This window comes from Triplophysa dalaica, chromosome 5 (genome assembly GCF_015846415.1).
Source record: "Triplophysa dalaica isolate WHDGS20190420 chromosome 5, ASM1584641v1, whole genome shotgun sequence".
Lineage (NCBI taxonomy): Eukaryota > Metazoa > Chordata > Actinopteri > Cypriniformes > Nemacheilidae > Triplophysa > Triplophysa dalaica.
This window is the reverse complement of record NC_079546.1, coordinates 17,840,814-17,955,618: the sequence shown is the minus strand read 5'-3', so window position 1 is coordinate 17,955,618 and position 114,805 is coordinate 17,840,814. Positions and strand designations below refer to the sequence as shown.

Below are 114,805 nucleotides of genomic sequence, written 5' to 3'. Positions count from 1 at the left end.
CAAAGAAATACATGTTTGAAACAAACTGACGGCGAGTAAATTATAACAAAATTTCATTTTTGGGTGAACTAGCCCTTTAAGTATTCTGAATCTATTGTGCAATGCTCAAAATGATCCTTATATAAATGTAAGGTGACTAATGTTTACTAATGTGCTAATGTAACTTTGTTGTACCAATATAGTTGTGTTATTTTGTTGTTATGTGCACCTTATAACTTTCTTAGAGAATTGTTATTTAATGCTTAGTTGAAGTGTGGGAAACTTTTAAGTGTGTTTGTGACCGTAATAAATCCTAGACGTAATTTCGATTAATCTCTAGTACAATAGGTGGCGGCATGCATATGTTGTGCTGCCCTCCAATAAACCACAGGAGAACAAGAATTATATCCAGCGAGCACCACTTGCTATAACATGCTCACAGTCTGGTTTGCTGATATCTCGTGAGGACTGTGGATTAACAGCCTTTAAAAGGGAAGAGTTTTAGTCATTTAGATGTTAAAATGTGTTTCATAAAAGCAGGTGTTTGTTTTATTTTATTTAGCAATCAACAGACTGTGTGTGACGAGCTTGAAATGTAACTTATCTTGCGCTTCAAATCTAACTTCGTTCGCGCACTTCTCTCGCACTTGAAATCTATTAGCTTGCGCACAGCGCACTATAAACCAAAGGGTAATATATTTAAACATTTTCCCACCACAAATGCAGCTTTGTTTTCCCATTTTTTTACCCAGATGGACATGCGACCTACAAAACACCAAATATCACCAATCTACGTTATTCACGTTTTACAACTACTCCCCGGTAAAGAGTTGATGTGTTTTTTCAGATGAAGTGTGCAGAAAGACGTGGAAGAGTTTGAGGGACACATATTTAAAGGAGAGGAGAAAGGAGACAGGTAATAGGAGTGGGTCAGCAGCAGGGGAAAAAGTGGAAGTACTCTGAGGTCCTGTCTTTCCTAGACCGCTTCGTCTCCCCAGACAAGCAAGGAATATGCAGAGGAGGGATGAGGAGAATCAGGTGAACAGGCAGCAGGGTATGACCAGCCAGAGGACCAGGGCAAGGCAGCAGTAGGTGTGTTGACTAGTGAATCAAAACAACAGGGCAGATATGATGAAAAGTCTAAATTAATTAGTTTGTACAGGAGTGATGTGCAATGTGTGTAATGTCGTATTAATATTTAAAATTGTCATGATAAAGCCGACTGGTTCTTTTGATGGCAGTGAGCCTGGGTCCCCTCTGTCAGAACCTGCTGTTGCTTCCCCTGCTGGCCCTTCATCATCTGCTGCTGTACCCAGAGGTGTGTACAGGCAATGATGACCATGCTTACATGCATATTATATTTACAGTAACCACTAATGACCTCTCACAACACTGACGGTTTGTGAATGAGTTTAATCCTTTTCTGCCTTCTCATTGTATAAAATGTGTTGTCATTTGATACAACACCACCAAGAAGAAGAGCTCAGAGAACGCCTTTGGAGCAGCCATCAGAGATGGAGCGGCAGCTCCCAGAAGCACTCCGGACCCGTCGTGTAGCCCCACTCACTCACATTACAATACACCAATCAATCCCATCAGTAAAGCTGATGGAACGAGTTGGCTTTTGACACAAGACTTTATGGCCATTTATTCATTAATAATTCCTCTGGCCCCGATTGTGCCTGATGTGCCAACTATTCTGAATGCGATACCACACAATCACACCCACTTCACGGTGGTGGATTTGTGTGCAGCCTTCTTCTCTATCCCCGTCAATCCAGATACTCAGCCATTGTTTTCATTTACATTTAAAGGTGCGCAGCTGACCTTGACACGCCTTGCTCAGGGTTTTATTGATAGCCCTGCCGTCTTCTCCGCTGCAGTGAAACGTGTTTTGGACATAATAACTGATCTGCCATCTACAGTATACCGATGACATTTTAATCTCCACTGAAACTGAGTCTGACTGTTTGCAGGCCTCAATTGTGGTTTGCAATGTGCTTGCGAGCGCTGGATTTAAGGCCTTAAATGACAAACTGCAGTGGGTGCAACCCAAAGTCCATTACCTGGGCCACACCATTTCACAGGGCCTGAAGGCCATTTCAGCTGAGAGGGTGCAGCTGATAACTCAACTCAACTTTATTTATATAGCGCTTTTTACAATTTTCATTGTTACAAAGCAGCTGTACATGAGACACATTTAATACAAGTATGAATTCTAAAGCAGCCCCCCCGGCCAGGCAGATGGTGGTGAGGAACCCAAAACTCCCATCGAGAAAAAAACCCTCAGGGGAACCCAGGCCCAACCAGGGGATTTCAGTTCCCCTCTGGCAAAAGCTGCTGCCTCTGCACAAGCTCAACAGTGCTTGCACAACAAGGCTTAATAAAAATATAAAAATTAAGGATTTAAGATTATCATTAACAATCTAATAGCATTTGAAATGTTGTAGGAAAAACAAAGTTGTCGCGTCCTTTATCCAGCTCTATCCTCTTAGCTCTTGTCAGGTCACCGCTTCCCATTCTCAGCTCTGCCATCAGGTCTGGGCATGAACTGCATCCTGCGGTAACCTTGGAACAAAGAGACAAGACTGGCTGAGAGTAGAGTACTGTTCTGCACTCTTTGATGCAACAAGTACATCATTTGTTGTTGGATGTTTTCCTGGTTCCGGTTGATCTAAATAATGCAGCCTAAATCCTCTGAGGATTAATATTATGGAGGTGTAGTGTATGCAAGATTAAAAAGATGAGTCTTTAGTCTAGATTTAAACTGACAGAGTGTGTCTGCCTCCCGGACCGTGCAGGGAAGAATATTCCAAAGTTTAGGCGCTAGATAAGAAAAGGATCTACCACCTGCACTTGATTTTGAAATTCTAGGTATTACCAACTGACAGGATGCCTGAGAGCGTAACGTACGTTGATGGACTTATCTGTCCTGCGTGGTCAAAAATTGAAGAGGAAGGCAGCTCAAATAACTCTAACAAATGTTGAAGTTTATTGATCAGAAACAGCGCGCTGGACAATCTCAGACACAATGTCTTTCAGAGATTCTGCCCCGCCTCAATGGTTTACAACATTTTTATATGTGTATGTGTGGGTGTGTCTTCAAGCTTGCTTCGGACAGTGGCCAACCCCTGAGCCCCTCCACATTTGCTGCTTTCTTTGTGTCCAACGGAGTGATGCTTCATCTGATATTTTCGTAGACTACTCCCTTCTTCGTTTACTACCTGCAAGATAACACACTTCCCCCACCCAGTTTCCACATAAACTTTGTTGCTTAGACCCCACGCTATATGGGTATGTGCGTTGATGTGTAGCATACTCTCCTGTCCTCCTTTCCTGCCAGGAATGCTGCACACACACACACAACCCCCACATCCTGTTGAAAATACCATTTTGCACTAATATTTTGAGACCCTACTCAACATAGTAAAATAATGCAATGTTATATAAGGTAAGCAGTAATAAGTAATAATCATATAAAAACACACTCAGAAAATGTAATTGATATAAACCCTTAGATAAAACATATAGAACCCAGATAAAATATATAAAACCCTTCAATCCCTCTCTTGACCTCTGAAAGAGGTCACACACACATTATTGTCATCACCCTTAAATGGTAAGAAACAGACAAATTATACTTAACATGTAAATTGTAAATGACATATTAAATTGTAATTGATATATAATTGTAATTGATACAAAACATTTCCTCATACATTGTCTTTGTCCTCCTCCTCACTGTCATCATAGAAGTGGTCTGTGGTCTGGTAAAATCAAGACTCACAGTTGCAGTGTGGGAAGTTCTGGTTACAGAAGCTTCCCTGAGTCTTTTGCCAATGCACCTTTTATACCCAAGAATGATGTACTGTACTCAATGTTCATTGTGAATACAATGGTCACTGTGAAATTTAGTTTAACTCGTGGCTGACGAGATCATCAAATGGGATGCCAATTTATCTGTGAACAGGATTCCCTGATAAAGCCAATCCTCTTTAGAGGAGTGCAGGTTATGGATTAAAGTTTAAACAGTTTTAATATACTCCATGTTAGATTTGAAAGAACTAGACCCTTTCACCCATCGCACCATGACCTTTAAAACAATACCAAACATGAATCATCAAACTTCATACTATGACAATAAATGATATACACAGAATGAAGGGTAAGCATTTTCCTAGTGATCAGGGCCTGAAGAGATGAAGGGGAGAGGTGTGATAAGAAGATGGGGTTCAATTCTTGGGCATCAACAAAACCTTAGGGGAGAGCAGGATATCATTCCTCAGAATCTAGCAACAAATGGTGTTTGATTGTTTAGTCCCAGCTTTACAAACAACCTTAATTCTTTGCACTTTTCCAGCTGCCTTACAGTTCCTCCCCTGACCCCTTGGGGCAATCTCAGAGCAGTCCCAACGGGGACACAGTTAGGCATTTTTTGGTCTTTGTGTATCAATTATTACCTCAGAAGTCTCTGTAGAGCTGGTACTGTGAAGAGCAGGTAGATCTTTGCTGTTCTTTTGCCCAGGTTGGTTTCCACCTAAGTCAGATAGTCTGCAATCTAATTTGTTGTACCAAGTCCATTCAGTCAGAGCCCATGTGCTCTGTTCGTAGAAGGTGTCTTCCCACCGAAGAGAAACATCTGTGTGTAGTAGTATCCTCCCCATGATATTTATCTGACCCTTTTATCCTTAGGAACATCTAAGTAGAAGGTATGGTTTGCAGCGCAGCTCCATAGGTTAAGGAATTCATCTCACTAATAACACATCATTGTGTATGAGACACCTGAACGGCATCTGTATAAGCATACAACAACTGAACACTGATGATTTTAAAAACATTGGGAGAAGATTATAAAGGGTTACAAAAAAAAAATAATATATATATATATTTCATGGTACCTGGTGCGAGTGGTGAATAAGGTCTCAATTTCATCCAAAGCCACATAAAGTGATCCCATTTGATTACCTGATTCTTCACTACTATAGTGGAATTAAGATACTCTGAGTATTTTATAGGAAGAGTGGCAAAAGGCAATTTAACTGGCATATTCTCCAGTGGTATACATCATAAAATAATAGTTTATAATTATATCTTTAAATATATTGCAACCAAAATACAAATCTACAGTATGCATATAAATGTATTTTCATGTATTTATAAAATCCAGATACAACGTTATGCATAATATGGTATAGTTATATAACTTATTTTAATAACCATAATAGTAATTCAGAATACTCAAATACGAGTTAACCCTGCAGATCTATCATTACAAAGAAGTATTAGGACATATTCTGAATCTCTAATATAGCTGTTGTCAAAAAATTATGTGAATGTTGATGTGTACAGTACGCCATCTCATGTTCAATGGTCAAAATCTGATTGAGAATTGCGAGGCCGATTGCAGAAAGCGCCAGCATTTCAGATCTAACCACTCTTTAAACATATCATTAGACATATGTTAAAAACCAGTGTGCTATCTGGTTTGGAACAATGCCAATGATTTCAATTGAAAATTGCACAAATTTTCAATTTCACCTCTCTTCATCAGAAATCAAACCATTTACCATACATAAAACTATAAACATGCAGATTTACTATGTACATTGCAAGGTTTCACATAAATCAACAGAATTGTAACAAAAGGTTTTATCTTATAATTAAATTAGCATCATGAGTTTGTCCTATGTGTGAGATGCTATATAATTGTTTGTATGCATGACAGGCTATAGATCCTTCTTATGTATCATGTTTGAAATCTAGACTAATCATCCTAGGCGATGTGTAGTGTTTTGAGTCTGGATAACTTTTAAGATTATGCCAGATAATCATTTTATGAGGTTGTAGTGGCGAAAGTTTGTCCACAATGCTATATGTTCATGTCTGGGAGATGGGTATCTACAACAATCTGTGTTGCACAATTTGGATCCGGTGCTACACCGGGAGGCCGGGTAACTATTTCTGTGATGTAACTGTGAAGTGTGAATGACCCCTTGAAGTATAATCTCACCCATCTCCTCCATTTCAGGTTCTAAGACACCTCTCTGGTATCTGGACTCTAAAGGAGTCATAGTGATCAACCTGAAAAGAAAGACTTTAGGATAACAGACAGAGATACATTTTTCTCTCAATTCAGTCAAATCTGTGGGTTAAATATCAGTCCATATGTTGTGGTGCTGTCTGTTTAGCAATTCATTTTTTATGGCACTACCCACACCTGTCCATTTGAGATCTTTGAGGCCTGTAAGGACTAGGGAATTTCTGTGTGATATTTAACAGATGGTTCACTATCACTTGTGCCATGGTATCTATAGTGTTAATGAAAAAGTATAAAAAGTATACCCCCCCCTTTTTGGCACTGGGTAGTGGAGCAATGAAATAAAAATAGAAGAATTCTATGAGTCTTTGAATCGGTTTGACCCATAAAAGTTAGAAATGCATGTGATGCTTCACTTTTCACCATATTTATTCTTAAATATTACTGCAATGCCTGCCGCATATGCACAATCTTCACTTACACAGTGCGCTAGAGGTTCAAATGTCACCTTTCTTCTATATGACCAATGTTCCTTTTTCTGCGCTCCTGTACTTCACCTTCAACACCCTCCCTCTCTTGGACCTGAGATCTCAGGTCCAGAGCCGTCTGTTCCAGAGACCTGTTTGGGGAATAACAAGCAGCACAAGGAGACAAATGGTACCACGTGTCGCCTTTTCCTTGGAGGTGGACACAGTGGGATGTTCGTGAGGTGCCCATGTGCACTGCTTCCTGTTTCAGATACATCTAGGAAGAAACTTAGATAGTAGTTAGCACAATTCAAATGAGCTGCATGTGCCAATTGTGCTTTCAATGTGATGCATATCTTAACTCTGTCGGCTATGCAATGAAACAGGGGGTGTGTGGTGATTTATTAGTTCCCCACACTCCTCTTCCCCCTCCCCTTGTGGAATTTGTTCTCCTGTTCTTCTCCCTCGGTGGCTAACTGTTGTGCTGTTCCACTGACTAATCTTGTTAGTTGTTGTAATTGCTGTCTTATTTCATTTATATCAAACATTGTGTCAGGCAATTCTTTACTATGTTTCCTTGGTTTAATTTTACCATAACTTGCTGCAATTTTGCGTCATACGGTTGTAGTTTTGTCAATAGTTGCAAGTCTTGATATAGTTTTGGGGGTGGGTAATATGCTGTTCTTTCCCTGACTCCCTGACTTCTTTGTCTGCACATTTTCTCCCCCCTCTCTTTTAACCGGACTCAGAGCAGTGGCCGTAAGCGCAATGCATGTCCATAGTCTTAATTCTTCCTTCATTTTAACTTCTTTATTTTTATTCTTTTCTAACCACTTTATATTTTTTTCTTTTTTTGTTCATCAACATTTCTCTAACTTTTGGCGCCAATCTAACCAACATTTTTTCCGGATCTACCCATCCATTTTCAATACACATCTGACTCCATTTCCCTTCCCAAATTTTCCTTTCCTTTTTCTGATTTTTAACCACGGTCTGGGCTAACACCATATTTACCACATGTCCCCATTGGCTTTCCACTAGCAAACACCCATATTCATCACATTCTCTATCAAATCCTCCCTCCATTTTTTAAGTTATTCAATTCTCTTAATTATATTATTATCAATTATTTTATTATTATCTATTTTTATTAATTATTCCAAACACAATATATTTTTCCTTAATTTTCGGCAATTTCCAACACGCAATTGTATACACATAAATTACACATAAATTTCAAATGTGCGTAGGGACTCTAACCCCACGACTTAACCTGCGTGGGGACTCTAACCCCACGTCTTAACCTGCGTGGGGACTCTAACCCCACGTCTTAAAGTAGGACTCGAACACACTGCTTTATAGTAGGACTCGAACCCACTGCTTTATAGTATGACTCGAACCCACTGCTTTATAGTAGGACTCGATCCCACTGCTTTATAGTAGGACTCGAACCCACTGCTTTATAGTAGGACTCGAACCCACTGCTTTATAGTAGGACTCGAACCCACTGCTTTATTTTAATGTGCCGTAAGACTATAACCTACGGTCAGCTGTGGGCCTTTCATCCACAGTCTTCTAATATTAATGTGCCATAAGACTATAACCTACGGTCAGCTGTGGGCCTTTCATCCACAGTCTTCTAAATTTAATGTGCCGTAAGACTATAACCTACGGTCAGCTGTGGGCCTTTCATTCACAGTCTTTTATTTATTCTGATCAACAGATATCAACACTGTCTATTAAATGGAACGGAATACATATCAAATTCAACACATGAAATTTAGAGTGTCCAATATGCAGAAGTTCGTTTAAACAGGTTTCTGCTTACCTTTTTATTTTGGTCGACTGTATGTTGAACCCAAAATCGTTCCGTTCCGAATTTTCGGTCCTTGCCGAATTCTACGACTATCCTTACTGCCTTTTTTCTCCAATCACGATACTCGGGGTCACCATCTGATGGACTTATCTGTCCTGCGTGGTCAAAAATTGAAGAGGAAGGCAGCTCAAATAACTCTAACAAATGTTGAAGTTTATTGATCAGAAACAGCGCGCTGGACAATCTCAGACACAATGTCTTTCAGAGATTCTACCCCGCCTCAAAGGTTTACAACATTTTTATATGTGTATGTGTGGGTGTGTCTTCAAGCTTGCTTCGGACAGTGGCCAACCCCTGAGCCCCTCCACATTTGCTGCTTTCTTTGTGTCCAACGGAGTGATGCTTCATCTGATATTTTCGTAGACTACTCCCTTCTTCTTTTACTACCTGCAAGATAACACACTTCCCCCACCCAGTTTCCACATAAACTTTGTTGCTTAGACCCCACGCTATATGGGTATGTGCGTTGATGTGTAGCATACTCTCCTGTCCTCCTTTCCTGCCTGGAATGCTGCACACACACACACAACCCCCACATCCTGTTGAAAATACCATTTTGCACTAATATTTTGAGACCCTACTCAACATAGTAAAATAATGCAATGTTATATAAGGTAAGCAGTAATAAGTAATAATCATATAAAAACACACTCAGAAAATGTAATTGATATAAACCCTTAGATAAAACATATAGAACCCAGATAAAATATATAAAACCCTTCAACGTGGAGGTCTGTAATGCAATAGAAGTTCATTCAAATACTGCGGCGCTAGACCATGTAGGGCTTTATAGGTAATAAGCAAGATCTTAAAGTTAATGCGATGCTTTATAGGTAACCAGTGCAAGGTTGACAGAACCGGGGTTGTATGCTCATACTTTTTTGTACGTGTAAGAACTCGAGCTGCCGCGTTTTGAACCAGTTGCAGTTTTTGTAATAGGCCCGCAGGGCAACCACCTAGAAGTGCATTACAGTAATCTAGTCTTGATGTCATGAATGCATGAATTAATTTCTCTGCATCTGACAGTGACAGCATATGACGTAATTTAGATATATTCTTAAAATGGAAAAAAGTAATTTTACAGGTGTTGGCGACATGGCTTTCAAATGACAGAGTACTGTCGAATACAACGCCAAGATTCTTAGCTGATGACGAGGATTATATGGAGCATCCGTCAGTCGTTAAGCAGTATTCTTGGTTGTTAAGCATAGCAGTTTTCGGTCCAGTAAGTAACACTTCTGTTTTGTCCGAGTTTAGTAGTAAAAAATTGTTACTCATCCACATTTTTAAGTCAACTATGCAATCCTTTATTCGATGAAACTGCTGGGTTTCATGAGGCATCGAGGAAATATAAAGTTGAGTATCATCAGCATAACAGTGAAAGCTAATTCCGTGTCCCTTTATTATATCTCCTAGAGGTAGCATGTATAATGCGAAGAGCAGGGGTCCCAAGACTGAGCCCTGTGGTACACCGTACTGGACTTGTGATTTGCGGGACACCTCATTGTTTATTGCTACAAATTGAAAACGGTCGGATAAATAAGACTTAAACCATTTCAATGCTATTCCGTTAATGCCGACGTAATTTTCGAGTCTATGTAGAAGTATGCTGTGTAGAAGTATCAATGGTGTCAAATGCAGCACTGAGGTCTAGCAGCACCAATAACGAAATACAGCCACGGTCAGACGCTAAAAGCAGATCATTTGTAACTCTGATCAAAGCAGTCTCTGTACTGTGACATGCTCGAAATCCAGACTGGAATTCATCATTAATGTCATTCCTTTGGAGGAAGGAGCATAATTGAGTTGAAACTACTTTTTCCAGAACTTTAGATATAAAAGGTAAATTCGATATAGGCCTGTAATTCCCTAGTTCTTTAGGGTCGAGTTTGGTTTTTTTTAAAAGAGGCCTTATAACAGCCACCTTAAATGCTTTAGGCACATGTCCTAATGTCAGAGATGAGTTAATAATACTAAGAAGAGGATCTATAATTTCTGGGAGCATTTCTTTCAGTAGTTTTGTTTGTATAGGGTCTAGCATGCATGTTGTTGATTTAGATGATCTAATGATTTTAGACAGTTCATCGTGATCTACTGTAGAAAATAATTGCAATTTCTCCTTAGGGGTGCTGTAGTTAGTATGTTCAGCGGATTTCACTACAGGTTGCATTGTTATAATTTTTTCTCTTATATCTTGGATTTTACTCGTGAAGTAGTTCATAAATTCATCACTGTTATGCTGATAATCAGAATCTGACGTCGATGACTACTTATTTTTTGTTGATTTAGCCACGGTGTTAAATAAGAACCTAGGGTTGTGATGGTTTTCCTCTATTAGTGTTGAAAAGTAGGCGGATCTAGACGTTTTTATGGCATTCCTGTAATTTCGAGTACTATCCTTCCATGCTATACGAAATACCTCTAAATTAGTTTTCTTAAAGTTGCGCTCCATTTTACGGGATGCTTTTTTTAGAGTCTGAGTGTGTTCATTATACCACGGTGTTGGGCTGCTATTTTGAATTTTCTTTAATCGCAGAGGAGCAACTCTGTCTAATATTTCCGAGAAAGTAGAGTTAAAATTTTCAATAGTAGTGTCAAAATCGTCAACGTTATTACTCATGCTAGATATTTTAGACAATTCAGGCAGATTATCGAGGAACGCATCTTTGGTAGTTGAAGTAATCGTTCTGCCATATTTGTAACAAGGAGTTTGATTTGCAGCCGTAGGCCATTGAAGCAAACATAATATCAGATAATGATCCAAAATATCTTCACTCTGCTGAACGATTTTAACATCGTCCACATTTATACCATAAGAAAGTATTAAATCTAAAGTATGATTACGAAGGTGAGTGGGTCCTGACACATGTTGACTAACGCCCATGGAGTTAAGAGTGTCTTTGAAAGCCAGTCCCAAGGCATCTGTATCATTGTCTACATGGATATTAAAGTCACCGACGACAAGGACTCTATCTGCGGCCAGTACTAGTTCTGATAAGAACCCACCAAAATCTTTAATAAAATCTGTGTGGTGCCCTGGAGGCCTATATACATTAGCTAGAATAAATTTTAAAAATGTTTTGTCCTTAGTATTAGGTGTCGACACGTGAAGTAACATGACTTCAAAAGAATTGTATTTAAAATTAGACTTCTTAGAGGTAATAAAAGAATTCTTGTAAAGTGCAGCGACACCTCCCCCTCTACCTTTTAGACGAGGCTCGTGTTTATAGTAATAATCATGGGGAACGGATTCATTTAGAGTAATATAATCATCTGGCTTTAGCCATGTTTCTGTCAAACAAAGCATGTCTATTTTATGATCGGTTATCAAATCGTTAACAAAAAGTGCTTTATTTGAGAGAGATCTAATATTAAGCAATCCGAGTCGTAACAGTTGATTATCTGTATTTTGTTCATGTTTGATTTGTTTATAACGTTTATTAAATTACTTTCAAGAGGTTTACGCAATATCTTATGTTTCCAAATCGGGGGGACAGACACAGTCTCTATTTTATGTTGTTTGTAAAAAGGGATTATTACATGTTGTATATTTTGTGTATTCTGTAACGCGAGACGGCAAGCAGACAGTTGGTTAAGCCATTTGTCTCCTTCCTGACCTGGGCCCTAGGTAGTCAGTGTCATGACTCTCAAGGTGAGACATGGCGTGAGAACCCAAGTGCAGGCAGACACAGACGGTATAGATGGTAAACGAGGATATTTATTAACAAATAAACACTAAACAAGACAGGCAAAACAAAACCCCACGTGGGGGGAAAACAAGACAGGGATATATATAATTTTAACAAGAAACACTGACTTACTAAACTATAAACAAACACTGGTAACAAACACTAAACTAACACTTACTAGACAAGGAGACAGGAACAAGTAAAGACGGGGGCGTGAAGCAAACAGCAGACAGACTCACAGGTACTGCATACAATGCACGAGCACAGGACAATGAAACATGAGGACTCTTTATAGGGGAAACAGACAAAGGATAGTTAACGAGAAACAGGTGCTGGGGATTAGCACTAAGGAGAGGCTGACAAAGAACGAGATGTAGGGAACAATGACGAGACACGAGAAAGATCACTCAATCTCACACAAAACCATCAGGCAATGCCATGGCTCCACTTGAGACAAGAATAAAACATGACATGATAGTGGAACCATGACATAAGCCCCCCCTTTAATGAACACCTCCAGGTGTTCACCAAGGGGTAACTAACAAGACAAGACTAACTTAGACAAGGACAAAAACCAGACAGACAAGGCAAACATGACAAGAGGCAAACACGACAAGATAATGCATGGGTTGGGGTGGGATAATAAAAATAACAAACAAGGGAGGGGGGGTGGGGGCAGACAAGAAAACATGGGTAGTCCAGAAGGGGGAGGGCTGGGTGGGGAAGTTCCAGCCCTTGGGGACGCGCCAGGGCGCGGAGCCCCAGGAGGCTTGACAGGAGTAGTCCTGGGGGGAACTGTCCTAGTCCCCTGCAGGACTGTAGGGCTGGACCAGGGTTGGAAGATCGGCTGGGCAGCCGGACTTGACGGCGGCTGGGCAGCCGGACTTGACGGCGGCTGGGCAGCCGGACTTGACGGCGGCTGGGCAGCCGGACTTGACGGCGGCTGGGCAGCCGGACTTGACGGCGGCTGGGCAGCCGGACTTGACGGCGGCTGGGCAGCCGGACTTGACGGCGGCTGGGCAGCCGGACTTGACGGCGGCTGGGCAGCGCTCTCTGACGGCGGCTGGGCAGCGCTCTCTGACGGCGGCTGGGCAGCGCTCTCTGACGGCGGCTGGGCAGCGCTCTCTGACGGCGGCTGGGCAGCGCTCTCTGACGGCGGCTGGGCAGCGACCTCTGACGGCGGCTGGGCAGCGACCTCTGACGGCGGCTGGGCAGCGACCTCTGACGGCGGCTGGGCAGCGACCTCTGACGGCGGCTGGGCAGCGACCTCTGACGGCGGCTGGGCAGCGACCTCTGACGGCGGCTGGGCAGCGACCTCCGGCGGCTGCTGGGCCGGGCTCGGTGCCGGACGGACCGTCACCTTCCCACAGCGCCCCCCCAAAAAATATTTGGGGTTTGACACCACCGGACTCGGGACCACAGGACTCGGGGAACCCGGAACTGTTGCCGGTTGCTGAACTGGGCGACAGGACAGCAATTTCGGCCTGGGACGTCCTCCACGTGGCCTTCTCCTCCCACTACGGTCAGTCTGGCCCACGGCTGACTCAGCCGGGCCAGTGGGGAACCGAGGGAGTACCGGGAAGGAGGACTCCCGCGACGTCGTCCTCGAGTCTCTAGCCACCCACTCATCTTGGACTCCACCAGAAGGGCTGGCGACCGTGGAGCTCGAGCCAGAGGGTACTGACTCCCCAAGGGCAGCGGCGGCCAGGACGATACCCTCCGCAGCGCTCGACCGTGGGGCGAAAGTCCCATGTGGAACCTCACCCCCGGGATCGCTACGGTTGGCCACGTACCTGACCATGTCCGGAAACCCCAAGGGAGCCAGCAGCCTCTTCTCTGACGGTGTGAGGCGCCGGGTGAGGCAGCAGTTGAAGATCGTCTTCAACTCCTCCTCACCAAACTCGGTCACCTCCGCCACCGCCGAGAATGCCCTGGAGAACTCCTGGTCACCATAATTCCCCTGGCGGAATCCAAGCATCAAGTGGGCCTGGCGAGACCGCAAGGACAACGTCGTACCGTCCATGCTGCCTACTGGGTTCTGTGTTGGCTCGTGCATTCTGTCATGACTCTCAAGGTGAGACATGGCGTGAGAACCCAAGTGCAGGCAGACACAGACGGTATAGATGGTAAACGAGGATATTTATTAACAAATAAACACTAAACAAGACAGGCAAAACAAAACCCCACGTGGGGGGAAAACAAGACAGGGATATATATAATTTTAACAAGAAACACTGACTTACTAAACTATAAACAAACACTGGTAACAAACACTAAACTAACACTTACTAGACAAGGAGACAGGAACAAGTAAAGACGGGGGCGTGAAGCAAACAGCAGACAGACTCACAGGTACTGCATACAATGCACGAGCACAGGACAATGAAACATGAGGACTCTTTATAGGGGAAACAGACAAAGGATAGTTAACGAGAAACAGGTGCTGGGGATTAGCACTAAGGAGAGGCTGACAAAGAACGAGATGTAGGGAACAATGACGAGACACGAGAAAGATCACTCAATCTCACACAAAACCATCAGGCAATGCCATGGCTCCACTTGAGACAAGAATAAAACATGACATGATAGTGGAACCATGACAAGTCAGACTTTAGCATTATTAAAACTGTGTGCCAAATTTCTAGAGAGGAGGGAATCCCCATCCCAGGAGGGATGGAGACCATCTCGTTTCAACAGGTCAGGTCTGCCCTCAAAACTCTTCCAGTTATTTATAAAATCTATATTATTCTGCAGGCACCACTCAGACAACCAGCCATTTAGTGATGATAATCTGCTATAAATCTCATCACCACGGTAAGCAGTAAGGGGGCCAGAGAATATTACAGTGTCTGACATCGTTTTTGCGAGCTCACACACCTCTTTAATATTATCTTTAGTGATCTCCGATTGACGGAGTCTAACATCATTTGTGCCGACATGAATAACAATCTTACTGTATTTACGATTAGCCTTAGCCAGCACATTTAAATTTGACTTGATGTCAGGCGCTCTGGCTCCCGGTAAACATTTGACTATGGTGGCTGGTGTCTCTATATTACAGTTTTTCTCAATTGTTTACACACATTTTCTGAAAGCATGCCTCATATTCTCAGAACTCTACACACAAATCCAAAAAAACACACACAATGGGCAAAACCCCTCAGTTCTCCAGCAAAATGAAACTTTACATTCAAAACAATCTTATTTCTTCTCAAAATGGGATTTTGTTTTCAAATGACACACACAAACCATCATTTGTATAGACATTAATAAGAACCAGCTGAACACTGATGTGCTCAATGTAAAACACTATGATGAATGTAAAATACTTAATTGAATTAGGCCTTTTTTGGTTCAGTGTTACACTTACTACACAGAGTACAAACATGAGTGTGTTGTAAAATATTTGAGAATATTGTTTTTTACTGTAAATTTTATTTTATTTTTCTCGCAAAAACAATGTACACAGTGTACATCCCATTCCCAACCAACACAAAGTTGCACATACACTACATACAAAACAACAGAAGAATTTACTGTATACAGTTACAGTAAAAAACAAACAAAAAAAACTATGCTGCATCCTCTCTTCTGTTGCGGTCTGGCCACAGCACCTCATCCACATCACAAGCAATGTTTTCCCTGGCCAAGCAGCGGGGGAAATATCGCCTAGCATGGCGATTCCAGCCATGGAAAGCATCAGCTGCTATATCTCCACATGCGTCCTCCATTGCTTGGAGAAGAGGTATACGCGTTTGTGGATTTTGGTCATATACTTTCCATCTCCAGGCAGAAAAAAATTCCTCAATAGGATTGAGGAATGGAGAATATGGAGGGAGATAAGCAACTAAAAAGCGTGGGTGGGCAGTGAACCAGTTACGAACCAGAGCAGCCCTGTGGAAACTTACGTTGTCCCAAATAACAACGTACCTGAGCTGCTCTGGGCCATCTACCTGATCTGGTGGAATGAGTGTGTTGTGTAGGGTGTCAAGGAATGTGATCAGAAGGGCGGTGTTGTAGGGGCCAAGGGTAGCATGGTGATGGATGACGCCGTGGTGGGTAATCGCTGCACACATTGTGATGTTCCCTCCGCGCTGGCCAGGGACTTCAACAATGGCACGCTGGCCGATGATATTCCTTCCCCTCTTTCGTCTTTTTGTGAGGTTGAACCCAACCTCATCAATGAAGATGAACTGGTGCTCCACTGCAGCCCCCTCTAGCTCAAGGACTCTCTGAAACACATATGACAATTTCAGAAATAGACACGGAGTGGTCAATATTGTGAAGCACAATCATTATGATTACAATATTGAAATATGTATAATTTACTGTATACAGTGTTGAGAGTATGCATCAATTGTGGGACTCACATGCACATAGTTATATCGCAATTCTTTGACTCTCTCTGAATTGCGTTCAAATGGCACTCTGTAGACCTGCTTCATCCTGAGATGATTTCTGCGCAAGGCACGGTCAAGTGTTGATAAGCTTACCCTATCAATATTTTGAAACATGTCATTGTTTTCTATTATTTTTCTTTGTATTTGCCGTAATGTTATGGCGTTGTTTTCTAGGACCATGTTTATGATTTCAGTTTCCTGTTCAGGAGACAGAACACGTTCCCGACCACCTTGTGTTGGTAATCTTTCAGTTCTGCCAAACAAATAGTAAAATACTGTAAATACAATGTACGTATACATTTCCTAAATACTTAAAACATAATTTGCAGAATTTTTACAGTCCTACAGAACAGTACTCATTGAGTACTGTATTGATTTGCAGTACTGCAATTTTCTAGTGAGAGTAGATTTCTTACCTATTCTCATTTCGGAAAGTCCGGATGATGGATGCTACAGTGTACCTGCTCAAATGTGGCTGTACTCTTTGCCCAGCCTCCCTCATTGTTAGACCATGGTTGACCACATGATCAACCAAAGTGGCTCGGATCTCATCAGAGATTACAGTCCTTGGCCTTCCTCGTCCTCCTCGTCCTCCCCGTCCTCGTCCTCCCCGTCCTCCTCCTCCTTTTATGCTAAAGCTCTGATTGCTAATTGTAAAACTGTGTGACGGGTGTTTGCCCTTGTGATGAGTCAGTGTGCATATTTGAATGGCAGTGTGTTCCTTGTGAAAACAAGATATTTTCTGCATGAAAATTGTGCCAAAAGCAGAGAATTGTGTGTAGTGTTTTGAAAAAAGTGTTTTATAGAACTGCAATTTGAGTGTAAAGCAGGAACTGTGCTTGTAGTTTAGCAGAATTGGTTCAGGGGGTTGGTGAATGAGTTACATGTTGTGGTCATTGTGTCTGAAGTACCAGAATTTGTGTGTAAACAATTGAGAAAAACTGTAACGTTCCGGACAATAGAATCACCGATCACTAGGGCACTTTCAGCAGGTTTCTCAGTCGGTGCGTCACTGAGCGGGGCAAACCTGTTCGAGACTTTAATCGGAACGGTTGATTGATGTTTTGTCCTGTGACTATGCCGTCTCACCGTCACAAAGTTTCCCAGCTGCAGGGGATTTTCAACCGGAACCGAGCTGTGTGCGCTAACATTGCTCGCATCCGAAGTGTTTTCTACAGTCCTAACACTCTTACTATCCTAAAATAAAGATTGGATGCGAGACTCTAATTCTAAGATCTTCTCCGTCAGCCTAACTACTTCCCTGCATTTATCACAAGTAAAACCCTCGCCGGTGACAGAGAAGGCTAAACTAAACATATGACATGAGGTGCAAGTAACAACAATAGGAATAGAAGCCATAACTCACCGGGTATGAAGTGCAATCCTAACTTACCAAGGTTGCTTGATGAGTCTTAGTATATTCACTTAAAAAGAGAAACAGTTAGCACACAAGACAAATGGGGGGAGATGATATTCCACAATGTAAACAGAAGACAAGCTAACACGCTAATATGTTAGCGGCGTTACGCTTCAATTAATATAGATTTAGAAAATAAAGTTATAAATAATTTGGCAATGACAATGATAGGTAACTATAGTAAAATACACTAATATTTAGACCAGGAACAAATGTGATGTGAAGCAAGTGTCAGAGGATACAAACTAGCCGCCGGCAGCGATGCAATCAGGTGTGCAACAGGTGTCTTTCGATAAAGACTATGCGAACTCCTGAAAATGTGACACAGCTGCAAAGTTTTTTGGGATTGGTGAACTATTGCCGTGCATGGATACCTGACTGTGCGTATCATGACAAAAATCTACGATGTCTCGTTCAACATGGCATGGGTCCAAGAGACTCATTGAAGTGGACTTCTGAAGCGGAAGAACATTTTAATGCATTGAAGATGGCTATCATGTGCGCTTCTGCTTTGGGGCTACCAGATTATTCAAAGCCGTTTCACTTGAATGCGGGAGAGGCTATGGGTGTCGAAATGGCCGTTTTGACCCAAGAGCATAGTGGGAAACCACGTCCTGTCTCTTATTTGTCCAGACAATTAGACCCAATAGTCCATGGAATGCCTGCATGTCTTTGTGCAGTGGCTGCGCCGGCAGAGATGGTGAGAATGGCTGAGAAAATTGTTTTATCACATCCTTTTATTTTATACACCACTCATCAGGTGGGTGTTTTTTGCACAATTAGAGGACACAGCACATGAGGGCCCAGAGAAGGTCTGGCTGTGAAGCAACACTGTTGGCCACAGAAAATTTTAACCATTAAGGTAAACCTGTTTGGCTTATCCACATTGATAACTGAAACTGTATTCATGATTGCATAAATGAGATTGAGCGCTCCACTGCGGCCAGGGTCGATCTGAAAGATACGCCCCTGGATGGGGGGGAGCATTTATATATAGATGGCTCATCTTCAAGACCATCTGATGGAGTGTATCTGTGTGGATATGCCATTGTGACACAGGAGGGTGAGAGGGTGGAGGCATACCGCCTGAACCATAACTCAGCACAGGCTGCAGAAATAATTGCATTATCAAGAGCCTGCGAGATAACAAAAGGCAAAAGAGCTACAATTTATACGGATAGCAAATATGCGTATGGGGTCGTTCAAGACTTCGCCCAGACTTGGGCTAGACGAAATTTTCAGACATCTGAGGGCAAACCAATATCACATGCAGAGTTGGTGGGAGATTTATTACTCGCTGTAATGTTGCCATCTGAACTAGCTGTAGTGAAGGTCAGGGGACATGTTTCAGGAGATGAAACAGACGCTGTTGGCAACAGAAATGCTGATGAAATGGCCAAATGGGCCGCGGAACATGCTGAGTTTTCTCCATATCAGAGAGCGGAGAGTAGTGACATAGAAACAATGATGTTTGCACATGTATCATGCCTTCCTGTCATAGATTTGAAAATTTTGCAAAGTCAACCCACACAGGGAGACGTGAAACATTGTGCAGAAAATGGATGGGCACCAGATGCTTACATTTTGATAAGAGCTTTCCTGTAGCTCAGTGGTAAGAGCATTGCGTTAACAAGGTTGTGGGTTCAATCCCAGGGGGTTGCAAATACCTATGTAAAATGTATAGGATAAAGCAATGTAAGTCGCTTTGGAAAAAGGGGCTGCGTAAATGTAAATGTAGATAAAAATGGTAGAATCGCATTACCAAAGCTGTCCTTGGTAATATTGATAAGACATTACCATGGTATTTTGCACAACAGCGCGTCTAAAGTTACACAGATGATTAATCGCCTGTATTGTATACAGGTTACAGCAATAATGGTCAAACTAATAGTATTCTCGTGTATGCCAGCGGTCGGAAATCTAAAATACATATTAACCATTTTCGATAGGTATTCAAAATGGCCTGAAGTATTTGCACACGCGAAGGAGGACGCTAAAACTGTTGTACTATAATATACCCTACCACCCGCAGTCGTTGGGGGTGGTGGAACGAACGCACCGAACAATCAAAGATAAGATCACGAAAGCCTGTATGGAAACATGCAGGAAATGGCCAGATGTGCTACCTGCCGTATTGGCAGAAATGAGAATGACCCCATCCTCAACGACAAAATACTTACCATTTGAAATTTTGATGGCTAGACCTTTCCCGACCCCTTGGGTCAAAGGTCGCGCAGGCGTTTCTTCCCTAGGAGACATGGAGGTGATCCTGGATGACCACGTGATTTCCCTTATCGATAAACTGAATTCTGTGTGTGCTGATGTTTCTCTTTCTCTCCCTATTCCGTTAGATAAGCCCACCCATAATTTCGTTCCAGCCCAACAGGTGCTGATTCGGAGTCTGAAACCAGTCACCGTGGGGGAACCGGATATCTTGTGCCAGCTGTAGTTATCGCTGTAACGAGAACTGGAGTGCTAATGGATCATCAACCGCAGTGGATTCACGCATCCAGGCTGAAGCATCTGCCAACATCCGCATCACCAATTGACATTGTAGGGCCTTAAAAGCCTGCCCAAAGTGTGTGACAGGGCACTGGTGAGAGGGCTTTTGCCAGACAGAAGATCCTTGCTCTAGTAGTGGGCAAGGGGGCCATCTGTCGGCTGAACATAGGGCCTGGGCAAATTTTGTCCTATTTAAAGTTTCCCGATCACCTCTGAAGGTTCCCCTGTTACACATTTGGGTCCAAATTGCCCAATATGTCAATCATATGTTTGGTATTGATACTAGCCGGTGCACAAGCAATTAAATTATTAGTTGAGGATGATTCATGGTTGGACCATGACGATCCACCGCATTCATAGGCCACAAACATGTGGTGGAGATTGGCTAATTACAGACAAGTAAATTAAAGTGAAGACAAGTGACATGAAAGGTAATTGTTATGTATGTACTCTATTACCACATAGTTCCCACTCTACTAGACTTGATGTAAAGGTGCCGAAGTTAGAATATTATGTAGATTGTGTATTGTCTGCAGTTACTCTGCTTCTAGACGTACAGAAATGGTGCTCTCCAGTACATTGTTCCAATCCTGAAAATTGTACAGATAAGTTAATCATGAGTATGGATACTGTCCCGCAAGTTGTATCTCCTATGGGGACAGTAATATCTGTGCCAAAGGGACTATGGTGTGTAGAGAGAAAGACAGAGGGAGAAAATGATCTAGGACAGATCCCATTGTCACACTGTAAGGAAGTGAGGAATACCTCAACGGCTGGAGGATGCTGTGTAAATTGTCTATTAGCATACATGAATGAATATCCACAGATGAATAAAATTAAATGTAAAACCCAAGATGGGTTAGGATAGGGTATGATGAACACACAGATAACTTGGAGACGAGCTAATTCCACAGGAAAAAATTATTGCATGGAATATTGTAGGCCAAATATTCACAGCCACCCGCTCCGTACCTTCACACAAAGTCACAAGTATATCAGCCGATTGGTGGTGGTTGTGTGGACATAGAGTGTATACAGCATTGCCAAGAAATTGGACAGGAAGGTGTGCTTTGGTAGAACCAGCAAAAACAATAATAATAGTTGGAAGTCAACCAAAATTAAGCAGAATGAAAAGAGAGTTGGCTGATAGAGGTATAACACCAGCCAGTTCTAGATCAAACCCAGTGCCTACAGAGCATAGTCTATGGACTTGATGGGAAAATTTTTGGGAATCAATTTTTCCAGGTGTTGGGGTATCTGGTTTACAAATTGAGGTTGAAATTACCAGATATGAATTCTTGATATGAATTCCAGTGGTAGTATTCATAAATTTAATCACATAAAAGAAGAAATGAGAGATTTGAGATTAATGACATTACAAAATAGACTGGTACTAGACCAGCTAACAGCCTCTCAAGGAGGTGTATGTGTTATTGTTGGCGATATTTGTTGTACTTTTGATCCAGATAATGATGCAGATGGACATTTGATCGACCAAGTTATTAAAAACATCACAAGAGCAGTTGCTGAGATGACCAGTCGAGAGAGAAATGGAGATGAATGGGACTGGAGTTTGAGTTTTTCCAGCCTTTTCAGTAAAATCGAACATTGACTGATTTTAATTGTTATAATTTTTTCATGCATTCTGGTTTTGCTTTGCTTATGGCCCTGTATTATGGCTATGATTCGCCGTGCATTAAAATCATCTATATGTGTGATTATGAATGGTTACCATGTTGCTCAGGCAAGACCAGGGGATAAGATGACAACGAATCCGGATGTAATGTAAATAACAGAGATAAACAAATCTGCTCCGACCGGACGTGGTCCTTAGATTATTAATTTTCTTTATTATTTAGCATTTTAACTCTAACTGTTTAGCATGGATGCAGAAAACATATTGGTAAGTCATAAATGAATAAAAGCAAACAAATGAATTGTGAAGTTGGTAAGCTCACTGAATACATTCCTGGATAGATAGTTGGAGGACAGGTTTCCCTCTGGCTATATGGGGGGATTCTTTCTATGCTAAACATTCTTTGTCTTATCTGCTATACCTTATTTGGTCATTCTGTGACCCCTGGACATTTGGACCATCCAGAGGTTTTTTGGTACGTATATAAAGGCTTCTAGATTCTAAAATAAATGAGTTCAAAAGCTGGATGCCTTTGTGTCTAGTTCTTGTGATTCCAGATCTGCAGATGAATTCTCTCACAACATCCAACCTATTTCTGATTTGATTTTAAGTGTAATCCAAAACACAGAAAGAAACTTAGTGTTCGAAAGGAACCAGAAGTTTAACAGAACCCCTCCTCTGTCTAACATTAATTTGCGCACTGCCATTTCCATGTAAAGCCGAGCCTGGAGTCTCCAGTGTGTGCAAAGCAATGTCAGCAGTGGGATTTGAACCCACGCCTCCAGAGGAGACTGCGACCTAAACGCAGCACTTTAGAACGCTCGGGCATCCTGACAGTGTGGTCATATGCAAATGCAGCCGTTCAATGGCACACAGGCCATTTAGAAATAACGTACCGCAAGGAGCGCGATTCCCAGATAGAGGGGACCTTTCCTCCTCACTTTTCGACACTTCACTCTTCGATTTGATGCTTATTCATAAACCATGAGGTCTTGTTTCTATTTTTTGCAAGAATTATATATTTTAAACCAATTGCATTAATGATCAGCCTGTTAAGAGCATTTCCTAATGAATACTGTTTTAATTGGGAAGATAATTTAGAATATGTTCTGGTATAAATGGCAGGGAACGGATGCATTTTTAGTAGCTTTGTCAGTAATTTGCTCGCGATGAATCCATTTAAATTGTTACACTTTGTTTGTATGTTCAGTAGATTTTACTTAAAAAAAAAGAACATTGACCGCTTTAATTGAACAGCCCTGATTTATGGTAAGGGCTATGTGTATGGCTTCATTATCCCAAGGAGTTTCCGTCCCTTTACCTGTTTCATAGAAAAGTGACCCTACAGTCATTTAAACTAAGTCCTGCTCCTTATGCGATGCACTAATTGCGCTTTCACAACTCATATGAAATTGATGAATCAGATTTAATGAAAAGTTTTTTTGTTTTGTATTTTGTTGTTACTTTTATAAAACATTGCATACTGAAATGTCAGGCTATTCTGTCACTGAAAACGGTCAGACCAGAGTTGCACCACTGCGTCCGGCGGACGCTGCAAAAGAGTTTAGCGGACAGCAATTTCCTATGTTTTCTCAGATTGCATCACAAGCATGGTCACAAGCAAGAATATCCATTCTTAGAACTCCCCGCAGCCTGTTTATATGTGCAGTTCCCTTCCAAAACAAACGTTTGGCCGAAACCAAATGGACAGCTTCCCTGTTATATCAACAAAAGCCTAGTCTTTTCACTTTTAACCTTTGCTGTTTACTTAAACATTCCGTGGTACGCCTCGTTGGCGCAGTTTGGCAGCGCGTCAGTCTCATAATCTGAAGGTCGTGAGTTCGGGCCTCAAACGGGGCAGCGTGGTGGGAACTTCTTTTGAACTGACAGACTGGTTCTATTAAGGCGACACATCTTTCCGGCTCCTGCGTAGCAACGTTCACGAGCGGGTGCTCCCTGGTGGTCTAGTGGCTAGGATTCGGCGCTCTCACTGCCGTGGCCCGGGTTCGATTCCCGGTCAGGGAATGCGCTTTTGGACGCCCTCTGGCTGTTTTCTTGTGACTTTGAAAACAATAGCCTATGATGGTCTCCAAGAGACGCTTCCTTCGAGTCGGATTCGAACCAGCGACCTAAGGATGACCAGTGAGATGGCTACAGTCCTGGGCTCTACCAACTGAGCTATCGAAGGCCCGGATACCGTCTATTGTCTGAGCTATTTTTGGGCCTTGTCAGCGGAAGCCCTCGTGGCACGAAAAGGAGCTGAGGGGCAACGAGCCAGCCAGGAGTCGAACCTAGAATCTTCTTATCCGTAGTCAGACGCGTTATCCATTGCGCTACTGGCCCTCTTTGAGGGCAAACAGGAAGAACGCAGATCGAGTAGAGGAAAAGGGGCTGACAGAACCCACGCTATCTGGAACAAACCTGTGCCTGGTAATCAAGATTACTTGCAACTACAAAGCAGATGTGGATTGGAACCCTTACACTGTCTGACTTAAATTAGCGCACGGCGGTTTCCATGTTAATCCGAGCCTGGAGTCTCCAGTGTGACATGCAAAGCAATGTCAGAAGTGGGATTCTAACCCACGCCTCCAGAGGAGACTGCGACCTGAACGCAGCGCCTTAGACCGCTCGGCCATCCTGACAGTGGGGGCGTACGGCCTCTCAGCAACCGTGCACTCACGACTTTCGGAATGGACTCTTAAATGCAGCCGTTCAATGGCACACAGGCCATTTAGAAATAACGTACCGCAAGGAGCGCGATTCCCAGATAGAGGGGACCTTTCCTCCCCAATTTTTCTTAAACCATGAGGTCTTGTTTCTATTTTTTGCAAGAATTATATATTTTAAACCAATTTCATTAATGATCACCCTGTTCAGAGCATTTCCTAATGAACACTGTTTTAATTGGGAAGATAATTTAGAATCTGTTCTGGTATAAATGGCAGGGAACGGATGCATTTTTATTAGCTCTGTCAGTAATTTGCTCGCGATGAATCCATTTAAATTATTACACTTTGTTTGTATGTTCAGTAGATTTTACTTCAAAAAAAGAACATTGACCGCTTTAATTGAACAGCCCTGATTTATGCAATCACATTGACGTTTCAGAAATGGGCAATTTGTTATATTTATTTTCCGCTTTGCCTTGGTTGTATTGACCTTTGGCTCATTGTGTACCGTTGGCCTGTTGTCAGTGTGAAAGCAGCAAATGCTACTTTAACTCGAGGTTTAATGAAACCTAGTTGTTATCCTACCATTGTCTTACGTTGTCATTACAAAGATCCTCCACCTTCTATGTGGTTCCTCGTTCCACAAGTACAACACTTTTCCTGCACGTAAACAGATGAAATTCACTTGTGTTTGCCTGACAGCTTAAACGTTTTAGTACAAAGGTCGGGGAGGTAACAATCCCTGGCATGAGCCCCTCGAAAAGGTGTAGACTTTCAATGAGAGGTCTCACCGAGATTTGAACTCGGATCGCTGGATTCAGAGTCCAGAGTGCTAACCATTACACCATGAAACACAATAAGAAGATGTTTTCGACATGCCAGATTCCGAAGAAAAGAGCGCACGGTCTTGTGAATGCAAGAGCTCCACTATAACTAGAGCAAAGCATTGGACAGAGGAACGCATGCCGAAACCTGGGATCAAACCAGGGACCTTTAGATCTACAGTCTAACGCTCTCCCAAGTGAGCTATTTCGGCCACGTTTGCAGATTTCTTGACTTGCGAATCGTAGTCCGCGGACGACCCCTGGCGCTGAAGCCCTGAATTATGGAACAGAATGCCAGAGAAAAGCGTTTGGGGATCGGGGATCGAACCCGGCGTTATTAGCACCACGCACTAGCCAACTGAGCTAACAGGCCATGGGTCTCCTGCTTTCATGATCTGGATTGCCATAGTGCCACCTTGAGTGTCCTCACAATACGATGAACGCTTAAAGCAGGGCTGGTCCAGGATTTGAACCCGTGACCTCTCGCACCCAAAGCGAGAATCATGCCCCTAGACCAACGAGCCGAGCGGTTTGCAGCGAATGTGATTTCAAGGCGCTTTGGAAAAGCATTTTCCCCTTCTCCCCGGTTTCATTGAGCAAAGGTGTAGTGTATGGATCAAGCCATTCAACCTCTCACTCCCTTTTGTCTAGGTATTAAGATCACATCTTCAAAGGCCATAGCAGACCTAGCTCCATGGGGTCTGGTTTTAGGGTTTAAACTCTCAAAGATAGTGTGATAACCATTTGGTTTCCCTGTAGGATGTTTACGACTCATAGACTTCAAAGCGTAAGTAATTAAGTCTGTGTCTCATATCTAACTTACCATCTGAGGCTAACCAGAGAAACTTCTATGACAAATAGGAACTTATGTGATTTAAACTATCCTTTTTGTAAATCTATCTAAATGTCTAGGTTGTGTGTTGTCGCTCGTGCTATTTTATATACTCTGTATTTGTTAGATATGCAAGTTTTGATTCAGGGTTCATTTGACGTATTCATACGTTCACAGTTCAATGTCTTGCATGTTTCATATGTAACTACACATCTTTGAAATCCCTATATGATGAGCTATGTTATAAAAAACATAGCACACATCATACTATGCCCATAACTAAGTTTAGGTATTAAACGCAAACTGACCAAACTGTCAGAGCTATGCAAATGAGGTGCCATGAGAAACAAAGGATCTTTCTTAGGCCCCCTTTTCACTTTCATGGCATTGGCCCGCAGACCATCTGGGGGCAGGGCAGGTATGCATTTAAAACACCATCACCAAACCAAGTAAAAAAAACTCTTTTGGAATCGGAAAGGAAAAGAAAGAGGACGAGAAGACACTCCAAGGGACTCCCCTCTGGGGAGTCCGTTTAGGCCATGGAACTTTGGACTCAGAACCCAAACTCAGCGTTTCAACAGGACTGCATTCTGAAACCATTCAAGATTTCCATCAACGCGCATACAGATATTGGTCCAACAACAATATTGCAAGTATCCGTTTCTAAATATAGATTAGCTGTGTTAAGATCGTGCCTCTTTGTTAAAGATGATTTTAATGGTTTTCAGACATGTTTTACCTGCCTCGCGGCCATGCCCTCTCACTTTCTCTCTCTCTCTCTGCGCATCCTAGCGCATTTGTGTTTCATGTATTTGTTTGTCTTCATTATGTTTACCATGTAGAGTAGAGTTTAATAAAAACCATAAAGGCATTTGTGATTGGTTCTCTGCGTTCACGCTCACAAACTTGGTGACTTAAACTGTGTTTCGATCTATGCTACCTCTGCTCTTAATTCTGTTTGGTAAAGTCACGTTACTTATAGTCATGAGATAACGTTAGTGTATAAAATCATTGATGTATCTGCTGGACGGATACATATGGGATTTGTATCACTATCTTTCTAATAAGAATTGTAAAATATGTATGTGTAATGACGATTATTATACATATTTGCCTTTGAGCTAAACTAATTCCTTGACTGAATTTGACATTTTAACAACTCATTTCATATATGTTTGATCTTGATAGATCTGGTGGAGAATCTTATTTGATGAGTAAACTCATCCGTAATTTAACAAGCAGCTAAAAACGTACAAAGGCAATGCGCGTCTTTTTCCGATAATGCGCGGGAATTTGCTCAAATGATAGAGCGCTCGCTTGGCATTCGAGAGGAAGAGGGAATGACGGCCTTATTCTCCATATTAGAGGCTTTTGGAGCTTCTTTCGTGCGACTTAGCCCTCCCTATGCTACCTGTCGAGGCTCACCTTTGCAGAAAAAGGTCTTCGTGTTGAATACTGTTCATATATTCAGTCACAAAAAGCCTTCAGTGCCCCTTGTCTCTCCTCGCTATGGCACCTGGACACAAATGACAAGAATCTCCCATATGGTGTGCGCATTGCTTTTACCCAGAGCAACGTAATGCAGGACATTTCACGATCAGAGACAATCAAGTTGTCACTTAAGATTCCACAAGTTTTTTTTTGCTGTGTAACTTGTTTTTTCAATAAACCAGTGTGGATATGTGAGGTGGTTTGTTTCCTTGCCCTTTTCTTGTAGTTTCTTGAAAAGGGTTATCCTCCATTACTGTTGGGCAATTGTCAAAATAAGGCTAAGCATGAAAAATCTCTCTCCCCAAATCTTCTCTTTATAGTATGTGTGTATGTGCAATCACATTAAGGTTTCAGAAATGGGCAATTTGTTATATTTATTCTCCGCTTTGCCTTGGTTGTATTGACCTTTGGCTCATTGTGTACCGTTGGCCTGTTGTCAGTGTGAAAGCAGCAAATGCTATTTTAACTTGAGGTTTAATGAAACCTAGTTGTTATCCTACCATTGTCTTACGTTGTCATTACAAAGATCCTCCACCTTCTATGTGGTTCCTCGTTCCACAAGTACAACACTTTTCCTGCACGTAAACAGATGAAATTCACTTGTGTTTGCCTGACAGCTTGAAAGTTTTAGTACAAAGGTCAGGGCGGTAACAATCCCTGGCATGAGCCCCTCGAAAAAGCGTACACTTCCAATGAGAGGTCTCACAGAGATTTGGACTCGGATCGCTGGATTCAGATTCCATACTGCTAACCATTACACCATGAAACCCAATGTGAAGCTGTTTTCGACATGCCAGATTCCGAAGAAAAGAGCGCACGGTCTTGTGAATGCAAGAGCTCCACTATAACTAGAGCAAAGCATTGGACAGAGGGACGCATGCCGAAACCCGGGATCGAACCAGGGACCTTTAGCTCTTCAGTCTAACGCTCTCCCAACTGAACTATTACGGCGACGTTTGCAGATTTCTTGACTTGCGAATCGTAGTCCGCGGACGACCCCTGGCGCTGAAGCCCTGAATTATGGAACAGAATGCCAGAGAAAAGCCTGTGGCCAGTACGGGGATCGAACCCGCGACCTTGGCATTATTAGCACCACGCTCTAGCCCAACGGTTCCCAATCCTGGTCCTCGCGACCCCCTGCTCTGCATATTTTGTATGCTTCTCCTACCGCTTCGGAGGTTTGTTTAATACGCCCATAAGAGCCCTGCGAAGTAAACATCACTAGATATTCTGCCATAAATCCCGTTCGAAATGTGGATAATGTTGCGCAAATCTCAAAATTACGGTTAAATAACCCTTCAATCTTCCGTAGTAAGTTTTGTTCTTCGTGTTCTTAAATTAACGTCAGACGATTTCATGTGTGCAGGGAGTAGAGAGCAATGAACACAGTTCAGGGAACACGTCAATCGGAACGCGGTTCATTCATTAAGCTCTCTTCTAATGAGCTAGAGATTTAAATCAGGTGTGTTAAACAAGAGAGATACACAAAATATGCAGAGCGGTGGGTCGCGAGGACCAGGATTGGGAACCGCTGCTCTAGCCAACTGAGCTTACAGGCCATGGGTCTCCTGCTTTCATGATCTGGATTGCCATAGTGCCTCCTTGAGTGTCCTCACAATACGATGAACGCTTAAAGCAGGGCTCGTCCGGGATTTGAACCCGGGACCTCTCGCACCCAAAGCGAGAATCATGCCCCTAGACCAACGAGCCGAGCGGTGTGCAGCGATTGTGATTTCAAGGCGCTTTGGAAAAGCATTTTCCCCGTGTGCCCCGTTTCATTGAGCCAAGGCAATGCGCGTCTTTTTCCGATAATGCGCGGGAATTTGCTCAAATGATAGAGCGCTCGCTTGGCATTCGAGAGGTAGAGGGAATGACGGCCTTATTCTCCATAATAGAGGCTTTTGGAGCTTCCTTCGTGCGACTTAGCCCTCCCTATGCTACCTGTCGAGGCTCACCTTTGCAGCAAAAGGTCTTCGTGTTGAATACTGTTCATATATTCAGTCACAAAAAGCCTTCAGTGCCACTTGTCTCTCCTCGCTATGGCACCTGGACACAAATGACAAGAATCTCCCATATGGTGTGCGCATTGCTTTTACCCAGAGCAACGTAATGCAGGACATTTCACGATCAGAGACAATCAAGTTGTCACTTAAGATTCCACAAGTTTTTTTTTGCTGTGTAACTTGCATTTTCAATAAACCAGTGTGGATATGTAAGGTGGTTCGTTTCCGTGCCATTTTCTTGTAGTATCTTGAAAAGGGTTATCCTCCATTACTGTTGGGCAATTGTCAAAATAAGGCTAAGCATGAAAAATCTCTCTCCCCAAATCTTCTCTTTATAGTACGTGTGTGTGTGCAATCACATTAACGTTTCAGAATTGGGCAATTTGTTATATTTATTTTCCGCTTTGCCTTGGTTGTATTGACCTTTGGCTCATTGTGTACCGTTGGCCTGTTGTCAGTGTGAAAGCAGCAAATGCTACTTTAACTCGAGGTTTAATGAAACCTAGTTGTTATCCTACCATTGTCTTACGTTGTCATTACAAAGATCCTCCACCTTCTATGTGGTTCCTCGTTCCACAAGTACAACACTTTTCCTGCACGTAAACAGATGAAATTCACTTGTGTTTGCCTGACAGCTTAAACGTTTTAGTACAAAGGTCAAAGATCGGGGCGGTAACAATCCCTGGCATGAGCCCCTCGAAAAGGTGAAGACTTTCAATGAGAGGTCTCACCGAGATTTGAACTCGGATCGCTGGATTCAGAGTCCAGAGTGCTAACCATTACACCATGAAACCCAATGTGAAGCTGTTTTCGACATGTCAGATTCCGAAGAAAAGAGCGCAAGGTCTTGTGAATGCAAGAGCTCCACTATAACTAGAGCAAAGCATTGGACAGAGGGACGCATGCCGAAACCCGGGATCGAACCAGGGACCTTTAGCTCTTCAGTCTAACGCTCTCCAAACTGAACTATTACGGCCACGTTTGCAGATTTCTTGACTTGCGAATCGTAGTCCGCGGACGACCCCTGGCGCTGAAGCCCTGAATTATGGAACAGAATGCCAGAGAAAAGCCTGTGGCCAGTACGGGGATCGAACCCGCGACCTTGGCATTATTAGCACCACGCTCTAGCCCAACGGTTCCCAATCCTGGTCCTCGCGACCCCCTGCTCTGCATATTTTGTATGCTTCTCCTACCGCTTCGGAGGTTTGTTTAATACGCCCATAAGAGCCATGCGAAGTAAACATCACTAGATATTCTGCCATAAATCCCGTTCGAAATGTGGATAATGTTGCGCAAATCTCAAAATTACGGTTAAATAACCCTTCAATCTTCCGTAGTAAGTTTTGTTCTTCGTGTTCTTAAATTAACGTCAGACGATTTCATGTGTGCAGGGAGTAGAGAGCAATGAACACAGTTCAGGGAACACGTCAATCGGAACGCGGTTCATTCATTAAGCTCTCTTCTAATGAGCTAGAGATTTAAATCAGGTGTGTTAAACAAGAGAGATACACAAAATATGCAGAGCGGTGGGTCGCGAGGACCAGGATTGGGAACCGCTGCTCTAGCCAACTGAGCTTACAGGCCATGGGTCTCCTGCTTTCATGATCTGGATTGCCATAGTGCCTCCTTGAGTGTCCTCACAATACGATGAACGCTTAAAGGAGAGCTCGTCCGGGATTTGAACCCGGGACCTCTCGCACCCAAAGCGAGAATCATGCCCCTAGACCAACGAGCCGAGCGGTTTGGAAAAGCATTTTCCCCGTGTGCCCCGTTTCATTGAGCCAAAGCAATGCGCGTCTTTTTCCGATAATGCGCGGGAATTTGCTCAAATGATAGAGCGCTCGCTTGGCATTCGAGAGGTAGAGGGAATGACGGCCTTATTCTCCATATTAGAGGCTTTTGGAGCTTCCTTCGTGCGACTTAGCCCTCCCTATGCTACCTGTCGAGGCTCACCGCTGCAGAAAAAGGTCTTCGTGTTGATTCCTGTTCATATATTCAGTCACAAAAAGCCTTCAGTGCCCCTTGTCTCTCCTCGCTATGGAACCTGGACACACATGACAAGAATCTCTCAAATGGTGTGTGCATTGCTTTTACCCAGAGCAACGTGATGCAGGGCATTTCACGATCAGAGACAATCAAGTTGTCACTTAAGATTCCACAAGTTTTTTTTGCTGTGTAACTTGCATTTTCAATAAACCAGTGTGGATATGTGAGGTGGTTCGTTTCCTTGCCCTTTTCTTGTAGTTTCTTGAAAAGGGTTATCCTCCAGTATTGTTGGGCAATTGTCAAAATAAGGCTAAGCATGAAAAATCTCTCTCCCCAAATCTTCTCTTTATAGTACGTGTGTGTGTGCAATCACATTAACGTTTCAGAAATGGGCAATTTGTTATATTTATTTTCCGCTTTGCCTTGGTTGTATTGACCTTTGTCTCATTGTGTACCGTTGGCCTGTTGTCAGTGTGAAAGCAACAAATGCTACTTTAACTTGAGGTTTACTGAAACCTAGTTGTTATCCTACCATTGTCTTACAAAGATCCTCCACCTTCTATGTGGTTCCTCGTTCCACAAGTACAACACTTTTCCTGCACTTAAACAGATGAAATGCACTTGTGTTTGCCCATGGCCTGTTAGCTCAGTGTACCGTTGGCCTGTTGTCGGTGTGAAAGCAGCACATGCTATTTTAACTTGAGGTTTACTGAAACCTAGTTGTTAACCTACCATTGTCTTACGTTATCATTACAAAGACCCTCCACCTTCTATGTGGTTCCTCGTTCCACAAGTACAACACTTTTCCTGCACGTAAACAGATGAAATTCCCTTGTGTTTGCCCATGGCCTGTTAGCTCAGTGTACCGTTGGCCTGTTGTCGGTGTGAAAGCAACAAATGCTACTTTAACTTGAGGTTTACTGAAACCTAGTTGTTAACCTACCATTGTCTTACGTTATCATTACAAAGACCCTCCACCTTCTATGTGGTTCCTCGTTCCACAAGTACAACGCTTTTCCTGCACGTAAACAGATGAAATTCACTTGTGTTTGCCTGACAGCTTAAACGTTTTAGTACAAAGGTCAAAGATCGGGGCGGTAACAATCCCTGGCATGAGCCCCTCGAAAAGTTGTAGACTTTCAATGAGAGGTCTCACCGAGATTTGAACTCGGATCGCTGGATTCAGAGTCCAGAGTGCTAACCATTACACCATGAAACCCAATGTGAAGCTGTTTTTGACATGCCAGATTCCGAAGAAAAGAGCGCACGGTCTTGTGAATGCAAGAGCTCCACTATAACTAGAGAAAAGCATTGGACAGAGGGACGCATGCCGAAACCCGGGATCGAACCAGGGACCTTTAGATCTTCCGTCTAACGCTCTCCCAACTGAGCTATTTCGGACACTTTGCAGATTTCTTGACTTGCGAATCGTAGTCCGCGGACGACCCCTGGCGCTGAAGCCCTGAATTATGGAACAGAATGCCAGAGAAAAGCCTTTGGCCAGTACGGGGATCGGATTTGAGCCCGGGACCTCTCGCACCCAAAGCGAGAATCATGCCCCTAGACCAACGAGCCGAGCGGTGTGCAGCGATTGTGATTTCAAGGCGCTTTGGAAAAGCATTTTCCCCGTGTGCCCCGTTTCATTGAGCCAAGGCAATGCGCGTCTTTTTCCGATAATGCGCCGGAATTTGCTCAAATGATAGAGCGCTCGCTTGGCATTCGAGAGGTAGAGGGAATGACGGCCTTATTCTCCATATTAGAGGCTTTTGGAGCTTCCTTCGTGCGACTTAGCCCTCCCTATGCTACCTGTCGAGGCTCACCTTTGCAGAAAAAGGTCTTCGTGTTGAATACTGTTCATATATTCAGTCACAAAAAGCCTTCAGTGCCCCTTGTCTCTCCTCGCTATGGCACCTGGACACAAATGACAAGAATCTCCCATATGGTGTGCGCATTGCTTTTACCCAGAGCAACGTAATGCAGGACATTTCACGATCAGAGACAATCAAGTTGTCACTTAAGATTCCACAAGTTTTTTTTTGCTGTGTAACTTGCATTTTCAATAAACAAGTGTGGATATGTGAGGTGGTTCGTTTCCTTGCCCTTTTCTTGTATTTTCTTGAAAAGGGTTATCCTCCATTACTGTTGGGCAATTGTCAAAATAAGGCTAAGCATGAAAAATCTCACTCCCCAAATCTTCTCTTTATAGTACGTGTGTGTGTGCAATCACATTAACGTTTCAGAAATGGGCAATTTGTTATATTTATTTTCCGCTTTGCCTTGGTTGTATTGACCTTTGGCTATTTGTGTACCGTTGGCCTGTTGTCAGTGTGAAAGCAGCAAATGCTACTTTAACTCAAGGTTTAATGAAACCTAGTTGTTATCCTACCATTGTCTTACAAAGATCCTCCACCTTCTATGTGGTTCCTCGTTCCACAAGTACAACACTCTTCCTGCACTTAAACAGATGAAATGCACTTGTGTTTGCCCATGGCCTGTTAGCTCAGTGTACCGTTGGCCTGTTGTCGGTGTGAAAGCAGCACATGCTATTTTAACTTGAGGTTTACTGAAACCTAGTTGTTAACCTACCATTGTCTTACGTTATCATTACAAAGACCCTCCACCTTCTATGTGGTTCCTCGTTCCACAAGTACAACACTTTTCCTGCACGTAAACAGATGAAATTCACTTGTGTTTGCCTGACAGCTTAAACGTTTTAGGACAAAGGTCAAAGAGTGGGGCGGTAACAATCCGTGGCATGCCCCCCTCGAAAAAGCGTACACTTCCAATGAGAGGTCTCACAGAGATTTGGACTCGGATCGCTGGATTCAGAGTCCATACTGCTAACCATTACACCATGAAACCCAACGTGAAGCTGTATTCGACATGCCATATCCCGAAGAAAAGAGCGCAAGGTCTTGTGAATGCAAGAGCTCCACTATAACTAGAGTTATGCATTGGACAGAGGCACGCTTGCCGAAACCCGGGATCGAACCAGGGACCTTTAGATCTTCAGTCTAACGCTCTCCCAACTGAGCTATTTCGGCCATGTTTGCAGATTTCTTGACTTGCGTATGGTAGTCCGCGGACGTCCACCTCCATCTTCTATGTGGTTCCTCGTTCCACAAGTACAACACTTTTCCTGCATGTAAATATAGATGAAATTCACTTTTGTTTGCCTGACAGCTTAAACGTTTTAGGACAAAGGTCAAAGAGTGGGGCGGTAACAATCCCTGGCATGCCCCCCTCGAAAAAGTGTAGACTTCCAATGAGAGGTCTCACCGAGATTTGATCTCGGATCGCTGGATACAGAGTCCAGAGTGCTAACCATTACACCATGAAACCCAACGTGAAGCTATATTCGACATGCCAGAGCCCGAAGAAAAGAGCGCAAGGTCTTGTGAATGCAAGAGCTCCACTATAACTAGAGTTATGCATTGGACAGAGGCACGCTTGCCGAAACCCGGGATCGAACTAGGGACCTTTATATCTTCAGTCTAACGCTCTCCCAACTGAGCTATTTCGGCCATGTGTGCAGATTTCTTGACTTGCGTATGGTAGTCCGCGGACGTCCACCTCCATCTTCTATGTGGTTCCTCGTTCCACAAGTACAACACTTTTCCTGCATGTAAATATAGATGAAATTCACTTTTGTTTGCCTGACAGCTTAAACGTTTTAGGACAAAGGTCAAAGAGTGGGGCGGTAACAATCCCTGGCTTTAGTATAAATGCCTGAATGATGCATCTTCCTATTGCACCGTGTACATTTCAGAGGAATACCCCACATCCTCATTGGTGCCCACAGAAACATCCTGTGCCTAAAGTAACTGCTAGGATCAGGAGTTGAAGTAGTAGGCTTGCTGGGACTCGGTGGATGAAACCAGTTTTGTGGAAACTGCTGCTTCAGTCGTCCTGTGGTGTCATACAGACACTGAGCTATCCACTTTTGGTCTGCTGGTTTGAGCAATCGACATAACTGTTTGGGGAGAAAACTCAGCCAATTTACTTCTGGAGGCCTTAGTGTAATGTCCTGTGATGGTGTTTGTACTGCAGTTTGTGGAGCTCTTTGCTGGTCTTCGATGTATGCAGATGACTGTGCAATGGATGATGTTGGATCCACAGATGTTCTGTCCCCATCTGAAAGACTAATCAAACGATGATGCTTGTCAATGTGCTTAAACAGTCCAACTGCACCCCAGACTTTTTCACCACACTGATCACAACATTCTTGGACATGGTTGTCTGAGAGATGTTCACTGGAACCATCCACATTAACATCTTCGCTACAAAGAGCACACTTAATTGAACTACTGCTCTGCAGGGCTGGTCTGGAGCCTGCACTGAGCTTCGGGGCGGTACTGAAGCCTGCACTGGGCTACGGGGCTGGTCTGGAGCCTGCACTGGACTGCGTGGCGGTGCTGGAGCCTGCACTGGGCTGCGGGGCTGGTCTGGAGCCTGCACTGGACTGCAGGGCTGGTCTGGAGCCTGCACTGGGCTGCGGGGCTGATCTTGAGGCTGCACTGGGCTGCGGGGCGGTAATGAAGCCTGCACTGGGCTGCGGGGCTGGTCTGGAGCCTGCACTGGACTGCGGGGCGGTGCTGAAGCCTGCACTGGGCTGCGGGGCTGGTCTGGAGCCTGCACTGGACTGCGGGGCGGTGCTGAAGCCTGCACTGGGCTGCGGGGCTGGTCTGGAGCCTGCACTGGGCTGCGGGGCTGGTCTGGAGCCTGCACTGGACTGCAGGGCTGGTCTGGAGCCTGCACTGGGCTGCGGGGCTGGTCTTGAGGCTGCACTGGGCTGCGGGGCGGTAGTGAAGCCTGCACTGGGCTGCGGGGCTGGTCTGGAGCCTGCACTGGACTGCGGGGCGGTGCTGAAGCCTGCACTGGGCTGCGGGGCTGGTCTGGAGCCTGCACTGGACTGCGGGGCGGTGCTGAAGCCTGCACTGGGCTGCGGGGCTGGTCTGGAGCCTGCACTGGGCTGCCGGGCGGTACCGAAGCCTGCACTGGGCTGCGGGGCTGGTCTGGAGCCTGCACTGGGCTGTGGGGCTTGACTGAAACCTGCACTGAAGCCTGCACTGGGCTGCGGGGCTGGTCTGGAGCCTGCACTGGGCTGTGGGGCTTGACTGAAACCTGCACTGAAGCTTGCACTGGGCTGGGGGGATTGACTGGAGGCTTCACTGCTCTGTGGGGCTGCCTGCATCTCTAAAACTGTCTGCTCAGCTGACTGTTAAAAAAAGTGTAAACATCTACATCCTTGCTATCACTTTGTAAATGAATTTACATTCTTGCTGGATAAAATAATTCATCTCTTAAATATCAAATAAATAAATAAAATGGATAAAACAAATGCAGATTTGATGAACATAAGAAAAGGGATAGTATAACAATATTGTCATAATATACTTAATTTAGAGTTGTTCATAATCTGTATTAGTCTGTGTGTCCAAATATCTTTCTCTGTTTTCAATCAATCAAATAAGTTTATACAGGTTTGGAATAACTACAGAGTTAGTAAATCATGAGAGAATTTACATTTTAGGGTAAATTATCCCAAGGCTTCACAGCTCAAAAAATGAACATTTCACCCTAGTGTTGGCGAGTTTTTCACATTTATCATCACATACCTTATCATAACTTTCCTTTTCATTACATACCTTATCATTACATACCTTATGAAAACCACATTCGCAGGGGATTCTTTTGCCAAAGATATCATATGCACAGGTTTGTTTGTGTAATGGGCAGTTATTAATTTTTTCCAACGCATTTTTCCGCTTCTTCGCCCCTGGCTTCTTGCCTGTGTTAAAGTGGTATTTCCCCTGGGCATACTTTACCATGATGTCTTGCCAGTACGAGTCAGGTTTACCGGTCTTAGTCATGTCTAGATTTATAAAACAAAAGGGTAAACATCATAAAACTTTAGTTTAAACTCAATTTAAAATATTCGCCAAAGCCTTTAATATACATGTTAGTGTTAACAAGTGCAATTGTATTTAACCAAAAATTGGCTAAACGCATTGGCATTCTGAATTTGGACATTCATCATCATCATCACCATCACATTATTACAGTTGTTGTAACTTAATGTACATATACCTAAGGCATTTTGCTATTGCAAAATGAATGGCCATGGCGATTTCTAATTTCTAAGTGTTAAACCACAAATTACAATTTAAGCGGTTTAGATGAAACCGTAGTGTCAAACTAAGCAACGTTACAATCAGATTCTCTTTCAAGTGATAATGGACTCACCTGCATGCTATCAGAAGACTTTAAAATGATTAAATTGTTTATGTGATTTAAGATAATCCCAACTGTCTCGCGTCGCGCTGGGATGGACGTCACAAATGATAATGTTTCGGCCAATGTTCGTTTTGCCCCATTTCTACCAATCAGAAGAGAGCGTTCGGATTTTTACAACTTGTGTTAGGAAATATTTCGCAAGTGTTAGGATTTAAGTAGAATGTGTTAGGACTTGTTAGGACTTATTTAGAATGTGTTAGGACTTGTTAGGACTTATTTAGAATGTGTTAGGAAATGTAACGAATCGTTAGGAATGGCTTTGCTGTCCGATCGCTTGAGGGTACGGCCACGACTACAAAGGTTTTCGTGTCGTCGCGCATTCGTTTTGACGCTGATGCTGATACTGCTTCTCAGCGCGGCGAAAAGCCAAAGCTGCCAAACAAGGAGGTGGGCGCTAAAGACAGCAACCGTTGCACGAAAAGGGACTTCCCCAGTGATGGTACCTTACAACTTTGCCTGTCCGTTTGGAAGCACTAGCAGACAAGGGCAGAGCGAGGCATCCAGCCCGGCTAGCTCAGTCGGTATAGCATGAGACTCTAAATCTCAGGCCCGGCTAGCTCAGTCGGTAGAGTATGAGACTCTTAATCTCAGGGTCGTGGGTCCGAGCCCCACGTTGGGCGCCAGGGCTACCCCAGTCAGGGGCACTTTTTTAAGGGGCCCCGAACAGCAGACCTAGTGCTGGGATTTTCTTGAGACAAGTGCAACTTCCTCACTCTTCTGTTTCCATAGGGGGTTCTCTGAAAATGAGCATGATCCTCATTTAGTTTTGCCACGCTTTTGCCCTTTAATTCCGAGTCAAACGTAGCCACGTGTCCAAGCAATATCCTCAACAACCGTCTCTGTGGCACAATCGGTTAGCGCGTTCAGCTGTTAACCGAAAGGATGGTGGTTCAAGCCCACCCAGGGACGAAAGCTTTGTGGTGAGCAGCTGCAGTTTTCTGACCCCAAAATGTTGAGGCTCGCCAATGAAGCTTACTCAACAGAGTCTTGCTCTAATACAATACGGCTTTGCAAACACACGGAAGGAAAAGAAGCCTTTGGCGTCTCACGCCGGGAGTTAAACCCGGGCCGCTTGGGTGAAACCAGGGGTCCTGACTGCTGGACCATGCCTGAAACATCAGCAAGCGCAATATGGACTGCAACTGTTTCCAAGAGTTTAAGAATCGGAGAGGCGAACCCACATTTTCAATGGAAGTCGGAAAGACTGTCCATTTCTCCGCACGTGTACTAGCAGTGAACAACAGAAAGAAGAACTACGATTTGAGAAGTATAATCCTCGTTAGTAGGTTGGAGAGTATCTCCGCATGTCACGCGGTTAGACCGAACTGATGGGGAGGCTCCTCCCAGACCGAGCTGAGCTGTCCGGGCTTGTGTCGGTGCGTGCCAAGTTCTTCTGCCAAGCCTCCTCCAAAATGATTCCCCAACGGGGAGTTAAGCCTTTTCTTTGCCGCTGTCCAATAGCTTGGATGAGCTGGGCTTAAACATTCTAAAGAACAGCTGATGAAGTGCTTGGCGCGGCTCTTTTTGAACAAATTGCAATGCGTTGTTCGCCGGATGGAAGCCGTTAGCCACCAACACAGTTCCAAAGCGAGAGGGAAGCAGCTTCTTCAAGCCCCCCCCAAAATTGTGCCTAGAACCGGATTCGCTGAGACCACAACACAGAGTACTAACCAACCACACCATCAAGGCGAGCTAACAGACGGCTGCACAGGGCTCGGCCGAGATGAAGTTTGCTCTTTCGCCTCTAGAGATCAAATCAGCAGCTGAGCTAAATGCACCGCAAACGTAGTCGGCAGGATTCGAACCTGCGCAGGGAGACCCCAATGGATTTCTAGTCCATCGCCTTAACCACTCGGCCACGACTACACAAGGTTCTTGTGTCGTCTCGCATTCCTTTCGACGCTGCTGCTGATACTGCTTCTCAGCGAGGCGAAAAGCCAAAGCTGCAAAACCAGTAGGTAGGCGCTAAAGACAGCAACCGTCGCCCGAACAGGGACTCCCCCAGTGATGGCACCCTACAACTTCACCTGACCGTTTGGAAGCAATCACAGACAAGGGCTGAGCGAGGCATCCAGCCCGGCTAGCTCAGTCGGTATAGCATGAGACTCTAAATCTCAGGCCCGGCTAGCTCAGTCGGTAGAGCATGAGACTCTTAATCTCAGGGTCGTGGGTTCGAGCCCCACGTTGGCCGCCAGGGGTACCCCAGTCAGGGGCCCTTTTTTAAGGGGCCCAGTACAGCAGATCTAGTGCTGGGATTTTCTTGAGACAAGTGCAACTTCCTCACTCTTCTGTTTCCAAAGGGGGTTCTCTGAAAATGAGCATGATGTTCATTTAGTTTTGCCACGCTTTTGCCCTTTAATTCCGAGTCAAACGTAGCCACGTGTCCAAGCAATATCCTCAACAACCGTCTCTGTGGCGCAATCGGTTAGCGCGTTCGGCTGTTAACCGAAAGGATGGTGGTTCAAGCCCACCCAGGGACGAAAGCTTTGTGGTGAGCAGCTGCAGTTTTCTGACCCCAAAATGTTGAGGCTCGCCAGTGAAGCTTACTCAACAGAGTCTTGCTCTAATACAATACGGCTTTGCAAACGCACGGAAGGAAAAGAAGCCTTCGGCTTCTCACGCCGGGAGTTAAACCCGGGCCGCTTGGGTGAAACCAGGGATCCTGACTGCTGGACCATGCCTGAAACATCAGCAAGCGCAATATGGACTCCAACTGTTTCCAAGAGTTTAAGAATCGGAGAGGCGAACCCACATTTTCAATGGAAGACGGAAAGACTGTCCATTTCTCCGCACGTGTACTAGCAGTGAACAACAGAAAGAAGAACTACGATTTGAGAAGTATAATCCTCGTTAGTAGTTTGGAGAGTATCTCCGCATGTCACGCGGTTAGACCGAACTGATGGGGAGGCTCCTCCCAGACCGAGCTGAGCTGTCCGGGCTTGTGTCGGTGCGTGCCAAGTTCTTCTGCCAAGCCTCCTCCAAAATGATTCCCCAACGGGGAGATAAGCCTTTTCTTTGCCGCTGTCCAATAGCTTGGATGAGCTGGGTTTTAACATTCTAAAGAACAGCTGATGAAGTGCTTGGCGCGGCTCTTTTTGAACAAATTGCAATGCGTTGTTCGCCTGATGAAAGGCGTTCGCCACCAACACAGTTCCAAAGCGAGATTGAAGCAGTTTCTTCAAGCCCCCCCCAAAAATGTGCCTAGATCCGGATTCGCTGAGACCACAACACAGAGTAATAAACAACCACACCATCAAGGCGAGCTAACAGACGGCTGCACAGGGCTCGGCCGAGATGAAGTTTGCTCTTTCGCCTCTAGAGATCAAATCAGCAGCTGAGCTAAATGCACCGCAAACGTAGTCGGCAGGATTCGAACCTGCGCAGGGAGACCCCAATGGATTTCTAGTCCATCGCCTTAACCACTCGGCCAAAAACAGGGTAAAATGGACTGCTACAAGGGGAAAAGAAGGGAAAAGAGAGGGGGAAAGGGGGAGAAGAAAGAAAGAAACAAAATCACTATATTATAATTATTTTAACACTCACAAAGGATTTAAGTAAAGGGTTTGTTCGATTTTTGACTATACAATTTATAATAAAAAACTTAAAATACTTATCTAACAAACACACCACACACTCATGCCAGGGCTTGCACCTGGAATCTTCCACCCAAAGGATGGATGTGTTGTTATTACACCACAAGAGTTGTGTCTTCTTTTCTACAAACACTGCAAAATAACACAGCAAGTAAAAACAAAATGTTCACAATACACGTAGCACAATATACATAACTGATATATAAAAAAAGAAATAAAAAAATCAAAGACCTTGTACATCATCCCTCCACTGTGCAATCGAGAGGCCTGAGGCTGGACAATACCACCGGCCCTTCAGCTGAGTGTGGCCAGTTCTCTTACTTTGTGCCAGCCCACACTGCTAGGAGATATAGTGATACATATCCTTTGTAAGCCGTTTCCGTGGTGGTTCACCTCTAGCCACCACAAACTTGTCCCTCTACTCAACCCAGGCAGCGCACATGGAGAAGGCAGAAAGCTCCCCAAGAGGATGAGTAGCGAGACAAGCTTGTGGTGGCAGATTATCAGGCACCTGGAACTGAGGAGGAGTTTGGAAGGAGTTTGGAATTGGGGAGGGGTCTGGAATCGGGGATTGGGCATAAATTGGTTAGAATGAGGCACTGGCAGATCTGGTGGGTAGCTGGGAAAGGGTGGGTAGATGGGAAAAGGTAGGTAGCTGGGAATGGGTGGGGAATACCCAGGGGGGAATACAAAGTGTGGTGGGAATATGGGACATCCTGAGTGAGATACAGGAGGAGGGGTGGGCAGTGGGCACATATTGGAGACACGCTTACGAATAAAGGCCTCTCCCTCCTGATTTGCTGGCTCCTCAAATACCATGGCCTCATGCCCATGCAGTGCAGACGCATCTGGAAATGTGCGTGCTTCAGGAACTGACTCCTTTGCCAAATATTATTGTTTGGGCAGTTCAGTACCCTGCAGCAGCAGTCTCTGTCCACACGTTTCTGTCTTCTTAGTAGCCTGCAAGATAAATTGTATGTTTATTTGCAAATGCCTAAGTTATGCCATTAATACAGCGACATCTACTGATGGACACAATGCAAAGTTTTGACATGAACATGTCAGCTGAAGATAATGAGGAAATTACATTGCTTCCACTGCCAGGTGCATTCCAAACATCTACATAATGGCACGCAAGTGACCTATTCACTCCAAAGTCAAAATTCCATGGCTCTGCCCTTTGAAGGTAGTGGGGCATAAGAATGATGACTATATTTGGAATGTTGCCTGTGACGGTTCGGTACGAATTCATGTACCTTAACACCCCTAACTGTGATTGTATAAAAGTACTGCATAGAAGAAAACTCAACACGAGGATACAGTGGTTGTGTTTATTGGGACCAGAACCAGGTTAGTCTGTCCTAGCACCGCTCTGCTGTCCTCCAGAACCTGTTTTAAGCGGCTGTACACCACCAAAATAGATTGTGGTATTGGCAGAGTCTTACCCTGTGTATCCCTGGGCCTGTTCCGTGCTTGCTGACACACTTTTAAAAGCCGTAGGCAAACACATTCACATACCCTGTGCACTTCAGGGCTCTGAGCTGCCTGACCATGAGTCATGAACAGTCTATGGAAAAGAGGGATGATATAATCTAGACTGTATACTGGGTTAAAACTAGTTAAGATCCAAATAGTCAAATTACCTCTCTAAGGCGTGCTGTCCTGGAGCAGAGCCACTCCGCTTCCTGAACGCTCTCCAAGATTCTGGCAAAGATTTCTTCTTAACTCTTTGGCAATATTTTGATGGCATCTTGTCCATGGCATCCAGAGCTATGTACAGCTGGACTATGTTGGCCTCCTCTTGTGATGATATGGCAGTGATCGTTCTGTTTAGGCCAACCAGGTAGGCTGCCAGGGCATCAACTGCCTCCCATCCAATGACACCTCTGGAATCACGCTGTTTACTCTGAAAATTGAGAAAAAATTCAACCACAATCCAATAAATATATACAGTGTCGTAGTAGTTTTTTTTATACATTGTACATTCATCTATTTTAATTTACAAACAGTTGAAAATAGGTGTTTTGAAACCAGAGTCCTGCACGGGTTCGGGTACCCGCGAGTACCCGACGGGTGACCCGCAAATTTGGCTGAAACGGGTGAAAAATATATAACTGTGTTGGATACGGGTGCGGGTCGGTTCGGACACGGGGGAAACACGGGTCTAAACACTGGTTCAAAACAGTCACATGCAAATGTAAAAATAAATGCATATTTTTAGGAACACTTCTACAAAACTATGCCTGTATTTCAAGTTGGTAAAATATTTTTTTTGTTTATTTGAGCCCGCGCTCTCCCAGGAGTCTCTAGGCGCCTTCGCTCCGTGTCCTGATTATATTGCCTGCTATATTTACGTCCTAAGGGAGATGATTAACAATAAAATGAGGTTTATTAACCAGATAACAAAAAATACAGCATGCTGGGAGACAAAGTCACACAACATATATAGTATGTCACGACGGTCTATCTTCTGGGAGGGAGAGGGATCCTTCCTTGTTTCCACCAATGGCTGATCTCTTCTTTGTCTTCTTCAGTTTCTGTAAAACAACAGAAAAACAACATACCACATCCCCATTCTTAGAATTAATACACCAGTTAGCCCATCACTCCTTTCAGCCTGAGGGCCTCTCCATTCTTGCTGTTAATAGATAAGGTTTTGGTCAGCTGACATAGGCAAGATCAGCTTGAGGCATTGAGGCATGACCGCCTGAGATCGCCTGATCTCGCTTCCTCTTTTCACCCCCACCTCCTTGCAAAGAGCAGATTAGTATTGAAAATAGCTTTTAAGCAATTCATAGCAAGAGATGTATGATTATAATTTCAATGCACCTATCAAGAGTAAATGATTATTAATAAAACATCACTCAATATAACATAATAACATGATTATAAGGGTTATATTTCCCACAGTAACGAATATGGAATCGGTACTGGTCTTTGAGAATGAGGATCAGATGTAATGGAGTAAGGAAGATGAGGTGTGATCAATTCAGTGTTATGGTTCTGGTATCCTTCTTGTCTCCCTCTACTGGTTTCACTCTTCTCAGCTGTTTCTAGTTTGCTATCAGCATTTGTTAATTTTCTCACACCTGTTCTCCTTTCCCTCTGATTGTGTTTGCAACTTCTAGCTGCCCATTTTCCTGCTTCGTTGCCGGATTATTTCCTACAGTCATCTATGCAGAGTCTTTCTCGTCGGTCTATGTTCCTGTATAGTTGGAGTTCTGTCTGGATCCGGTCTGTACTATTTTTTACCCTGTGTTTGCTGATCATCGGGTTGTTTTGTACTCTGTCCAGTTAACCTGCTGATGTCTGCCAGCCTGAGTTATCCACCTGCCAGCCGTGTGTTGTCTCCCCCATGAGAGACTAAGGCTTCACGTCGCCAGACCTTTTCCGTTTGCTGAGTTTTTGTCATGTGGATATTTTTATAAGCCTTATTGTGTTGACGGCTGTTGCTGGAATTTATCTCCGAAGAGGATTTCAGTTTTTTGGACTGTTGCTTACCTTTATTAAAGTCTTCTTTCTGGAATTTCGCTTTTGGGTCCTTTCTCACAGTTGTAAAATGCTCACAGACATGAAGCATGCACACAGATAGAGTAAGGAAAAACCTCTACCATCTCAAAAGTGCCATGTCCCTAAAGTGCCATCTCAAATTTTCTTTTTTACTTTACAGAAATAGCAATGAATAGGTTTTTTTCATTACCATTCATGTGAAAAAGCTCAACATTAAGATAGGAGGCTGAAAATAATTCTAATTTTAAAAGAAAATGTGAGATGGTGCTTTAACTGTTCTTCTAAAACAATGAATCTCCACCATCCTGTCTGCTCATGGGGAGCTAAAGAGTGAGTGAGACAAGCAAGCTGTGTGAAAAAGTTCTCCGGTGATGGTTCAACAATGGGTTATTTCGAAAAACACTAATAAATACACGGAAACCTTTGGACAACCTTAATGTTTGAAGACGTGCACTCAGAGAAAGCATCCCGCTTGAGCCATGATGTGACATAGTTCTGTATTGTAAACAAAACATATTAAAAAATGCTGATTTTCTTTTTAAAAATAATCCTGTGCGTTTTTACAAAACATACTTAAAATATATTCAATTCAAGTTTCAATTCAAGTTTATTTATATAGCGCTTTTCACAATGTGTATTGTTTCAAAGCAGCTTTACAGGGGCAAACAGGAAAAACAGAAAAGTTAAAACACAGCACAGTGCATGGTATTTATACAACAAGTAAGTTCATTCTAATAAATAACATCTAATTTCTAAATAAATAAATAAATGAATGAATGCAGTCTCCCGGTGAGCAGGCCAACACTGCCCTGCTGTGGCGAGGAACCCAAACTCCAATGATTGATTAATGGAGAAAAAAACCTCGGGAGAAACCAGGCTCAACCGGGAGGGCCAGATCCCCTCTGACGTGTCATAGCTGCACTCAGACTGCTGACGTGTGGTTTAGGTTTAGCATTTAATACCAAATATTGTAACTTCAGCATTAATAAGACAAATAGTCCGTCTTTGCTCTTGGTTGGGGATGTAGTGGTCTGAGCTGGGATGGTCCGATGGTTATATTTCTCTTGGCAGCTGGTGGAATTGCCTTAGATGGAGCTGGGATGGTCAGTCAGTCTGCAGCTGTATCTGGTGTAATCTCAAATTGGGGATGGGCATCTGTCGGTCGTCTGGACATGGTGGAACTTCTTCCTACCTCGGGATGGGCATCCCGAGGCAGAGGCGGAAAGAGAATATTTAGCGTAGCTGCTGTTCATTAACTATGCATTAAGTGAAAGCTTGGCTGAAAAGATGTGTCTTTAATCTAGATTTAAATTGGGAGAGTGTGTCTGACCCTCGAATAGTATCAGGAAGGCTATTCCAGAGTTTAGGTGCTACGTATGAGAAAGCTCGTCCACCTTTGGTGGATTTTGTTATTCTAGGTGTTGTCAAAAGTCCTAAGTTTTGAGATCTCAGCGAGCGTGATGGGTTGTAACGTGATAAAAGCTCGGTTAAGTAAGTAGGTGCTAAACTGTTCAGGGCTTTGTAAGTAATTAAAAGAATTTTAAAATCAATGCGATACTTAATGGGTAGCCAGTGAAGCGATGATAAAACTGGGGTTATGTGATCGTATTTTCTTGACCTAGTAAGAACTCTGGCAGCTGCATTCTGAACTAACTGTAGTTTGTTTATCGATGATACAGGACAACCACTAAGTAGAGCATTACAATAGTAAAGCCGTGAGGTCACAAATGCATGAATAAGCTTTTCTGCGTCTGCAACACATAAACTAATTTGGCAACATTTCTAAGGTGGAAGAAGGCTGTTTATTTGAGATGTGATTTTTAAATGACAGGCTGCCGTCTAATATAATGCCTAGGTCTTTAACTGTATTTGTTGGAGTAACAGTGCAGCTTTCAATTTGCAGGCTGTAATCGGAGATATTCTGTTTACTTAATTTTGGTGCTATAAGTAATATTTCTGTTTTGCTTGAGTTTAAAAGGAGGAAATTACTAGTCATCCAATGTTTTATGTCCTCGATGCACTCTGCCAGTTTGGATAGCTTAAAGGAATCATCTGGTCTTGATGAGATATATAGCTGAGTATCATCTGCATAACAGTGGAAGCTAATTCCATGTTTTCTAATAATGTTGCCGAGGGGCAGCATGTATATGGAGAAAAGCAAGGGTCCTAAAAACTGATCCCTGAGGTAATCCATAATTGACTTGCGTAAGATTTGACGATTTCCCATTTAAATGGACGTATTGATATCGGTCTGTTAAGTAAGATCTGAACCATTGCAGTGCCTGTCCCTGAATACCGATAATGGTAAACGATCTAGTAGTATTTTATGGTCTACAGTATCGAAAGCAGCACTAAGGTCAAGCAGGACTAATAGTGAGATGTTACCTTTATCTGAAGCAATAAGAAGGTCATTTGTAATTCTAACGAGCGCAGTTTCAGTGCTGTGATGCGGTCTAAAGCCAGACTGAAACTTTTCGTGCATGTCATTATTTTGTAGGAAGGTACACAGTTGAGTTGACACTACTTTTTCTAGTATTTTAGACAAATACGGGAGATTTGAAATCGGTCTATAGCTTCCAAGTTCATTTGGGTCTAAATTTGTTTTTTGATAAGAGGCTTAATTACAGCCAGTTTAAAGGGTCCTGGGACATGTCCTAGATTAATAGACGAGTTGATTATGTTACAAATGGGCTCAATTACAGCAGGTAGTAACTCTTTTAATAAAATAGTCGGAATGGGGTCTAATAAGCATGTCGTCGGTTTGGATGTTGCAATAATTTTAATTAAATCTTCCTGATTTATAGGAGAAAAACACTCTAGCTTTTAGAGGAAAATCTAGCGATTTTCTCGGTAAAAAATTTCATGAATTCATTGCTACCAAGGTGCGGCGGAATACCCAGGTCAGGTGGAGTCTGTTTGTTTGTTAATTTAGCAATTGTACTAAATAAAAACCTTGGATTGTTTTTGTTATTTTCTATGAGGTTACGGAAGTGCTCGGCTTTTGCTGCTTTTAGTGCATTTATGTAACGGCTTGCACTCTCTTTCCATGCAATTTTAAAGACCTCTGATTGGGTTTGTTTCCATTTTCGCTCCAGTTTACGCGTTTCTCTTTTTAGGGCGCGAGTGGTGTTATTATACCATGGTGCTATGTTCTTTTCATTAATCTTTTTTGACTTCATAGGTGCGACCGCTTCTAATGTATTAGAGAAAATAGTGCCCATGTTGCTGGTCATGTCATCGAGCAATTTTATATTCGTTGGAAAGGTTATTAGAGAAGTCAGATCTGGCAAGTTCTTTACGAAACTATCTTTAGTAGTTGAGGTGATTGTTCTACCTTGTCGATAACGAGATATACAACTGATTTCTGCAGTGCGCAGTGTACATGTTATAAGATGGTGATCGGAAACATCGTCGCTTTGAGGTATAATATCGATATTGGTTAGATCGGCTCCGTGAGATATAATCAAGTCTAGTGTATGATTAAGGCGATGAGTATGATGTATTCTATTGATGTATTGTGTTACACCACAAGAGTCTAGTAGTTCTTTAAACGCCACAGCTAATGGATCGTTAGCACTGTCTACGTGGATATTAAAATCTCCAACAATCAGTACTTTATCGACGTTAACCAATAGATCCGATAAGAAATCTGCGAACTCTATCAGAAAATTAGTGTAAGGCCCAGGGGGTCTATACACAGTAACCAATGTAAGAGAGACCAATGATTTTTTACTTTTGTTTGGAACTGTTATGTTCAACGCAAGCATTTCAAATGATTTAAATGTATGCATTGTTCTCCGAGTAACGGTAAGAAAGCCTCTAAAGATTGTTGCGACACCACCACCTCGACCAACCGGACGTGGCTCATGAATATAACCGTAGCTTGGAGGAGTAGACTCATTTAGACCAAAATAATCATTTGGCTTAAGCCAGGTTTCAGTGAGGCAAAGTATATCAAAACTGTTGTCTGTGATCATTTCATTTACAATAACTGCTTTTGGATTTAGTGATCTAATATTAAGTAGCCCAAACTTTAGGCGTTGCTTTTGCTCATTAAATATATTGTCTTTTGGTTTAATCATGATAAGATTTTTTAAATAAATTATTATTTGGTTGTATTATTCGGGGGACAGACACAGTCTCTATGCATTTGAAAGCAGTAACATTCTTAACAGTTGGGTGAGAAGAACACAGACTGTAGTTAAAATTTGTACTTACTAGTCAAATGGTGCGTAGCGTCTTTAAGATGTTGTCAGATAGAATTTCCGCTCCAATGCTGCTGGGGTGCAGCCCGTCGGGGCGGAAAAGCCTAGGTCGCTCCCAGAACAGATCAAAATTATTTACAAAGAGCAGCTTCTGTTCAATACACCATGACATTAACCAATTATTAAGCGTAAATAGTCTACTGAACTTTTCGTTCCCTCGTCGGTAAGTAGGAAGCGGCCCTGATACGATGATCCTCGCCGTGGGCGATGCGTTGCGAACAGTATCGACCAGACTCCTGAAGTCTCTCTTCAGGATCTCCGACTGCCGCATTCTCACATCATTCACCCCCACGTGCAGAACTACGGCTCCTACTCTTGCATCCTCCTTCAGAATCGCAGTTACCTGCGCAGACACATCGAGAACACGGGCGCCAGGAAAACAGTGAGTGCGCACCTTACCTTCATTGAAGGAGGCGCGTACGTTCCGGACGATTGAGTCTCCGATGACCACAGCGTTGGATTTCGTCTCGCAGAGGGCGGCAAAGTGATTTCTCGTAGAAATCTCGGAGACCGGTCGCGGCGGTGGGGGAGAGGTCATCGCTCCGGTCCTGGATTTCGCCTTCCGCCGTGTGTGTGCAGGTGCAGGAGTGAAGTTCATTTCGGCTCGTCGTGATCTTGAAGCCTGGGCTCTGTGCATAGAAACACACGGAGTAGAAGTGATAGGAGTATTACAATCACGTCGAACACTTACCGCAGCAATGCGAGCGTCAGCCCGGGATGTTTCCATCGCCGTTTTACGTTCTCGCAGAAGTGTTTGCCTCTCGAGTAGATCGTGGATCTGCTTCTCCAATACTTCCAGTTCTGACTGAAGTGCGAAGAAAGATTCATCATCTGCAGTCAAAGGTAACGTTAAACACATATCTGAATCATTAGCCATTAGTGGTGTCATAATGAGAACAAATCTATCTGTGCGTTATATGACGATATTTGGTATGGGATACACTTAAGGATAGGTTTAACCCTCTGTGAGTTATCAATTTACAATATAAATATTAAGAAATAACAGGAATAAACGATATATTTAGAAAAAGTTTGACGGAGCTCTGTCTCAAACCACGCTCTCTCAGCAAACAGGAAGTGATGAGGTCCAGGTGTGTCCAATCAATCCCTAGTCCGTTACCTGTGTTATAAAAACATAGCATGCATCATACTATTTCCATAACTGAGTTTAGATATTAAATGCAAACTGACCATCCTGTCAGAGCTATGCAAATGAGGCGCCATGAGAAACAAAGGAACTTTCTCTGGCATACACACTTTCAGGCCGTTGGCCCGAAGACCATCTGGGGGCAGGTCAGGTATGCATTTCAAACACCATCACCGATCCACTTCGGGTATATACCCTTTTGGAATTAGGAATTGGAAGGGAAAGAGAGAGGACGCGTAGGACCCCAACGGAAACCCCCGCTTGGGGCTCCCCTCTGGGGAGTCCGATTAGGCCATCTACCTTTGGACTCAGAACCCAAACTCAGCGTTTCAACAGAACTGCATTCTGAAACCATTAAAGATTTCCATCCATACGCATACGGATATTGGTCCAACAACGAGATTGCAAGTATCCGTCTCTAAATATAGAGTAGCTGCGTTTAGAGTGTGTCTCTTTGTTAAAGATGATTTTATTGGTTTTCAGACATGTTTTACCTGCCTCGCGGCCATGCCCTCTCACTCTCTCTCTCTCTCTCTCTATCTCATTATCACTCTCCCTCTCTCTCTGCGCTTCCTAGCACGTTTGTGTTTCATGTATTTGTTTGTAGGCATTATGTTTACCATGTAGAGTAGAGTTTAATAAAAACCATTTTAACCAAAGGCCAAAGGCATTTGTGATGGGTTCTCTGTGTTCACGCTCACAAACGGGTCACTTAAACTGTGTTTCGATCTATGCTACCTCTGCTCTTAATTCTTTTTGGTAAATTCACGTTACTTTTGGTCATGAGATAACGTTAGTGTATAAATCATCAATGCATTTGCTGGACAAATACATATAGGATTTTTATCACTATATTGCTTATCAGAATTGTAAAATATGTATGTGTAATGACGATTATTATATGTATTTTCCTTTGCGCTTAACTAATTCCTTGACTGAAATTGATGTTTTAAATAAGTCATTTCATTTATGTGATCTTGATAGATCTGGTGGAGAATCTTATTTTGGTGAGTTAAACTCATCCTTATTTTAAAATGCCGCTATTATCGCTTAAATGGATATTCTTGCTTGTGACCATGATGTGATACAATCTGAGAAAACATAGGAAATCGCTGTGCGCTAAAACTCTTTGGCAGTGGTCTGACCGTTTTCATTTCAGTGACAGAATAGCCTGACATGCCTTAGGCCATCAGATGTATTGAGTAACTTAAATGACGCGAAAGGGACGGCACCTAATGGACGCTGCGAGCCAGCGCCCCCAGATTTTTCCCAGGTCTCGCGGCGGTCCCGACACGACAGGGAAACAAGGTTAGGGGCAATACCAGGCGAAGCAACCAGAGGGCGACTGCACGTACGCCTGTAACCTACATCGCGGGCGTCAATTAGGTGGCGACTGGGCAGTCAGAATGAAGCCTAAACGTCCCCTTGTACCCTAGGGCCCGGCTCCGCACCCGGCGTACACGAATCACCTACGCATCCCCCTTGCCACCTATTTTGGGTGGGGCATCCCAATGGACACGCCTCCGTCCACAAAACGCCTATGAATCCCCCTTGCAGCCTAAACGTATCGGAGGGCCACCCGACCCCCCCCGAAGCCCCAAAGAACTCGAGTTTTGGGGTTCTCGTTGCCGGCCGCCGACTCCCGCTCCATATCGGTGCCGACTGGCCATATTCGAGCCGATAGGCTCCGAGCGGCGGTGTGACGCACGCCAAAATACCCAAGAGCCTTTCGCTTCGAATTTCTAGTCATAAAAGCGCAATGTGTATCCAAACCTAGTTTTCTCATACCTGCGATTTATTTGAAAGCGGCCCCGACTGGTGCAGAGGGCGAGAACCCTGTCGGTGGTCTTGTTTACTTCGGCAATGAGTTATACAGCCTAAACCAACTGCAGAGTGCCTAAGAGACATGGTCCTTCGTGATGATGTACTTTAAAGCTCATCTTTGTGCTCCAGAAGCATAAAAACGGTGTGTCCATTATTTACCTATGTAGACCCTGTCAAATAAGTTATGTGTGGCATGTACATTCCTAACTTATTTAATGGGACCTCGTAGTTGAATAATGGACAATGCCTATATGTGTTATTATTCAATGAGTTATTCAGCTCAAACCAACTGTAAAGCACAGAGGAGAAAATGGGCTTCGTGATGATGTACTTTACAGCTCACAGTTGTGCCCCATAAGCCTAAACAAGTTGTGTACATTTGAAACCTGCGGGTAATGAGTCAAAAGTGTTATGAGTGGGATGCATTTGACTTATTTGGCCATTACCTGTTAATTACAACGTTATAACACGTGTATTAAGCTTAATATCGGCGTGTCCATTATTTACCTATGGAGACCCTGTCAAATAAGTTATCTGTGGCAGGTACATTACTAACTTATTTCATGGGGACCTCGTAGGTAAACCATGGACAATGCCTATATCTGTTTTACCGGTTAATTACAGCGTTATAAGACGTTAATTAAGCTTAAAATCGGTGTGTCCATTATTTACCTATGGAGACCCTGTCAAATAAGTTATCTGTGGCATGTACATTCCTAACTTATTTAATGGGGACCTTGTAGGTAAATAATGGACAATGCCTATATGTGTTATTATTCAATGAGTTATTCAGCTCAAACCAACTGTAAAGCACACAGGGGACACTGTGCTTCGTGATGATGTGCTTCACAGCCATCCGGTCCTGCAGCCATTCCGGCGCTTAACACAGACCCGCTTGCCAAGCTGGCGGGTCAAAGCGACGGAGGTTTGGAATTGGTCAGAGTCTGTGTTTGTGTGTGTGTCTGTGTGAGCGATAAGGTCCAAAAGTCTGTGTGTGTGTGTATAATGGGGGAGGTAACCCAAGAGCGTCTCGCCACATTGCCCTTCAGGGTTGTTTCTCCAGTATCAGCCTCAGCCAAGGCCAATCCTGGTTCAAGGGGGGCCTAAAAGATAAGATTGCAGTTGTTTCGTCTTGAGGCGAGTAAACTGCATTCCAATTCCACGGCTACTCTCTTTGTCCATTTTGGTCTCTAGCATCATCAATATTTCTTTCCATATCCGTGAGCTTTTTCAAGATATAATCCATATTGCGATTAATAGTCTCAGTCTCAATGCTGACCGCTCTTCCCACGGCCTCCGTCAAAACGGGAAGCTTTGTGAGGCTTTGGACAGCTGTTCCCGTTTTAAGAATTTTTCGATAACCCAGGGCAAAGCATAATCCAATCAGCATAATACCTGTTATCATGGTTCCGAAAAGGTAGATATCTTCAATGTTCTCCACGGAAAGAGCCGCCAGACACACGATCCGCCATCTCTCCCACCCGTCCATCATGTAGCCAGCTGCGAACGTTCTGTCAGGGCAGTCAGCTTCACCTGAACCTGGGTTTCTCGTCGAGAAAATGGTGTCAATTGCGCTAAGCGACCAGTTGATCAGATCCATAATTTCCAAGTTTCGAGAGCAGTGCAGAGAGTGTCTCTCAATAGATGAGACGAGACAAGACAGGAGACAAAGCAGTGAAGATATGGGCAAGGACGGGGAGTGAGAAAATGTGACCGCCTCCGCTGAGAGACAAACGAGAAATGCTCAAAGGTGTGCCCCATAAGCCTTAACAAGTTGTGTACATTTGAAACCTACGGGTAATGTGTCAAAAGCGTTATAAGTGGGATGCATTTGACTTATTTGTCCATTACCTGTTAATTACAGCACTATAACACGTGTATTAAGCTTAATATCGGTGTGTCCATTATTTAACTATTGTAAGAATGTAAACATCTTATGTCCCCTTGTCTAAACAGTATTATACGGTTGAAGAGTCTAGAGATCTGGAGACAAAGTTTGACACAGACACCAGGTGCTTGTTCAATCAGAGTCCAAAGTTTATTGTTAAGGACTAATACTTATAAGTTTGCATCAGGAGGTCATATAAAACCACCAGAACAGTGGAAAATCACCAGACTTTCTGTTTAGTCTTTCCTCCTGAACAATCAGATATGATTACATATTTAATATTACAATAACAAAACAATTGTCCATAGGCATCATTAGGAACCTTGAGATGGAGAACAACAGATGCTTATATCAACATAAGACAGCATAAGATCTGATACAACTTTCAACGAGGTTAAACAACAAGAAAGTAAGGAGCAAATATTATGAATAGAAGTGAATAATAAGATAAAGGAATGAATACATATGATGAATATTGGAATAAACACAGATGCAGTAATAATGGAGGACAGGACGAAATCCAGATTCTCACAATGGCCACTTTCAGACCAACGGTCTTACAAGCAGTCCTGTGTCCCTTTAAAGAACATATATAGAGTAGTACAAAAGGTTAATACAAAATCTTTAATAAAAGGATAGTTGCATTTGCGTATTTTTGTGTGGTTTTCTGGTTTGCAAGCTGTTCTTTGAGGTAAAAGACTGATTTGTAATAAAAACATAACAACACCAATCACCCTCAATAAAAACGAAAACATGAACATAATTATATCCACTCTTCATCATCTACCGTGCCAATCTCAATTACCGAATCGTCAAGCCCATTATCTCCTTAAATTACATTGTCACGTTCATCAACATTTCTTGGTTCTGCTATCACTGGTATTGGTTCTGGTTCTAACTCATGTGTTTGAACACAATCATTATCATCCTCGTCCGTATCGCTGTTATGATCAAATATGGATCCCCAAGTTTGATTCTGATCTTTCGGACGATAGCCTTTAGATGTGCGTCTAACCAGCATAGCCTGGTTGACGTCAGTCGTTCTTTTTTCTAACATCATTTGATCGGTTCCTTTGGTTGTAAAGGAAGTAACAGATCTTTTATCACATCCGACCACACACATTTATTTAATTCGTTAGAGATTAAGTTTAAAGCTTGTGCTGTGTCATTTTCCAAAGAAAAAACTTGCCATGCCAGACCATTAATTTTGTTCAGAGCAACAGTAGTACCGGTTCCTGTAAACAAACCTGCTAGGGACCATCCCACGTTTTCCCAAGGAGTAGTCCATGGATCACTAATCTTATGGCCTGCATAATAATTTGGCAGTTTTATTTCCCTTTTTTTGTCTCTTCAAAGATGTGGCCAGATTTGTCTTTTCCATTATGCTAGCATGTCTGATGTAAGCTCTTGCGTTCTCCACATTGAGTGGAGCTGTATACATACCCAACAATCTCCTCTAACCTCATCTGCTAAGACTCTTCTCTGGAATAAGGCTAAGGGACATGCGGAGTTACCACCACATTTAGATTTTGCAACTCTTACTTTTTTGTTTCTTGGTCCAGATTAGAACCCATGAAAAATCCAATATCCTGTGGTGCTTCTCTTTGCTTATTTGAATAGCTGGGTATCGGGTTTGCACTTAGTTCCTTAATTCTTTCTTTTATTTCCCTCATTGCTGGTGGTTCTATTTTAATTTGAACTTCCTGATAACGGTCTTTACCTAATAAGGCCCATACGCAGTAGTAAATTCCTTCATCTTGAAATGTAACCTCTTTTATGGTAACATTCATTACCCCTGCATAACTTTCCTTATGGTCTGGACCAAGAAGCGAAGGAAGAGACCCTATAGGAATGGACTTTGCCTTACCACAATATACACAACGTTTACCATCCCACATTACTCTCTGTGGTAATTTTACAATCTTTATTTCAAACCTGGGGTCGGTGCCTAGGGCTTCAGGGCCATGATATGCTATTACCTCTGACCACCTACAAGATCCCTTGCAGATATCCAGACTTTTTTTCGAATTGTTCCCTAACTGCTTCGATATTGCCAGCTGCCCCCATGGTTAAAGATATTGGGTCACAAAGGAAGCTTGCGCTGCTGCCTGCCCTAAGAGTGACCTTGATCGTCTCTTTATCAGGGAAATTTTCATCTACTTCCCGTTTTGGCTGTGTGGCAAGAGTTTAATTTCTCTCTAATTTTACTTCTTGATTTATGATTAAACCAGTGATTATTATACTTATTAGGATTAGAATAATCGTTGTTCCACGCAGTCCACACATACCTGGCTGCCTGAACGGATGCCACGGCCTGTTAGGTTATATCATTGTGGATGTGGGCAATCTCTCTTGCTTACAACTAATTCCCCCTCTTCTAGCCTAAAAGCATACAGAATTAGGCTACTTGGTATTGGACGTTGCAGCACTACTCTAGTTGGGTCAGGGGCAACTCCTATGGTCGTTTTTACTGCGTTAAGAAGATCTGGGCCGAACACAATAAGGGGTTCTGCTAGTGTGCTCGCAGTGTAAGAATTGATATCTAAGAATTCCATAGGAAATTGCTTAGGATAATTTCAATGATTCAATTTGGCCCTCAATGCACCTCAGGGGAAGCTACGGAGTCAGCACTGTTGGCTCAATGGGCCTCCTATCTTCTTGCTTTGGGTGGCCCCTACCTCACAAAATGTAGTTCTGTCCTCAGCTTAGTCAGTGCTTTCTCTACCATGGTGAATCCCCTGTTGAGATTCTATGTTAAATTGGAGCTTGCCTGCTCTCCTGAAGAACACAACTTCAGTCTGGAAGCGTGTATCAACTGTGGCTGGTAGTCCGTCAGAACTCCTGTCCGTGTGACGGCAATCACAGTTGCTGGTCCGTGGTACTTTGGTTCTCCAACCTTTGTTGGCTTCAGACTCCTCACAAAAACTTTTTGTCCTGGAACAAAGTTATGAGTAGGGTTTTCTGAGGGAAGAGGAAGGCACAAAGAAACATCAGCACATATCGAATTTAACTTTTCGACCAAGGGAGGTCACGTAGTCTTCCTGGATCACCTGAAGGTCACCTAAACAAGAAATACCAGACCGACCTTTGACCCACGGGGTCGGGAAAGGTCTACCCATTAGTACCTCGAACGGTGACAATTTTTTCATGGAAGATGGGGTCATTCTTATTTCTGCCAAGACTGCGGGCAATAAATCAACCCACTTTCTTCCTGTATCGAGTACAGCTTTTGTTAGTCGTGTTTTCAGTGTTCGATTACATCTCTCCACGACTGCTGCACTTTGCGGATGATATGGAATATTAAAATGCCAATCGATAGACAATGTTTTTGCTAAGAGCTGTGTTACCTTTGACGTAAAACTTGTCCCGTTGTCCGATTCCACTCTGGCCGGTACGCCCCACCTTGGCACAATCTCCTTCGTTAAGATATTTACCACTGTTTTAGCATCTTCCTTTGCGCATGGAAATGCTTCAGGCCACTTTGAGAATCGATCAACAATTACCAAAAGATATTTTAAGTTACCTTTTGTCGGCATGTGCGTAAAATCAATTTGTAAATGTTGAAAAGGAGCTTCCGGATTAGTCAATGCATCGTGCTTAGCTGATTTGTGGGGATATACCTGAGCACATGTTAAGCATGCATCCAAAACAAGCTTTGCTGTTCTATGAACCTCGGCTATACAGTACAATTGATTAATTGCTTGAACTACTTTTGCACAACTGGTGTGAGATAACCCATGGTAATGTCTAATTAGGATAATTAACCCTAATTTCGGTAGTGCTATTCTAGCCTGTCCATCTCTCATAATCCCTTTCTTATCAGGTGTGCAAAAAAAGTTTCTCCAATGCTCTAAGTCTCCCTGTGTTGTTTGACTTTGCAGGAATTTGATATCAATGTCAGTAACATTTGTTATGTGCATTGTCATTGCTACATGTGTTTAATTTTTTGGATGAAATGGTGATTTAATCTGATCTTGGGCTGCATCAGCCCTTCTGTTGCCTATAGTCTGTTCATCCTCCCTCGAAGCGAGACCGTTGACCTTTACTATGGCCACTTCGAGCGGAAGCTGAACTGCTTCAGTTAACTGTCCTATCAGATTTGCATGTGCTATTGGCTTTCCATCAGCAGTTTTAAAACTTCTCGCTTCCCACATTCTGGCATATAATATTAAAGGGTGTGACAGCACAGTTTTCTCAGCCATCGGTACAATCAGAGCAGCTGCAGCCACCGCACGAAGACATGCTGGCATACCTGTGACTATGTTATCTTACTTTTTAGACAGATATGCAACTGGCCTATATGTTGAGCCATGAAGTTGCAATAGGACCCCTAGAGCTGCACCCGCTGTCTCCCTAACATGCAAGTGAAAAGGTTTTGTGTAGTCCGGCAGGCCCAATGCTGGTGCTGTCGTGGTGGCTGCTTTCAAAGCATTGAAATGTTCATCTGCTTCCGTAGTCCACTCCAATGTGTTGTGTTTGGCGGAGCTTTGTGATCTATCAGACCCCTCAGGTGCCTATCGTGAATCGCACAGTCAGGTATCCACTGTCTACAATAGTTAATTAGTCCCAGAAAGCTTTGTAGCTCCTGTATTGTTCGTGGGGACTTAACCTTTCTGATCAGCTGGACCCTATCTGTGGATATTGCTCTGAGACCCTGCATCAGCACATGTCCCAAATAGGTTACCTTAGATTGAACCCATTGCAGTTTCTCTTTCGAGGCTTTAAAACCTGTTTCGGCAAGTACATTGCAAACAATTATAGATGCTTTTTCACAGTCCTCCTCCGTCTCCCCCGACACGAGTATGTCATCTGCAAACTGAAGCACACACACTGTTGAAGGCAAATCAGTCATTTTGGCCAAAGTTCTGTGCACTGCTGCAGAAAAGACAGCGGGTGAGTCTACATAGCCCTGTGCAAGGCGTTTCCATGAATATTGCTGCCCCTTAAATGTAAATGCTAACAAAGGCTGAGTATCTGGGTGCACAGGTACAGAGAAAAAGGCTGCACACAAATCAATTACTGTGAAATACTTGTGCGAATGTGGCACTGAATTCATAACAGTCAAAACATCAGGCACAATTGGTGCGAGTGGTATGATTCACTGATTAACTGCTCTTAAATCTTGAGTTAATCTCCAAGTTTTCCCATCCGCTTTCAAAACAGGATTAATTGGTGTGTTATATGGTGAGTGTGTTTGTTCGAGGACACCCTGCTTGACAAAATTTTCAATCAAATGTTGAATGCCTTGTACCTTATCTTTAGACAAAGGGTATTGTTTAATGTAGACAGGCTTGTTTGTTTTAAGTTTAGCCCTATAAGGTTCCATGTCAATGAAACCAGTTTCATCCCTGAACTGAGACCATAACAAAGGGTTAATCATGGTGTCCGCCCCTGTAGGCATGCTGCTACTGGAGGGAGTTACCCTTGAGCCGCTTATCAGTCCACTTGTAGGCATAGGATCGCAGTTGGTGCTTTGGAATGGAATTAAATACTTTTTGCAATAAATTAGAAACAAGACCTCATGGTTTATGAATAAGCATCAAATCGAAGAGTGAAGTGTCAAAAAGTGAGCGGTTAGGATTCCTGGTTTTCCCCCAGAAGGCCCGGGTTCAACTCCCGGTATGGGAATTACCATTTTCTCAATTTTATATTTTTAAATGAAAAAGCTGCTGTTTCACAGTAAGGCTCTGACGTGTCAGCTGTGTAGGAGGTCAAACAAATGGCCACTTATCTCGTTTATCAGCCTTTCTTGGCACCTTCTACATTTTAACTCCTTTGCACAATCCAAATTCAAGTGAGCAAACAGTATTTACCTTGTGTTATATTCTGCTTCCTGAGTCAACACTCAAATCACACAAATAATACAAACAACTATTGTTGACACTTTTATTACTTGTAATTGACACGTATCTTTTGAATAATTTCTCTTTTTACTTCTTTTTCTAGTAACATCTTTATTTTGTAGAAGAGAGGTTTTGATAGCTTTGTACATGTTGTCAATGTATTATTGGATGTATTTATGTGCAATGTAACCTTCTGTAACTTACATGGAGCACAGAAATGTCCTGCAACTAATTGAAGCGTGTTTTAATGTTTTATCATTAACAGATATGGTCGAAAAGTTGTTATTTGATTTCATGAGTGACAAAAACATGAGTGGCATTGAATTAGCAATATTAAATGAATTAGTAAACCTAAAAAGCATAAATTCTGTTATTTTAGCAAATATATTTTTGTGTATTTACTGAATACTATACTTTTTGTTTTCAGTGTTTTAACTTTACTCTTGTTTGTTTTCTTTTAATGAATCTGGCACTGCATACTACATTTTCTTGACTATGTGACAAACTGCATGTTATGTTTGTAGATTCTTCCTCGCTGATGGCCGAGCAGCAGAGGTGGAGCAGACCTCCTGTCAGAAAACATCTCTATAGCGCTGTAAACCATATGACTAGTAAGTAAAACCACAAACATATACACTACTGTTTACATTTTTTAGATTATGATTTTAGTTTACTTTAGTTGGACAAAAAATACTGTATAAACTGAAATGTTGTTAAATATTATCACTATTTAAATAAGATGTTTTTTATGTGAATATAGAGCAAAGTGTTATTTATTTCTGTGATGTTAGGCTGAATGTTCAGCATCATTGGTCATTATTCATTTTTAGTCAAGCATTCACATAACACATCTTGTAACCTTGTTCTCGAGTAATGAAATAAAAAATGCACATGGTCATAATTTGCTTGAAATAATACAAACAGCAGTTATGCTAATCCTTCTCCTTCTGCTTTCCTGTTTCTCCCTCCAAGCGATGCACATCCTAAAGAAACTTGAGATTATAGTAGCTCCAGTTTGGATCCAGGATAACCTGTGTAGACTTACGATGACACCAACACTCATGAGGACTTCAGATGATGGCAAATAAACATGGACATACAAAACTACCAAATGTGATGTATTGTAATCACTGCATAAATTTGCAGATTTTTCAACCCACTTTGTATTGTTACAATATTGGCAATATATGTGAACAGACAATGTTTACTCTTTTCAGAGTTACTCATATTGATATATCCCCATCTATTTGTCCACAGAACTCTGCTAGATAATGTTTTGCATCATTCACATATTGTTAATTTACAAATATTATAGATATTTTACCAGTACAAAGTGGGCTGACAATCTTCTGATTGATTTTAACATTGGTACATGCATTTTCTGTAAAGCTTCTTTGAAATTGTAAACATTAAAAAAATGGCTAAACCTATAAGACAGTTAACTTGGGATTTATTGTGGTAAAACCACAATTGATGTTGCCATCAAATCATGTTTTTTTTTCAAACTAAGGTTTTGATATAAAGTAGTTTGGTGGTTGCCTATGGTTTTAAAAAAACATGGGAACATTTTATAATATGGATTACTACTATGCAAGTAAGTAGAGTAAGACTCTGTTGAGTAAGCTTCTCTGGCGGGCCTCAACATTTTGGGGTCAGAAAATTGTAGCTGCTCGCCACACAGCTTTCGTCCCTTGGTGGGCTTGAACCACCAACCTTTGACTTAACAGCCGAACACGCCAACCAGTGGCTTGGGCACATCGGTCCGTTTAACTCAGAATTAAAGTGCAAAAGCGTGTCAAAACTAATGAGCGTCACGCTCATTTTCAGAAAACCCCCTTCGGAAAAGAAGGGTGAGGAAGTTTTTTCACTTTTCTCATGAAGATCCAGCACTATGCCTGTTGCCCGGCCCCTTTAAAAAGGGACAAACGTACTGCAATTTGTTCAAAAAGAGCCATACCAGGCACTTCTTCAGCTGTTCTTTAGAATGTTTAAACCCAGCTCATCCAAGCAATTGGACAGCGGCAAAGAAAAGGCTTAACTCCCCGTCGGGGAATCATTTTGGAGGAGGCATGGCAGTAGAAGCCACCGAAGCCACCGGTTTGAGATGGTGGTCTAGTTTGATAAACCACTGAACTAGTAAATCAAAGGTTGCTTGTTCGATCCCAGCATCCACTAGCAGTGTGTCCTTGAGCAAGCCACTTTACTCCACATTGCTCCAGGGGGATTGTCCCTGTAAAATAAGTGCACTGTGGCCTTTTCTTTACTTTACTGCAGAGTAATGGAAAGTCTTTCCCCACAAACAGTGACCTAGCAGTCCACCGGCAGTTTTTGGGCGGAACCGATTCAGGGGCTTACCACTGCCATTGGGGTGAGAGACAAGGGGCACTGAAGGCTTTTTGTGACTGAATATATGAACAGGAATCAACACGGAGACCTTTCTCTGCAGCGGTGAGCCTCAATAGGTAGCATAGGGAGGGCTAAGTCACACGAAGGAAGCTCCAAAAGCCTCTAATATGGAAAATAAGGCCGTCATTCCCCCTACCTCTCGAATGCCAAGCGAGCGTTCTGCCATTTGAGCAAATTCCCGCGCATTATCTGAAATAGCTTTTGGCTCAATGAAACTGTGCACACGGGGAAAATGCTTACACAAAGCGCCTTGAAATCACAATCGCTGCACATGGCACTATGGCAATCCAGATCATGAAAGAAGGAGACCCATGGCCGGGTAGCTCAGTTGGCTAGAGCGTGGTGCTAATAACGCCAAGGTCGCGTGTTCGATCCCCGTACGGGCGAAGGGCTTTTCTCAGGCATTCTTTCCATAATTCAGGGCTTCAGCGCCAGGGGTCGTCCGCGGACTACGATTCGCAAGTCAAGAAGTCTGCAAACGTGGCCGAAATAGCTCAGTTGGGAGAGCGTTAGACTGAAGATCTAAAGGTCCCTGGTTCAATCCCGGGTTTTGGCATGTGTCCCTCTGTCCAATGCTTTGCTCTAGTTATAGTGGAGTTCTTGCATTCACAAGACTGTGTGCTCTTTTCTTCAGAATCTGGCATGTCGAAAACAGCTTCACATTGGGTTTCATGGTGTAATGGTTAGCACTCTGGACTCTGAATCCAGCAATCCGAGTTCAAATCTTGGTGAGACCTCTCATTGGAAGCCTACACTTTTTCGAGGGGGTCATGCCAGGGATTGTTACAGCCCCGCTCTTTTACCTTTGTACTAAAACGTTTAAGCTGTCAGGCAAACACAAGTGAATTTCATCTGTTTACGTGCAGGAAAAGTGTTGTACATGTGAACGAGGAAGCACATAGAATGGTGGAGGGTCTTTGTAATGATAACGTAAGACAATGGTAGGTTAACAACTAGGTTTCAGTAAACCTCAAGTTAAAGTAGCATTTGCTGCTTTCACACTGACAACAGGCCAACAGTACACAATGAGCCAAAGGTCAATACAACCAAGGCAAAGCGGAAAATAAATATAACAAATTGCCTATTTCTGAAACGTTAATGTGATTGCACACACACACGTACTATAAAGAGAAGATTTGGGGAGAGAGATTTTTCTTGCTTAGCCTTATTTTGACAATTACCCAACAGTTATGGAGGATAACCCTTTTCAAGAAACTACAAGAAAAGGGCAAGGAAACAAACCACCTCACATATCCACACTGGTTTATTGAAAATGCAAGTTACACAGCAAAAAAAAACTTGTGGAATCTTAAGTGACAACTTGATTGTCTCTGATCGTGAAATGCCCTGCATCACGTTGCTCTGGGTAAAAGCAATGCGCACACCATATGGGAGATTCTTGTCATTTGTGTCCAGGTTCCATAGCGAGGAGAGACAAGGGGCACTGAAGGCTTTTTGTGACTGAATATATGAACAGTATTCAACACGAAGACCTTTTTCTGCGGCGGTGAGCCTCGACAGGTAGCATAGGGAGGGCTAAGTCGCACGAAGGAAGCTCCAAAAGCCTCTAATATGGAGAATAAGGCCGTCATTCCCTCTACCTCTCGAATGCCAAGCAAGCGCTTTATCATTTGAGCAAATTCCCGCGCGTTATCTGAAAAAGACGCGCATTGCTTTGGCTCAAAGAAACGGGGCACACGGCGAAAATGCTTTTCCAAAGCGCCTTGAAATCACAATTGCTGCACACCGCTCGGCTCGTTGGTCTAGGGTCATGATTCTTGCTTTGGGTGCGAGAGGTCCCACGTTCAAATCCCGGACGAGCCCTGCTTTAAGCGTTCCTCGTATTGTGAGGACACTCAAGGTGGCACTATGTCAATCCAGATCATGAAAGAAGGAGACCCATGGCCGGTTAGCTCAGTTGGCTAGAGCGTGGTTCTAAAAACGCTAAGGTCGTTGGTTCGATCCCCGTACGGGCCAAAGGCTTTTCTCTGGCATTCTTTTTATAATCCAGGGCTTCAGCGCCAGGGGTCGTTCGCGGACTACGATTCGCAAGTCAAGAAATCTGCAAACGTGACCGAAATAGCTCAGTTGGGAGAGCGTTAGACTGAAGATCTAAAGGTCCCTGGTTCGATCCCGGGTTTCGGCATGTGTCCCTCTGTCCAATGCTTTGCTCTAGTTATAGTGGAGCTCTTGCCACGGCACGGACCATTTAACAGCAACAGTCAAAAGTGAAAAGACTAGGCCTTTTGTTGATATAACGGGGAAGCTATCCATTTGGTTTCGGCCAAACGTTTGTGTTGGAAGGGAACTGCACATATAAACAGGCTGCGGGGAGTTCTAAGAATGGATTTTCTTGCTTGTGACCATGATGTGATACAATCTGAGAAAACATAGGAAATCGCTGTGCGCTAAACTGTTTGGCAGTGGCGCAACTCTGGTCTGACCGTTTTCATTTCAGTAACAGAATAGCCTGACATTTCAGTATGCAATGTTTTATGAAAATAAAAGTAACAACATTCACAAAAATTCACAACTTTTCATTAAATCTGATTCATCAATTTCATATGAGGTGTGAAAGCACAATTAGTGCATCGTATAAGGAGCAGGACTTAGTTTAAATGACTGTAAGGTTAACTTTTTTTATGAAACAGGTAAAGGGACGGAAACTCCTTGGGATAATGAAGCCATACACATAGCCCTTACTGTAAATCAGGGCTGTTCGATTACAACGGTCAATATTCTTATTTTGGTCAATATTCTTATTTTGAAGTAAAATCTACTGAACATACAAACAAAGTGTAACAATTGAAATGGATTCATCGCGAGCAAATTACTGACAAAGCTACTCAAATGACGCCATTCCATGCCAATTATACTAGAACAGATTCTAAATAATCTTCCCAATTAAAACAGGGTTCATTAGGAAATGCTCTTAACAGGCTGATCATTAATGCAATTGGATTAATATATATATAATTCTTGCAAAAATTAGAAACAGACCTCATGGTTTATAAATAAGCATCAAATCGAAGAGTGAAGTGTCAAAAAGTGAGGAGGACAGGTCCCCTCTATCTGGGAATTGCGCTCCAGGCAGGACGTTATTTCTAAATGGCCTGTGTGCCATTGAACGGCCGCAATCACGGGTCATTCGGAAAGTCGTAGGTGTACCGGCGGACGCCTCGACAATAAGGATGGCCGAGCTGTCTAAGGCGCTGCGTTCAGGTCGCAGTCTCCTCTGGATTGGTGGGTTAGAATCCCACTTCTGACATTGCTTTGCACACTCCAGGCTCGGCTTTACATGGAAACGGCCTTGCACTAATTCATGTCAGACAGTGTTAAGGGTTCCAATCCACATCTGCTTTGAAGTTGCTAGTAAACCTATGAAGGTCTTGATTACCAGGCACGGGTTTGTTCCAGCGAGCGTGAGTTGTCTCAGCCCCTTTGACCGCTGTCGATTTGCATTCTTCCTGTATGCCCTCAGGGAGGGCCAGTGGCGCAATGGATAACGCGTCTGACTACAGATCAGAAGATTCTAGGTTCGACTCCTGGCTGGCTCGTTGCCCCTCCGCTCATTTTTCGTGCCACGAGGGCTTCTGCTGACAAGGCCCAAAAATAACTCAGACGATAACAAGTACCCGGGCCTTCGATTGCTCAGTTGGTAGAGCGGAGGACTGTAGGCATCTCAGTGGTCATCCTTAGGTCTCTTGGTTTCACCCTGCTTGTTGCGAGATTATTGTCAGCACCTGCTCAGATAAGTAGACAATCTTCTGCGTTGCACTTCAAATGTGTGATTGTTATTTCGCTTCCTCTGTGGTGGGAAACAGTTGAAGTGCACGTCACCTCCAGGTCGGAAGACAACAGCTAAGGCGTCCTATATGGTCTAGCGGTTAGGATTCCAGGTTTTCACCCAGGTGGCCCAGGTTCAACTCCAGGTATGGGAATTTCCATTTTCTCAATTGGCTATTTTCAAATGAAAAAGCTGCTGTTTCACAGTGTGGCTCTGTCGAGTCAGCTGTGTAGGAGGTCAAACAAATACCCACTTATCTCGTTTATCAGCCTTTCTTGGCACCTTCTACATTTTAACTCCTTTGCACAATCCAAATTCAAGTGAGCAAACAGTAGTTACCTTGTATTATATTGTGCTTCCTGAGTCTCAGGCAACAATTGCTGGACACAAAGTGCTGCGTTCTAGGTGCCGACAACTGAAAAGTACAGAAGGTACAGCTGGGATTTTTTACGAGATGTCTTTACAGTGTCTTGACGTTTTTACCTTGGTAGCCGTCGAAAAGCTCAGTTGATAGAGCGGAGGACTGTAGGCATCTCACTGGTTATCCTTAGGTCGCTGGTTCGCATCCATCTCGAAGGAAGCATCATTTTAAGCCTTGGAGACCCTCATAGCCCAGTGTTTTCAAGGTCCCATGAAAAAATAGCAAGAGGGCGCCCAAAACCGCATTCCCTGACCGGGAATATAACCCAGGCCGCGGTGGTGAGATTGCCGAATCCTAGCCACTAGACCACCAGGGAGCACATGCTCGTGAATGTTTTTCCGTGGGAGCTTGGGGTGCCAGCAAGATGTGTATCCTTAATAGAGGCAGTCTGTCCGAAGGTACATGAACAGTTACCTGCAAGTAAATGGGGCCCTGCCGCGAAAAACTTTTCAGATGTTTTTTTATCTGAATATAGAGCTAAGTCTTATGTATTACTGTGATGTTAGGCTGAATGTTCAGCATCATTAGTCATTATTCATTTTTAGTCAAGCATTCATATAACACATCTTGTAACCTTGTTCTCCAGTAATGAAATAAAAACTGCACATGTTCATCATTTGCTTGAAATAATACCAACAGCAGTTATGCTAATCCTTCTCCTTCTGCTTTCCTGTTTCTCCCTCCAAGCGATGCACATCCTAAAGTAACTAGAGATTATAGTAGCTCTAGTTTGGATCCAGGATAACCTGTGTAGACTTACGATGACACCAACACTCATGAGGACTTCAGATGATGGCAAATAAACATGGACATACAAACTACCAAATGTGATGTATTGTAATCACTGCATAAATTTGCAGATTTTTCAACCCACTTTGTATTGTTACAATATTGGCAATATATGTGAACAGACAATGTTTACTCTTTTCAGAGTTACTCATATTGATATATCCCCATCTATTTGTCCACAGAACTCTGCTAGATAATGTTTTGCATCATTCACATATTGTTAATTTACAAATATTATAGATATTTTACGTGGTGAAGAAGGAGCTGAGCCGCAAAGCGAAGCTCTCGATTTACCGGTCAATCTACGTTCCTACTCTCACCTATGGTCATGAGCTGTGGGTCATGACCGAAAGGACAAGATCCCGGATACAGGCGGCCGAAATGAGCTTTCTCCGCAGGGTGGCCGGGCGATCCCTTAGAGATAGGGTGAGCAGCTCGGTCACTCGGGAGGAGCTCAGAGGGGCCAGCTGAGGTGGCTCGGGCATCTTTTCCGGATGCCCCCTGGACGCCTTCCCGGTAAGGTGTTCCGGGCATGTCCCACCGGGAGAAGACCCCGGGGAAGACCTAGGACACGCTGGAGGGACTATGTCTCCCGGCTGGCCTGGGAACGCCTCGGTGTCCCCCGGAAGAGCTGGAGGAAGTGGCTAGGGAGAGGGAAGTCTGGGCATCCCTGCTTAGACTGCTGCCCCCGTGACCCAGCCCCGGATAAGCGGTAGAAAATGGATGGATGGATAGATATTTTACCAGTACAAAGTGGGCTGACAATCTTCTGATTGATTGTAACATTGGTACATGCATTTTCTGTAAAGCTTCTTTGAAATTGTAAACATTTTAAAAATGGCTAAACCTATAAGACAGTTAACTTGGGATTTATTGTGGTAAAACCATCATGTGATGTTGCCATCAAATCATGTTTTTTTTTCAAACTAAGGTTTTGATATAAAGTAGTTTGGTGGTTGCCTATGGTTTTAAAAAAACATGGGAACATTTTATGATATGGATTACTACTATGCAAGTAAGTAGAGTAAGACTCTGTTGAGTGAGCTTCTCTGGCGGGCCTCAACATTTTGGGGTCAGAAAATTGTAGCTGCTCGCCACACAGCTTTCGTCCCTTGGTGGGCTTGAACCACCAACCTTTGACGTAACAGCCGAACACGCCAACCGGTGGCTTGGGCACATCGGTCCGTTTAACTCAGAATTAAAGTGCAAAAGCGTGTCAAAACTAATGAGCGTCACGCTCATTTTCAGAAAACCCCCTTCGGAAAAGAAGGGTGAGGAAGTTTTCACTTTTCTCATGAAGATCCCAGCACTATTGTCACAGGTCGGGGGGTCAAGCCAGACTGCACCCACCCCTGAAACCCAGGACCACCTCGAGGAGCGTACCAGGAAAACCAGACAGACGAGAGAGTAAAAGTTTGACAAGGTTTATTTAGTTAAAATCAATTAAAAGTCTCAGTGCTAATTCTGTGTCTCCAAACCAGAACGGGATCGGACGCCGGGAGGGCGTGGAGTTCTCTTTGGCAGCTCGTCCCTGTACGTGGCCGGTAAGGGAGAAGAGGAGTCGGCCACCCGTCCACTGAGTGGGGGAGTATCCTGGTAAGTAGAACTTATAGATGCTTTGGTCCAGACGATGCAAGGAATATTTCTTAATGTCCACCTCTCGTTACAGCCAACTTCACATACGACACTTGGTCCGGAGGATCCTTCGATCTGCACAGCAGAGTAAGTAGTTCGACAACAGATATATGTTCTTTGAACGAGTGAGGGCTTACGGCTGGGATATGCTTCGGTCAAGACAAGGAAAGGAATATTTCTGATGTCCACCTCCCTTCACAGCGACATCACATACGGCGCTTGGCCCGGAGGATCCTGCAAGCTGCACAGCAGAGTAAGTTAATACACGTACACACAATCTTCCAGCAGGTAGGGAGAATCTTCACACGGAACGCCTGGGTTTTTGTTACGGTGACAGTGGTGGGCTTTCGAGGTGGTGAGCGTACGGCATTAACTCTGTATATATTCCCCACACTCTGTAACTTCACTTCAAGCAATTATTGTGCAGACACACCACTTCAGGCACTGCATATCCACTCTCAGTGCAAATAGAGCCAGCACTCACCCAACGCTTGCTCCTTCCACTGTCGGGCTGGATCGGGTCTCACCAAATAGCGAGGAAGTGTGAATGCCTCCTTACTGACCCGGGGACCGAGCGCTTCTCGCCCACACTCGAAGGAGAAAACAGGAGTTCAAATGATCACTTAATCCACGCACTGTCCAGTGACACAACCCTCGTGATCAATCCACTTCACAACTTTATATCAGTCTCAGTGCAGGTGCATGCATTCAATCGAATTCCAAGATCATATTACTTATCTTCCCTCCGATGATGATGGCGCGGCTTGGTCTTCACTTGGTCCTCATAACTCACTCTCTTTCCGTCCTCAATATCTCCACTCGATGGCCGTTATATCTGTCACACAGCCGAACAGCCGAACCCCACAACAATCTTCAGATACCTTCGCACGCCAGCCCAACCGTCAAAGGAATCCACTTCTCTCAGGGGAACACATCCGAAGAAAGGACAACCAGGAAGAACAACCGGGAGAACGAACAACCAGTAGGGGTCACCAACTTCATGGTCTCTGTACTTCCTTTTTATATGGTTACTCCGCCTCCACAATCCTCTCACAGATCCCAACATCAAACTCTCCGCACCAGATGTCAATCCGTCATTAGCGTTGTTATGGTGACATAATGCGCAACCCGGAAGTGGACCGGTGTTACAGCGACACCGTCCCGGGTGGGAACACAATTCCAGCGGGACTTAGTTCCGCTTCCCTTTCGTCACCCCGTGACACTATGCCTGTTGCCCGGCCCCTTTAAAAAGGGACAAACGTACTGCAATTTGTTCAAAAAGAGCCATACCAGGCACTTCTTCAGCTGTTCTTTAGAATGTTTAAACCCAGCTCATCCAAGCAATTGGACAGCGGCAAAGAAAAAGCTTAACTCCCCGTCGGGGAATCATTTTGGAGGGGGCATGGCAGTAGAAGCCACCGATGCCACTGGTGTGAGATGGTGGTCTAGTTTGTTAAACCACTGAACTAGTAAATCAAAGGTTGCTTGTTCGATCCCAGCATCCACTAGCAGTGTGTCCTTGAGCAAGCCACTTTACTCCACATTGCTCCAGGGGGATTGTCCCTGTAAAATAAGTGCACTGTGGCCTTTTCTTTAGTTTACTGCAGAGTAATGGAAAGTCTTTCCCCACAAACATTGACCTAGCAGTCCACCGGCAGTTTTTGGGCGGAACCGATTCAGGGGCTTACCACTGCCATTGCGAGGAGAGACGAGGGGCACTGAAGGCTTTTTGTGACTGAATATATGAACAGGAATCAACACGGAGACCTTTCTCTGCAGCGGTGAGCCTCAATAGGTAGCATAGGGAGGGCTAAGTCACACGAAGGAAGCTCCAAAAGCCTCTAATATGGAGAATAAGGCCGTCATTCCCTCTACCTCTCGAATGCCACACGAGCGCTCTGCCATTTGAGCAAATTCCCGCGGATTATCTGAAATAGCTTTTGGCTCAATGAAACTGCTTACACAAAGCGCCTTGAAATCACAATCGCTGCACATGGCACTATGGCAATCCAGATCATGAAAGAAGGAGACCCATGGCCGGGTAGCTCAGTTGGCTAGAGCGTGGTGCTAATAACGCCAAGGTCGCGTGTTAGATCCCTGTACGGGCGAAGGGCTTTTCTCTGGCATTCTTTCCATAATTCAGGGCTTCAGCGCCAGGGGTCGTCCGCGGACTACGATTCGCAAGTCAAGAAGTCTGCAAACGTGGCCGAAATAGCTCAGTTGGGAGAGCGTTAGACTGAAGATCTAAAGGTCCCTGGTTCGATCCCGGGTTTCGGCATGCGTCCCTCTGTCCAATGCTTTGCTCTAGTTATAGTTGAGTTCTTGCATTCACAAGACCGTGCGCTCTTTTCTTCAGAATCTGGCATGTCGAAAACAGCTTCACATTGGGTTTCGTGGTGTAATGGTTAGCACTCTGGACTCTGAATCCAGCAATCCGAGTTCAAATCTCGGTGAGACCTCTCATTGGAAGCCTACACTTTTTCGAGGGGGGCATGTAAGGGAAGTTAGGTAAACGGTGGACAAAACCCCATTCATATTGATTGCCATTGGACGACTAGGGGTGCGAAGGGATCGTATGCCTCATTTGCTCACTTTGCGATGGCGAGTGGCACTTTTTCCCTTATCGTAGTTTAGGGTCCATTTTTCGTCAAAGGCATCGTGCGGACACCACAAGGGGTGGTAAAGTACTGCAAAATGTACCATTTTGCCGCGAAACACCTAAACATCCCCCTAACTGCCTAATCTTCATCACTGTGTCCAAAAGGTGCCTTTCGCGTCCCCTAACAGCCTAACTCTACAGAAGTCTTCCTCACCGTCCATTGCACACCTAGAGTTTGTAGTTTGACGCCCTTTGCTGCCTATTGATGGCGCTTGGCCGCAAAACGCCTAAACATCCCCCTAACTGCCTAATCTTCATCATTACGTTCCAAAAGGTGCCTTTCGCGTCCCCTAACCACCTAACTCTACCACAGTCTTCCTCTCGTCCGTTGCGCACCTAGAGTTGGCAGTTTGAAGCCCCTTGCTGCCTATTGATGGCGCTACACCGCGAAAGTGCCGAAACGCGCCCTCGTGGGGTATCTGACAAAAAGTCGTTGAATATGCATGCCGCCCGCGCCAGGCGTGCGCGGGCACTCAGAGGTCCGAACGAGCTATCGAGATGTACGAAAAATAATGAAAAATATTTTACTTCGCGTCTCGACCTAGCTCCCTCGGTATGTCGTCGAGAGCCACGTGGCGCAACTTTCTGTTAGGTTTCAGGCTTCTGGGGCCTACGCGGGTCGTACGGGAGGCTCTGACACGCACAACCTATTCTGGTGTCCTCATAGGTGGCCATCGTACTATGACCCCAGAACTGACCGTGGAGGTTCGAATGACCCCAATTCAAATTCTATATCTAGTCACAGCCCCCTCGTTCGTTTCCTAGCATACGGAGTGCGTACGGCCACGTTATTTGCTATATTGCCCGTTTTGAGTTCCATGTGAGACGTTCATTTTTTGGGAATATTTTTTGTGATTTTTTTCGAGCACTTTCCCTACAGTGAGGGCTATGGGCTTTTAATATGTGTTGCTTACTGATGTCAAGGACTAGTATTCGAAGCCCCAAAGCTTTTGCAGAAAATTAAAGCATAATTATGCATAAAAAGCTGGGCAGAGATATAATTCTTTCAAAAGTCCACTTGTATGCAAAATAAGCATTTTAACAGCCTGAATTGTGTAATATATCTTTTTGGGGTGCTTCTAGAATGCATATCTGTGAGATTGTCACACGAAAACTGTTCAAAGTCTGAAAATGAACCCTTTTCAGGCAAAAGGCCCAATGATAACAACGGGAGGAACAGAGATGTATGAAAAATAATGAAAAATATTTAACTTTGCTTCTCGACCTAGCTCCCTCAGTATGTTGTCGAGGGCCACGTGACGCAACTTTCTGTTAGGTTTCAGGCTCCTGGGGCCTGCGTGGGCCGTACGGTAGCCTCTGACACGTGCAACCTATCCCATTCATTTCATAGGCTCATGATGGACACTGCCGCAGAATGGTCCGATTGGCCTAATTTTCACGTATGTGGCCCGTCACAGGCCCCCGGGTCGGGTCTTGGAGTTCCGCGCCCCTCCGACCTATTTGACCGCTCGGTTTGCCAGAGAAGACACCGACAGCCTACAAGTAGTCTACTAATGTACGCTCAAGAATTCAGGGGTCAAAAGGTCACAGGGCCTGGATATGCGAAAAGTTTGACCGCCAGGGGCTCCCCTATCTGGATCTCGAGTTCCTTGTCTCTAGACACTTCCCGAGACCCATTTCTTCCTGGAATTATTTGCCAATCCCTTAGCCTAACCCCTTATCCATAGAGAACAATGGGAGGAAGAGAGATGTATGAAAAGGAAGAAAAAATATTTGATAGCACGTCACCAACTAGCCCTTTAGGTATGTTGTCAAGGGCTACTAGACGCAACTTTCTGCTAAGTGTTGGGCTCCTGGGGCATGCGCGGGCCGTACGGGAGCCTCTGACATGCACAACCTATTCTGGTGTCCTCATAGGTGGCTATCGTACGATGACCCCAGAACTGACCCCGGAGGTTCAAATGACCCCAATTCACATTCTATATCTAGTCACGGCCCCTTCGTTCGTTTCCTAGCATACGGAGTGCGTACGGCCACGTTATTTGCTATATTGCCTGTTTTGGGTTCCATGTGAGACGTTCATTTTTTGGGAATATTTTTTGTGATTTTTTTCGAGCTCTTTCCCTACTGTGAGGGCTATGGGCTTTGAATATGTGTTGCTTACTGATGTGAAGGACTAGTATTCGAAGCCCCAAAGCTTTTGCAGAAAATTAAAGCATAAATATGAATAAAAAGCTGGGCAGAGACATAATTCTATCAAAAGTCCACTTGTATGCAAAATAAGCATTTTAACAGCCTGAATTGTGTAATATATCTTTATGGGGTGCTTCTAGAATGCATATCTGTGAGATTGTCACACGGAAGTTGTTAAAAGTCTTAAAATGAACCTTTTTCAGGCCCACAGCCCATAGAGATCAACGAGAGGAAATGGCATGCATGAAAAATAAGGAAAAATATTTAACTTTGCGTCACGACCTAGCCCCCTGGGTATATCGACGAGGGCCACGTGCCGCAACTTTATGTTAGGTTTCGGGCTCCTGTGGCCTGCGCGGGCCGTACGGGAGCCTCTGACACGCGTAACTTATTCTGGTGTGCTCATAGGTGGCTATCGTACGATGACCCAGTGAATTATTTATGAATATTTTTTGGGATTTTTTTCGAGCACTTGCCCTACTGTGAGGGCTATGGGCTTTGAATATGTGTTGCTTAATGATGTGGAGGACCAGCATTCGAAGCCCCATGCCACACATAACTTGTTTGACAGGACATCAATAGGTAAATGATGGACACACTGTTATTAAGCTTAAAAAGTGTGTTATAACGCTGTAATTAACAGGTAAAAACAGATATAGGCATTGTCCATGGTTTACCTAGGAGGTCCCCATTAAATAACTTACAAATGTACATGCCACAGATAACTTATTAGACAGGGTCTCCATAGGTAAATAATGGACAAACCAATATTAAGCTTATTAAAGGTTCTATAATGCTGTTATTAACAGGTATGGGCAAATAAGACAAATGCATCCCACTCATAACACTTTTGACACATTACCTGTAGGTTTGAAATGCACACACCTTGTTTAGGCTTATGGGGCACAACTGTGAGCTGTAAAGCACATCACTACGAAGCCCAGTGTCTCTTTTGTGCTTTACAGTTGGTTTGAGGTTAATAACTCATTGAATATTAACACAACTAGGCATTGTCCATTATTTACCTACGAGGTCCCCATTAAATAAGTTAGGAATGTACATGCCACAGATAACTTATTTGACAGGGTCTCCATAGGAAGAAAATGGACACCGATATTAAGCTTAATAAAGGTATTATAACGCTGTAACTGACAAGTAAAAACACATAGGCATTGTCCATTATTTACCTACGAGGTCCCCATTAAATAAGTTAGGAATGTACATGCCACAGATAACTTGTTTGACAGGGCTTCAATAGGTAAACGATGGACAAACCGATATTAAGCTTAATAAACGTGTTATAACGCTGAAATTAACAGGTAAAACAGATATAGGCTTTGTCCATGGTTTACCTACGAGGTCCCCATTAAATAAGTTAGTAATGTACATGCCACACATAACTTATTTGACAGGGTCTACATAGGTAAATAATGGACACACCGTTTTTATGCTTCTGGAGCACAAAGATGAGCTTTAAAGTACATCATCACGAAGGACCATGTCTCTAAGGCTCTCTGCAGCTGGTTTAGGCTGTATAACTCATTGCCGAAGTAAACAAGACCACTGGACTGGGTTCTCGCCCTGTGCACCAGTCGGGGCCTCTTTCGAATAAATCGCAGGTGTGAGAAAACTAGGTTTGGATACACATTTCGCTTTTATGACTCGAAATTCAAAGTGAAGGGCTCTTGGGTGTTTGGGCGTGCGTCGCACCGCCACTAGGGGCATATCGGCTCGAATATGGCCAGTCGGCACCGATACGGAACGGGAGTCGGCGGCCGGCAACGAGAACGCCAAGTCTCGGGTTCTTTGGGGCTTCGGGGGGCGTCCGGGGCTTCGGGTGGGCCTCCGATGCATTTAGGCTGCAAGGCGGATGCATAGACGTTTTGTGGACGGAGGCGTGTCCATTGGGATGCCCCGCCCAAAATAGGTGGCAAGGGGGATGCGTAGGTGATTCGTGTACGCCGGGTGCGGAGCCGGGCCCTAGGCTGCAAGGGGACGTTTAGGCTTCATTCTGACTGCCCACTCGCCACCTGATCGACGCGCGAGAAATAGGTTACAGGCGTACGTGCAGTCGCCCTCTGGCTGCTTCGCCTCGTATTGCCCCTAACCTTGTTTCCGTGGGGCGCTTTTTGGGCATTTTTCGCGGGGTCCCCGGGCGGTGTGGGCGCGGCGAGACACTGCGAATCGCGTTCGGGCAACTTCCCCTTCGTTTCGGGACCGTCGCGCGACCTGGGAAAAATCTGGGGGGCTTGCGCGCAGCGTCCATTTGGTGCCGTCCATTTCGCGTCATTTAAGTTACCCAATACATCTGATGGCCTAAGGCTTGTTGAGTACAGCAGGTGAGTGCAGGTTCATCCCTCATCAAACACACCCTAACCAGCTAAAGTGGCTCTGGAGGTAAGACGAAAACTAGACTCACAACGATCCAAGCGTAGCAAAGACCCACTGGCAGCGGTGGGATTTGAACCCACGCCTCCAAAGAGACTGGAGCCTAAATCCAGCGCCTTAGACCGCTCGGCCACGCTACCTCAAAAAGGCACATTGTGCCGCCGGTTTCCACCATTGTGTTTTACAGTAGGCCCGCTGTGACATTTCGCAGACAGTCAAGACCTTACAGTGTTCTGTCGGCTTAGGGTTCAGTGCACCTTTCTGATGCAGGGGTGTTCAGTCCTATATCTGGAGGCGATGCCATCTGTTGATTGCAGTTCATCAAGTACACTTGAACCGGGTAACAGGCTCTGGGAGCTGAAAGTCAGACGTGTTTCAAACACTGCCCTGAAAGCTCATCTTTGGTCTTTTATCTGGCCGTGCTTTCCTTAAGGTCCCTGCAAAGAAAACATTTTTAAAAATCACATAAAAGGCTATGAAGTATGAAAACATTGTTTTACATTAAATGTTTACTACATTGTTGTATACCTAGTTGCATCGACAACCCATCGAGCACTCCTGTACCGGTCAATTTGTATTATATCAACAACACGTGCCATCTGTTTCAGAGTCGCTCTTAAACATTTGTAAAATCACATAAAAGGCTATAAAGTATGTAGACATTGTTTTACATTAAATGTTTTCTACATTGTTGTATACCTAGTTGCACCGACAACCCATCGAGCACTCCTGTACCGGTCAATTTGTGTTATATCAACAACACGTGCCATCTGTTGCAGATTCGCTCTTAAACATTTGTAAAATCACATAAAAGGCTATAAAGTATTTACACATTGTTTTACTGCATTGTTATGAACCTAGTTGCATCGACAACCCATCGAGCACTCCTGTACCGGTCAATTTGTGTTATATCAACAACACGTGCCATCTGTTGCAGAGTCGCTCCTAAAGAAAAACGTGGTAGTCTATAAAGGCTGGATCTTCTTCTCTCTCTCAAGCAGCCGTAGTCGGCAAGATTTGAACCTGCGCGGGGAGACCCCAGTGGATTTTAAGTCCATCACCTTAAGCACTCGGCCACGACTACAACAGGTTCCAGGCCCTCTGGGTTTCGGTCGTGCTGCAAGAGGACGATGTCAAAAAGGGAGAGGCAGGACATCAATTAGACGTGGTGCCCTGCCGTGACCCGGATTCGAACCAGGGTTGCTGCGACCACAACGCAGAGTACTAATCACTATACGATCACGGCTAGCCAACATGCCTCCGGCAAAGTTTCGCTACAAGGACTGAGTCACTAGATCTGCAGGGAGAAGATTGGCAGCTTTTGCTGAGGTCTCACGGAATTCCTTACGCATGTGCTCGATGAAAACCCTGCTCAAAGCCAATGTGCAGACCTACAACGCACGAGCAAACTGTTTATTTAATTTTTATCAACAGAGGGAGGGCCCAGAAGAGCTCACAAGGTAAAGGAGACTAACAAAGTGGAAACACATGGACCCTCAGATTAAAAGTCTGATGCTCTACCGACTGAGCTATCCGGGCTCTTGAGTTGCAGCGACGTGTTCTAAGTGTAGGCTCTCGGGTTGGGGCATGCCAGGGATTGTTACCGCCCCACTCTTTGACCTTTGTCCGAAAACTTTTAAGCTGTCAGGCGAACACAAGTGAATTTCATCTGTTTACGTGCAGGAAAAGTGTTGTACTTGTGGAACGAGGAACCACATAGAAGGTGGAGGGTCTTTGTAATGATAACGTAAGACAATGGTAGGTTAACAACTAGGTTTCAGTAAACCTCAAGTTAAAGTAGCATTTGCTGCTTTCACACCGACAACAGGCCAACGGTACACAATGAGCCAAAGGTCAATACAACCAAGGCAAAGCGGAAAATAAATATAACAAATTGCCTATTTCTGAAACGTTAATGTGATTGCACACACACACGTACTATAAAGAGAAGATTTGGGGAGAGAGAATTTTTCTTGCTTAGCCTTATTTTGAAAATTGCCCAACAATACTGGAGGATAACCCTTTTCAAGAAACTACAAGAAAAGGGCAAGGAAACGAACCACCTTACATATCCACACTGGTTTATTGAAAATGCAAGTTACACAGCAAAAAAAAACTTGTGGAATCTTAAGTGACAACTTGATTGTCTCTGATTGTGAAATGTCCTGCATCACGTTGCTCTGGGTAAAAGCAATGCACACACCATATGGGAGATTCTTGTCATGTGTGTCCAGGTTCCATAGCGAGGAGAGACAAGGGGCACTGAAGGCTTTTTGTGACTGAATATATGAACAGGAATCAACACGAAGACCTTTTCCTGCAGCGGTGAGCCTCGACAGGTAGCATAGGGAGTGCTAAGTCGCACGAAGGAAGCTCCAAAAGCGGCGCCAGGGGTCGTTCGCAGACTACCATTCGCAAGTCAAAAAGTCTGCAAATATGGCTGAAATAGCTCAGTTGAGATAGCGTTAGACTAAAGATCTAAAGATCCCTGCTTTGATCCCGGGTGTCAGAAAACGTGCCTCTGTCCAATGCTTTGCTCTAGTTATAGTGGAGCTCTTGCATTTACAAGACCGTGCGCTCTTTTCTTTGGGATCTGGCATGTCGAAAACAGCTTCACATTGGGTTTCATGGTGTAATGGTTAGCACTCTGGACTCTGAATCCAGAAGCTCCAAAAGTCAAAGCTCCAAAAGCCTCTTATATGGAGAATGCGGGCGTCATTACCACTACTTCTCGAATGCCAAGCGAGCGCTCTACAATTTGAGCTAATTCCCGCGCGTTATCTGAAAAAGACGCACATTGCTTTGGCTCAATGAAACGGGGCACACGGGGGAAAATACTTTTCCAAAGCGCCTGGAAATCACAATCGCTGCACAACGCTCGGCTCGTTGGTCTAGGGGTATGATTCTCGCTTTGGGTGCGAGAATCATACCCTACTTTAATCGTTCTTTGTCCTAACACGTTTAAGCTGTCAGGCAAACACAAGTGAATTTCATCTATGTTTACGTGCAGGAAAAGTGTTGTCCTTGTGGAAAGAGGAACCACATAGAAGATGGAGGGTCTTTGTAATGATAATGTAAGACAATGGTAGGTTAACAACTAGGTTTCAGTAAACCTCAAGTTAAAGTAGCATTTTCTGCTTTCACACTGACAACAGGCCAACAGTACACAATGCGCCAAAGGTCAAAACACCCAAGGGAAAGCGAAAAAAAAACATAACAAATTGCCCATTTCTGAAACTTCTCGTTTGGCTCTCATCGGGGGCGGTCGCATTTTCACTCTCCCCGTCCTTGCCCATATCTTCCCTGCTTTCTTTCCTGTCTTGTCTTGTCTCATCTATTGAGAGACTCTCTCTGCACTGCTCTCGAAACTTGGAAATTATGGATCTGATCAACTCGTCACTTAGCGCAATTGACACCATTTTCTCGACGAGAAACAAAGGTTCGGGTGAACCTGAATGCTCTGACGGAACGTTCGCAGCTGGCTACACGATGGACGCGTGGGAGAGATGGCGGATCGTGTGTCTGGCGGCTCTTTCCGTGGAGGACATTGAAGATATCTACCTTTTCGGAACCATGATAACAGGTATTATGCTGATTGGATTATGCTTTGCCCTGGGTTATCGAAAAATTCTTAAAACGGGAACAGCTGTCCAAAGCCTCACAAAGCTTCCCGTTTTGACGGAGGCTGTGGGAAGAGCGGTCAGCATTGAGACTGAGACTATTAATCGCAATATGGATTACATCTTGAAAAAGCTCACGGCTATGGAAAGGAAAATTGATGATGTTAGAGACCAGAATGGACAAAGAGAGTAGCCGTGGAATTGGAATGCGGTTTACTCGCCTCAAGACGAAACAACTGCAATCTTATCTTTTAGGCCCCCCTTGAACCAGGATTGGCCTTGGCTGAGGCTGATACTGGAGAAACAACCCTGAAGGGCAATGTGGCGAGACGCTCTTGGGTTCCCTCCCCCATCATACACACACACACAGACTTTTGGTCCTTATCGCTCACACAGACACACACACAAACACAGACTCTGACCAATTCCAAACCTCCGTCGCTTTGACCCGCCAGCTTGGCAAGCGGGTCTGTGTTAAGCGCCGTAATGGCTGCAGGACCGGATGGCTGCTTGCCGAAGCTGGATTATTTTACCCTGTTGCAAGTCTTGTCTATGGTGTATTATGTGTATCTGTTTTTCTCTCCACTTCCCTCATGTTTGCTGTATTCTTCTTCTTAAATCCATTTCGTTACACTGTACTTGTTATATGTGTAATGACAATAAATTGAATCCAATCCAATCCATCCAATCCAAAACGTTAATGTGATTTCACACACACATACTTAAAAAAGACAATTTGGGGAGGGAGATTTTTCATGCCCAGGGCTAAGGACTTCTTTTGACAATTGCCCAACAATAACTGAGGATAACCCTTTTCAAGAAACTACAAGAAAAGGGCAAGGAGACGTATAACAGCAGACGTCTACACTATTTTTTTTTAAATGCAAGTAACACTGCTAGAAAATGTGTGGAATGTTAAATTACAACTTGATTGTCTTTGAACATGAAATGTCCTTCATCACGTTGCTCCGGGTAAAAGCAATGCGCACACCATATGGGAGATTCTTGTCATGTGTGTCCAGGTATCATTATGAGGAGAGACAACGGGCCCTGAAGGCTTTTTGTGACTGAACATATGAGCAGGAATCAACACGAAGACCTTTTTCTTGACAGGTAGCATAGGGAGGACTAAGTCGCACGAAGGAACCGTGGTGCTAGCGTGGTGATGAACCACAGCACACGTCCGAAAACATGCAAAGGGATAGTTTAAGAGTTATTGAATCTGTGTACCCTCTTCATATAGCAACATATTCTTTCCTAGTCACGATTTTAGGGAGTTTTCTGCAAACTTAATCAACCATGACTCTGGTGGGACTCGAACCCACGACCTTTGAATACCCACATTTCTCAATCTAGATGTCCAATGCGCTATCCATTGCGCCACAGAGCCTTGAATGCTCTTCTTGTCCCTGTTCATCAGCGTTGACCCGCGAGACAAAACTATTCCCGGGAGAACGGAATAAATCTGTCTACAAAGACAAGTAAACAAAGAGCACACACACTAGGCACCGCAGGGATTTGAACCCAGGATCTCCTGTTTACTAGACAGGCACTTTGACCAGCTAAGCCACGGCGCCATCACCCGGAATGATCACAGCACGTGTAACTGAAAAACGAAAGGGGCCGAAACATGATGACAAAGTATCAAGTTGATGCAGAAGGCAGTCGACAGGTTGAAGCCCCATCTCTAGCAACTGAAAGGTGTGCAGTATTTTCCTCAACGTTTAGAGTATATCTTTTACCCCTGCACGCCACACATTATTCCTACGTCACGTTGCACACGCATCCAGCTTTTGCGAGGATTAATGCCCATCCATCATCACTTAAATATTTCCAAACTTTGCAGTTTAAACGGGGTAATGAGTAGAACTACATGTCGAGGGGCAATGGCTAGGTTTCCCTAGTCTAAAGATCACAAAGGAATCACACAAACTTCCCAGTCACCGCTGGGATTTGAACCCAGGATCTCCTGTTTACAAGACAGGCGCTTTGACCAGCTAAGCCACGGCGCCAACTCCAAAAAGCGGTTTTGTGATGACTGTGACTGACCAGTCACAAAGGGGAAAACAAACAATTAAGGAGAGATGGGAATCATGGAAGAGGTCTCCTTTGACAGGGGTATGGGAACCGAGGTCCACACTGGGGCAGAGTCATTCATGAATAGATCAGTTTATTTCAAAACCGTCACGGTCTTCATTTTTGAAACAACAATTACAGTTTGTGAACTTGACAAAATGTTTTTTAACCGAAACTTGCCACACAAGTCCGATTTTTCTGTGGACTGCTTGACATCCACCATCACTTCAGTGCTGCATTACTGTGCAGGTAAGCAGGATGTGATGAGCAAGTTCACTTCTTGGGTGTTTCTGGAACATTTAAATGAACAAAAACCCTCTTTCAAATACGAAAAGATGTGCAACAAGAAGCGCCAAGGCACTAGGCTCCGCTGGGATTTGAACCCAGGATCTCCTGTTTACGAGACAGGTGCTTTGCCAGCTAAGCCACGGTGCCTACGCCCAATGCCTCCAGATCATGTGACTCAAAAGTAACAAAGGGGCAAAAACTCACAGTAAAATGGAGGAAAACATGCAAAGGGATTGTTTAAGAGTTATTGAATGTGTGTACCCTCTTCATGTAGAAACATATCCTTCCCTAGTCACGATTTTGGGGAGTTTTCTGCAAACTAAATCAACCATGACTCTGGCGCCCAACACTACAAATGTAAATGTAGTGTTATCATATACTGTGTGTCAAAAAGTTTGATTGATTTATGTACACCTTTCAAATTTTCTGTCCACCCTCATTTCATCTTCTCAGTCTCAACCATCCTCAGGGGAACCCCTACACCTTTTTTTGTCTTATAACGAACCACATCTCCTAAGGAGCCCTCATCCTCTTTTCTCTTCCAGAACGCAGGCCACGCCTCCAAAGTGCTCAGCATCGAGTTGGGGGGTATGCGTACTCCGGCGGCTGTCCCACTTTCTCGCTTTATGGGGGTTCGCTCTGGCCTCAGACCGGTTTCTGAGATCGGCGCACTCACCAGTACTAAGGTAGAGTGTTTCGGGTTCGGATAGATCTGGCGAGCTCGGAGCCCGCTTCCCGGACAGCACGCCAAATACGCATAACCTTCATAACAAAGCTCTATCATTATCCCTATCAACATCACTGTTATCTGTTGGGGGGGACTTGTGAATGATATTGTTTGAAATTAAATAATATACTGCATGTCTTAAAACAGCACGTCAGTCACGTGACAAATGTTCAGACATCAGACATCAAGCAGACATCAAGAATAAAACCAAAAAACCTCATAAGATAAACGCAATGCATTCTGGGTATCATCAAAGCACAAAACTCATCCATGACTCACAGCATTGCAAGGCTGAAAGCTTTTCATTTGTTGGTCCCCACTGTTGAGTTTCATACACAGATTCTTGATGTTTGAGTCAAAGACCAAATGCAGACCTTTTAACGGTTTAAATGTAATTTCACTCAGTCTGTTGTAACAAAAAACAATGAGAAACTAAACAACATCAGAGAAAACGCTTGTGAACGAATCTTATCACATTTTCTTTTGATGTTATTTGCTACAAAACTATGTTTCATATTAAACACTGTTTTAGCAGCCCAAAGAAAACTGGATTTTTACATATGTACACTATACACACTAAAGCAAACACTGATCACAATAACAGTGACTTTAAACAACAATAAAACATCAAGTCATGGATGTTATGCTGCAGTCCCTGTGAAGCAGAAGTGGTAATCATCTTCAGTATTCTGACATATTTCCAAGATGAATAGTGGGTGTAGATCATGTTTATCACTGTGAATTGCTGGGATGAATAAAAAGAGGATGTTCCCGTAAGTTTACGGTAGTTTGCTGGCAACCACAGCTGCCGGTATTTTTCCGTAATAACTACGGAATTTGTATCTTCTCTTTTCTTTTCTGATATTAAATGTTTTATGGGTCACCACAATGCTGAAGAGTGGAGTCTGTGTTTAAGTCAAGGTCCGGCAATGAGATGCTGATGTCATGCTGCATGTTGCTTTGTTTAAAAGTGACTTTGATGTTTTTAATAATTAATTACAAAGAAATAAATTAAGTAAAAGTAATGTTTTCACTTTTATGCATTTGTACCAAGTTTTCGTGTTATAAAAAGAAATGCTGTTAATATAAAAGACTCAAATGTATCAAGTTCATACACGGCTAGAAGTTTGTGCCCTGAGTTTTAAACTGCAAAGCTGTTTACGTTCTTTTCCTGTATTTTTTACGGAATTTTACTGGCAACCACAGCTGCTGGTAGTTTTCTGTAAAAATAACGGAACATTTTTTACAGTGTACTGTAAAAGAAACTTAAATACAAATATAGTGCATATAGGAGGGAAAAATGATATTAAGATGTTTTTAAAATTTAGTAGAGGGTATAACCAACCAAAATTGCCTCCATGGAAATGAAACGTAAGTGTGACCACAAGAGGAGCACATCTAGGAATAGGGAGGAGGAACACCGATGTTCATCTCCTACAAGGCAGTGTAGCACACCTTTACATTATCAAGTTGATCAATAACTTCATCATTCAAGCACTGAATGCTCTTCACACTGTGGAGAGACCAGAGTACATTGATTTATTCAGATAGAATTACCCTCCATCTATTTGATGTCTAGAATAACATTGGGAAGCGTGCTTGATGATAAGTATATTACAATGAAAAGTAAGAAAACCAGTCTTCCGCATGACAGGCGGAGACACTTTCCACTATACTAACGAGGACAGGCATGCAGCGGTGTCTGTTTTGCCGAACTGCTGGTGGCGACGTTGTGCCCGAATGCAACCTATAACTCGTTGCATCCACATTTGAAAAGAAATATTTGAGGTTCTTTGTGGTCACATACAAATAATTCAAACATAAGTAAGTGGCAAATGGATCCAATGAATTGCTGTTCGGGATTTTGGATGTGTGCAGGAGCAAGGCTGAAAGCTGGGATCATAAGAATGTTGTGGTGAAATGAGGGGTTCGTTGATGATTAAATTTGGATATATGAAACAGTAGGCAGTCGGTAAGAACTGAGTGAGATGGATTCTAAATCAGAATTAAGCACTCAACAAAGGTTTGAATGATGTCCGATATACTGAAGAGCTTGGTGGATATACAGATGTGGTTTTCTGCAACAAGTTAAACCAAGAACAAACTTAATCACATGAATATACGTTTTCCCATTAAACATATCTTAAACACTGCAACACTGTAACACAATTACCACATAACATTACTAATTCAATATATATAAGAGGTAATTATCCTCTTAATGTCTGCAAGAGGGCCCTACTAGCACGCAAATGTTGTATAGTGGCAGCTTTCCAGACTGAACATGGGCTCCCACATGTCCAATAATAATGCGGATAGGCAATACTAACAGTTTAAATATAAACATCTTACAACAAACAGCATGGAAGCATTAAGGAATGTACAGAATCGAGCATGTTATATCAACAGAGCTTTCTGCATAATAACGAGAGATATGAACAGCTATCACTTACTTCACATTTACGCACACTGTAACCCAATAAAGTCACTAGCTCAGTTGTATCTGAGTGGATTAGAGTACATTTACATTCACATTTAGTCATTTAAAAGACACTTTTATCCAAAGCGACTTACAGGTGGGGTAGGCAATGGAAGCAATTGGGACAGCATAAGTACAACAAAAGCATAAGTGCAATCAAAAAGAAGGCTGGTCTCATATAACCTAACACAGTATACAGAGCTAATTTAGTTTTAAGTTTTAAGTTCGCTAAGTAGAGAAGAAATAGAAGTCAGAAAAGATCAGTCAGATGTTGATGGAAGAGATGTGTTTTCAGACGTTTCTTGAAGATGACTACAGAATCTGCAGATCTTGTAGCAGCGGGCAGATCATTCCACATAGGCGGAACAGATCTGGAGAAGGTACGAGAGAGAGATTTTTTACCTTTTTGGGATGCCACCACAAGTGGTTCCAAGTTGGCGATTGCACCGGTTTTTTGATGGACGAGAACTTCAACTCTTTAGCCCCTCCCAGATGGAATGTTTAGGGAGGTGCCCGCACCAAAGATTTCCCCCTTAAACATTGCGGTGCGACAAAGGAAGCATGCTGGTTTGAGAACAGGTGGGTGTAGCTCGAGTTTCTCTTGATCTAAGCATTAAAACGTCGGCCTTTTCCAAAAGATTTCTGTGGAGTGAAATCACTGTGAGTTCAACATACAACATAACCATTTGGACGGCTCCGGTCACAGCAGGCCTTGGTGATCGTGTTAGGAATCAGAGAGTTTAAGAATCCGCCTTTGTCCAATTGCCTCTGCAAAACAACATAGACTCCCTCTCTAAACAAAAACAGGTGAAAATGGTGGAGAAGGCTCTTTCGCCCTACTGCTTCCAAAGAAAATATAAACTTTATTTGCCTCTAACCTGAGCGTTGTGTTTTCACTCTGGGACAGATGAACTGAAGTCTGTCAACGTTATTTTATTTCTTTATTAATTTATGTTTGTTACAACCCATCTGCCGCCCCTAGACAGAGAGGGGAATGTAACAAGTGGGGCCTCGCCCTGGATAAGATGTCTCCGTGTCTATTCCAACATTATCAATGACATGCTCGAAGGCTGCACTCATAAAACCATCATTGCAACCCTTGTTGTCATACTTGGAGGAACAGTCCACCTAGTTCTAAGGACTGAGGTCCATCAGCTTTCCTATTGTTTTCTTCAGTTGACCCTCAAGAGCCCCAACAGAGCTGAACGGCCAACATGAACCACATTGGTGACTTGACAACAGAAGAGATTCTGCGAGCGTACGCTGTGACCCATGTTCCTCTCTTGGCTTCAGGAGGCAAACGGCTAAATTTGTGGGCTCCTCTGGGGATTCAGTCCCAGACTATGTTGACTGTAGAAAAAAGGGATATGTGTCCAGTGTGAAGATGCAGGTGCGTGTTGTTCATGTTGGGCATTCAGCTCTGTTGGGGCTCTTGAGGTTCAACTAAAGAAAACAACAGGAAACCTGATGGACCTCAGTTGTTTCTTTATTTTCTTTTGTCCATTTTTCAGATAAGCCAGAGCTCTCTTAAACCTTAGTCAGCTACTTTTTGTTTGTTAGTTTGTCAATACTTTCTCCTGAAGAGATGCATCCTAGAATCAATTGTATTTACTAGGTTATTGTAAATATAAGCCTCTTTATTTGCCTCCATGTTAAGCGTTGTGTTGTCACTCTGGGACAGATGGACTGAAGTGTCAACGTTATTTTATTTATTTATTCATTTATCTTTGTTACAACCTCTCTGCCGCCCCTAGACAGAGAGGGGAATGTAACAAATGCACAGTACACTTTTTATTTATGGGTTGCCAAACATTGACAAATAGGTAACTTTCACTTTTGTTCAGAAGAATGAAAGAGTATACATTGGGCATTTGCCTGAAATGCAAAGCACTTGTTTTTCTGTCTATAAAGATGCAAAACTATTTTCCAGAAGTGTATGTGGAGTACAGGGACCATAACATCAGGAGTCATTGGAGAACAATCTGCTGGACATTTCTTAGAAAGATTCTGTGTGTATTATTCTTTATTGATGCCACACTTGTAATTAATCAACTAACCAGTCAAACTAGTGTTCAAGAGCTTGATGGAAATCCACCCAGAGCATCTATGTCAAGTGGAGTCTAGGAAGTATAATGAATAAACAAAATATCCCAAATCAGCACTAACCGGTTATGTAACCAGGGATGGCCAAGTACACATATCCTTCGTTCAAGTAGAAGTACAGATACTAATGTTTAAAATACATTTGAACTACATTGCAGTACTGACTAAACTTGTTTACTCAATTTAAACTAAAATATGGGCTGTCACATGTACTAAAGTAAAACGTTGGCATTACTACACGTTTTAGAGTCATGTTTGTAACAGGCCCTCACCTCATATTAAAGCAATAAGCCCCAAAGGGCAGTGGGTTACAGTTTCTCACATTTATTATACATTATAACATCTAAGGGTGTTGTAGCACAACAGAGTGTCTAAAACCCCCTTTGCAGTTATAAAATGTACTGTAACCCTGCTTCGTGGGGCTTATTGCTTTTATAAAATGGTTATTCCACATGCGTGGCAAGGTTTTATAAAATAAAGTGAATAAAATGATATTTAACCTATGTAATATGGTCAGCCGTTATGAATCAGGATATTTTATAACGGCTTAGAACTCTGCTAAACCAATCAGAATCATGGACCAGAACTGACCGTTTTATAACAAAACATTTATATTTACATTTGGTCATTTAGCAGACACTCACAAAAGCAAGAACAATGCCTGTTGAGAGAAAGTGAGAAGGTTAGTGTTATCTAAGTATTCACAGAAGAAATGGGTTTTAAGTCGTTTTTTAATGTACTTAGGAATTAAATGGAGTTAGGAAGAATGTTCCACCAGGAAGGAGTTGTGGAGGAGAATGAGCGGAAAAGAGATTTACTGCCATTACTGCTGAGAAGGCAAAACAAGTAGGCATGGGCCAGTATGAGATTCTGACGGTGTGATAACCTTGAGCAAAACTACCACGTTTTCACGGCATTACTATTACATATTTACAATGTGTTATTTAAAAAAAAGCTTAGTTTAGCTCACTAAACACAATATGTTTTATTTTTAACAAACATATAGAACATTCTGGAACAGTAAAACATCTGGTTAAATAATTTGAGAGTTCTTCTTAATTAAATTAAAATAAAAGCAGTCAGTTAAGTGAGCCTTAACCTGTAGCTCAACAATAATCAGAAGTGCAGAACATAAAAGTTTCTTTTAAAAATAATTTTAAAAGAAAATATCCAGTTACTTCACGGGCAGCTCAACAAATAAAAAAAATCTGTAAAAAAGCAGTCATCGAACCTGCAGCTGAGCAATGTTTTTGGAGACATGCTCACTTTCTACACATTTATTTTTCACTCCAAGTTATAATGCAGGAATGTAAGTATGTTCACCTTGTTCAAACTAGTTCACGTTGGGCTTGTTGATTAGCCATGTTATTTGCCTCGGTAGAAAGCCAAATAGTATTTATTCTGACTTGATTACGTTTTTAAGGTGCTAGCGTCTGTTTTACATTATAATCCTATGGTGTAAATGCTTTCATGTAGCTCAGTGGTGAGAACATTGCATTAACGATGCAATTTTGCAGGTTCGATCCCTGGGGATTGTTCATACTTAGAAACAAAATGTATAGGATAATGCACTGTAAATCGCTTTGGATAGATGCGTCTGCCAAATACGTGAATGTCCTGAGCGCTTTTTTAAATGTCAGCGCCGACATCTTTTTCTGCAGCTCTGAGCGTCTGTTGAGGTTGAAAAAAGTTTAACGTTTCTGTAGAAAAAAACACTCTTTTTCACAGCTAACCAATGACAGAGACCAGTCGTTTCAAGAACAACATGCAAGGAACGTGAATGGTCGAGAAGATTAAATGGAGGCCGAAACGCCTGTTGGAGCATAGTTTTCTATACATAATAACTTTCATTTTCACTTTCAACAACTTTTGAAGGCATTTCTAGCGATAAATTAGTTTTTAAATATGTGATTAGTTATTGCTCTCTGTTTATAATTTAAATAGACTTCTGTTAAGCTCCCTATCCGTTTCTCTCGGCTGCCTTCCTGCACAGACGCTGCCTATGAAGTCTCGACGTTCGGCTGCTGTTTGTAACCAAAACTGCGACTACTGCAGGAACGGTATTGTTAGATATTATTTTCCCCTTAGATAAATAAGCCCACATAAATGAATGAATAAGTGTAGCCTATGTATGGAGCCGAGGGTGTTGGAGTTGTGTCGATGTCCAAATATTTATGGACCTGACCGCAGTTTCTGTACCTTATTTGGTTGTAACAGGTGTCTTATTGTGCACTATATAAGGATTTGTCTTACCTGAAATAAATGAGTTCAAAAGCTGGATGCCTTTGTGTCTAGTTCTTGTGCTCCCAGATCTGCAAAAGAATTCTCTCACAACATCCAACCTATTTCTGATTTGATTTAAGGGTAATCTAAACACAGAAAGAAGCTTCGTGTTCAAAAGGAACCTGAAGTTTATCAGGTATAAAGGGATTTTTATGGTTTTGACACCGCAATTTTTTTAAGCCGCGGAATACCTTGAAAACGGTTATCGGCCCATGCCTAAATACAAGATGCCGCTTGTTTGCTGCACACAGGGTTCTTGGTGGGGTGTAGGTGTGTGGGAGGGTGTGAAAGTTTGCCGGTGCAGATCCAGTGATAGTCATGTAGACAAGCATAAGTGACTTGAATCTGATACGAGCATCAAGGGGTAGCCAGTGCAGAGAAATGAAAATGGGTGTCACATGAGCCCGTTTTGGCTGTTGGAAGATAAGGTGTGCTGCTGCATTTTGAACCAGCTGGAGCGGTTTTATAGCCTTTGCAGGAAGACCAGCAAGAAGTGAATTGCAGTAGACCAACCTTGAGATTTCCTGGGCCTGGACAAGGAGTTGCGTCGCATGCTCAGTGAGAAAGGGTCTAACCTTTCTATTGTTAAATAAGGCATGTTGGCATGACCGCGTTGTCTTTGCAATGTGATCATTGAAGGACAGCTGTTGATCAAATATGACGCTGAGTTTCCTGGCTGTTTTGGAAGGAATGATTGTTGAATTGCTTAAGTTTGATTGTGAGATTGTTATGCACCATGGGGTGTGCCAGAAAGACGAGTAGTTTTGTCTTGGCAGGGTTCAGCTGGAGGTGATGCCCTTTCATTCAAGCTGAGATGTCTTCTAGGCAGGCTGTAATGCAAGTATCAACTGGGTGAAACGAGATGTAAATCTGGGTGTCGTCAGCATAACAGTGATACGAGAAGACATGTGCCTGTTTGATGGGTCCCAAGGAAGTTGTGTAGATGGATAAAACAATGGTGACAATCAACAAAAGAAAGCGTCCAGCTGCAATGCATGCTGGGTAACATCATAATACAAAACTCATTCATGACTCCCAGCATGTATTTGAGTTGATCTGTTTATCTTTTTTTTCAAAGTTTGATGATTGTCACCATTGTTGAGGTTTTCATGATGACTGTTGATGTCAAAGAGTGCCCAGTAAATTACCTGTTTATTTTATCACAACTAATATCATGGAAGCAAAAAATATTATGGAAGCAAAAAACAGCATATAGTTTAAATCATATATTTCATTATATTTCCTCAATGTATAGTTGTTTGGCTGAAAATGTACACAGGACCATTCACAGCATTCCCCCAGAATGTTTTGATTGGCAAATGTTTCTTGGTCCTACGCCTTTCACATATGATATATACTTATAAAAATATTATTTGACCTTTATACTTCTTTGTTGCTATCAGAATGTGAAGAGACTTCCAAACAACATGACAAATATTTCTGGACAGGATCACCGCCCCTGCTTTTAAATGAAGCCTATTTTTGAAAGCCTGTGAGAAAATGAACCGATCAGATTTCGCACTCCTTCTGACGTATGCAGCCATTCTTATTATAAAATTACCGCCCCTTTTTCTGAAGTTGTCCACCCAAAATTCTGCCGCCATTTTTGTTTTCGTAAGCTACATGCCTGAATTAGTTCCGACACCATGGCAAAAGTAAGAAAAGCAGAACTAATCATGCTAACAGTTCTGTTGTTGGCTGCACAGAGCAGCACAGAACACTGTTCACAGCCTCACAGGAGACAAGAGATTACAAAGATTGTCCTGTGTTCTGTTACTTTCACTTAGAGAAAACACGATGCATTTGTTTTGTGTACCTTAACTTATAGAAAGCAGTGTGCATGGTTTGTCATTCACCTTTTGTTCTTTGTTGCCTGTAATCCTATGAGCAATTGGGAAAATGGACGGTGGGTTGCAGGAGTGAAACATTCTGTACAAAACAGATTCGAAACTATCACTTTTGTATCCCTCTGGGTGTGGAATATATTCAATTCAATTCAAGTTTATTTATATAGCGCTTTTCACAATGTGCATTGTTCCAAAGCAGCTTTACAGGGGCAAACAGGAGAAACACAAAAAAGGTATAACACAGCACAGTGCATGGTGTTTATAGAACGAGCAAGATCATTCTAATAAATAATATCAAATTAATGAATAAATAAATAAACGCAGTCTCCTGGTGAGCAAGCCAACACTGCCCTGCTGTGACGAGGAACCCCGACTCCAATGATTGATTAATGGAGAAAAAACCTCGGGAGAAACCAGGCTCAGCCGGGAGGGCCAGATCCCCTCTCACGTGTCAAAGCTGCACTCAGTGGCCCTGAGCAAATATCCACGAGGAAGAGGGAGAGCCCACCATTCGCAACCCAGAAAGTCCCACTCACCGAAAACCGTGCAACCCGGTCCCACTCCACGATCGACACCAGAAAACAGAGGAACAACCAGGGAAAATAGTAATGGCATGTTGTAACTTTATTCCTCTGTTGTCCAACATCGACCACAAAACAAGGCCAAACGGGACCCACACAGCCCCAGCAAATGAATCCCCCCAACCACAACCAACGAGACCCCTCACTCCCCACAAACACCCACCCAGGAACCTCCAATCAGGGCCACTGAATGCAGCTATAACTTCAAACTGTTGACATGTGATGTAAGTTTAGCATTAAATAGCAGGTATTGTAATTTCAGCATTAATGTGACAAGTAGTCCGTCTTTGCTCTTGGTTGGGGATGAAGTGGTCTAAGCTGGGATGGTCCGATGGTCGTATTTCTCTTGGGTGGTGGTGGATTTGCCTAAAATGTAGCTAGGATGGTCAGGCAGTCTGCAGCTGTAGCTGACGTAATCTCTACTTGGGGATGGCATATGTCGATCATCTGGACCTGGCGGAATTTCTTCCTACCTCGGGATGGGCATCCCGATGCGGAGGCAGAAAGAGAATAATTAGCGTAGCTGCTTTTCATTAACTATGCATTAAGTGAAAGCTTGGCTGAAAATATGTGTCTTTAGTCTAATATAAATTAGGAGAGTGTGTCTGAACCTCCAATAGTATCAGGATGGCTATTCCAGAGTTTATGTGCTACGTATGAGAAAGCTCGACCCCCTTTGGTGGATTTAGTCATTCCAGGTGTTACCAAAAATCCTGAGTTTTGAGATCTTAGAGAGCGTGATGGGTTGTAATGTGATGTATTGTGAATGTTTTTGGTGCTATAACTAATATTTCTGTTTTGCTAGAGTTTAAAAGAAGGAAATTACTAGTCATCCAATGTTTTATGTCTTTGATGCACTCTGCCAGTTTGAGGGAATCATCTGGTCTTGTTGAGATATAAAGCTGAGTATCATCTGCAAACCAGTGGAAGCTAATTCCATGTTTTCTAATGATGTTGCCAAGGGGCAGCATGTATATGGAAAAAACAGGGCCCTAAAACCGATCCCTGAGGTAATCCATAATTTACTTGCGTGAGATTTGACGATTTCCCATTTAAATGGACATATTGATATCTGACTGTTAAGTAAGATCTTTCTCCCGTTCCCAGCCCAGTGCAATAGGCCTCTGCAGGACTATGCTCGGGATGTTGAGGTGCTGGTGAGTGGCTACCTAATGGCTGGGATGGACAACCCACCATCTTTTCCTGAGCGGGAGGAGTTGGTTTATAAGCCGTTCCCACAGTTAGTGGGAAGTGGTTACAAAGACTCCTCTCCCAGCTGTTATCCAGTCTCCTCTCATTCCGGGTTTGGGTCCATCCCAGAGGACCATGTGGTGGGTACTCTCACCTTGGGGAATTCCACACGGTCCTCCTCACCTCCTGTAGTCCCTCCGGTGGACTGGGCGGGGTCCAGCCCAGCAGTCCTGCCCATCCCCAGTCCTGCCCTTCCCCAGTCAAGCCCCCCGGGGCTCGGCCCCACAGGCTAAAACTTCCTCACCCAGTCCCACCCCTTTTGGAAATCCCCCCATGTACTCTTGTTTGACCCATCCCCCCTCCCTTGTTTGTTATTTTTGTTGTCCCACCCCAACCCATTAATTGTTCTCGCCTGTCTGCCCCTGATTTTGTTCTCTATGTTTTGTTTAGTCTTGTCAAGATCCCAGTCTGTCTTATCCTGTGAGTTTTCTTGAGGAGTGTCAGGATGTCGCTCCTTAAGGCGGGGGTTCTGTCAAGGTTCTGCCTATCATTGTTGGCTAATTCTTGGTCTTGAGGCAGAACCAAAGCAGAACTTCCTGTTTTATGTGGGGAGAGACGTTTTGGCCTCGCGGCTTTCCATACTCTCCCCGAGTCTCGTCTGTGTTCCCGCCTTTTTCGTCTCGTTAGCTTTCCCTTAGTGTTTAATCCCCAGCACCTGTTCCCTATTAATTATCCTGTGTTTTTTCCCTTTAAATAGTCCTCATGATTCATTGTCTTGTGTCGGTCATTGCATGTGTTTTCCTGTCTGTGCCTTTTCGATTTGATTACCTGTTGACCATGACCATGACCATGACCATGACCATGACCATGACCATGACCATGACCATGACCATGCTTCTGTCTCTGTTATCCTGTAATGTCTAGTAAGTTGTTAGTTTAGTTAATGTCATGTATTTTTTTAGTCTAGTGTTAAGTAGTCTTTGTTCTGTGCCTTTATATATTTGTCAGTTCCTGTTTTTGCCCCATCATGGGTCTTTGTTTTGTGTTTATTTGTTTAAATAAAACCTTTTTGTTAACCCCTTCACCACCGTGCCTGCCTGCATTTGGGTTCTCCCCCTCCGTTTCATGACCCATACCACAGCTTTCAATTTCTTGGAGAATGTCTTGCAGAAAGTTGATAATAGCTGTTCTGTATGATGTAGTCTGTATCAGCCTGTGGAATAAAACAACAGTTATCAATTTTCATGTACTTAGAGCAATAGATTTTCTGCAAACATGTTCTGTAAGGAACAAATGTTTGACAAATATGTGTTTTACTCCGTAAACAATTATTTTCCTGTAGATATTAATTCCTAAAACGAGACCATTACTAAAATGAAATACACGACATAGCTCAGGCATCTCAGTGAATGTTTTTTAGTCCAGTTAATGATACCTTATCATCATCCACCACACCGGGGACAAAGAACTGTCTGAAAAGATCATAATGGTTTTCCAGGATGTCCACAAAATTGTATACTTGAAGACCGTTTCGGCTTTGTTTCAACAGAGGGATCAAACGTAGAGTTGCATGCAGCACGATTGATCTGAAAAAGAACAAGGAAAGTCTTGCATAATACATACATAATGTTGTGGCTAATGGATATATTTCGTGAGCAGCCTCAATTGAAACAGTTTGCACGGTTTAAAATGTGAAGAAGTTTAAGTTATAAAAAAAATTCTGACCTTAATATGGCCTCTTTGTTCTCAGGTTTAATAGCCCCAGTGAAATCACAGTTAATTATTTGATCATTCAACCTTATAAACATTAATCGGCTGTCAATTAAATAACTTTCCATATCATTAAATAATACCTATCTCCACATACACTTGCATGCATGGGCAACTCTCTCTGTGTAAATATGTCTAGACACAGTCCTTAATCCTATAATGGCAGTAATATACAGTAACAACCCAGTTCAAAACACAAGTAGTTATTTCTAATCAAGTCATTTGTTTAATTGGTCACTCATCATGCACCTGGATGGAATAAGTATTTAGCAATTCGTAACCAAGCTTTCCCTGTTTAAGTTTTTTTTCACTTCACAAACAATATTAAGTCTTAAAGATTTTTGTTAAACAGTCTCATTCAGTTCTTGTGAGAATCTGGATTTCGTCCGTGTCCTCTACAAATATTGCATCTGTGTACAATACAATATTCATATATCATATCTATTCATTCATAGTAGTATTAGGTTCTATTCATATAATATATGCCTTACTGTTCTTGTTGTTTAACCTTGTTGAAAGTTGTATTCTGTCTTATGCTGTTTTATGCTGATACAGTTGTGTTCAAAATTATTCAACCCCCAATGCTGTAAATGGTTTTAGGGAATTTAGTGTACATTTGTAACTGTATTCAGAATGAAATCCTACAAGGACTTCTTAAAGAACCATATGCAACTAAAATGACATCAATTAGTTTTGTAATACAGTAGTAAATGTTTCTTTTGTGAATTCTTCATTGACATAATTATTCAACCCCTTCAAGACTACCACTCTGAAGAACAGAGGTTCAATTAAGTGTTTTCAATCAGGTATTGAAAACACCTGTGGATATCAGGGAGCAGCAATAAAGCCTAATAAGCACCAATTAGGCAGCTTTAAAATGACTGTGATACTCAGCTCCTTCTAGACATTTACTGGTGTGGTTACAAACATGGTGAGGTCAAGAGAATGGTCCAGGAAGACAAGAGAACAGGTGATTACTCTTCACAGGAAGGGCAATGGCTATAAGAAGATTGCAAAGATGTTAAACATACCAAGAGACACCATAGGAAGCATCATTCGCAAATTCAAGGCAAAGGGCACTGTTGAAACGCTACCTGGTCGTGGCAGAAAGAAGATGCTGACTTCGACTGCTGTGCGCTTCCTGAAGCGTAGAGTGGAGAAAAGTCCCTGTGTGACTGCTGAGGAACTGAGAAAAGATTTGTCAGATGTAGGAACTGAAGTTTCTGCTCAGACAATATGGCGTACCCTGCGTAATGAAGGTCTCCATGCCAGAACTCCCAGGCGCACCCCCTTGCTGTCCCCAAAGAATAAGAGTCGACTGCAGTATGCCACAAGTCATGTGGACAAACCACAGAAGTTTTGGGATAGTGTTCTGTGGACTGATGAAACAAAATTAGAACTGTTTGGGCCCATGGATCAACGCTATGTTTGGTTAGTATTTAGTTTGTTACTATTTATTTTATTTGGTTGTTATTTATTTCATTCATTTGCATTTATTTGATTTATATCCATTTATAGTATGCGTCCCTGATGTCATATGTTGCATGTTCTCTTGTTTGTTTGTTTGTTTTTAAAAAGAAATTTACCAACATTTTTTAGAAAAAAAGGATGGATTTGCAGCATTTTGAAAAAAATAAAAATAAACTTTGAATTCATAATCGACAATATTGTTGTTTCATTTAACAATCATTGTTTAACATGTTCAGACTGAGCTAACAGACCATTTTAACAGGATAAATCAAATTTTAACAAAATGTATGGATCTAGGTAAAAAAAATCATTTTCATAAAAACTATTAAAATGGATTTATAGCGTTATGGAAAAGAGCTCTTCATATATTTATATTCTATTTATTTATATAATCTTTTGTTCAAACAACATACCTCACCATCATTAGCTGCCTGTGAGCCGCTACCACAGGACTTGACATGCAGGTACAAAACTGGTAGTGGCATTGCTGTTTTACAAGTACGACACTCACACTTGCATCCTCGCAAACTCTTCTGCTGAGAATGGCAGTGGATCAAGACACAATTCGTCTTGAATAGAGACCATATAGAGTGCTATTCTCCCAGCGGTGGTAGCCATCTTGATAAGGCTGCCTGTATAACCCTCTGAGTCTGGAGGTTCAACAGTGAGCTTTCTTCTTCCATTCCCACCTGACAATTTAAAAACACATTATACAATAAGGATCTAGTATTGCTGAACTTGTTAATTACGCTTTTCACTGAAGTGTCTCAGCAAAAACATATGTCAAAAAATAGTACTTCTTTTTTTTATAATAGTACTAATAGTACTTACTACCGCAGGTATTTAATGAGGGTGACAAAGATATTATTAACGTAACATACCAGTTAAGATATGCAATGATTTATATTCCGTTGTGTGTTTTACTTTCATGACAATATATTATTCCATCAGTGTTTCCTATACAATGCATTTACTTATTCGGCGTCACATTTTGTAATGTTTTTAACCATCCGTGTCGCTTCCCGTTCCAAACAGGTGTTACAAAATTTTCTGTTACTCGTGATATTTTGTGACCGCAGTAGGCGCTGTTGTAACTGTCGACAATTCTCTATGCAAGAGTGAAAATTCGGGCGAGAATACGCTTTGTGCTTGTGCGCATCTTTTTTTTATCTTGTGCAATAACGCGCTTTGTTCTCGTGCACGTTACTGTGAGCGGGCTTTTCGGAAAGTCTCTTGAGAGTGCTGACGTTACGTGAGTGGCTGAACACGCGATTGAACTGTACAATCAGCTTCATTTAATTCATATACTGATTGCGTTTGGAATTATCATGATTGCCATTGTAATTGTTTTATAGCCAATATGTAGGTGTGCAGGGCTCTCAAGTTTTGAAGACAGGCAAGAGTGACACCCCCCCAGAAGAAAATATCTGACACATGACACTGACAATTTTTCCAAATACAAAGTGTTTATTCAATTTCCATTTATAAAATTTGTGTGTGTGTGTGTGTGTGTGTTTGAGTGCGAGTGTTTGTGAGAGAGAGAGAGAGAGAGAGAGAGAGAGAGAGAGATTATGACTGGTGTTGTTTGTTGTAAGTGTTTGTTGCCTTTTTGGACTCCTTTATCATTTGTGGTGTTGGCTCCCATTTGAAACAGTTCGGCTCAAGCCCAGCCATTTTCAGGGTCATGATTGAGGACAATGTCCCGTCCAGAGACAAACTGTTTCGTGTTGAGGTTTTGTTCAAACCAACCATCGAAAATACCCTCTCAGCATCAGAATGTGGAAGCACTAAAACCAAGTCTGCGATCTTTGATAGCCTCCCAAATTGGTTCAAGCCAGTCACCTTTGAAAAAAGGAACAGGGGGCCTCTATTTGGGGGCCTCAATGATTAATGCATCCATGGCCAGGATTATATAATTATAAAATATGACATGATTTTAAAAGTGACCTATAACATCGACTATGCAATGCACTTTAATTAATTCAGTGCTAATAAAATTATTAAGCCTATTGGAGAGAGATATATTTATAATGTGACAATATGTCAGTCATCGTGTGATAACGAAAATATGACTAGGCCTAGAGTAACGTTACTTGTTTTGAGCAGATGTTGTCAGTGAACAGGCTGTAAAACTGTTGGCTAAGTAACAGACACTCATGAAAAACTGATGCTAATTATCTGGGAAACATTCTCTAACAGCAGTCAAGTTGTCATTCAAACAAGTTGTGAATTTGTTGTAACAGGAGATCATTATACTTACTTTGTGCTCAAAGTGATGCTCGGAGCTCCAGTGGCTCTGCTGGTGAACGAGGAAGATGGTGAACAATTCCAGGATGCTTTTTTTTCATTGGTTGTTGCGTTAAATATTACCCAGATACAATAGTGCTATTTTCTGATTGGCTACTGTGTAGCCTATTTCTTTTTTTTGATTGGCTGATAAGTGGCAGGCACGATTAAAATCTCCAGGGGAGACGCGCTTGATTCCTGCCGGTTTCCATAGTGAGAGCGGCGCGTCCAGATAACTTTTGGGCGCAGCGGCATATTAAGTGTATTATAAATAGTTTTTCTGCGTGAGAAATACAATGTGTGGCGGGAGTGCGTGACAAAAAACCGAAATGAGTGACTGTCACGCTCAATGCGTGACACTTGAGAGCCCTGGGTGTGTGTGTGTATGTGTAGATATATATATTTACAAACAAAGTGAAAAGACACACACATATGTGTATGTGCGTGTTCACTTTTACCCTAATAATAGAACAGCAATCACGACAATTCTAAACATTGTTAATTTAAGAAACATGAACATAAATGAGCTTTGTGTTCTAGATGCATGCATTATAGGCTATAAAATGTACAGTTAAAATAAAATGTCTGTTTACAATGTACAGAGTAACCTTGTAGTCCTACAGCAGGTCACCATATCTCACGATGCACTTTAACGGGGTAAAACAATCTGTTACCTTATTAGGGTAAAAGTGAACACGCACATACACATATGTGTCTGTCTTTTCACTTTGTTTGTAAATATATATATCTACACATTGAAGGATTTTTTAAATCTTCCCGTGTGTTCAAAAAGTGGAAAGAAAGGCAGCTCGAATAACTGTTGAAGTTTATTGATCAGAAACAGCGCTGGGTTGTTTCAGACACAACGTCTCAAGCACAACAACCCGGAAAAACAGTTTCACACAGTATTTATATTATTTCTCGTCGTTCTGTCTTCCTCCTCCTCTCTTTTTGGCTCCTCCAATAGCACGCTCTTTCTTTGTCTTCAGCGAATGGTCTTCATCACTTGTTTCCCTCCACTTCTGCCAGATTCTAGAGGCACCAACTGCCTTCTGCTGCTTCCTCCAATCTTTGTACGCAAGGCTACACACACACACACACACATATTATGTTCATCAAAACTGTAATAAAGAATAAAGATTTAAACGTAATAAAACTTATTAAAAACTCCTTCAATATACACCCTGTTTTACACAGAATAGCCTTATGGTTCTCCATATTCATTCTTTTGACATCTAATGCCTTCTAGGTCTTATCCTGAAGTGCATTTAGCTGTGATGAAAACAGTGACAGTCCTACAGCAGGTCACCATATCTCACGATGCACTGTAACGGGCTAAAACAATCTGTTCCCTTTCTGTCGGTCTCTCGACGTTGTGTCGAGAACGACAGATGGGGTTCGCCCTTGAGAACCAATCAACTCTGACTACTATAGAAAAGGCCAATGGAATTTGGCGAATTAAATTTGCATGCCGGGCTCCGCCCCCGGATATCCGGTATAAAAGGAAGCCGGTGTGCAGCATTCATTTACCTTTTGTTCTTCAGAGCCTTCGCTCATGACTACGAACTGAACGAATTCAATGAATTCTTCGTCTTCTACTGCCGGATCTACGACGTGTAGCAGCGGATCGTCCCTACCTGCAGCAACCTTCCCCTGGGCGTCTTGGCAGTTCCGAGGTGTGTGAGATTTATCTAAAAGTCCTTTTCAGGACTGACTGAGCATTCTCCAGCGCTGCTGTTCTCCTTGGTGCGGAAAGGAATGGATACGATCGCTGCATTAGGTGTGTGGGCGTCCAGCACACTGAAGCAGCGTTCGTTGACAAATCTGCCCGCACTGCGGGTAGATTGTCATTCAGAAATTGCGTTCACGGGTGGCTGTCTTCCTACGGGAACCAGCCACCATTTCGTCTGCTACCAGGGCTGTGACATCTGTGGCTACGGCCCTGATGACCACCCACGTTAGCAGCGTTAGTGATATGGGGAACTCTGCGAACGTAAACCCGCCAGCTAAGTGCTCACTGGCCGATCGCACCCTGATTCGCTTTTCTGGACGTTCCCCAACCGGCGGTGGCATACCGTCCGGATTCTCACGCACACACAACGAGAACGACATGTCCCGCTGTTCTCTTGGGTGCGGCAGGGGACTGGCACGATCGCTGCATTAGGTGTGTGGGCGTCCAGCACACTGAAGCAGCGTTCGTTGACACATCTGCGCGCACTGCGGGCAGATTGTCATTCAGAAGTTGCGGTCACGGGTGGCTGTCTTGCTACGGGAACCAGCCACCATTTCGTCTGCTACCCGGGCGGACATCTATGGCTACGGCCCCGATGACCACCCACGTTAGCAGCGTTAGTGATATGGGGAACTCTGCGAACGTAAACCCGCCAGCTAATTGCTCACGGGCCGATCGCACCCCGATTCGCTCTTCTGAACGTTCCCCAAACGGCGGTGGCATACCGTCCGGATTCTCACGCACACACATCGGGAACGATGTGTGACGTAGATGAGATGTCGCTCGCAGCATCGGAGGGAGACTGACATCCGACTCTGACGAATCCGAGCTCCACCCCCAGCGGTCGAGTTAGGAGGAAGCAGAAATGTCATTCATGCTAACCCGGTTTTCCGGAGGTGCATGAGGAGCTGTAAAACTTGGAGCGCTCCACTCTCGGACCGCTCCAGTGAAAACCAGCTCCACCTCCCTTACTTCCCTCGATGGTGGGGCAGCCAAGGACTGTGTCGAGATCCCCGAGTGGAACGTCCGCCCGCGGTGCACCTGTGCCGCGGACGGCTACCACCTGGGGGGAATCGGCCACGCCTACGGTCCAAAGCACGTAGGACTTCGGCATCACTGGTGTCGAGGGCTTGCGATGCCGCGGACCAGGCTGCCTCCTCTCTCTTCGCCATGGCCATCCTGCAGGTCCGCCAGGCCAAGGCGTTGAGAGAGCCCCACGAGGGTAAGGCCGACCTGGGTATAATGCAGGATCTCCGTGCCGCCGCTGACAGCGCTCTACGGGCGACTAAGGCGGCGGCACGGGCCCTGGGTCGGACGATGTCCACGGTAGTGGTCCAGGAGAGACACCCCCGGCTATACCTTGTGCAGAAGAGTGACACCAAGGAAGTCCGCTTTCTTGATGCACTCATCTCGCAGGGTGGGTTGTTGGTAAAGACCGTCGAGGACTGCGCTCAGCAGTTTTTGACGGTGAAGCAGACAGTGGCAATTAACCACATTTTTCTCACCGCGACTCGGCCGCCTGAAGGCCTCCGAGATCCCGCGTGACGTCTGCTTCCCTGCAACCCAGGACCCCTTCGACATCGATTCCGGTTCCTGTGTCCCCACAGGCGGCACCCCGGAAGCAGAGGTCGAGGGGGAAACCTCCACCCCGTCATCAAACTTCTCACGAGAAGGGACACTGACGGGAAGACTCCAGGAAGAACAACATCGGCCGAACCATCACAGCCACGGCTCTGATCGGTCGGTACGTGACGACTCCTGCCTCGTCACCAAAGCCGGGCCCTTTTCAGGGCCTGGCGCCCACTTACTCACAGAGTTTTTTCGGTCTCCCCGGGTGTACTTGCAGCCGATCTCACACTCCACTGGACTGTGCTCGGCGAACCGACCTCACGCCCTGGCGAGGCCAGGTTGTCACCACTGTCAAACCGACAGTGCGTGCCATTGTCCCGCCAGGCAGGTAAAAAGGCGGAGCCATCCTTTCCTCCGGGGACCCCTGCGACAGATGGTTAGCTCCGCCAGCCGACGAACCACCCCCCGTGGAAATGATGAAGCAGACTGCCCCCTTGGTCACCCTGTACAGTCCCTGGGAGCTCAAGAGCTGCCCACACTGTCTCGCTGGCTAATGCGGGTGGTCCGTCTTGGTTACTCGATCCAGTTTCCCAGAGACTTCTGGCAAAACAGGCATCAAGTTCGTCCAAAATCAAGACGTTCAGTGGGTCACAACCTGCACTTCATCATTCCCAAGAAAGACAGCGGGTTGCCATAGGTCTGCGTACCCTGAACAAGCACCTTCACGAGTTGCCGTTCAGATGCTCACGCAGAGGCGCATCCTGACATCTCTCAGGTGTCAGGATTGGTTTGTGGCAATCGACCTGAAGGACGCTTACTCTAATGTCTCGATCCCCTCGACACTGCCCCGTTTCCATGGTTCGAGTTCGAGGGGTGGGCATATCAGAACAGAGTCCTCCCTTTCGGTCTGTCCCTGAACTATCTCGACGACTGGCATACACTCGTGAGAGCTGTTCTGTACACAGAGGGACCTGGTGCTCCGGCATCTAGATCGATTGGGATTTCAGGTCAACCGAGAAAAGAGCAAACTCTCCCCAGTGCAGAGCATCCTCTTTCTCGGTATGGAACCTAACTCTGTCACCATGTCGGCACAGCTGTCCGCAGCACGTGCCCAGTCAGTGTTGGAACTGGAGGCTCCTGGGACACATGGCATCCTCCGCGGGGGTAATACCCCTCGGGCTGATGCACATGAGACCGCTTCAACACTGGCCACAGAGTCAAGTTCCGAGGACAGCGTGGCACACCGGCAGCAGGTGCATGGTGATGACGCCCTGCTGCCGACGCACCCTAACCCCTTGGTCTTCCATGACCTTCCTCCGGGTGGGGGTTCCCCTCGGGCAGGTTACGAGGCACGTCGTGGTGACGATGGACGCCTCGCTGCAGGGGTGGGGTGCAGTGTGCAACGGGCACGCAGACGCGGGGCGCTGGATGGGCCCCCATCTGCGCTGTGCAATTACCTAGAGTGGTGTACGCTCACGGTAACTAACACAACTTGCCCGACGCCTCCTCCTGTGGAGTTAGCAGGTGATCCGCTCCCTGCGGGCCACACACATCCCAGGCAGACTGAACCAGACAGCCGACACGCTCTCTCGTCAGTATACGCCTTGCGGAGAGTGGCGACTCCACCCCCGGTCCAGCTCATTTTGGGTGTTGTTCGGACAGGCACAGATAGACCTCTTTGCCTCCCATGACACCACCCATTGTCTGCTTTGGTACTCCCTGACCGAGGTCCCCCTCGGCACGGATGCCCTGGCGCACAGCTGACCACTGTCGGAAGCACACCTTCCCCCCCAGGAGCCTCCTTGCACAAACACTGTGCAAGGTCAGGGAAGAGGAGCACCAAGTGTATTGGTTACACCACACTTGTCTAACCGCACTTGGCTTCAGAGTTGATGCTCTGAACAGCGACTCCCCCTAAACCATTCCCCTGACAGAGGACCTGCTCTCTCAGGGGAAGGACACGTTCTGGCATCCCAGATCAGACCTCTGGAACACCCATGTCTGGTCTCTAGACAGGACGACAAAATCCTGAGATGGCTACTCCCCCCTCTATGGCTGAGACCATCACCCAGGCTAGGGCCCCATCTACTAGGCGGTCACACGCCTCTAGACGGCGCCTCTTCTCGTCCTGGTGTCTCTTTCTCTCAATGAGAAAGACCCACTGAGGTGCTTGATCAGGATTGTGTTCCCCTTCTCACGAGACTGGAGACTAGCATCTCCCCTCCAAACTGAAGTGTATGTAGTCGCTATCGCCACTCATCACGACTCAGTTGATGGAAAGTTTCTAGGGCAACTCGACCTGATCACCAGGTTCCTAACGGGCGCGAGATGGCGGTATCCGCCTCATCTCCGCTCCATACCCTCTTGAGAGCCCCTCAGAGGTTCCGATCTTCCTCACCTGAGTAAGACAGCCCTCCTGTTGGTGCTCGCTTCCGTCAAGAGGGTAGGGGACCTCCAAGCATTCTCTGTGTCCCCGGATTGCCTTAAATTCGGCCCTGGTAATTCACACGTTATCTTGAGACCCAGGCCCGGATACGTGCCCAAAGTTCCCACTTCTCCCTTCGGGACCAAGTGGTGGACTTGCAGGCGCTCCCCACTGGGGAGGAAGACCCAACCCCATCCGTGTTGTGTCCTGGACCGCACGCAGAGCTTCAGTAGCTCTGACCAGCTCCTAGTTTGTGTTGGAGGACAGCAGAAGGGGAAGGCTGTCTCCAAGCAGAGTCTGGCGCACTGGGTCGTGAATGCCGTTACGACGGCATTTCGATCTCAGAATCTCCCATGCTCATTGGCAGTGTGGGCTCACTCCACCGGAGTTTAGCCACCTCCTGGGCACTGGCAGAAGCACCTCTCTAGCAGACATCTGTAGAGCTACGGGTTGGGCTACGCCCAAACACCTTCGCAAGGGTTAACAACCTTCGCGTAAACCCGGTGTAAGCCCACGTCCTGCGTGGCGACATGTAGGACTGGCATCCGGGGGGGCGTATGCCTGCGAAAGCACCTTCCCACCCTCCAAGAGGTTGGGTCAGTGTGCTATCTACCCTTTTCTTCTTACCCAAACACATGGCTAAGAAAATTGGTACCTCACCAACCTTCCTTCTTACCCAGACACTGGTTAAGAACAGGCATTCCATCCATCACTAAGCAAGCACCTCCTGGGGGTTGGCTGGGCAGAGCAGCCTTCCCCCTTAGGCCGGGAAACCTTATGACCTATTACAGATAGTTCTAACCGGACCTGTGCTATCGGACGCAGTAACACCCCCACCGTGGGCTGTTCTGTCTGTTATACCCTCATGACAATGGTTCCCACACATGGCAACCCATGAGCTTCCCCAGGTGGACCTCCACCTCGCGGTACTACCCAGTCCGCCCGTTCCATGCGTTCTCCTCCTAGGACGAGACCATATCATATCTCCACCTTATTCCTCCCCACGGGTAGGAGGTGGCCTCTGCAGCGCTTCTCTGATTAAGAGTTGCGCTTTTCCCGGTATAAACCCGAGCCGGATGGCCTCTCGCCTGTAGAGAGCTAAGGCCCCGTCCGTGAAAGGTTACCGGTCAGGGCTGTACCCATCTTTCTCCCAGAAAGCTCTGGAACCCCCCGACCACCACACTGGAAGGTTACAAGTTTCACGAAAGCTTCAAGCTGACACACCCAGGCTTGTTACCGTCGCTTCGCTGAGATTGTGACGCGATACAGCGTTTGTGGCGTTTTCCATAGATAACCCCATCTGTCGTTCTCGACACAACGTCGAGAGACCGACAGAAAGGGAACGTCTTGGTTACGTATTGGTACTTCCCCTGTTTTACACAGAATAGCCTTATGGTTCTCCATCTTCATTCTTTTGACATCTAATGCCTTCTATGTCTTATCCTGAAGAGCACCATTTAGACTGAGAGACTATTTAAAGGTTCAGGAAACATTTGCAGGTGTTTTGAGGTAATTTGCTGATTTCTGAGACACTGGTTTTCATTATTTGCCATTATCATCATATTTATCAAATAACGCCTTTAAATATTTCACTCTATGTGAAATGAATCTATATAATATATGGGTTTCACTTTCTGAAATGAGTGACAATTTTTTTTTTAGCTTTACATGTATCCAAATTATGTATGGAACATTTTTAGAACGTTCTTTTTTGGTTCTCAATAATAACCAAATGGGAACCAACATTAGGGGAACGTTCTGTGTTTGCTTTTGTTAACTTCATTGTATTGATAATAATTTATTATTAAAGATGTTGTCGATTTAGTGTTGGACAGTATGTTGTATATGCATTTGAAAACAGTTTAATGTATGTTTTGTATTTTTTTATGAGCATTTAAAAACTATCTGGACCTCTCTGACCGCATTTTTCAGTCACGTTACAACGCACTCACTCAGTGTCCTCACAGGAAAATGAGTGAACATTGTCCCAATGTGAACTGAACCGGGGTCCATAGTGTCCAAATCCGTGTACACCATATACTGATTCACAACCTCATGGACTAGATAGCTGATTGAAACACACCCATTTCCATATTGCCTTTCAGGGCCTTCATCAGAAAACGTGGGTGCCAAGTTTCCAGGTGGACAGCCAACACAGAACCACACACACTACAGAAGGATGGTTCCTCCTGTGGACTATTTGTTCTTAAAGTAAAAACACTTTTTGTTTATCATTCTGTATCTACCATTCTGTGTCTACTTTGTTGTTTAGTGGTGGCATAAGGAATTCCGTTTCCGGGTCCAAGCATTTATTTATCTCAAGCGAGTCTAAAGCTTCAACAGCTGTTAATGAGCACTGTTTAGTCACAGGCTCACAGAATCTCCGACATCAATATTTGAATACATTTTGAAAAATTAATCACAGTCTGGCCATATGGGATTTCATTTGAAAATAAAGGTTGTTTTGAATATATTCATTTTTGGAATTTATGAAAACTTTCTCATATATAACATTATAAGTATGCAGAGAAAATACTTGCTGAAGAGCCTCTTCAATTTTCGAATGACCCCTCTGCGGTTGAAGAATACAGAAGACAGGTGGCGATGACACTTCTAAACGAGTCAGGTATTATTTGTTTACTTCTGTGATTTTCATGTTATCATATATTATTTAAATGATTAACAGATGAAACCCATTACTAAATTGTATGAGGTTAAAAAAAAAAACTCAGGAGAACCCAGGCCCAACCAGGGGATTCCAGTTCCCCTCTGGCAAAAGCTGCTGCCTCTGCACAAGCTCAACAGTGCTTGCACAACAAGGCTAAATAAAAAATAAATAAAATTACGAATAAGGTAAGGTATAGATTTAAGATTATCATTAACAATCTAATAGCATTTGAAGTGTTGTAGAAAAATTGTGTCAAATTGCCACGTCCTTTATCCAGCTCTATCATCTCAGCTCTTGTCAGGTAATCGCTTCCAATTTTCAGCTCTGCCATCGGGTCTGGGCATGAACTGCATCCTGCGGTAACCTTGGAACAAAAAGACAAGACTGGCTTAAAGTAGAGTACTGTTCTGCACTCTTTGATGCAACAAGTACATCATTTGTTGTTGGATGTGTTCCTGGTTCCGGTTGATCTAAATAATGCAGCCTAAATCCTCTTTGGATTAATATTATGGAAGTGTAATGTATGCAAGATTAAAAAGATGCATCTTTAGTCTAGATTTAAACTGACAGAGTGTGTCTGCCTCCTGGACAGTGCAGGGAATTTAGATGTTTTGTATTTGAAAAATAATCCATACTTTGTGCAAGAGTATCGATAACGTCTCGCGGGCTGGAATGTTGCGATAAATCACCATGTCAAGTTTTTTCCCACCCCTACTCTTGATCATGAGAGAACACTATAAGATCATTGAGTTTGAGTACTTTTTGATTGAAACATTTGTTATAACAGGATGTAAATACAAACTAAATCTACATCATATCTGCGTCACACACAGACATCAAGAATTAGTGTATGAACCTCAATAATGGTTATGATCACAAAAAAACTGCAAAGCATGCTGGGTAACACCATAGTGCAAAACTCATTCATGATTCCCAGCATGCATTGCAGTTTATCTGAATAAGTCAGTTGATTGTCACCATGGAGGTTCATTCACAAATTGTTGATGTGTGTGTGTGTCGCAGTTATGCTATAGATTAAGTTTTCACAGATATTTCTATCAAAAACAACTCCAACTCAATGATCTTATGGATTTCTCTCATAATCAACAGTACAGCACTAAACCAGATGAATCTGGTTGAATCAGACCAAAATTCTCGATTAGTTTCTCACAGCATTGCCAAAACAAGTGTACTTTAAAACCACACAAATACAACATGCTAAAAAACAACATACCAATGTCAAGGGTCAAGAGCCCAACTCAAGAAATTACTGATCACGATGTTGGTGATTTTGTTAGCTGGGAACGTTCTTTTTCTTCTATTTTCACATTTTATTCCATATCTATCACTTTTGCTATTCGTTTAAGTAATATTTATTCTTGCATATTGTCACCAGATTTTCACAAAATGTGTATGAAAGCGTAATATGAATATAAGAATGTAATATTTTAGTTTATAATCTGTAAACCCGTATAAATTGAGTGTACTAAAACGTTTAAAGGAAGCAGATAACTCTAAAAAGGTTAAGTTGGTCCAATTTAAATTTTGCTGCTAACAAAAGTGTATAAGATTATCAGTTGGATCAACTTAAAATAATAATTCAAATGGCAACACTTTTATGATGTATGACCATACCTGTCAGCATTTGAGACCCGTGATCGCGAACCGGACAAAAGGTCACCGAGATCGTAGGTCTCAAATGTTACTGGAGTTTCCATGATAAATAAACAAACGGGAGACTCCCGGTTACTTATGGATATCACCCAGCACCCAAAATATTACCAAAACAACCTCCATTATTTGCAAACGGTTGATAAAACCTTGAAATATTATATAGTGTACATAATTATATATTACGAAAATGTTTTGCTCGCATAAGATTGCTGTGCCAGTCCTATCAGATCCAATATTGATGGCACAGCACTGCTTTTTAACCTTTTTGCCTTGTTCACGAAGGAATCCTCGTAGAAATTTAACAAACAAATGCCCACATGAGCTGGAACGTCTTTAAATATAAACTTTAACTACGCATTACTAATTTAGAAAGAAGATTATGCAGCGACAGTATTCTTCCACAACCAGGGATGGCACAATATATAGCTATCTTTAAGGGCATATTTGTTTTTTGCTTGCTCGCTCTTTCTGGTTCCGCTCCACTTGTGTTAATTCAGAATTGCCATGCGCGAAACATGGGGGCGGGGTTAGAGAAGTAGTTGTTAATATTCTTTCTTTGTAGAGGCGGTCTTCAACCTATCACTGTCATGATAGGTGCATTTCAGAACCTACAGTTTGCTGGGCCTGGTGTCAATAACAGATGTAATCTGAGTAACAAGGTTTTTTTTCAGTTCTAACACTTAAATGATGTTCGCGTGAATACGATTCCCTCTTATATAACAAAAGCTCGGGTTAAAATTGTGATTTTATTCATGCCTTCTTAAAAAAAAAATTCAGCTCATCCAACAAAAGAGGGCTTTGCAAGAAATTCTGAGTAGACTGAACTTAAAATAATTAGTTACATCAGCTGCTCTGTCAAACTGTGAAATGTAATAAATTGACTTTATTAATAATACATTTGGAAACCGATTGAACAAATATTTTAAGTAAGTGTTTTAATTCTAAGCTAATAGAACTCAAAATGAATTGCTGTCTGAACTTACCGATCAACTATAAAAAGTACTGCTGGACTCAAAATCATTACTCAAGTCATTACTCGCAGCCAGGGGCCGGAGGGTGTCGGGTTTGGGGACCACACGATTTCATCTCTGCTCTTTGCGGATGATGTTGTCGTGCAGGCCCCATCAGACCATGACCTTCAGCATGCACTGGGACGGTTTGCAGCCGAGTGTGAAGCGGCTGGGATGAGAATCAGCACCTCCAAATCCGAGGCCATGGTTCTCAGTCGGAAAAGGGTGGCTTGCCCACTTCAGGTTGTTGGAGAGTTCCTGCCTCAAGTGGAGGAGTTCAAGTATGTTGGGGTCTTGTTCACGAGTGAGGGAAGGATGGAACGGGAGATTGACAGACGGATCGGTGCAGCTTCTCCAGTAATGCGGTCGCTGTACCAGTCCGTCATGGTGAAGAAGGAGCTGAGCGACAAGGCGAGGCGAGGCTCTCGATTTACCGGTCAATCTACGTTCCTACTCTCAACTATGGTAATGAGCTGCGGGTCATGACCGAAGGGACAAGATCCCGGCGGCCGAAATTAGCTTTCTCTGCAGGGTCGCTGGGCGATCCCTTAGAGATAGGGTGAAAAGCTCGGTCACTCGGGAGGAGCTCAGAGTAGAGCCGCTCCTCTTTCACATCGAGATGGGCCAGCTGAGGTGGCTCGGGCATCTTTTCCGGATGCCCCCTGGACGCTGGGGAAGGTGTTTTCCGGGCGTGTCCCACCGGATGGTTTTGTATATAAAGTTATTATATTCTTTAGCACGTATGTTTTGTATATAAAGTTACTATATTCTTATGTATGTATTTTTTTTAATTTCTTAAGGAAAATACCCAATTCATCAATACAATCAAATTTAAAATGAAAGGAATTAGAATAGAAAGTACTGTAACCATGCTACTGGCTGTGGCAACTGTCTTTTAATTTTGTCAACTTTTGATTGTTAGGCCTCCGGGCAGGTGGTGGTGAGGAAAGGAGCTCAGCAGGAGAAATCCGTTTGGATGAATAGACTTGTGGGTTCAAAACCACATACACAAGCTGGTCCCTTGCAGGGTTGGGGCCGGAGACAGTAGGCAAAGGGACAGAGGTAGGTTGAGATGTCTGCTGAGGGAACAATTGTATCTGAGCTGGCACCCTGAGGAGACAGACTGTAGAAAATGGGTGTGCTGGGCCGTAGCTGCAGAGTTAATCTTGACCACTGCTTGTCCTGCTGTACTTTGAGGCAAGTTCTATTGATGTTGAGGGCCAGGCTGTGGTGGTGCAGCAGTGGAGTCTAGCTGTACTGGTGGGATAGGTGCATGAGCAACAGGAATGGAGGCAGGCAAGTTAACAGCAGAATATTATATTTCTCCATCTTCAGTCCCTTGTTGTGCCACTGAATGAGAGTTGTTTGATTAACATCAAACAACTGCAGAGTTGAGCTCTGCATGAACTCACCATTACTCAGAACCAGCTGTCTGATCTTGCTGTAGTCTCTGAGAATTAGAGATTATCTAGTCAGTACATAATTACCCTGTTTTTTGGACTTAAATTGATGTCACAAAGTTTTAAAAAAAGCACTCTACCAGATAACAACAATCTGGGCACTGGGCAGGGGATCCTGTCGATCCTAGGACGCAACATGTTAATTCAAGTTTCTATTTAGAGCACCTGAAGCGTCCCGTTGTCAGTCGAAACTGGTGCCATGCAGAGTATGCCACACATGCCTCCCCACTGGTCACATTCCGAAGCAACCTACGTACACTGTCTCCCACCCGCTTATCATCTGCTGTCTACGCCACGCTCCCTCCCTCTGAACAGCTCTCACTCTCTTGGACACTAACACCGCCACTGACACTCTTTGCTCCACACTTACCTCCTGCTTAGACAGCTTATGCCCCCTTACATCTAGGCCATCTCGTGCATCCCCTTCTGCCCCCTGGTTATCTGGTGTTCTCCTCGAGCATCGCGCCACACTCAGGTTTCCTGAGAGAAAGTTGCACAAATCTAAAGAAACCATTGACCTCAGTCTCTATCAGTCTCTGCTCTCTTCTTTCTCTGCTGATGTCTCCTTTGCAAAGACTCAATACTACCATGCTAAAATCAACAAGTCTCAAACTCTCTTTAAAACCTTCTATGCTCTTCTTTGCCCGCCTTCCCCCTCACCTGCATCGGACTTCACAGCTGATGAATTTGCATCTTTATTTGTAAATAAACATGCTCGCTCCCCTCTTTCTCCCTCCTATTCGAAGATGATGTTTCCAAGGTCATATCTTCAAACCACCCAACGACCTGCCCACTAGATCCCATCCCCACTCATCTCCTCCAGGCCATATCACCATCGGTTGTCCCCTCTCTGAGTCACATTATCAACTCGTCTCTCATCATTGGTACATTTCCAGCAGTCTTCAAAGAAGCCTGTATCACCCCACTATTGAAGAAACCCACTCTTAATCCTGCACTAAAAGATAACTACAGACCGGTATCGCCTCTCCCCTTCATTGCTTAAACTCTTGAGCGTGTTATATGTAAACGGCTCTCCTCCTTTCTCACGCAGAACAGCTTGCTGGACAGCAACCAGTCAGGTTTCAAGAGCAGTCATTCCAGAGCTGCTCTCTGTCATTGGAGCCCTGACTCTGGCAAGAGCTGCTTCGAACTCATCTGTACTCATCCTACTGGATCCATCTGCTGCCTTTGACACCGTTAACCACTATATCCTCCTGTCGACCCTCAAGGCTATGGGTTTCTCCGGAATGGTGCTTCCATGGTTCAGGTCTAACCTTTCATGTAGGTCATTTAGAGTATCCTGGAGAGGTGCCTCAGGACTCAGTGCTTGAGCCGTTGCTCTTTTCTGTGTACATTCTGTATACTTGGGTTTGTCATTCGGAAACATGGCTTTTCCTATCACTGCTATGCGGATGATACACAACTCCACCTGTCATTTCAGCCTGACGATTGTTTCGACTGTCCGACTGTTTCTGCACGCATTTCAGCATGCCTGAGTGACATTTCGCTCTGAATGCAGGACCATCCCCTGCAGCTGAACCTTGCAAAAACAGAACTGCTTGTAATCCCGTCCAACCCTAAACTCCATTACAACTTCTCCACTCAACTGGGCTCATCAACCATTGCAATGCGCTACTAGCTGGACTTTCTGCTTGCACGACCAAACCTCTACAGATGATCCACGATGCAGCGGCAAGACAGGTCTTTAATGAACCGAAGAGAGCTCACGTCACTCCTCTCTTCAATAAGTTACATTGGCTCCCTGTAGTCGCTCGCATCAAATTCAAGACTCTGCTCCTGGCCTACAAGACCACAACTGGTTTGGCACCCCCTTATCTTCATTCACTTATGCAGACTTATATACCCGCCGGACCCCTATGCTCTGCAAACGAACGACGTATTGTGGTGCTATCCCAAAAAGGTAAAATATCGCTCCCACGAACCTTATTTGGATCGGTTCCACATTTGTGGAATGATCTGCCTTCTGACAAGATAAGCAGATTCTGTGGCCATCTTTAAGAATGGCTGAAGACACATCTCTTCGGTCGGCACCGGACCGATTCTGATTTCTATAACTTTTCTAGAATATCAAAAAAAAAACGCATGCTTACTTAAGATTAGATAAACTAAACTTGGCTCTGTACACTGTAATAGACTTTGTGAGACCCTCCATCTTCTATGTGGTTCATTGTTCCACAAGTACAACACTACTTCTGCATGTAAACATAGATGAAATTCACTCGTACTTGTTTTTGGTGTATGTGTGTGTGTGCAATCGCATAAACGCTTTAGACATGGGAAATTTGTTCTGCTTTTTTTCCGCTTTCCCTTGGGTGTATTGTCCTTTGGCGCATTGTGTACATTCGGCCTGTTGTCAGTATGAAAAGCAGCAAATGCTACTTTATCTTGAGGTTTACTGAAACCTGGTTGTAACCTACCGTTGTCTTACTTTATCATTACAAAGACCCTTCATCTTTTATGTGGTTCATCGTTCCGCAAATGCAACACTACTCCTGCACGTAAACATAGATGAAACTCACTCGTGCTTGCCTTACAGCTCAAACGCTTTGGGAAATAGGTTCAAACAGTGGGCCGATAACAATCCCTGCCAGGAACCCATTTGGAGGGGGCTCTGCTGGGATGCCCCAAAAACTGTGGAGTTCCAATGAGAGGTCTCACCGAGATTTGAACTTGGATCGCTGGACTCAGAGTCCAGAGTGCTAACCATTACACCATGAAAATGGGATTTCAACCCGGGGACCTCTCGCACCCAAAGCGACAATCATACCCCTAGACCAACGAGCCAAGCGTTGTTCAACTATTGTGACTTCAATCACTATGCAAAAGGTATTTCCTTAGCCTGTGTGCCTCATTTCATTTAACCAAATCAACACGCGTTTGTTCATGACAATGCAGGGGAATTAGCTCAAATGGTAAAGCGCTCGCTTAGCATGCGAGAGGTAGCGGGACCGACGCCCCCTTTCTCCACATTGGTGGCTGCTGGAGCTTCCTTCGTGCATCTTAGCCATCCCTATGCTACCTGTCGAGGCTCACCGCTGCAGAAAAAGGTCTTTGTGTTGATTCCTGCTCATATTTTCACTCACAAAAGCCTTCAGGGCCCGTTTTCTGTCC

At 43.7% G+C, this 114,805-nt stretch overlaps 34 non-coding genes across 34 annotated transcripts; 12 read left to right on the top strand and 22 right to left on the bottom strand.

Annotated features, from left to right (window-relative positions):
• The first annotated feature begins 23,789 nt into the window (after positions 1–23,789).
• On the top strand, positions 23,790–23,863 carry trnam-cau (transfer RNA methionine (anticodon CAU)). Its single transcript has one exon. It is a non-coding gene; the product is annotated as a tRNA-Met (tRNA).
• Positions 23,864–23,956: 93 nt separating this feature from the next.
• Positions 23,957–24,028, top strand: trnae-cuc (transfer RNA glutamic acid (anticodon CUC)). Its single transcript has one exon. It is a non-coding gene; the product is annotated as a tRNA-Glu (tRNA).
• A 76-nt stretch (positions 24,029–24,104) lies between these two features.
• trnay-gua (transfer RNA tyrosine (anticodon GUA)) lies at positions 24,105–24,191 on the bottom strand. The gene is given in 2 exon segments: positions 24,105–24,140; positions 24,155–24,191. It is a non-coding gene; the product is annotated as a tRNA-Tyr (tRNA).
• A 371-nt stretch (positions 24,192–24,562) lies between these two features.
• Positions 24,563–24,645, bottom strand: trnal-cag (transfer RNA leucine (anticodon CAG)). Its single transcript has one exon. It is a non-coding gene; the product is annotated as a tRNA-Leu (tRNA).
• Positions 24,646–25,454: 809 nt separating this feature from the next.
• trnaq-cug (transfer RNA glutamine (anticodon CUG)) lies at positions 25,455–25,526 on the bottom strand. The gene has a single exon. It is a non-coding gene; the product is annotated as a tRNA-Gln (tRNA).
• Positions 25,527–25,635: 109 nt separating this feature from the next.
• On the bottom strand, positions 25,636–25,708 carry trnay-gua (transfer RNA tyrosine (anticodon GUA)). The gene has a single exon. It is a non-coding gene; the product is annotated as a tRNA-Tyr (tRNA).
• Positions 25,709–28,697: 2,989 nt separating this feature from the next.
• Positions 28,698–28,770, bottom strand: trnaf-gaa (transfer RNA phenylalanine (anticodon GAA)). Its single transcript has one exon. It is a non-coding gene; the product is annotated as a tRNA-Phe (tRNA).
• Positions 28,771–29,457: 687 nt separating this feature from the next.
• trnap-ugg (transfer RNA proline (anticodon UGG)) lies at positions 29,458–29,529 on the bottom strand. The gene has a single exon. It is a non-coding gene; the product is annotated as a tRNA-Pro (tRNA).
• Positions 29,530–30,544: 1,015 nt separating this feature from the next.
• Positions 30,545–30,616, bottom strand: trnaq-cug (transfer RNA glutamine (anticodon CUG)). Its single transcript has one exon. It is a non-coding gene; the product is annotated as a tRNA-Gln (tRNA).
• A 109-nt stretch (positions 30,617–30,725) lies between these two features.
• Positions 30,726–30,798, bottom strand: trnaf-gaa (transfer RNA phenylalanine (anticodon GAA)). Its single transcript has one exon. It is a non-coding gene; the product is annotated as a tRNA-Phe (tRNA).
• A 687-nt stretch (positions 30,799–31,485) lies between these two features.
• On the bottom strand, positions 31,486–31,557 carry trnap-ugg (transfer RNA proline (anticodon UGG)). Its single transcript has one exon. It is a non-coding gene; the product is annotated as a tRNA-Pro (tRNA).
• A 1,398-nt stretch (positions 31,558–32,955) lies between these two features.
• Positions 32,956–33,027, bottom strand: trnaq-cug (transfer RNA glutamine (anticodon CUG)). The gene has a single exon. It is a non-coding gene; the product is annotated as a tRNA-Gln (tRNA).
• A 109-nt stretch (positions 33,028–33,136) lies between these two features.
• trnaf-gaa (transfer RNA phenylalanine (anticodon GAA)) lies at positions 33,137–33,209 on the bottom strand. Its single transcript has one exon. It is a non-coding gene; the product is annotated as a tRNA-Phe (tRNA).
• Positions 33,210–34,779: 1,570 nt separating this feature from the next.
• Positions 34,780–34,852, bottom strand: trnaf-gaa (transfer RNA phenylalanine (anticodon GAA)). The gene has a single exon. It is a non-coding gene; the product is annotated as a tRNA-Phe (tRNA).
• Positions 34,853–35,078: 226 nt separating this feature from the next.
• trnaq-cug (transfer RNA glutamine (anticodon CUG)) lies at positions 35,079–35,150 on the bottom strand. Its single transcript has one exon. It is a non-coding gene; the product is annotated as a tRNA-Gln (tRNA).
• A 109-nt stretch (positions 35,151–35,259) lies between these two features.
• trnaf-gaa (transfer RNA phenylalanine (anticodon GAA)) lies at positions 35,260–35,332 on the bottom strand. The gene has a single exon. It is a non-coding gene; the product is annotated as a tRNA-Phe (tRNA).
• A 3,320-nt stretch (positions 35,333–38,652) lies between these two features.
• Positions 38,653–38,725, top strand: trnak-cuu (transfer RNA lysine (anticodon CUU)). The gene has a single exon. It is a non-coding gene; the product is annotated as a tRNA-Lys (tRNA).
• Positions 38,726–38,940: 215 nt separating this feature from the next.
• Positions 38,941–39,014, top strand: trnan-guu (transfer RNA asparagine (anticodon GUU)). Its single transcript has one exon. It is a non-coding gene; the product is annotated as a tRNA-Asn (tRNA).
• Positions 39,015–39,889: 875 nt separating this feature from the next.
• On the bottom strand, positions 39,890–39,971 carry trnas-aga (transfer RNA serine (anticodon AGA)). Its single transcript has one exon. It is a non-coding gene; the product is annotated as a tRNA-Ser (tRNA).
• A 251-nt stretch (positions 39,972–40,222) lies between these two features.
• trnak-cuu (transfer RNA lysine (anticodon CUU)) lies at positions 40,223–40,296 on the top strand. The gene has a single exon. It is a non-coding gene; the product is annotated as a tRNA-Lys (tRNA).
• Positions 40,297–40,511: 215 nt separating this feature from the next.
• Positions 40,512–40,585, top strand: trnan-guu (transfer RNA asparagine (anticodon GUU)). Its single transcript has one exon. It is a non-coding gene; the product is annotated as a tRNA-Asn (tRNA).
• An 875-nt stretch (positions 40,586–41,460) lies between these two features.
• Positions 41,461–41,540, bottom strand: trnas-aga (transfer RNA serine (anticodon AGA)). Its single transcript has one exon. It is a non-coding gene; the product is annotated as a tRNA-Ser (tRNA).
• A 21,524-nt stretch (positions 41,541–63,064) lies between these two features.
• trnaf-gaa (transfer RNA phenylalanine (anticodon GAA)) lies at positions 63,065–63,137 on the top strand. The gene has a single exon. It is a non-coding gene; the product is annotated as a tRNA-Phe (tRNA).
• Positions 63,138–63,246: 109 nt separating this feature from the next.
• trnaq-cug (transfer RNA glutamine (anticodon CUG)) lies at positions 63,247–63,318 on the top strand. Its single transcript has one exon. It is a non-coding gene; the product is annotated as a tRNA-Gln (tRNA).
• A 1,336-nt stretch (positions 63,319–64,654) lies between these two features.
• Positions 64,655–64,727, top strand: trnaf-gaa (transfer RNA phenylalanine (anticodon GAA)). Its single transcript has one exon. It is a non-coding gene; the product is annotated as a tRNA-Phe (tRNA).
• Positions 64,728–66,065: 1,338 nt separating this feature from the next.
• On the top strand, positions 66,066–66,138 carry trnac-aca (transfer RNA cysteine (anticodon ACA)). Its single transcript has one exon. It is a non-coding gene; the product is annotated as a tRNA-Cys (tRNA).
• Positions 66,139–71,418: 5,280 nt separating this feature from the next.
• On the top strand, positions 71,419–71,491 carry trnaf-gaa (transfer RNA phenylalanine (anticodon GAA)). The gene has a single exon. It is a non-coding gene; the product is annotated as a tRNA-Phe (tRNA).
• A 109-nt stretch (positions 71,492–71,600) lies between these two features.
• Positions 71,601–71,672, top strand: trnaq-cug (transfer RNA glutamine (anticodon CUG)). The gene has a single exon. It is a non-coding gene; the product is annotated as a tRNA-Gln (tRNA).
• Positions 71,673–76,472: 4,800 nt separating this feature from the next.
• Positions 76,473–76,554, bottom strand: trnal-uag (transfer RNA leucine (anticodon UAG)). The gene has a single exon. It is a non-coding gene; the product is annotated as a tRNA-Leu (tRNA).
• An 862-nt stretch (positions 76,555–77,416) lies between these two features.
• On the bottom strand, positions 77,417–77,498 carry trnal-uaa (transfer RNA leucine (anticodon UAA)). The gene has a single exon. It is a non-coding gene; the product is annotated as a tRNA-Leu (tRNA).
• Positions 77,499–81,334: 3,836 nt separating this feature from the next.
• On the bottom strand, positions 81,335–81,424 carry trnar-ucu (transfer RNA arginine (anticodon UCU)). Its single transcript is given in 2 exon segments — positions 81,335–81,370; positions 81,388–81,424. It is a non-coding gene; the product is annotated as a tRNA-Arg (tRNA).
• Positions 81,425–81,537: 113 nt separating this feature from the next.
• On the bottom strand, positions 81,538–81,611 carry trnat-agu (transfer RNA threonine (anticodon AGU)). The gene has a single exon. It is a non-coding gene; the product is annotated as a tRNA-Thr (tRNA).
• A 361-nt stretch (positions 81,612–81,972) lies between these two features.
• On the bottom strand, positions 81,973–82,046 carry trnat-ugu (transfer RNA threonine (anticodon UGU)). The gene has a single exon. It is a non-coding gene; the product is annotated as a tRNA-Thr (tRNA).
• Positions 82,047–82,472: 426 nt separating this feature from the next.
• trnat-cgu (transfer RNA threonine (anticodon CGU)) lies at positions 82,473–82,545 on the bottom strand. The gene has a single exon. It is a non-coding gene; the product is annotated as a tRNA-Thr (tRNA).
• Positions 82,546–114,805: the final 32,260 nt, after the last annotated feature.